The following is a 144179-nucleotide window of genomic DNA, read 5'->3' on the forward strand; positions in this document are numbered from 1 at the left end:
TGGTGAGGAGATGTCAGAATAGACAGGTCAATGTACAAAAAGTAATTTCCTTGCTTTAGCAGGGTGGGGGGCAGCTATTCAGTGGTTGATTGGCAGCTGCAGCAACGTCATCTGGTTAAGGTCCCTGGAATAAACTAAGATATGACAGAACTTTTCTTCCCTATCCCAACCCCCAAAGTCCATCAGGCCTGCTAAAGCTATGATAAGGAACATCTAAGGTATTTATGTGGGGGTACTCACACAACAGGAAAACACCAGAAAATTGCTCAAGAATCTTTTTGCATATTATTTTTCATTGCCTAAACTAGGTAGAGGTAGCTAGATGGCTCAGTGGATAGAGTACTGGGCCTAGAGTCAAGAAGATCTGAGTTCAAATCTGGCCTCAAACACTTATTAGCTTTGTGACCCTGGGCAAGTCACTTAACCTGTTTGCCTTAATTCACTGGAGAAGGAAATGACAAACCATTCCAGTATCTTTGCTAAGAAAACCTTATGGACAGGGTAGTCCATGGGGTCATATTGAGTCAGATATGACTGAACAACAAGAAGATACTTTTTTAGGGTAGATAGGTGGCGCAGTTGATAGAATGCCAGGTCTCGCATCAAGAAGACCTGAATTCAAATCTGGCCTCAGAAACTTACTAGCTTCGTGACCCTGGACGAGTCATATAACCTTGTCTGCCTCAGTTTCCTTATCTGTAAAATGAGCTAGAGAAAGAAATGGCAAACAACTTCAGCATCTTTGCCAAGAAAACTCCAAATGGGGTCATCATCACCCACACTAACAACAAAACCTAGCTGTAATTGTTAGCTTCCTCTAGTCTATTTGCTGAGTTTTACCTGGCTTTGATCTGTTTGTTGGCATAACTGTCCCTCCACCCCACACACATACACAAGATTTTCTTCTCACTTGAGTCTTGAGTAAATTTCAGAAAAAAAGTAAGCATTTTCTTTTGGAGGAGATACCCTTTCAAAGGAAATCCCGTTTCTTGTTTTAAATGCTGAGATCTCACTCTCTTTGTTCTTTTCAACTACAGTTTCCTCCCGGAGTGTCCAGTAATGACTGACTGAGGGAAAAGGGAGAAGAGATAGGGGTACTTTTTGTTCAATAAAGGGGACTTAGCTGACCTTTAGAGGAAGTTGAACTTTTGTTTCCAGGGCAATCGAAAAAGTTTCAATTCATTATTCTTTGGGTGATGAACTTAGGGCCATTTTAGACCTGGTGATGGGGGTATCAAAGCTTTTACAGGAGAAAATTCCCCATGTTTCCTCCATCTATCCAGTTTCTGCAAAAAGGTGACTATGATATCTTATTGAGACTTTGCATCTCCTCTGCCATCCATTAGAAAGCTCTGCTCGTAGCAGCTATTTAAGTATTCCTTGAATTTAACTGAATGTCAAAAAGAGTAAAGCTCTTTTTCTAGACTTGAGTCCAGAAACCTAATTTACATGGCTGATTGACCCTAGCTGTGTGACCTTGGGCAAATCCCTAACCTTTCTAGTTGCAATATCTTCATCTGTAGAATGAGAGGGTTCTCTAAATTCCTTTCCAATTCCATGACTCTTTGCTCTTCTAATTAGTTAGGGGGAAGGGAACAAGAATTTATATATTACTTGCTACGTGCCAAGCACTGTACTATCACTTTATACATATTATCTCATTTGATCCTCACAACAACCCTGGGAGATTGGTGGTGTTATTATTATTATTATCCCTAATTTAGAGTTAGGGGAACTAAAGCAATCCGAAGTTAAGTGACTTGCCCAGGGTCACACAGCTAGTAAGTGCCCAAGACTGGATTTGAATTAAGGTCTTCCTGACTCCAGGTCTGGTGTACCACCTAGTTGCTTCTAAGATAGAGCTATCTATAAGAACACTGTGGGAAAAGAAAAAAGATGTTTGGTTTTTTTTAAACACAAAATGAATCTCAAACTATACACTGAAAGAAACCTCCTTGAACTTAGGAAGACCTGGGTTCAAGTTCTGCCTTTAACATATAGAGGTTCTGTGACACAAAGCAGGTCATTTAATCTCTAAACATAACTCCTTAAGAGTAGGAATTGCAGAGACAGAGCTAGAAGGAATCTATGCTAGGTCTATGAAGCTATGAATCTAGCTCATTTACTCTATCCCAGTGTCCCCATCATATGCATGATGGAGTTAATGTTGCCTTGCAGATTGGTTCCGGAGGCATTTCCATACTAAGAAGACAGCCACTGAGAATGTGGAGATTGGCTAGAAAGGAAAGAGGGGTGAAGCTGTGTGGGGAAAATGGGGAATTACGATCTGAGTTTTTAAAAGAATTGCTTGTTGGTCAGTGTTCAGATGGACCTCCAATATTTAGTGCTGCAGCTATTAAAATTTCTATTCAATATATAGTTTGAGATTCACTTTTTTTTAAAAAAAATCATTTTTTAAAGCTTCCCACTGAACTTTCATAAAACTTTGTACCTCTCTTGTGAATTTATCATCATCTACTTTGTATTAGTTACTGTCTTTGCCTTAGATCTCCTATAGAGAACTGTAATAGATTATAAATTCTCTCAAGGCAAAGATTGTCACTTATCTTTTTTTTTTAAAATCTCTCATAGGTTGGGGAAAGGAAAAAGGACATTTATTAAGCATCTACTGTCAGTTAAGTATTGTATTAAGCACTTAACAAATATTATTTCATCTGATCCTCACAATAACCCTGGGGGGATAGGTGCTATTATTATCCCCATTGTACAGTTGAGGAAACTGAGGCAGATAAAGGTTAAGTGAAGCCTAAGGTCACACAACTAGTAAGTGTCTGAGACTACATTTGAACTCAGGACTTTCTGACTCCAGCTCTGTACTTTTGTTTGCATGCTTATTTCCCCTATTTGATTGTATGCTCCTTGAGGGCAAGGACTGTCTTTTGCCTCTTTTGGTATCTCCAGCACTTAGCACAGTGCATGGCACATAGTAGGTGCTTAAAAAGTGTTTATTGGGGGCAGCTACGTGGCAGTGGATAGAGCACCAGCTCTGAAGTCAGGAGGACCTGAGTTCAAATCTGTCCTCAGACCAAACACTTGACACTTACTAGCTGTGTGACCCTGGGCAAGCCACTTAACTCCAATTGCCTTTTAAAAAAATGTTTATTGATTGATTAATTGCTATGCCACCCAGCTGCCTCTCTGGATCCTCACTGATCCTAACATTACGTTTTACACATAGGTGCTTTAATAAATGGTTGTTGAATGACTGAATGAACAGGTGTCCCATATTGTCTTCATTCTGGGTCTCAGGTTAAGTAGGCCTCACTCTGCAAGAAAATCATTGTCATAATCTCACCATTTGACCACAATTTAAAAATATGCAGCCATTATTAATGAACTTTAAAAAAGGTTTCTGTGAACAAAAATCTGAGTAAACAATACAGATAAAGAGAGTAGCTATTTCCTTTATTGTGAATAGCTTCTCTGGGGTATTTAAGACATAAAAGAATTTATTTAAAGATTTGTTTAAACAAACTTTTAAAAAACCTATAAAGTGGGTAAGGACCATAAGTGTTAATTAAACACTAACTATATGCAAGATATTGTGCTTTCATCTACTAGTAAAATAAGAAACATTGGTATTTTTTCCATGCTCTTTCACTGGAATATTTCAAATATTTTAGATATGGTAACTGTAATACTTTGAGCTTCTTGAGAGAGAAGTGGCTTGTTTTGTGTTTTCTATTAAAAGGAACCTATATGCTTTCCCCCCCTCTCTTTGTATTCCCAGCTTAGCACAGTGCCTAGCACATTGTAAATGTTTAAATGTTTGTTGGTCTTAGACTATCACAAAACAACTGTGGAATGGGCTGCACCTTCTATGAAAGGTTGAGAAATTTATCTAAGATATGGAGTTAAACAAGTTCCAGTGGCCTGGAAACTGACCTTATTTAGACCCTATTAGTAACTTATCAGTTTAATCAGGGCTAGAATTAGAAAAATATGCCTCTTTATACAAAAAAGCATGCTTGATATCTAATGTCATAAGTGTAGTTTGATAATGAAATATAGAATGTGCTAAAATATTGTGAACTCAATGCTAAATCATATTAAGCAAGTGATTTTTAGGAAAAGACAGACATTATTTATGAAGATGTGAAAATGTTGAAGTTTTGTCCTATAAGTCAATAAATATCATTATTTTACTTTAAAAAATATAAACCTATGACTCAGTCTCAAGCTAGGTTGGTCACAAGAAGCGGGGTAGGACAATGGGAAAGAACTCTAGATTCCGAGGAAGAGGACCTGAGTTCAGGGCAAAACCTGCCCTTTGCTAATATGCAATTCATGCAATTCTTTCGTAGCCTCAGTTTTATCATCTATAAAATAAAGGTACTGGAGTTGATGACCCCCCTGAAGTCCCCTAAATCTTTAAATCTGTGAGAATATTATGATCCATTTTCCCCCATATTGTGAGAATAAGACTATCTTCCACTCAGAGCTTATCCATATACAAAACTGCCCATGAAAGATGAACAAAAACTCAATGGACAGGAGGAGCAGGGTTTGTTAAATTCCACTGGGGTCTGCCATCTGGTATTCCTGTAGTCTCTGGCACACACATAGGTTTGTACGTTGGCCACAAATGTTCAAAGGTTAAGTTTATGGGTTGGTTTCACAGCATGATCGACATAAGTGAGAAAAGGGGTGTTTATGTCTTCTGGAGCCTCTGTGGCTTTGGGACTTCAGGAGATAAAGCTACTGGTGACTAACTTCAACTCAGGCCTAAGCTGATTCATTGGTTGCTCCTTGCCTGAGTTCCCTGTCCCTTCTATTCTCTACTTCCACCAGCCAGTATCAGATCTGTGAACTCTGCTATGTGCATCGCACTGGAAACTGAGCAGTGCTGCAGCTGAGGCTCCTTCCTTACCAATAGATATCTGCAATGAGTTTAATTTCTTGTACTTTGAGGTAGTGTTGGCCCATACAGCTCAGTTTTCTTTTGGTCGTAGGTAGCTTTACCCAGGGTAAAACTTGGCTGTAATAGTAACTGACTCTGTCTGACCAGAAGGACTTTGAATGTACTCTTGACTTCTTTCTTGGAGAAGATTTGCTGTTTGTCTGCCTAATTCCTATTTTAGCATTTGGAGTCCTGAGGCTGTCCTGTCCTTTTCCTTAGCAGTACCTTGGCTTATTAGGTGTTGGCTTTAATTAGGAACCCAAAGAAGGCCAAACCACGATTAAATATAACATCCCTCTATTCTAGCAAATAATCATAGAATCTCAGAGACAGAAAATCCTTAGGGATAACCTAATCCAGTAGTCTTTAAGTAGTATTGCATTCTGTTTTATATTTTTATTAGTTGTCATTTTTGAATATGAATCTTTGCTTCTTTTCACTAATTGCATAGTTATCAGAAGAAGAAGAAGAAGAAAAAAAGGATGAAATTTGGTGGGTTATAAGAAGCCTGAGAGTTGAATACCTGAAATCTTGAGATTACTAGTGTAACCTTCTTGTTCTACAGATGTGGAATATGGGGCTCAGAGAGCCTCGAATGCCTCCTGATTGGTCTCTCCACATTCAGTCTCTCCCTTCCTCAATCTATTCTCCACATACTTGCCAAACTGATATTCCTAAAATGCAGGTGTGAACATATCTTTGATCTACTCAAGAGGCCTCAGTGGCTCCCTACTGCATCTGGGATTAAGTACAATCTCCTATGTTTGGCACTTTAAAGCTCCTCAAAAATTTGCCTCACTCCATTTCTCAAGTTGGTTATATATTTTGTTATCTCATCCAGCCAAAATGGCTCCTATGAATGATATGCCATCTCCCCAGTGTTTGACACATGCTACTCTCATACCCAGAATGCTCTTCTTCTTCAGTTCTGCCTCTTGGAACCCTTAGCACCCTTCAAGGCTCATCTCAAGTACTGCCTTCTTCAAGAAGTCTTTCTTGATTCCCGCAATTATCTCTCTGCCCCAGTCACCGGATATTCCGCTTGTCACAATCTTGTATTTCCTTATTTGTGAACACAGGAGCTGGAAGGAACTTTGGAGACCATCTAGTGTGTTTCCACCACCCTATTTTACAGATGAGGAAACTGAAGCCTAGAGAGGTTAGTTAACTGGCTTGCCCTAGGATATGGAGGTATTATTTGACCATCGGTCCTTTGACTCTGAAGCCAGCCAGCCATCTTTCCACTGTACTATTCTGTCTTTCCTACATGCTTTGATCCTGGAGTAGATAATAAACTCCTTTAGGGTAGGGATTACCTCACTTTTGTATTCATATTTCCACTGCCTACAAGAGTGACTGACACATAGTGGAGTGGACATTTAACAAATTCTTGTTGATTGATTGAAAGAAGGCAAGAGACATACTCCAGGTATCTCAGCTAGTTAAGTGGTTGCACCAGAAATAGAACCCAGGTCTTCTGACATGTACCCCAGTGTTGATTCCCCTATAGTATGGTGGAACACTTTGTAACTGCAACCCTTCCTTCCTTTCTTCCTGTAAAAGACTTTATATAATCCCTTGGCAAAGAGGATTAGAACTGAAAATGGACCTTGATAATTTGAAGAAAATAGCATCAACAGAGTCAGACTCTTGGGCTCCACTCCTACTAGAATCTAAGTTACTTATTAGTATAGTAGTTATTTGCTTTGAGAGTAGAAATTTGTTCACGTAATGCCGTGACATAGTGCACAGGGATGGGAGTTCACCTAAGAAGAGAGGAGAGGAACTTTATAAGATGAAGATAGGTTTGTGCAAATGTAGGAGAAAAAATGGGGACTGGAAGGTCATATTCAAGAGATGAAAAAGCAAAGTGGAGGTATTATTGAAATGATGTGACCAGAAGTCCTTCATTAGATGGGGCCATTCCAGAATTTGATTTCCTGTCCTGGCTGGAAAAAACATCTCTCAGAAAGTCCTGCGTTGACATTTTTTGTTAACCCATGGGCCTTACTTACTTCTTCTCCCCTCTTCGTTTTTCTTCCATCAGTCTCCCATTTTTCCTCCTCCTCTTCCATTTCCTCCTCTTGGGACCTAATGAGTTTACCTTGCTTGTTCCCTTTATGAAACTCTTCATTATCATGGAAAGCGTGGGTGCTTTCATCAGGGCTGTGACTATAGCCAGAGTGGAGATTGTCCTTCCTGGAAAGCCTTCGGAGGGGCACACCCTGCTGGGCAGCCGCCTTCACAATCCTTCCACTCCCTTCCCTGCTCTGTCCCAGCTGCCTTGGCTGGCCTGAGATCTGGACACTGTGTGTTGAAGAAAAAGCCATGCTGGGTTGAGTAAACAGAATTGCAACATGTAGGAGCCAGGAGGCAGTCCTTCTCCCACCCTGATTTTTCAGCATTTGTTGGCTTTTTATTAGAGCATGGAATTGATTTGTAAGAGTTGTGACTTTTGTGAAATAAGGAAAGCTTATAAAGGGTCCAGAGAGAGTAACCAAGATGATGAAAAGGATAGGTCACAGATCCTCTGAGAAAATATTATGGCAACAAGAGCTGTTTCTTAACACAAGATACTGCATGTCCTTTCTCCATGACTTTGTATTTTTCCCCATACCTGGAATATATTCTCACCTCTACTTCTTAAGATCTTTTGTTTCCCTTAAGTACCACTTTGTATGCAAAGCCTTCCTTGATTTCCCATAAGCAATTGCCCTGCCCCTCCAAATCACCTTGCATTTCTTAAGGCATTTTTTGCATATACTATATGTTATGTCCTGGATAGAATCAATGCTCCTTACAGGTAGGTATAATTTCAATTTTTGTACCCCCAGCACCTGGCACATGAGAGGTATTTAAATAAATGCTTCTTGGGTGATTGATTGCTCAGCCTAGAAAAGGGAAAAGCAAGGAAGTAAATTTTCAAGAATGTGAAGGGAAAGCAGACCCCACACAGAGAATTAATCCTTATATTGTATCAAATTTGAACGATACCATAAGTCCTCAAATATATTCTTTGCATTGCTATGGTGTCTGAAATATCCACTAACGGTTACTCCTTGGGATAAGGCTCTGATTCCATTAATTCATCAATAAGCATTGATTGAGGGTCTACTACCATGTGCCAGGTACTGTGGGATGCATTGGGGACACAAAAAAATACAAAAGATATCCCTGCCCTCAGGGAGCTCACAGTCTAACATGGGAGACAACGTGTGAACAACTTATAAACAAGATGTGTTGGATCAATTGAAGATAGTCAACAGACAGAAGACGCTAGCATTAAAGGGAACTGGGAGAAGCTAAACTTAAGCCACAGAAGCTAAGGAGAGATGAGGAAGGAGAGAATCCCAGGCCCAGGAGACAGCAAGAGAATATGCCCAGTGTTGGTATCAAGTTCAAGGGAGAGCAAGGAGGCCAGTATCACTGGATTGCAGAGTTTGTGTGTTTCACATAAGTAATGTGTATTGGATGGTGAAACCAGGTGTAAGAAGACTTAAAAGATAGGAAAGGTCTGGGTGATGGAAGGCTTTAAAAGCCGCAGAGTGGTTATTATATATGATCCTGGGAACCACTGTAGCTGATTAAATAGGGAAATGATATGATCACACTTGTGCTTTAGGAATTTCAATTTGATAACTCAGTGAAGGATGGATTGAAGTGCAGGAAGACCAACCTGTAGAATATTGCAATAGTCTAGGCATGAGATGATGAAGATCTGATACAGGTCAGAGGAGAGAAGGAGGCATATACAATATATGTTATGAAGGTAGAAATGACAAGACTTAACTGTTGATTGGATATGGGGTGGGGGAGAGAGTTGAGGATGACACCTACATTGTGAGCCCAGGTGACTGCAAAGGTGGTAGTACCCTTGATAATAATAGGGAAGTTAGGAAAAAGAGAGGAGAAAAATAATGAGTTCAGTTTCAGACTTAATGAATTTAAGATGTCTATAATATGTCTAGTTCAAAATGTCCAAGGGTAGTTGGAGATATGAGACTGGAGGCTGAGAGAGACCTTAAGCTGGACAAGAAGATCTGAGAGCAATCTGCATAGAGATGACAGCTGAATTCACTTGGAATGGAGAAAGGCCCATGGGTTAACAAAAAATGTCAATGCAGTACTTTCTGAGATGTTTTTTCCTGCCAGGACAGGAAATCAAATTCTGGAACGGCTCTGTCTAATGAAGGACTTCTGGTCACATCATTTCAATAATAGCTCTACTTTGCTTTTTCATTTCTTGAATATGACCTTCCAGTCCCTATTTTTTCTGCTACCCTTGCACAAATCCATTCTTTCTGAGGGAATTACCAAATAAATAGTACAGGGGAAAGAGAAGAAGGGCTAGGACAGCCCTGTGCTATACCAATGGTTAACAGGAGTGATCTGGATGAAGAACCAGTGAAGGATGCAGAGAAGGAGTGTTCCGTGATGGAGGAGGAGAATCAGGAGAGAGTAGTGTCACAAAAACCTAGAAAGAAGAGAGTATCAAGGAGAAGAGGGTGACAGTGTAAAGGCTTCAGAGAGGTCAAGAATGATGAGGACTGAGAAAAGGCCATTGGAATTGGCAACCCAGAAATAATAGGTCACTTTGGAGAAAATGGTTTCAGTTGAATAATAAGGTCGAAAGCCAGACTGCAGAGAGTAAAGAAAAGACTGTGTGGAAAAGAAATGGAGGCATCAGTTGTAGATAGCCTGCTCTTAAAATGTGTTACTTAGAAAGAGAAGGGGTCAGGACACATTTCCCCCATTAACACTTCAGCGTGAATTAGTTTTCAGTTTGGCCAGCACCTTGAAATGTAATAAATGATAAGGGGACATTGAGAGAAAAGAACACATGTTAATTTTGACATGGAGGTGGAATTTTAAAAGGCCTGGAGCATGAGCCAGGCCCAGGGAGGACAAGAGTATGTAGATCATCATAGGTAGAGAGATGTCCTGAATAGTGAAAAGAGCTCCAGCTTTGAATTAAGAGGGCCTGGATTTGAATCCCTGCTCTACTATTGGCTACCTTTATGTCCATGAGAAACTCACTAAACATCTCTAGCCTCACCTGTAAAATAAAAAAGGGGGGATGGAGGGGTTAGACTAAATGAAGTTTCCTTCCAGCTTTAAATCTATTAAGCAGCGAGGTGGCACAGCAACTAGAGCACCAGTCCTGGAGTTAGGAAGACTTGAGTTCAGATTTGACCTCAGATATGGATCTGATCTGGAGAAGGAAATGACAAACCTCTTCAGTATCTTTGCCAAGAAAATCCCAAATGTGGTCATGAAGAGTCTGACGCAACAAGGACCCTCAAAGCATGAGGACACAAGGTTTCTGAAAATAAATGTTTTTTACTTCACGATTGTGTCCAGAGTAGGCTCAAGGTGTGGATGGTTGTAAATTACTCTTATTCATAGAATCACATGATTTGAGAGGGGGAAGGGAACTCATTTGCCATCTAGTTCAATCCAACCATGAAAGGGAACCTCATAATAAAATATATATCAAGTGGTCATTTAGACCCTGCTTATAGATGTCCAAAGGGAACCCCACCACATACTCTAAGCAGCCCATTCTACTCCTGGACATCTAAAATTGTTCTCAAGTTTTCCTAACATCAGTTTAAATTAGCTTCTTTGTTACTTCCACCCATTTCTTCCAGTTCTTTTCTCTAGGACCAAATAGGGGAAAAAAGAATCTAATCCATCCTCCGCATTACAGCTCTTCAAGTTCTTGAAGATAGCTATCACGTTCCTCCTGTTCTTTCTCTTCTCCCGGCTAACCTTGCTCAATTTCTTCAACAGATCCTCTTCTTTCCTGGCCTCAAGGCTCTTCACCAATTTGGTTACCCTTCTCTGGGCTCTTTTTAATTTATCTTTGTCCTACTTAAACCATGGCACACAGGACTGAACTCAATGTTCCAGATGAAGTCTGATGAAAGCTTGGCCCCCTATTCATGCAGCTCCATATTGCATTAGGTTTTCTTTCTTTCTTTCTTTCTTTCTTTCTTTCTTTCTTTCTTTCTTTCTTTCTTTCTTTCTTTCTTTCTTTCTTTCTTTCTTTCTTTCTTTCTTTCTTTCTTTCTTTCTGCTGCCACATAATACTGCTTATTTACATTGAACTTAATGCAGTCCACTTAACCACTAGATTTTTTTAAACCCCTAGATTTTTAAAAATAATCTGCTGCTATCTATCCAATGCCTCACTTACCCCATTATACTTATGAAGTTAATTTTTTGTACCCAAATGTAAGACTTTACATTTATCCTTTTTGAATATCATTTTATTAGATTTAGCTCAATACTCTACTCTGTTAAAGATCCTTTTGGATTGTGATTGTCATCCAATGTGTTAGCTATATTTCCCAGCTTTATGTCTTTTGCAGATTTGATGAGCATACCATCCATGCCTTTATTCAAATCAGTGATGAAATTGTTCTCTTGGCCTGTTTCCCAATCTCTGTAAGGACAGGGTTAGATTAAATATCTCTAAAGCCTCTTCTGTCTTTAAGACTCTATGATTCAAAAAAAAAATTTAGAAAAAAAAGATTCTATGATTCCAAGATTACCCACTGAGTACAAAATAAAAAGAACAGGAAAAGTCAGAGGATTTAGATAGAACATTAGAGAAAACTTTATAATTGAAAGAACTTTGAGATCCTGAAATAAATTTCCATAGGAAATCTCTAGAGATTGTGAGAAAAATATGTTTTAGCTACAATTTGTCTTAAAGCTGAATGATTAATCTTGAGGTCTCATGCAAGCCTTCTAATTCAATATCAGTATGAAGCATTTCATAAAGATCCATCCTAACAGCCTGTAATATTGGCTCTATCTGGAAATATGAACATTTAAGTACTATCTGTAATAATGACATCTTGTGGCCACCAGTTACTACTACAATTCATGATTCAAATGTTAATCTCCATTTGAATACCAACTTTAAACTCCCTCTTCTAATTATTTAGTTTTTCAATGAGCTGTACTCATTCTCCTACTCTCCCCTCCCTTTACCCCTCCCCAGTCTATATTGCTTCATTCTATCCCCTTACTTATCTTGCCTTTTAATATAGAGTGATGAGGTTGTATTTTAGAACTAATAGTTACCATAACAGTTTTTATTACTTGTAATCATCTCATGTTATAGAATTAGAAGGAACCTCAACAAGTCATTAGTTCCATTATTGTAGGATCATAGATTCAAATTTTAAAGTCCCCTAGTGACCATCAAATTCAACCACCTTGTTTTACAGATGAAGAAACTGAGGCATAGATAGGTTAAATGACCTTCCCAGGGTTACATAGTCACTAAGTGTCTGAGGCTGAATATGAACAAAGATCTTCCTGAGTCCAAGTTCAATGCCGTATCTTCTTTGCTCTGCTTCTTCTCCAGGCAACCTGATTCCTAAAGGATGAGTTGACTCACTTAACTGAAATTTACTTCTCTTTTCACCTTGAAACACAAAAGTGTCCCCTTGTTCATAAATAAGAATGGGTATTTGTAATTAGTATTAACAAGTGACAAATTTATTGCATTTTATACATTTAAACATGCTTTCTCATAAGCATGATTTTGAGGGGATATTATGACTTCTTTCTTTCTCCTTCTCTATTTGCATTATTACAGGCTACTTGACCAAATCTTTCCTTCAGGTTGGTTTATAGTATCCTTATAAATGTAATGAAGCTGATTTTGGAACCTATAAGAACAGCTTGAGGTAATGGGTACTTCTAGCACCTTCAGTGAAAAAATGAGGAGGGAGTGCTAATAAGATGTGTAGTCCAGACCAAGTGTTTTGTGTGGGTCAAATATGGGGTAGAAAGAGAGTGACGTGATGGTTCATCAAATGTGCAAAATACATAAAGCTGGGAGCATGATAGTGACTGCAGTAATGGGTCTATCAGACATTAAGGCAGAAGAGTCAATCTGCCATTTTTTTTTTGTGAGGGGGGACTTTTTTTTAGCCCCAAGGGCTTAGAAGCAGAACCAAGTTTAATATGGAAAGAATGATATAGAACCAGTAGCCAGGGCTCACTATGGCCCTTAATTCATCCCTAAGGCTTGTGTTTCCATCTTGAATTGTAAGGGAAATCTGAGCATGATTCTTCAGACCTCTGGACTTGGAATTAGGAAGAATCAAGTTCAAAACCCACCACAGAGACTTACTGGCTGTATGACCTTGAACAAATCACTTGTCCAGTTTATGCCTTAGTTTCCTCAACTGTAAAATGAGGAGGTTGACTTGATGGCTGCTAAGGTCTCTTCAAGCTTTGAAATCTGTAATCTTATGACCATAAGAATAGAAATGGCCTTCTGTAGTGGAAAAAAAAATACTGGACAAGAAGGTAGAAAACCTAATACCTGGTGGTAACTATGCCATAATAAGACATGATCTTTATAATGAGACTTACTGACCTAACCTCCAAGAGCTCCAGTTTCCTCAAATGTAAAATGGGAATTCTCTCTTCACTACCTACTAGTTTTTTAAAGGATTAAATTGTATAATACACAAATAATAATAATAGTTAACATTTACAAAGCACTTACTGTGTGCCAGGAACTGTGGTAAGCACTTTACAAGTATTATCTCATTTGATTCTCGCAACAACCCTGGGAGGTAGGTAGATAAGAATTTAACTTGTCCAGAAGCAATACAGAGAATAGCAGCAGGGAAAAGAAGAGAACCCAGGGCTTCCAGTCTTCTTTAGCAGTGGTTGGGTCTTGGGAACATTACATAAAGGATAGCTATTATTATTTCTACTATTATTATAATGCTATCGGTCCCCTAACATATTATGCCAAACCATGATTTCAGTGATATAGACTATTCACAACTTGGTAAAGACAAAGAATCAAAGAATGAATGTTAGCCTCCAAATAACCACAGAATGTTGTATGATTGCTACCAACCCGCAAAGCATCCTGAAAGCCAGTGGCTAAGCTTCCCTAGCCTTGGAGACATAGAAAGGGCACTCACAGCATTTCCATTTTCAAGCCATGTGATAGTAGGAACTGGAATGCCCGTTGCAGTACAGCGTAGGGTCACTATGGAGCCAAAGGTGACATTGTGGGATTCAGGAGCCCGCAGAATTCTGGCAAACACTGTTAAGGAGATAGAGAAGCCACATGACTATTCTGAAAGTACATCTTCAATCAAAGATATCTCCAAGGAATTAGCTGCATGCTTCTAAAAAAAGAATCCCAATATCCACAAGTCACAACAGGAAGGAAGATAACAAGAGAATGAGATGATGACTATTAAGGAAAGAACAAATACAAACAACCCAGAATTGAGGACAGGGGAAAGCAGAAAAAAATAACTCCTATTCTTTGTTCCAGATGAACTCCTTTTGGTTTCATGGAGATTTCTTTCATAATGTCAGTAGTTATGTTACCTCTGACTGAACAGTATGACTCAAATTCAGTATGTAATATATCAGTTTCAAATGACGGAATTGGGAAAGCTGGGAAGAGAGCTTAGTGATCATCTTGCCTAGCCCAGGCATTATACAGACAGAGAAACTGAGGCCTGTGGGGATGAAATGACTTGCCCAAGGCTATAGAATTACTTAATAGTGAACCTGGGCCTAGATTCCCAGTTCAGTGCTATTTTTATGGTCTAAACTATTCACCAATGTTTTGGCAGTACCTCCTCTGAGCTGCCAGTCTAACACAAACTCCCAGTCTCAGTTTGAGGTCTCTAGAAAGTAGCTGCTATGATGCTATTGGGATCATAAGAGTGACCATATGGGACTTGACTTCCAGGGCTATTACTTCTCATACTTTCTGCATGGGAAAGTAAATACGCTAAAAGCTTAATTAGCTTTTACCAAAGGTATTACAAAGATGGTATATCAGGAAGAGTTGGGACAAATCATGTCCCCTCAGGAGCCAGGGATATATTGTCCCCAAAACACTCCATGTGCAAAGTTGAATTAAATTTAAGTTGTGATGCACTGATGTAAGATTCTGTGTGTCAAAGGGATATCATAACTTCTGGCATTTTCTGGCCTGAATGTCCTTTCTCCAGTCCAGAGTTGACATTCTTTTCCAGTCATACTTCTCAAAGCTGCAGCTCTCTCTTCAGATTACTATATTTCTGCATCTATTTGACCTCTGTGACTTTTCTCTTTTATGGATATGTTATTTCCTATTGGTCTAATTTCTTTGATTATAACTGGATGCACTTTCTGATACTGGTCCAGTTTCTTCAATGACATAGTCACTGGTGGGAGGGTAATAGAAGAAAGAAATCCTTTTATCCACCCATGGGTGGTTCTTCCTCATTGAACTGGAATTGCTAGCTCCCAAACTTGAACTGATCAATGTAGGACTGAGCTCATCCCTGGACTATCATTTTTATACACTGGCCCACTGGTTGTGTTTGAGTCTTTTGGCCAGTCATAAGTTATTTCCTCCATTGTGTCATCTGGTTAAAAAAAAAAAACAACATAATACTTTCAAGCTGATTTGTACTCTTCAGTGGGCATTATTTGCCCAAGTTTCTACTACTTTGTCATCGTCATTAGTAGATGCAGAAAAGAGTGATATAGGACTGACTGCCATTTCAACTTTTAAAAAATTGGTTGCATTATGTCATCACAGCCACACAGTTCATTCTCTAGCAGCCATATTCTGATAATCTCTGTACTTTGCTACCCCATACTTAGCTACCATATCTAAAGTCTTTCTAGCTTAGTATAACTTACCAGAGATCATGTTCCCCTGGCATAGCCTTCCAGAATGTAAGGTCATCTCCATGCAACAATAAGTATGATTCCTGTGATATCTAAATCACCACTATCCTCTGTAAAAGAATATATATGTAAAAATCCACCCCCCTTCCCTCTCCTCTCCTCTCTCTCCCTTTCCTCTCTTCTCTCCTTCCTCCTCTTCCTCCTCCTTCTTCTTCTTCTTCTTCTTCTTTTCTCTCTCTCAGCAAGTAGGTATATAGAGTGCTTGTGATTTTAACTCAAGACCTAAGTTCAAATCCAGCCTCAAAATACTTCTTAGCTATGTGACCTTGGGCAAGTCATTTAACCTTAGGCTGCCTTAGTTTCCTCATCTGTAAAATTAGGATAAGAGCACCTGCCTCCCAGAGTTGTTGTGAGGATCCAATGAGATAATGATTGTAAAGCGCTTAGCACAGTACCTGGCATACAATAGGTGCTATGTAAATGTTAGCCAATATTATTATTATTACTATCATTATATGTTGAAATCTGTTGTTATGTATGTCATCTGTTGTTTTTATACACACACGTCTATAAGGTGGCAGCAACACATTGGCATAATGAGCAGAGAGCTGGCTCCCAAGGCAGAAAGATATGGATTCAATCTCCTCTCTGTCATCGATGGGTTGTGTGATGTTGAGTGAATTACAAAGAAGGTGCCAACTTCCATTGTTACAGGGAATTTCTTCTCTGAGTGTTCCCTCCAATATAAATGAAATCATAAGTCCAGTTCCTATCCCAATTATATAGATATATGTATATAAACAATAGACTTTATCTTAATAAAAAATATACTATTCCAGTGAAAATAGGTAATAATAGCTAATATTCATATCTCATTTGCTGTGTACCAGGCCCTAAGCTAAGCTCTTTAACAAGTACTACTTTATTTGGTCCTCCCAACCGCCCTGCAAGGTATGTAGGTGTTAGTATTATCCCCATAATACAGGGGGAAAAAAAGGAAAGAACATAAACAGTAACATTTTCTCCCAAGCCTTGTTTTGTTAAAGATCTTAGCTACTCACTATGCCATGGTTCTTCTCAGCTGATAAATGAGTGACTTTGGGTTTGGGTTATAAGAAGCAACAAGTAGGCTATAGATAGAGATATATTCCTTTGAAATACTGTTTCATTTTTCCCTTATAAAATACCTTTGTAAGTTCTGGGCTTCGTAGTTTGGGAACAGTCTTTTTTTTTTTTTTTGAGAGCCAGTAGGCTCAGGATTCCAATGGTAGTTTTGCATACATGAAATGCAAAATAATGCTTAAGCAGCTAACATCTCAGGATTGTTTAGTATCCTGTTAACTTTATGCACCTCATTTATAGAGTAACTGTGGCTTGATTGAAGGGTGGAAGTAGAAAGCCAAATTTTTCCCCGAGCAATAATTTAGTAATTTTTTTTTTCTGAATAGAAAAACAAAGTTCATGTGAATTAAACTTTCTCTTGGTCTTTTCTCATCTGGAAAATGAGGGAGTTGGAGTAGAGTATCTCTAAGGTCTATTTCAGGTCTGATAGTCCCTATTTTCTATGTAAATTTTGAGATTTTTCTTTCTTAATTTCTCATTTCCATTCTCTTACCCAATATCTCAAGTAATAATTAGATAATTCGGTACTAACAATCATTCAAAAGATTCAATATTTAGACCTTTCAAAAATGACTCCATTTAAATCTACACGGTATTCAATGGGCAAAGATATAAATGATTTCCCATAATGCATAGCTCTAAGACTATATACATGAGACCACGACCCTGGAACTTTTGACTTTGGTGTTATAGTGATAATGAAATATTAGTTTTTAAATTGTCCATCCCTCCTTTTCTGCTTTCTTCATATCATATAAAACTACAGGAGAGACCCTTAATGAATATAATTTCAAGCAGCAAAAGTTACATGATTAATGCATATGAAATGTGTTTCCATATTTTTGTCTCATTCAAGTGAAAGCTGAGTCAAAAATGGTTCCAGGTCCTTCTTTGCAAGGTAACTGGCCAGGACAGCTGTCATTCTGAGGCAGTTATTCTCAATCCACATGTGTGTGTGTGTGTGTGTGTGTGTGTGTGTGTGTGTGTGTGTATAAGATATATATATCTTATAGCACCATGAAGTTGGTTTACCCTGTATTTAATTTTGTAACAATAATTAAAATGAATATATGAGGATTTACTTATTCTTTAAGAATTTCATGAGAAGCTCTCTTGAAACAATTAAAGACACTCTAGGATGTTTCAAAACCAGTGTTGGGAATTACCATCTAATATTTCTCCCCAGGGAAGTTAGACTACCAAGTACCTTTAGCCAAACTTGAAACTTCCCTTCCAACTTGTGTGGGATTTATGCACACATACTGATTCAATTTTTACATTACCTTGCATTTCCAGAGTTCCTGGCACCAAAATGTATTTCTGCTGACCTGGCTTTTTCTTGAGAACTTTTAACTTCCAAGTAGCAAATTATTTCATCAAGCAGCCAATCGGATAACACCATGCTAAATCATTGGCACTCTATATTTTCCCATAAACAGTAAAGTGCTTAGTGCCAGGAACAAAGGAAATGCCCCTCAGGAATAAGTTTCCTATCAAAATATGCCTCTCAGAGTGGTTCATCAGAACAACAGATAAAAAATAATTCAGAAGGATTATGAATTAAACAAGAAGTAGGATAGAAAGAACAAATACCTTTAGTATCTTGCTCGGTTTCACTTTCTTCTATTATTAAAAAGAAAATAAAAAACAAGTTATAAAAAAAAAACAATTCAGGTCTTTTGGTGGGGGGAAAATGCCCAAATTTATTGCAAGAAATGATCACTCTTATTTTACTATTTTGATGAACTTATATGATCCAGAGAAATCACCTTGTAACAAGGAAACCTTTGTCTGAAAACAACCTTGTACAAGGTTGATTAAAGCATGCTTTCTTCCCTTTTTCAAAAGAGTGACTAATGTGGTCACAGGGAAATTCTGCCCCTTTCCAAATTAAACCATTTAATCAATTGCAATTCTGAATGGCCCTGAATTTTGCTGGAGGTGCCTTGTCCTACACTGACCACATACAGTCTTTTTACCCACTGCATTGAGTTCCTTGTAGCAATTATTTCATAGTTATCCTTCCTCTCGAAGGTGACAATGATCTCATTCCTATTTCGATAGTTTTCTTCATTTCTTAGCTCAGCTTCTCCTCTTAATCTCTCCATAAAGTCAGCAAGCTGAATTTGTGTTCTCAAAGATCATTTCTATGGCAATAGGTTTATGTTATGATAAACACATTGTTAGGGGGTTTCTGTAGAATAAAGCACAAATAACTAATATCAATTCTCAGCACTCCATCAAAAAAAAAGAGAGGTGGTTTTTTTTTTTTTCTGAATCAATACCTCACTGGGAAAGTCCCTAAGGGGTGGAAAATGACAAAGAACAAAATTGGCAGCTGTGTGTAGTAAGTTGAGGGTGTAATGAAAAAAATTTAAAACCTCTAAATAAAAACCAAATTACTTTATGGATCCTTAATCTAAATTGGAGGACCTGTTCTAGTCCCAGCAAATGTCTTTATTCTGAAAGCTTGTAAACCCAGGCCTTGCCTGTAGTCATTGATAGCCAAAATATCAACTTTCATTTCTGGGAACACCAGATAAAATAATAAGGTTTTACTTGGAAACTTCCGTGGATCTAAGAACTCATCTGTATGGGAACTCTCTTTATCAGTGCAAATGGCAATCTATTCATACCTTCTTTCCTTTCTGATTCTTGTTTATATCCCTTCATAAAGCAACCACAGAAGGTCGATCTATAAGGCTGAAGGCCATTTTTCTAGATTAAAAAAATTTTTTTTGGTTGCCAGGACAACACTTGGAAGTCCATCTGCAATCCTTTTCTCTTCCTCCACAACTCTTCTACCTCTGTTTCTGGTCATACAGAGAGTTGATGTTTTTGTACCACTTCTGGTACAGAAGTCATCATCGATAACATGGAACAACCCATTCAGATACATGATACAACTTTCTATTGTACTTTGGGTCCCCAGAAATTTTGATTTTTGTGAAACCATGATGTTCCACAATTTATACTTATATAACATTTTGGGGAGATTATAGGCATTTGAAAAAAGAGAAAGAGATTTGGAAGTAGTACTAATCCCCAAAGTGATCCAGACCAATTTTTTCTTCCTCATCAATGCTGGGTCCAATTCACTGTCCATTTGCAGTTCCCAGATTTTATATACATATGTGTGTGTGTGTGTGTCTGGTGGACTAGCTCAGTGGGTTTTTCATTCAACTGCAGTATCAAAATTGATGCTATGTGTATATGTGTGTGTATGTGTGTGTGTATTATATATATATATATATTACATATATATATATATTTTTTTTTCCTATTCAGCCATTGATGGATTGTATGATCTTACACATATATGAGAGATGTCTTGTTGGAGGAAAGCCTTTAAAACTGTGTTTTGCCCCATAGAATCAAATGCTTTTTTGAAGAAAAAATTAAAAGTAGAATCTTGTATTCTCTAGTTCTCTCAATTATTTGTATGATTTGAAAACATGGTCTGCTATAAGAAGTTTTGTTTTTAATGAAAACTTGTTTGATTCCTTCTAATGTTATCATTGACGATACCATTAATGTCTGCCATGGCTATTGTCACTTAGATTATATAGAGATAGGGGAAGTAGGCAGATGTATTGGTAGTTCCTAATCTTTTTGCTTGCCATTTGGGTGGAGGGGCAATCATATCAACTGGTATCTTTTCCGTTCTTTGGTATCTACTTAGTATCATAAGTATCATATTTGAGATCTTGAAAATTGATCTTGAATTAAAATTAGAGCCTTCAGCATAGATTTTTTTTTGCCTATGCATTTATTCAAGTCTAATAAAGATTTCTTCAGTATGTACTATGTTATATCTAATGTTTCCTAACTTTATCTTCTTTAGCGTCACTTCTATTTCCTCATATAGCGCAGTAGATACTAAGGTATTAAAGTTCCAATGTGGTGGATCTTTGTAGGTTTTTTTCTCTGCATCATAAAATGTTTTTGAGGCAATGCTACACGTAATCTTCCATCCCTAATGTTCTGCATATTTTTTTTGTAATCTCTAAAGGTGTTGCCCTTGCCTACCGTATCTCCCCATCTGACAAGAAGCTCAAATGTGTGGTGGCTGAGGTAATTTCTGTGTTCCTTTGACCTCCTCATCATAGTAAGAATCAGTAAACTTTGTTAAGAAATTATTACAATCATGGCCAGTGGTTTTTATCCATTTCTTATTTTTTTAGACTCAACAGTTAATTAAATAACTTGGTCAGGAGCTATTTATTATAATTGCACACAATAAATTCTTTTTGTTATTAACCTTTCTTCTAACTTGGAATTGAAGTTAATGTTTGCTCCAAAGGCGAAGGTGAATATCTGACTGCACACAGTCAGTTAATTCTGAAATGTCCCCTGCTCAATAACTAGTTGTTTCTTCTCTGTTAAGATTACTCAACTTCATTTGGGGGGGATATTTAATATTTAAATTGTCTCTTCTTAAATTATGCACACATATTATAAATTTTATATTTTAAATAGTATAAATTATCTATATGTTAGGCTTTTGGTTAATTTCAAGCCCTTGGTGTTTCTCATGCTTAATTCCATATCACTTTTTTCTTTTACTGTCATTCCCAGTGCCCGCTTTTGCACTCAAGTCACTGAATATCAAGATATACAGGTTTAGGAGAACTCATTAATCCTTTGCTATGGATGACACATAAACTGTAATTATCACCATGGTGGTCGTTTGTTTCTGCTATTCATAAACAGCATGAGATGAAATGACCAGTGTCCCCTGAAATGTTTCTTGTAGCATTTGGGTACGTGATAAAAACAATCCTTCAAACTTCCTTTTTATCTCCAATTTTTCTATTTACATGAAGCTTCCCTGTGTCTTCTGGTGTCATTTATAATGAGAATTTCAATACAGAGTGGTTCAGTTTTCCAATAATCCATTAACTAATTTGCCAATGGACGAGAATCTTGTATTTAGAACAGCAACAGTTACATTAATATTTGTAGGCTGAAAACTGTGTAGCAGATGATTTATTCTGGTACAATATTCAAAGCCTTTTCAGTTTTAACTGAATTTTTCAGAACTCTTGTTATGTTGGCATTGCTTTCAGGAACCCTATCTCATGTCCACACTAGGATGAGGCATGGGGATAGGATTTTGGTGGAGGTGCAAACTTTTATATCAGAAAAAAGTCTTAATTATTCCCTAATAGATGCTGAAAGGGGAGTAAGTATACCCAAGTATGACTATGGCTTTCCCACTGGGTAAGCAACTTAATGTGTCCTCATTTAGATCTTTTTGAACACTCCTAGTGATGGTGGTCTTACTTGCTAATTATAAAGGTAGTCCGTCTTTTGTTTGAAAAGTTCTAATTGTTATAAAGATCATGAAAAATAGCAAAAGGCATACAACACAGACACAAATATGCAAGGCCCTACAAAAACTATAGTGCCTCTATTCGTGTCCCGAGCAGGATATGGCTTGTGTTGTATCGAGGTGATTCTTGGTTTTATGTGGAGGTGATTCCATTCTGCTGATCATGAGTGTCTAGGCCAGTGCAGTGGAAAATCTGACAGAGTCTATACACCTGGAAAAATCTCTGAGCATATCCCTGGCAGCTTGCTATGTTTGCTCTTTGAGCATTGCTGTAACTAAGCACAGAGAGGTCCATTAACAGAGATTTGGCCACCAAGGATTTTTTGGTTAATTCTTTTGGCCTTGAAATGGATAAAAATACCAAATATGTTTTTGATTTTGTGCAGTCTTCTCCAATGGTGGAAAAGGTGTAAGAATTTGCTAAGAATCACAGTTAGATAACATGGAAACATTAATTTAACTGTTGCTGCTCTTGATATATGACCTTTGTCCAGTAACCGACCAGCTGACACATTCCTGGAAGAACCAAACCACATCTATATTGATTTTTCACTATAAATGAGACAAAATAGGATAGCTCACCAGTGTTCCTCTGAGAGATGACTACAGAAGTTGGCAGATGAGTTTTCATAATGCATCCAAAGGCAACATAAGACATCATTTCATGGGATGCTTGTATAAGGAGACCACCATGAAGATAATTGCAGCTTGTGTACCAGGATCAAGAAAGGGATGTTGAAATAGAATAATTCTGTCCAGGGAAGTAAGGCATTCTATGTCTTGATAGTTGCTATCTTCAGTGTAAGGGTAGGCACCTGGGAGAAAGATGGAAAATGAAATTGGAAACGAAAAGGGATAAAAGTGTGTGGATGGCTCAAAATCCTCACAGGTCAGGGATGTGCTGGAGCCAGCTCAGGCTGGCTCACAATAGCTGATTGCAAATTTTTAATGTGAGCATTTGCACCTTCAAAATCAGCAAATGCCACAAATCAAGGCTTGGTTTATTGTTTTGCTGAATGAGTAGACAATAAAGTGATGGAGCAAATGTTAGTAAAGAGATAAAACTTTTAAGTGTCTTGTGCATACTTTTTTTTGAGGGTCCATTGTTAAATATCTATTAGCACACTTCTCACACCTATATTTTATGAATACTTTCTTCAAAAGAGATCTGGAAGGTATTGGACATGGTTCATACTTAACGATGTCACTAAAAAAAGGATGTGACGATAGAGAGGAAATTATTGGTTATATGTAGACAGAAGTCATTTCAGAATAGGCTGGCTGTAAGTAATTAGAATGATTGGTGAAGGCATGAATAAAGAGAAATAAGAAAAAGAATGAAGATTAGAGCAAAGTGTAGGCAATCACAATAGCTACAACCAGATAAAGTTAAATAAGCAACCAACTCTGAAAAGTTGAAAATGGATTAAAATAAGGATATTGATTCTAACGTTGAACATTTATTTGGAAAGCTTAACCTATGTAAAACAGTTGCCATAGTCAGTATGCTAAAAGAACCTAGGAACTACCTTAGCTAGGCAAGAATATCCTTGCCCAATGGAGAGATGGTAGCCATAGGCAACCCTGGTTTGAGCACATTATTTGTAATTCTGGAGAATGATGTCAAAGGATTTTCATCAGTATCAACTAAAAAAACAAAAATCATGAAAATACTATAGGAACAATAAACAGATACAAATGAAAATCAGTCTGGGCATTTCAAAATTTATCTATTCTCGCTGGTGATTATAACTCTACCACATTTGGTTCTTATTACGTTATGAGGCCTCTTCAGTGAGATCTATACTTATTTTAGGAGATTTGTTTAACAGCCTCCATTAGAAAAAAGTAGAAGGATCAATTTTGTTCAAATTGTGAAATTTAGCTGGAAACAGCCCATCCATTCCATCCATTTTCCTTCTCTTTGTTTCTGACCCTCTCTCTCTCTCTCTCTCTCCACACACACACACACACACACACACACACACACACACACACACACACACACACACTCCATCCTTTAAACAGGTACTACAGTTTTACAATGAACAAGACCCAGAACTGAGCAAGGGGAGGAGATGGTGCCTTACCATATTTGGGAAACCGCAATGATTTCAATGATCCCAAGTTGCAGCCTGTTGTAAAGACCCATCTTAATGTTTAATAGTTATAAGATAGCTCCTATCATGGGTTATTACCACCTCAAAAGAAATTAAAACTGCTGATGCACCAAAGGGCAATGGGAAAATGTAAGGTGAATTTAAATAAGCAGCAGCATATTGTGAATGATGATTTTTCACTTGAGAAGTATTGTGAAAGACATCATTATGGATACCCATAATCATAAAAAGAGATTGACTAGTCCTAAAATAAGAATGAGAGAGAGAGAATAGGTGGATTGCCCAAGTGCCAAACTGGCACCCTTGATACATTTAAAAAAAAAAAAAGGAAAGCTTCCATTGATGTAAGTGAATCAATTATAGAGGATTGATTTATGTAGAGACATAGGAGGAATTAAACAGGATGAGAAAGTTGCAATCTTCAGCACTAACTCCTACACTTATGAGATCATAGATCCCATCTAAATATTTAAGTAACTATCATGCAGAAAATAATATAATTATTGCTTAAATGAAATACAAAATACTAGAGTAGGTCAGAGGAATGGAAGATGATTTCTGACAAAGGGGAACCAGGGAAGTGAATTAGGCTTTGAAGGGTTTTCCATTTTTCCAAGGTAATTATGAATGCAGGAATGCATGATTGCAGGAACATACCAGAAATGGGGAATGGTGAGAGTAAAAGTTGAAAGGTTCAAGTAACAACCAATGGTTTCGCTGGGATGTAGTGCCAGATAGACTATAAAACACCTCAGGTTAAGAATGGTCCTGAATGGTAGGTTAAGGAATTTGTACTTTATTCTACAAGAAATAAAGAGCCTTTAGAGGATTTTGAACAAAGGAATGGTACCATCAGATGTGCGCATAAAGATTAATCAGGCATCTACAGTGTAAGCATACATCATTTTAAAGGTGTCATGATCACTGTAGGTCCAAACTTAATGTGTGGTCATGCATGGGAGTAATTTTCTTAGGGGAACGCATGCAGTGGTTAATTAATTAAAAATCTATTTGAACAATTTTTCCCCGTCTGGTTAGGTTAGCACACACAAGATGCACAATTATCTGGGCTAGTTCACCCAACCTCAGACAGCGTCATAGTCCCTTGTTCCCAGAGGGTCACCATTTTGATCTATAATTTAGTTAACACCATTTCCCCATCTAATAGCTAGCTAGTACAGATACTGGCCACTATGTTAGAACAAAACTTATAATCAATAATCTGAGTTGGAACAGTTGAAATTATTTTGTCCTCTTTTTGTTTTGAATTAATGAATGAAAAAGCATTTATTATGGGCTAAGCGCTTGGGATATATATGCAAAATATAAATTCAAGGAATTTACAATCAAATGAGAAAACAACACTTATGGAAGATGGTAGCCAGGGAAAGAAATTCTGATCTGATCAGAGCAAAGTCACCAAATGCTGAATGGAACAATAGTTTCTTAACATAATTTTCAGAGGCAATGGTGACATGGTGATTTTGATTTTAATGTTTGAACTATATAGACATACAGTATAAATGTCTTTGTAATCCTGGTTCTGCCACTATGTATCCTTTACTTTTGGCAAGTCACTTAACTTCTCTGAGCCTCAGTTTCCTCATTTGTTAAAAGAAGAGGTTAGACTAGGTGATCTTCTAAGGTCCCTGCTAGTTCTAAATCTGTGTTTCCATGATTCTCCTGAGCCCTCTTCCTGTTTGCTTCCTTGTTCACTTTGTCAGAAAGTGAGGAATAATGATACCCAGAACTCACCAGACCCTGACACCAGAAAGCATTTGTCATATGATTATGTTATATTATTATGTCATATGGGTACACCCACCATAATCACCACAGTGTGCATCAAGACACTCTGAGATAAATAAACCCTAAAAAAAAGATGAGGAGAAGAGAAGACACCTCCCTACCTTCACCCTTTCTCCTTCTTTCTATGGCATTATGGCTACAGGAATTAGAACTGACTTCAATATTTTTGAAAGACTTTCATGAATGAATTTTGGATATTTTTTCCCATGCTACTTTGCCTACTTATCCATATTATAAATCTCATCTTTTGCCACCAGCAAATGTCTCTGATATGTTCAGACTCCTGTAAAGAGAATTTTTAGGAAAGCTCAAGGTATAGAGAAAACATATGAGAAGTGTGTAGGGAAATATTTGGATAAGTAAAAATAATCTAATGGGGGTTGACTTCATAAGAATAACCTAAATCTCTGTACTCAGGTGATACAAATCACAATATCTAGCACTTATTTATTGTGTGATGAGCTCATATAAGGGGTAGTAGAATACTCTGGTGATATTTTATCAGTAAGGTGACGTAGTGGGAGAAGATCTGGCTTGGAACAAATAATTTAGAAATAGATCTGGAAGTCAGAAACGAAGTGTTGACATTTATAAAATCATGAGCTGTATTAATAGAACTGTGTCATGGAAGAATTAGAAAGAATCCTTTCTACTACACTTAAGAACTACATAATATTTATAAAACTTCTTTGGGGGGGGCAAATTTCACAAATCCTGCAGAGAAACTAAAGAATATTGTATATATCTCCAAGTGAGCACAATGTTTGATTATGTGCTGATGTATTTACCTTGACTCCTTGAAAACATGGGACTCCTTCCACTTGCTGCAGACCCTCACCCCTCCCTTTTTTGTGAGTCATTATAGCCAAAACATATATTGCCCTGTAGCCAACCTTCTCCAGACGAGTGATTTACAATTTAGACTATCCTTGGACAATAAACACACAACTAATTGCTGAGCCAAATAACACCAAATACCTTATGTTCTGATTTTATAATCTTCAGGGACTTCCATTGTACGTTAAGGTATCAAGGTGGTACTTCTGTGGAAGACATACTAAAAGAAGCATCATGGTATGATGGAAAGAATGGATTTGTAATGAGAGGACCTGGGTTCAAAATTCAGTGATACTACTTACTACCTGTGTAACCTTGGACCAATCTCAGTTTTCTCCTACAAAATATGAAGGTTGGACTGGATGACCTCTACATAAATGTTCCTGTCCAATTACTATTTACGTATGGAAGTGGTGGTGGGAGTTGGGAGAGGCAATGTTTAGAGAGGATGAAGGCTGAGAATATGACATTAGTGCTGGACCTTTGTTCATAGGAATAGAAATTGAGAACTGGAAGGGACCTACCTATGGTGCTAACTAGGATAACCCTCTCATTTTACAGGTAAGGAAACTGAGGTCCACAGACATTAAGTGACACATATTTATTATTACAATTTTTCAGACCTGCTCTTGGGGGTTGGGGGCAGGAGGAGTTCAAGTAGGGACAATAACTCATGACCTGGCTATAAAGAAGTGATTGGATTGCTAGCTGAGGGCTAGGGAAAGGTGTCCAGTGTGAGTGTCAGATTAAAACAACTGTTAGTAGGGCATCTATTCTGGATGGGTCCACCTGGAACCATAAGTTCAGAATGAGAAAATTAAGTGAGACTGGGGAAAAGATAACATGATGTAAGAAAATGAAAGTATAGACTGAGGAAGGTTCTGTTGTCCTATGCCACCAGATAAGTAGACTGCACAGCCAAGAGGCAAAGGGTGACTTCTTCATCAAAGGCTAAGCAGAGTACAGAGAGTATGGACATAAATGCTGTTCTAAATTTGTCAATACCTAACAAATGTGATCAAATGAATAAGGTTTTTTTTTTTATCATGGATTGAAGATGTTTTGAGGGATGGCATATGGAACAAATCTGGTATATAGTATATGGAATATGCCTGGTATGTGGAAATGTGGGCGACATATTCTAAGGTTTAGGACTATCTCTGCCTCTGATTCTTTCTACCTATATGACTGTAGGCAGGGCAAGGCCCTCCTTGGTCTCAGTTTCCTCATCTGTAAAAATAGGAGGTTAGACTAGGTGGGCTGTGAGGTCCCTCCCAGATTTAGATCTATAAACCCTAGGATCATAGTTTTAACTAGCATAGGGTGAGTTGGGCCTTGCCTCACAATGCCAGTTTGGGGGATGGAACCTGCTTTCTCCTGTCTTCTATGGGCACAATGGCCCTTTGGTTCTCACCTATTTTTCATGCAACTGTATCAAAAATCCATCTGTGCTCTTTGCCTCTACTCTGGCCTTTCTCCTCAGCTTGATATTTTTAATTTGAGGTGAAAGAAATCCTAGCTACAACACTAATAAAAATATAATGATAGATGAAAGGTGAAGAAAGAAGTCCTATAGCTGCCCTCATACTAGGGGACTTTCAACATATATCCTACTGACTCAATTCCTCAACCTACTCATTTCCCATGAGCTACTCTTCCACTCCATGTCAGCCACACACAAATATGGCCATACTCTTGATCCTGCCCTCATCCACAAATGCACAGCTCTATGTTCAAGAATTTTGAAATCATCACGTTATCTAACCATAACCTATTGGCTTTTCATCTCTCCCTCTGCCTTCCTTACAGACTTTACTCTTCATCTACACCATGACCTTCAATTTCTCAACCTTTAATTTTCTCCCAGGCAATCTTCCCTGCACTAGCCTCTCTCCTATTCTCTCCATCTTGACCCCTTGATGAAGCAGTTCAATTCTAAGCTGTGCTCCTCCTCTCTTGAATCCTTAGCCTCTTTATCATATCACTAATTACATGCTGCCAAGTCTCAGCCTTCTATTATTCCCACTCTTTTCCACCTTCACTCCTTCACACATGTGGCTAGACAAAGACGGAGAAAATTACACAACCATTCTGACCGAGTCCACTACTAATTTCTGTTAGACAACCTCAAATGAGCCCTCATTGCTGCTAGACACTCCTACTATATTTCACTTATTAATGCACCATCCCACTCTCCATGTTGGCTTTTCCAAACCTCTTCATCCCTCCACAAACTTTCCACAGCTCCCACCCTCTCAGTTGAGAATCTTGCCTCACATTTTAGAGAAAAAAATTGAGGTCATTAGCCATGAATTCTCTTTCCCCCCCTCTTCCTCATCTCCTATCACTAAGTTGCCTTCTGCCACTTTCCCCTCCCCACCACCATCGTCTCACATGATGAAATGGCCTTATTCCTAACTAAGACTAAGGCTTCTCTACTTATTCAAGTGATCCCATTCCATCTCATCTCCTCTAACAGATTGCCCCAGCCTTGTCACCTCCACTCTTTCATTCAGTTTCTTTTTTTTGTTTGTTTGTTTGGTTTTGGTTTTTTGCTAGGCAATGGAGTTAAGTGACTCTCCCAGGGCCACACAGCTAGTAAGTGTTATGTGTCTGAGTCCAGATTTGAATTCAGGTCCTCCTGAATCCAGGGCCAGTGCTCTATCCACTGTGCCACCTAGCTGTCCCCTCTCATTCATTTTCAATTTCTCTCTGTCTACAGGTTCATTTCCTCCTGCCTGCAAACATGTCTATGTCACCTTCATCATGGAAAAACCCTCCACCCCTGCTAAATATCCTATACCTCTCCTGCCCTTTGTAGCTAAACTCCTCATAAAGGTTGTCTGCGTTTTTTCTCCTTTCACCTTCTCCTTAACCCCTTATGATCCAGCATTTGACCTTATTACCAACTGAAACTACTTTCTGCAAACTTGATAATGATCTCTTTGTTGCCAAATTCAATGGCCTTTTCTCAATCCTAATTCACCTTGATTTTTCTATGGCCTTTGACACTATAGATCACTCTCCCCTCCTTGCTACTCTCTTCTGTCTAGTTTTTTTGGATACTACTCTCTCTTGGTTCTCCTCCTATCTGACTGCTCCTTCTTTGTCTGCTTCGATGGATCTCCTTCCAGATCAAGCCCTCTAACCGTAACAGTCCCTGACGGCTTTATCCTGGGCTTTCTTCTTTTCTCCTTCCATAATATTTCACTTGGTGATTTCATCAGCTTAATTAGCATCTCTATTCTGATGAATCTCAAATCTATCTGTCCTGCCCCTAATTTATCTGCTGCCCTCCAATCTTGAATTTCCAGCTGCCTTTCAGACATCTCAAATTGGATGTCTAGTTGTTATTCAGTTGTTTTTCAGCCATGTCTTACTCTTCAAGACCCCTTTTGGGGTTTTCTTGGCAAAGATACTTGAGTGCTTTGCCATTTCCTCCTCCAGCTCATTTGACAGTTGAGGAAACTGAGGCAAACAGGGTTAAGTGATTTGTCCAGCTAGGAAGTGTTTGAGTCCAGATTTGAACTCAAGTATGAATCTTCCTGATTTCAGGCCTGGTGCTCTATCCACTACACCACCTGATTAATTGGTGAAGACCAAGAATAAATTTTTAAAATCTTTATAAATGGCAGACTGTTGGCTGCCTACCCTCACTACTAATTCTTTGTAGAAGTTCATGTTAAACATCACTTAAATACATGAAATTTCTGCTTTGATTAAGCAGAGAAAGGAGTGGGGTGCCTGTGGTCTGCTCTCCACACAGTACCTGGGTTTTGGGGAGCTTGGTAAAATTTAAATAAGGTATTAACTTGAAACCTGAAGGGATTACCAATGAACCACGGCCAGAGCTATCTGATGGGGGGAAGAAAACAGTAGGGCTACAGGCTACATATGCTATATCACACAATAGGATATTACAAAAATACTTAAAACATTCTTTAAAACAAAATTACTTATAATGCCTATTATTTGGGGGCAGGTTAGGAGTATGGGTTTAGAATGCAACAATGGAAAATATCATGAGACATTTAGAAATGATCGAGAACCACCATTAATCACCATTTTCTTCAGTATATTGACTGTCTAATGCATCAAGCAAAGCTATTTCTCAACTGTGAAGAGATTTCAAATCACACATGCAGTGCTCTGGGACACTAAAAATAGATGTCACAAATAAGACTATACTAACCAAGAGTAAAATGAAAATAGATAGCTTATATCCTGTGTGACTACATAAAGCCTATGTATTACAAATGCTCATTTCTGTTTACAGAATGAGTAACTAGATCAAAGGACATATTAATAATGAGCCCAAATTTCCTTTCTGCAGAAGTGAATAAGGAAATCCTTCTCGTGCCAACAGTAGTCCTGAATTTATGTTTATGGAGAAGGCACAGGGGTTACAGAATGTGGCTTTGATTTCTCTGCCAGGGAAGTCAGATCTGAATATAGCAGGCTCCTACAATAAAGAATCCTTCTCAGCAATGACTTTTTCTTAGCATCTATGAAAATGAATCCAACAAGATCCTCAGAAACTCTAGGATAGTCTGAAGACTGGCTTGCTATCCCCATTGCACACATGTGACTACCAGTATTTTGGATGTCATGCTAATTTCTAGGGGCAGAAGGGGGGTGAAGTGATTGTCTGATTTTGCCACTGATTGCCTTGGTGCTTCTCCTGATAAAAAGAGAGGCCCCGGTTACCCCGGTTACCACTTGTTACTGCTATACCTAGGACACAGCCCCATTTTCACTTGTCTTTAAAGTCCAGCAGATTGTTTTCAATCACATAGTAAGAGATGTTATTATGATCTGCATCAGGCTGCTTATGATTTTTGCCCTCTGAATAAGCACGCTTTCAGCTGATTTCAGGCAGATCTAATATTGAACGGTCCTTTTCTTCACATTCAATGTTTCAATAATATTGAACCCCTCCCTGTCGCTCACTATCAGCTCATCTTTTTCCCCCTTCCTTCTCTTTGTGAATGTTATCCCCCAGTCCTGAAATTGTCTCTCCTCACATATCCCTGACTGAAATCCTTCCCTTCTCTCAAGATCCTACCTCCTCTGTAAAGATTGCCTTGATTTCTTCCTTCTCCCTTCCCCTTACTGACCCCTTCCACTAGCTATAAGTAAATGCTCGTGTTCTGAATCTGCCATACCATTCTGGACATTTCCTGTGCACTTAGAACAAATCATAGTTATTTGTACATTTGTTTCTTTTGCATTTTCATTTGTTTTGGTCAGATCTGTGACTTCATTAATTTAACAAATTTCCAGAAAACAACAACAAAAAACCCTACTTCTAACAATTCAGATAGGCAACTCATCTATAACTTAACTGTTTATAGAGTTAACCCAGGCAATGAGAGCATAACAACTTACCTATGGTCAAAGATCTAACATGTGTCAGAGGCAGGAATCAAACCTAAGTCTTCCTGATATCCAAGACCAGCCTTCAATACATTACCCACGCTGGTTATCTTATTTGTTTTATCCCTACTTATTAGGGATCGTAAGTTCCTAAAGAGCAAGGATCCTGCCTCCTTTCATTTTTGCATCCCTCAGACCTAGCATAGTAGTAACAAGCAATTAATATTTACTGAATTGAAGTTTTTGGGACTTAATCATTTATCTTATGTTTATTAGTGAACTGTCTTATTTTCCATAATAGATTGTAAACTCTTTGAAGGCTGATTATTCTGAGTGCCATGTACAGAAACTTGCTCACTGTAGGCATGTTTGTTGAATGAATTGTTTGTGGAAGTGAATATGGTCATTCAGAACTCTAAAGTATGGCTGTGTTTACACTAGTTAAATTATCCTAATTTGCCTCTTGTATTACAGGTCAACACTTCTACAGCTCTGTCATGGCCTGGCCTTTGCCTTGGGTTCTCAAAAGCTGTGCGAGCTCAAGGTAGACTCTGGTGAGTCCTACCAAATAGGAACAAATGATACTTAAAAAGAATGTACTTGCTGACAGATTTGGTGTCTGTTGTCTGAAGACCAGTCCTGGCTTAGTCTAGCAGGACCCACTGCAAGTTTAGCATTCCATGATGATTAAAAAAAAAATCATAGCAACTCAAAAAGAAAGATTAAGTGGGGCTGGTAGAGAATATACTATATACTGGTGAACTCAATCTTCAGACTCCAATCCAATTTTTTATCCACTAAACAACATTCTCTTCTGAAAAACAAAAAAAACAAAACAGCATTTCTTTGTAAATACCAGATAAGTGGAACAGTAAATAGAGTGCTAGATTGGAATCAGAAAAACCTGGGTTCACATCTAGTCACAGACATTTACAAATTGGGTCTACCTGGGAAAGTCACTTAATCTGTCTTCCTCAGTATCCCTATTTGCAAAATTGGGATAATAAAAGCAACTACCTATCAAGGTTGTTGGGAGGATAAAATGAGACAAATATTCGTAAAACATTTTGCAAACCTTAAAGCCCTATATAAATATTGTTATTATATATTCTGCAAAGTCTCTCTGATGGAGATCTAATGCCCAAAATGTATAAGGAACTGATTCAGATCTGTATTAGTAACAGCCATTTGCCAATTGCTAAAGGGTCAATGAATACAAATAGATAAATTTCAAAGAAAGAAATCCAAGCTATCAACCATATGGAAAAATCCTCTAAGTCACTAGTAAATAGAGAAATTCAAATTAAAGCAACTTTGAGGTTCTATCTCATGCTTATCAAGCTGTCAAAGATGACAATTGAGGAAAATGACAAATGTTGAAGGGGTTGTAGGAAAACAGCCACACTGTAGCACTGTTGGTAGACCTATGAATTGGTCTAGTCCTTGTGGAAAACCATTTGAAATCATACCCCCAAAGTCACTAAATTGTCCATAAATTCTGACCCAGAAATGCCATCACTAGATGTGTGTTCCAAAGAGATCAGATAAAGAAATAAAGGGCCCATATGTGTAAAATTATTTGTAGCAGCTCTTTTCCTAGTAACCAAAAACCAGAAACTAAGGGGGTACTTACTGGCAAGGGATAGTTACAAATTATGACATATAAATGGAATGGAAAATTACTGTCCCATAAGAAATGATGAAATGGACAGTTATAGAATCTCAGAAAATCTCTATGAACTCATTCAGAACATAATGAAAAGAATTAGAACAATTTATAAGAAAACAACATTATGGGGGGAAAAACAACTTTGAAAGACTTTTGAACTTTGATCAGTGATAAACCATGAGCCCATAAGATAGAAGGTGAAATAAACCATTTACCTTCTGCCAGTGAGTTGGTGAACTTAAAATGTTGAGAAAAACACACTTCTCTGCATGACCAAAGTGGGAATTGGTTTTGCTGAGATGAGAAATTTTTAAATGTTCAATTTTTTTCAATTTAAGGAAGGATAAGGAAAGAGAAATTATGAATGCATGTAAAAATAAATGTATTCTTAAAAACCAAAGAAAAAAGTTATTCTTTAAAGATTAGATATTTTGCAATTCAGACTTTCCACGAATTTACACTTCATCCTTCCTCTAAAATTTGTAGGAATTGACAAAGTTGGACTGAGTGCCAAAGGGAAAAGAAACAGACTCTTGCCTATCCCATTTCTGTGTTACAATAATTCCTTTCCTAAGGGTCTCACTGGATTATTTTCTGTCTTGTCTCATCATTCCCATGTGCTTACCGGGGCTCACTTTTAGAACATATGGTATTCAGTTACTATGTTAATCTCTGGAGATTAGCCAGCTTCTAATGTGAAAACAAGATATGAGCACTTCTGTTATCTTCTAAGCTATGTGAGCACTTCTGATATCTTGAAAGGATATGCCATCCAGTGTGCACAGGTGGATTCCACAAGTGAATGTGTTGTGAAATTTCAATCTTTTTTTATAAACAAAAATCATCAGTAATGTAGGAAAGAGATATTTGCTCCTGAAGATTGTGAGTTTGTTTGTTTTTTTCTTGTCCCACGGATCCCTCATGGTACTGTTCCTACCTGCCTAAACGGAGCCTCCTTGATCTCCTTCACTGGCTGGTCATGCTTTCTGCCCCCCTAGTGTAGGTGTCCTATGATTTTTGTGACACTGCTTTGTCCTGATACCCTCCTAACTGAAATGAGTTAATATATGTAAAGCACTTAACAGTGCCTGACACTATATAAATGTTTATTCTCTTCTCTTCTTCCTTCCCTAACTTCATTATGTAGACTGTACAATCATCCTTCTAATCATGCAAGTGTGAATCCAGAGTGACCTTCAACTCTTCCTTTTTCTTCACTCCCAATCAGTTGCTAGGTTTTCTCAATTCTACCTCCACAATTTCTCTTGCACTCATAACATCTCCACACTCACAATGCTGCCATCCTAGGATCATAGCAGAGACCTCAAAGGCCATCTGGTCCAACCCACCCATTTCTTACCCTTGAGAACCGAGGCCCGGGGATTGGGAGGGGTGGGGTAACTGACTTGCCCAAGTCAACACAGGTAAGCATTAGAGGCAGGATTTGAGCCCAGATCCTATGATTCCAGACATAGTATTATTTCCATGATACCATGCTGCCTCGCTAATTTAGAGCCTCATCATCCTTCTCAGCTGAACTACTATATTTATTGTTGCTGTTTAGTCATGTCCAATTCTTCATGACCCCATTTGGCAAAAAGATTTCTTGGCAAAGATGTTGTAGAGGTTTACCATTTCCTTCTCTAGCTCATATTTTTAACAGATGAGGAAACTGAGGCAAAAAGGGTTAAGTGACTTACCTACGGTCACACAGCTAATAAGTGCCCGAGGCCAGATTTACACTCAGGAAGATGAGTCTTCCTGGCTCCAGGCCTGGTACTCTCTATCCACTGCACCACCCTACTGCCCTGGGCTATTGTAACTATTTTCTAACTTTAGCCCCTGATGGCAGTATCTCCTTTCTTCATGACTGTAAAAATAATAATCTTAAAGCACAAACCTGACCGTGTCTCTTCCTTACTCAAGTGAATTTTCTTTGCCTCTAGGATAAAATAAAAACTCTCCAACTAGGCATTTAAGGCCTTTCCCACTAAGGCTCCAAACTATGCTGTCAGTCTTATTTCACAAAACTTCCCCCTTATATATACATTCTAGCCCAAGTTGACTATTAGCTCTTCCTCAGACTAGGGATGCACTGTTCCTCCTCTATGCAGGCAATCTCCCATACCTAGAACACCCCTATCCCTTACTATCTGTTGACATTTTTCATTTTCAAAACCCAGAGCAGGTACCACTCTCCTTAAATCTATCTCAGCTGAAAATTAACTCTCCTTGTTCAAACTCCTAAGGCAGTCTGTCTGCATTCCTTTTTGGCCTCCCTCACATTCTATCTTATATTATTCTTATTTGTGTATGTATTGTATCCCTAGCCAGTACACGTTGCGAGGTCTGGGAGGGTTAGGGTTGTGCTTTTTTTTTTAATCTTTGTATCACCAGGTTCTCACACTGTGCCTTTGCCCCTTGTTGGTTAATTAATAAATGTTAGTTGAATTGAAATGTTGGAAACAACACTTCCGCTTTTGTATTGGTGACCATTTTTTTTCAGAGTGGTTATGCTTTGTGTTCACATTTAACTGGGATTTAGGGTTTGCAAAGCACTTTATTTTAGCCCCTAATGGTAGATAGAGCCTGTATTATCATTCCATTTGATGGATAATGTAACTGGGCTTTAGAGAAATGAAGTGATTTGCCCACAGTGAAATAGCCAACAAAAGTCAAAGCCAGAGCTAAAGCCTAGGTCTTCTGTCTTCAACTTCAGTGCTTTTCTCATTATGCCTTGCTTCAGTAATCTAAAAGATAAGTATAGGGATGATACTTGTAATTTCAAAGGTATAGAGGACTACCAGGTGAGCAAGCTCCCTCTACCAGTATAGGATAACATCTTCTCCAGAACATATTTTTAGAGTTGCTTAGAACACTGGGAGGTTAATTGACTTTTCCAGGATCACATAGCTAGTATGTGTCAGAGAAAGGACTTAAAAAACTAGATCTTTCTGCTTCCAAGGCCATTTCTCTATCCATTTCTCTACACTGCCTCTCTCTCCAAAAGAGTAAGATGGAAACCAGTTAAGACAAGAACCATTAATGTCGTGTGGAACAAAATGGGGGAGGGGGAGATGGCCCGTCTTGTGTACCCACCTATGTAGTATAGCATATACTCAGAATTGGATCTCATGACCCTATTGATTTATGGATCCATCAATGAACTATGCACCATGGTGATGTGGTACAGTTTTCCAGAGATGCTCCTAGCCAAAGAGAATTCTTTGTGCTTCTTGAGTGTATTTTATTTGAGATCCTCAAAGATCTTTAATATATGCATGAAATGGTTTTCAGATGCTGTGTATTATTCTCTTCAGTGGATTGATTAAAGATGGTAGCAATTCTACTTGGGCCAATTTGCATAAAGTGACTGATCATAAAAACAAAGGCTTGTGTTCCATCAAAGAAAGGGGTCAGTTCTAAAAAGAACTACAGAAAGCCAAGCCCTACCAAAAACAAACAAACCTTATTAACAAGTAAAATAAAAGTGAGTGATAAAATATTTCATGCAGGAAAGGTATTCCAACTTTGTCGTATTTTTTTAAAGGCTCTCTATTTTTTGCATATAAAATTAAAGTCATTTGCTACAAAAGTTATATAACTCATTTTTAACCCTGGCAGTACCCATAAACCAGAAACTAGAAGCTCAATTAGCCCCACAGACTTGGCGTATAGTAATCAGACAATTGAGTCAATTGAAGCAAAGGTATTCTTCAGTTAATTCAAAGGGACAAAATAATGACTAGTGATGGGATCTTAAACAAAATGGATATACCTGCCAATCAGCATTTGTGGGAAAAAGGATTGATTTATGTACCGAGCATAAAAGCTGCACTTGTAGGTATGTATTAATAAACCTGCAAGTAAATCCTCTTTTTCTAGAGGGAAGAGTAGCAGGTGAGAGAGGAAGGAGGGAGGAAGGAGGGGAGAGGGAAGGAAAGAAATAACACATACCAATTTAATTCTAAATGCAGCTTCTGGCCCTCTTCCAACCAAATTTAAGAACACAGGGGAACCCTGTCCCCAAGAACTCAAGTGGAAAAAGAAATTATGTAACAACAGTTTGTCTAGGAAATAGGACTAAAAACTACACAGGGTTTTATAGGCAAAATGTATCTCACTTGAAGTATAGCCAGAAAAAAAAGGGGGGAGAGAACTAAGATCGAAGAAGAAATGCAGCTTTTCATGCCTTATTTCCTATGACATTTGAGGAAGCAAGTTACTACACTTTTCTATTTGCTACTACATTTTCTACTTTTCCAAAGGTAGTCCTAACAAGAGGACATTGCAATAAACGAACCTGACAGAGATTCATAGGCACACCAACTGGTTACAAATGCAACATAAGAAGAACAAAGTTGCAGTTCTGTTTATTTGATAAAGGAGAAGCAGTTGAGTATTTCGGGAATGTTGTCACCAGTTTCCTTCTTTTCAGATAAAGGGTGATTCAGTTTCCTGAGACAAAGAACCAGGAAGTCTATGTCTCAAAGGAAATACAAATAATCATTTCATTGCCAAATTAGCATTTTCTTTTTCAAAGGAATCATTTTTCTTAGACGGTTGAATCTTTCTAAGAATACTGAATATTTGTTCCTTTATATTACAGGACCAGTGTGCCTTGATATTATGTAAAGTGATATTAAGTTATTTTAAAAGCTATTGAAGTACAGGATTCATGAATAAAACATGAATTGTTTTAGTTTGGCCATTTATGTTACAATCCTGCATCTTCCTCTTCTGTGTCATCATTTTGTTTCCCTTTGATTTACTCTCCCCATCATCCACTCACCCCAGAATCAATGTCTCAAAGATTTTTTCTAACAGCCTGTTAGCCAATAACTAAACAAGTATTAAGTCAAAGATTTTATCAGTGTAGCTGACCCATCTTGTGGGACCGATTGCAGCCCATCCATTGCCTTCTGCCTCATGTCGTCTGTGTTTTCTATGGTTCCTCCCCTCCCCACACCCTAGGAGCTATCCAAAGTGATGAATGCCTTCCTCTAGGACTTTTTACATTTCACACATGAATTCCAAGAACATGTCCATCTGTTGTCCCTTGTCGTTGTTACATGACTGACTTTACTTCCTTTTCCAATTATATATTTCCTTAATAACATCCCTTATGTCAATTCTTGCTTACAGTTCATGTTAGAAGTATGCTGCAGCCTATGTATGCTCCCTATTTGTCTTCCTGTGGTCTTTTGGTTCATTTTGATTCTCAAGGGAAGTAGAAAGAAAACTGTATTGGTGTTAGAAGACCTGGTGGTTAAATCCCAACTCTGCCACTTAATCCCTCTGTGACCTTGGGCAAGTCTCTCTCTCTCTTTGAACATCTGTTACCTCACCTGTAAAATTGGGGGATTGGATCTTATAACTTCTAATGATGCTTCCAGCTCTAAACTTCTAACCTTGTGGATTGTTGCATCCCAAGATTTAAAAAAAAATAAGTTTATTATTTTTATTATTTAAATATTATTACTGAATATTATTTATTTTTTATTTTATTCATTGTTTTTACTTACCTTTTCAAATAAAAATAAGTAATTCCTATTAATTTGCCTTTCCACTACCTCCACAGCTATATTGAGCAATTAAAAAAAACTTGAACAAGAATAGTCCCCAAACCCCAAATTATCATGTTGGACATGTCCAAAAATGTATGTCTCTTTCTTTATTTTAAGTTTATCACCTCTTGGTCGGGAGGTGAGTGGTGTGTTTTGTGTTCATTATTTTGGACTCAGTTCATCATTGCATGAATCAGAGTTCTCAGATTTCCAAAGCTGTTTTTCTCAAAAATGTTGTTATTGTATAGCTTGTTCTTGCTATGCAACTTGCTGTCTCTCCAATTCAATTCTTAGTCCAAGTGATTGTGCATCCCACAGATATTCACTGAGGCTACACAATTAAATGGACTGGATTTTCAATGGCATGGCATCTTTTTTTTTTTTTACCAGTGGCCTCCAAAATGGCAACCATAAGTCCCTTCAAGTAGCAATGTCATAATTCTTTTTTTTTTTGGTTTTGGTTGTTTTTAGGCAATGGGGTTAAGTGATTTGCCCAGGGTCACACAGCTAGTAAGTGTTATATGTCTGAGGTCGGATTTGAATTCAGGTCCTCCTGCATCCAAGGCCAGTGCTCTATGCATTGCACCACCTAGCTGCTGGCAATGTCGTAATTCTAAGAGGCATGTGATCGATCAACGGGAAGGGGAGAAAATGGGTTGCAGTCCACCCTTTTCTACGATAATTAATTTGAGGCTTGTCTCCAACACACCATACCTCCTTTTCATTCATTTTAATACAACAGCCCTGTACTCTCATTCCCTCTTCCACTGTGATACTTTCAGCAATGGACCAGTTTTAATCTGACTGAGAACAGGGTACTCACAGCAGCAATCATGCAAAGAAAGGGAAATAGAGTAATATTGGAAACTTTTTTCTTGAGTTGAAATGAGAAAAAAATTGCTTTTGCTTCTTGCTTTTGCATTATGTATGGTAAATATCCACGCACAAAGAAATATGACTTTTGTTGAAAAGCTGTTAGGTTCACTGACAGTTATGACTTGTCATTTAATCTTATACTGTGTATCTTTCAACTGAAAGGTATTTTTAAAAAGCTAGCGTATTGGGCTAGCTCTGTTTAGCAAACTGAATAAGTAATTACTAGAAAACAGTTAATAGTTATGAGTGCATAATTATCCAGTGGACATACACAGGGCTCTCTCATAAATTATGAAACACATTTAATAACATTGATTTCACAAAAATGTTGTTGATATTTAATGAGAAAGCAGGTTTATACATTAATAAGTAAAATAAAATATTTAAAATATTATTTCATCATCATATCTTCATAATTTCTTTTTTTGTGTATGTTTTATTATTCTCCTGATATATTAATATAGTAGTATATGTAAAAATCTGCTAGTCAGGACAATAGGTCTACTTAATACAGTAAGTTTCTGGAACAAAAAGAAACCATATAATTCTAATACTTTTCCCTGGGGTTTCTTACTAAATCCCAGAAATGGAGCAGATTTTATTGACCAGTTTGTTTGATTAAAGAAATTACTCATTCATTTAAAGAAAAGACACCTTTGGCCCATATTGAGTAAAAGAGTCTATCAGATATTCGCTTGGCAGTGCAGAAAGTTGTTTGAGTTTTTCTCTGGGGGCTGGGGAGAGAAATTACAATGCATAGGATGGCCATTTTTAGTAAATGCCATTAAAATATGCATTATATTAGGTGGAAGAATTAAGAACCATCTTACTGGTGGTCCCCATCTCTCATTATTGTGCAAGAGTTATGAACTATGGCCTTGAGAAAAGGCCACAAGATTTCTATTTCAATTTTAATTTGTCCTTTTCAAAAACTAAATGGGTTGAGAAATCGTTCATACTGAGAAATGGACTAGGCAATATGCATTCAATTAGTCTTGTTTTCAGTTCTTACTTTTCGAATGGTCCACATAGAATCCTTCTTTCTTTTATATGCTAAAAAAATAATCAGGATATTACCTAGTTGCCTTGACTTTAAGTCGCCATTAGGAAGGCCAAGTAACTGATTTTGCTCTATTTTGACATAGCACTGCTATTTGAATTTTCTCCACTTTTGAAACAGAAGAATTTCTGAAAGGAATAATTTGGAATTGGTTTTTTTTCCCTAGGAAGTGGATCAGAGATCAACCTTTTTTTTTTTAGACACATTCAATTCGTATCAGCAAAGGGTTCTCTCCGAATTTTCTCATATTTTTTGTGTTCTCTAAGACTAAAGCATTTTTGGTCATTGTTATTGTTTAAGCCAGTTATTCAGTTGTTTTTCAGTCATATCTGATTCTTCATGGCCCCATTTGGAGTTTTCTTGGCAGAGTGGTTTGCCATTTCCTTCTCCAGCTCATTTTACAAATGAAGAAACTGAGGCAAGCAGGGTTAAGTGATTTGCCTAGTAAAGTATCTGAGGCCAGATTTGAATGTAGGAAGATGAGTCTTCCTGACTCTAGGCCCAGCACTCTATCCCCTGTGCAACCCACCTGCCACAAGAAATATGTGCTTGAGGCCAGCAAGAATTCATAAATTGCAGGCATTGAGTAACTTCTGTCAGAAGGAGTAGAATTCACCAAGTTATCTAGGCAAGAGGAGGGGTAAAGCCAATTTCTTGTTTGCTGTTTGAATCACAAGATGTAGGGCAATTAAGAGCCTTTAAGCTAACCTGCTTCTAATAAAGTTAAATGTTTGGCATTAAGCCAATGGAAACTTGGACTTTAGAAATGTTGGATTCATTTCCCCCCTATTCTTTTATCTACTTTTGCATTTCCTTTCCTGATTTTAATAGGAAGGGATAGTGAACTGCTGAATTACCAGGAGAGATTTTTTTTTTTGTTTATGCATAGACTATGCAATGCAATTGTATTGGCATATGTTGATAATTGAGTAGAACCCAAATGCCTATGTTAATGCTTGCCAGACAAAGAATTTTAAGAGGCTGACATATTATGGAGTAGATGGCAGAGAAATTAAGGAATGGATAATGTGACTATGATCCCAATGGCTATGGTAATAGTAGCTCATATTTGTGTGGTCCTTAAAAGTTTTTCTTTACAATACTTCTTAAAGGTTGGTAGGTCAGGAATTATTACCCTCATTTTTCCAGACAAGGAACATGAAATTCAGAGAAATTAAGTGACTTGCTCAAAGTAACACAGCAATGTATGGCTGAAATGCATTGAAACTCAAGGGTCTCCTGACTCCAATGCCAGTATTCCCACTATCCCACAATGCTTCTCATCATGGTGACTTCTTGTATACTGTAGATCCCCAGACATACATACTGAGATCTTCAAAATGCTATTCCTTGTGCTAATTCTATTGAAGGTACTTAAAAAAAAGTGGGCTAGAAATAATCCACAGAGCATAAGAATGTATAACATGTTCTCATATTGTAGTTTCCTGAGATTTTTCTGCCTAGGTTATCTAGAGTTTGCAAATACTTTTTAGAGGGCAGAAGTTCTGAAAGTGTGATCCTAGGATTCCTAGAGGTCCCTGAGAACTTTGGGAGGGGGATCTCTGAGGTCAAAGTTATATTCATAATAATACTAAGATGTTAAGAGCCTACTAAAATATCCCTCTCTTTTCCAACCATGTATCTGTGCAAGGCAGAATTTTCTTCACGTACTTCAACCAAAACTACATAACACAACAGATTGAATGCAGAAGCACATATAAGAATCCATCTGTCTTCGATTAAGTAAGACATTAAATAAATTTGCACAAATGTGTAAATACGGTTCAGTTAACTATTTTTTTGGGGGGGAAATATAGTTATCTTTTATAAAGTATGTTATTTAGATTAGCATGTAATGGATTTATTGTGTTATTTTAAAATGAATTGAGTAATTTAAAAATTTTTCAGTTTAAAATTTTAATACAATAAATGTTGATAGATGGAACTTACACAAACAAAATCTTTTTGGGGTCCTAAATAATTTTTAAGAGTGAAAAAGGGCCTTGAGACTAAAAAGTTTGAGAACTGCTGGTGCTGGGTGCCTCAAAGCATAGAGACTAATTGCTTGCCACATATACATGTTAACGACAGGAATTTACTACAAAAGACTAAGGTGGAAGGTAGATGAGATGATCATACTTTGAAAACCTTATAGTTTCACAGGTTGCGTTGCTTCTTTTTATGCCTTGGCTATACACTTTCCCTCCAAGTATTCCCTTCTATGTGTGTTCCCTAGGTTTGTCACTAATTGGATGTGGATTATGTTACAAGTTTATATGGGGGAAAAGTTCTATTTTTAATTGCTATATTGTTATTAAATGCTTTTGCTTTGGGCCAATTGTGTTCACTTTTACTAGAAATGAGAGAATACATTGGCAGTCTTGTTAGCTATTATATTGAATAGATGTGTACCCATAGAGTATCTTAAACTTGAGATATCTTGTTTAGGTACACCTTCAGAGAGGTGACCCTACAGACTATATTATACCAACATATATAATAGGCATAGGGGCCAACCCTAATATGCTATCACATTTATTCTCTATTCATTGTTCCAGTTATCAGTTAATTTCAGCCTGTGTCTCCCTAGTAGGATGTAAACACTTTGAGGGCGGGGGCTAGTTTTCTTTTTCCCTTTATGTCCCCAGAGCTCCTATATGTAGCTTGCACTCAGTTAATGCTTACTAAATGGGATTGGATTGACATTTCAAGCCTGTTGCGTTCACACATTTTTTGCCTCTTCTACCTTCCTTCCATTATCTTTCTCCCTTCGCTATTGTGACTGAATCAGAATTATTTGAGGCTAATTTAGCTTCTAAGTTCTGCTATTTATGACAGGTACACTGAATCTATCTCCTTCCAGTTATCTTATTTCACGAAGGGATAAACTATGCAAAGTGAGAACTTGGAGAGAGAATAAATAGCAATTCTGTGAAGTATCTTTGCATACAAACAGCATGAAGGAGAGCCTCTGGAATAATTATACCTCATTTCAAGTATTTGTGATTTCAGTACTAAGAGTACTCCTCCTATGGACACTAATCCCATCCTCTTTGCCTTGGTAGGTGAGCTTTGTGAGTTACTGTGACCCATAGATTCATTACTCAGTGGCCAGCTTTCTGGTAATGGGCATCTCCAAGCTTTTCCAGGCTTGTGCTCTGAAAACAGACCATTGTCACAGAACTTATACTTGAAGCTTTTTCAGCTTCAGCAAGATCTGCCAGGACTCCTTATTGCCAGGACCGTAGCATTGGAGAACCCAGGCTCATCTCTATTCCATTGCCAAATTAGAGGAGAAGTTTTGTAGAGGTCTTTGAAAAATGCCCCTGATTACTAGCTGGGTTTTTTTTTTTTGCATAGTATTTTACTGTATAGATCAAACTGAGAGATGATATAAAACCAGAACCCTGGTGGAATTTACTTCACTAATGTCAGAAGCTGTGTTTCCTTTGCCTAACATTTTCAGGATCTTCAGAAATAGATGCCACCTACCTTTTGCTGCCACACAGTCTCTGGTATTAACTACTAATTCTATTCCATGAGACCAAATGAATGTCAAGGGGCCAAGTTTGCCCCTAAGTTAAGTTAGCAATTACAATTCCTGGGAGTAATTGGGTGAGTCACTAGTATTGGCCTTGTTAGATTTGAGAATAGTAAGTGAAAGAACTGTTGTTTTAACAAGCATCTTGTTTGCACATGTGAATATCATTTTAATAAGTAAAATGTGTCACGGGCCTCTACTTGCATTTGAAAGGGTATGTCAAACATTAACTTTGGGAAGAAAAAATGTTACTGTGGCAACAATTTAAAGTAGTTGCACAGTGACACTCCACTTTAAAGAAGTCAATATCTCATGAGAAAGTATCTTAAGGTGACAGTGATAGTGGTGGTGGTGGAGGTGGTGGTGTGTTTGAGAAGAAATATCTGGAAATGCCTGTGATGTAGGAACAAAAAAATCAATCAAACCTAAAAAAAATTAAAGAAATTTACATCCAGTAAAGTTCTACATGGAAAGATTATGCTAGCCTTAGGCTGCAAAGTGGATATGCTTATTTGGTCATTCATTTTCGCACATTCCTTCTTGGGGCATGATCTTGTACCCTAGCCATAATGACATTTGTTCTAAGGCAATCTTATAAAGGCAAACCAGGCAATCTCTATTTTATCTTCATCCTCTTCTCTCAGCTAAAAGGGATGGATCAAATGGCCTTCTTTTCCTTGTGGTGGAGAAACTGTCCAGCAGTGATGTAGTGGAAGTCTGGACTATGACGATAACCACCTGGCGGTTCTCCCTGCATCAAATCTTTATCCACTAAGTAATATTATAAGGCGGACTTTGAATAATGCAAACAGCACAAACAAATATTAAGGGATATTTTCTCATGAAAGAATCAAAAGTCTGCCCTAGGTTAATTCTTTTTTCTTCTTCTTTCAAGTGCCACTCCAGTCCATGCTCCACTCAGTTCTCAACTTCACCTCCCTAAAGCACATGTTATGTGCTTTAAAGGTCATGCTATGCCCCTCTCCAATCAACAAACTTTAGCAGCTCCCTATTACCTTCAGGATCAAATATAAAATCCTCCGTCTGGTTTTTAAAGCTCTTCTTTCTAACTTTCCAGTCCTCTTATGTCTTATTCCCTTCCACATACTCTGAGTTCCTGTGACACTCACTTTATTGTTCCATACATAAGATGCTCTGTCATCTGACTCCCTGAATTCTTACTGGATGTCTTCCCATATCTGGAACTCTCACCCTTCTCCTCACTGCCTTTTTCCTTTGCTTCCTTAAGGTCCTACCTTTGGCAAGAAGCCTCTCCTTTCCTTATTCTTAGTAACTTCCCTCAGAAATTGCCTCCAATTTATCACGTGTGCATACGTGTGCATGCACATGTATATGTATAGCTTGTACATGGTTGCATGTTATCTCTCCCGTTAGGCTGTAAACATCTTGAGGGTTTGGACTGTTTTTTTTTCTTTGTTTTGTTTTTGCCTTTTTTATATGCCCAGTGCTTAGCATAGTCCCTGGTACGTAGTAGGTGCTTAATAAATGGTTATTGACTTGACTTGAAAGGAATGCCTGCTTTGGTGTCAGAAAGTCAAGAAACAGCAGGGTCCTAATTTCTTCACTTGCCAGGGAGGCTGCTACAAAAACCGAAAGAAGCTTGAAGGATAAAAGAGCAACACAGCTGGCTACATCCCATTATTTCCAAGAAGGAAACTGAAAAGACCTGCCTTCCTTTCCGTCTACTAATTACCAGTTTTTATCTCTGTGAAAACACTTGCCTGAATCTGTAACTTCTTTTTATTTTATTTTAATTATTTTTCCCTTTGGCTAGGCAATGGGGTTAAGTGACTTGCCCAGAGTCATACAGCTAGTAAGTGTTATGTGTCTGAGGTCTGATTTGAACTCAGGTCCTCCTGAATTCAGGGCCGGTGCTCTATTCACTGTGCCACCTGGCTGCCCCAATCTGTAACTTCTGTAAATCTGCTCCTTACTCTCCTGTTAGCAGAGCTTCTGTTGACTTGAAAGCCTGAATAATGCCATTTCTCTAAAAATGTGCTGCCATTCCCACCTTCCACTGAATCAAAGTGAACTCTCCCTCACTTGTCAGGCCTTGCACACTGACCCCTCCAGACCTTGGCTTCTAAAAGGCTTGGCACTGAGTGCTTTGCTCCCAGAGAGCTGGAAGGTGAGCGATTCAGCTACTCCTGTAGGACCGAAGACAAGAACTGACTATGGCCAGAAATGACAAAGTGACAAGGCCGTACCCTCCTTTGGCAGGTACTTTGTCTGAGAAATCATCATGTGGTGATAAGGGAGAAGGCTTGAGCCTAGATCTGTGATTCTATTCCTATAGAGAACTCCCAGGTGAGGAAATTCTCTCTAACAGTGTAGGTTGGTAGCTCCTCTACAATACATAGTCTTAGAGAGTTGCCTTAGAGCACAAAGAGGTTAAGTGACTTGTCCAGGGTCACACAGCCTAGTATGTGTCAGAGATGAGACTTGAACCCACTTCCTCCTGCTCTGAGGCCAACTCTTTATCCACTAGGTCATATTATTGACTTGACTTGAGTCTGCCTCAAAGGCAAGCTTTGAATAAGGCGAACAGCACAAACAAATATTGAAGGATATTTTCTTATGAAAGAATCAAGGGTCTACTCTAGGTTAATTCTTTTTTTTCTTCTTCTCTCATGCCCTTAGAAGCCTTCCAGAAAGTCCCACTTAGATGCCTGACAGATTTGTCTCACTCCAGTCAATCTTATTAGGATAGACTTTTCCCTTAAAGCATGCACTCTAGAAAGCCATGCAAATTGCCTCTTTCTAACAGTAGTGTTTGGGACCAGAGAAGGCTTGCCTATTCTTCCAACAGAAGAAACACTTATCTGCAACATTCTTTGCCCACATTTCTGCACAGTCAAACTTATTAGTAGCACACAACAAGCAAGGATGATGCCCAGAACAGGACCACAGCAAATATTAATGGCACAATCACTAAGCACACGGCACACACAGGGGTCATTTTTTTAATACCTCTCTCTGTTGCATTTGTCATATTAAGAGCTGCACAACAAACAAAGGGAAAAGCAGGTGAAGTATCTTGTGAACATTTAACCCCTCAAACAGTATCTAGCATTAACTGCAATAAAGATGAAAAGAAAGGCTTTTTCTTTGATTCCTCAAAAAGCAAGTACTTCCCATTGATGTCCCAAATGGAAAAAAAAAACAAACCTGAATACAAAGTTAAGGAAGCATAGACCTTTGAGAAAATTTGATTTTCTCATTATCCACTACCAGAGAAAGAAGTGATGGATAATGAATGTAGATCAAAGCATGCTTTTTAAATTTTTCTTTATTTTTCTTGTTTGTTTTGTCTGTGTTTTCTTTTGTAACATGGTTAATATGGAAATAAATTTTTCATGAATGCACATGTATAATCTATATCAAATTGCTTTCATTCTCAAGGAGGGAGAGAATTTGGAACTCAATTTTTTTTTGTGTTTTTTTTCCAACATTTTTTTTAAAAAAATGAATGTTTAAATTGTTTTTCCATGTAATGGAGAAAAAATAAATTTAAAAAATGTAAAACATTTTGTATTTTCAAATATGTTGAAAACAATCTCTGATAACCTCTGGAGCATATTATGTAGTATTTTCAAGGTGAGCTTTATTGATTCTGCCTAGTATCTTTCAAAGAGGAGCAGACGTACTTATCAGACAGTTGAGTGGACAGAACAGAGTTTCCAGCCTGGACCAATCCATCCAAGTCCCTTTGTACTGCTAAGCAGATCCAAACCTGGATCTCCAAGCTCCTTTATCAGTGATGAGAGCTTAACATGTAAGGCTAAGAAAAACTTAACCAAAGATTCTTTTCTAGCTCAGAATCATAGAGAATTTTTGAGTAGAAAGGTTTCCAGAACTCATCTAGTCCAACTCTCTCTTTTATATGTGAGGAGACTAAGGATCACAGTCCTCAGGAAAATTGTTACCTCTCTCAAGGATTTGTACACACACCTCCCCACCTTTTGTGGACCCCTGCACTTATGGCATCTACTCCAGATTGCTCTGTTCCCTGACCTGCTTCTCTTATTTCCAACCTGCTGACCTTTCCTGTTATGTGTTTTATCCAGTCCACTTCTTAGCACTGGCTCTCAACTCACTCCAGCCCCTTCCCTTGGCTCCATTTCCAACTCAGAGGCAATACATGATCTCTAGCCAATAGCATGATACACTTGAGGGGGGAACCTAGGCTTGAATCTCATCTCAGAAGCTTACTAGCTACGTAACTTAGACAAGTCACTTAAACTCCCTGGGTCTCAGCATCCTCATCTTTAAATCTACAGAGTTTAGTCTTAGTAACTAAAATCCCTTCCAGCACCAAAATCTATGATCCTATGCAAATCTCATTCAGAGCTAGAAGGGTTTTATAGGCTTCCTAGTCAAGTTCTTGTTTGACAAATGAGGAAAATGAGGTACGGTTTTTAAAATCCAGAGGTATAATCCAGGTAAGTGATTGAAGAGACAAAGGACAACCTATTTTTATCCTCTGTTTATTCCCTTTGGCATTCCAGCTATTTTGTATCAGTTTGACTTTGTAAAATGAATATTAAAAAAAATACTCATTTGTTTCCAGAGCAATGTGCTGGTATGAGATACAGTTAGAAATTAAGGAGAAGTAATAAAAGCTTGCATGTAACTCCCAACTAATAAGCCATTTAAGTTTTGCTAACCCAGAAAGAGCATCATGGAGAAAAGATGATATAGAGAAAATAAATGAAGTTGTTGGTTATCTATTAAATGCATTGTTTTTTAAATTAAAGAGAAGGCTTACAAAAGACTCTCCAAACATCTGAGTCATAATATGCTGCAAATTCAGACAATAAAGATTTAGTATTTGTGCATTAATGCTCACTGAACACCATTTTTGTGACTGAGGAGAATGGTACAAAAATGCCTTATAGCTTGATGTCATTCTTCGGGTTTAGAGCAACAAATTTTGTAATGCAGGAAAGACATATGAGGCTGGAGGTACATGAAGCATTTGCTTCAGCATTTATTGTGCTAGAGAGCGAGGTGCCATTAATGAAAGAAAGAAAGAAAGAAAAAGCATTTATTAAGCACTTGCTATGTGACAGGCACTGTGTTAAGGCATTAAGAGGGCATGTCAAAGAGCTAGGACTTCTTGAGTTCGATTTCCATTCTTTCTAAATGACCCAGAAAACGCCACGTGTTCAGTAGGAAATGATGCTGACTCCTCTCCTTCGGATAGACTACTGGATATGACCCAGATTCAAATCCATTCTCAGACACTTACTAGCTGCATGGCCCCAGACAAGTCACTTAACCTCCATCTGCCTCAGTTTCCTCATTTATAAAACGGGGATAAAAGCACCCATGGTTGTTGTGACAATAAAATGAGATAACATTTATAAAGTGCTTTGCAAATCTTAAAGCACTAGATAAATATTAGCTATTGTTATCGTGCATACTAACATTACTATCAAACATTAGAAATGTAATGCAGTTAATCTAGAAAAATCTAGAAAATGAGAAGCTTTTAAAAATAGGAATAGTGGTAAAGTTATGCCTGGATGAATAGTTTCCTATCTATTATTCTACTTCCCCAAAATAGTATATTTATAAAGAGAGGTTACAGAAAAGCATTATGAGGTAACTACATAGTTTAATTTTACTTCTTGCCTTTTCAAATAAATACATTGCTTTTCAAAATAAGTGAGAAAAAAACTTCATTATAAAATCAGAATCAATACAAGGTGATTGAAGAAACGAGTTTGGTGGGATTGGTTCTTTTTTTTTTTTTAAGCATCTTCCTGTATAAAACATAATTCTACTTCTTAATACAAAAAGGAACTTTTAACAAAAAGGGAGGCATAGAAGTGGCTTAAATTCAGGATCTGCCAGTTCAGTAGCTGACCTCTCTTTTTCCTCATTACCTCCTCTATTCAACTTTCCAGGTACTTCACCTCCCTAAGTGCATGAGGTAGGGGGGCAGCTAGCTTAGGGTTCAGCTACTAATAGGAAGTATATATTCAATTCAACAACTATGTCTTTTTTTATCCTATGAGTGTACCAAGAACTATGCTGGGGGAGATACGAAATTTAGACGTGATACAGAGCCTGTTTTTGTGGAAGTACTAATAGGATTATATGATACTTTTACTTCAGTGATTCAAGTTTCCTTGAAGTTCCAGCTAAAATCTTAACTTCTACAAGAAGACTTTTTCTATCTACTTTAATTCTAATGTCTTCTTTCTGTTGGTTATTCTATTTTATCCTCTACATAGCATATTTGTACAGAGTTGTCTGCCTGATTAGAATATGAGCTCCTTGAGAGCAGGGACTGTTTTTTGCCTTTCTTTGTATCTTCAGAGCTTAGCACAGTACCTTTCATACAGTAGGTGCTTAATGGATGTTTACTGACTTGGCATCAGTATGAGGTTTTCCCTACAATTCTCCAAGTTCAAACTGCAACTTCTCCAAGTCTCCCTGTAAGGAGCTAGCTTGATGAGTTGTTACGGCCATAAAACAAAACAGTCATCCTTTATAATAAGCCTTCCTAACCTCAGGCAACAGATATGGAATCTATCATCAGACCTCTGATCTTGGACTTCACTTGCATGACCTTTGGTAACTTAGGGTCACCTGGATACCACAATGAAATATTGAGTAGGGATTTATCAGAGGGAAACAAAACAAGAACCCTAATTAAATAACACATGATAACAAAGTGCTATTTGCCTTCTGAGTAGGTAAATATTATTATTAGCTTGGTGTCCTTGACCCATGGAACTTCTGGCCACTGTTACTAAGCTCCTTCTTCATCCCTAGTGTCTTAAAGTTGTTTTCTTGCTTGCTTTACTCTGTATGCCTCCTTCCTCCAGGTATCTGTTTTGTGTTTATCAGGATCTTGGACCACAAGCCTTGTTTTCTCTGTTAGCTTCTGCAAATGTTTCGGTTCTTTATTGCCTAGAATATGAGACTTTTAGCCCTGGTCTGTCCCCCAAGATTTGTGCCCTATTCATTCTTTTCAACCGACCTGACGTTTGTCCAACTTTCCCATTTGCATTGTCCCTGACTCATCTACCCAGCACATAACCTTGTTCTTACCCCTGCATGTCTGTCCCCTGACATCTTCCTTCAGTTTTCTTCAATTCCTGATTCCATGCCTTGTGTCTATAATTCTCTGCCACCCACATATGTGTATGATAATGGTGACATACAGGAGCCGATCAGGAGCTGCTCCATTATCTCAGCAAAATAAAATGCCCAGCAAGAGGCCAGAGCCTGTGACAGAAGGAGTGCTCTATAGGATCCAACACCCCTCCCCATGTTTCTCCCTCCCCCACCCAGCTATAACATTAACAACTAAGGATGGGCAAATTCACAAAAGGCAATAAAGTGGGAAAGGAAAAGCAACATGTGATCATCCTATCAGTCAAGTCCTGTTAATTCATCTCTGTAATACTGCTTATCTCCAGCCCTTCTTTATCATTCATTCTCACTGCCACAACACTAGTTCAAGCCCTTGTTAACTTTCATTTTGGTTCAAAGGACCTGGGTTAAAAATCTGGCTTTGCTAGTGATAACCTATGTGACCTTGGGCAAATCACTTAAACTCTCTGGGTCGCACTTTTTTCATTTGCAAAATGAGGTGTGTTGGACAGATGATCTCTAAGGTCCTTTACAGCTCTAAGTCTTCTTCATTTGTAAAGAGAATCTGTTTTTATAAACTCATAGCTTTCCTATAAGAATCAAATGGAAATGAAAAGGCTTTCTAAATTATGTACAAGCCAATGAATGGTATCAGTAGTATCTATGCAGCACTTAATTCTGTAAAAAATTAATTTAGTCTGCTAACCAGGCTAGTCAGTGGTGATTTTTTTTTGTTCCTTTGAATCAGCCAACCCAATTGGTAGTTTAAGCACCACAGATACAACCTTGTGAATTTGATTGCCAGACAAGAAGTAACGTGGTGCAGTGTGGAAAGAGCAGTGAACTCAGAGTCACAAAATCTGAGTTCAGATGCTGCCTCAGAGTCACAAGATCTGAGCTCAGATGCTTATTCCATTTGTCACCTTGCACAAGTCACTTAATTCCCCTGGACTTCAGTGTCCTGATGTATAAAATGAGATTAGACTAGATGGCTCTTAGGTACTCTTCCAGCTTCAGATATATGGTCCCTGTCTACCAACCCTACTCTTTTCCTAAGTAAGGTCAGTGGAAGTGTCATTAGCAAATGACAGCTACATAATGATGAGCTCACGTTTCCATTAAAGGTTAATTTAAAAAAATGAATTCATTAGAACTGTGCAGTTCTCAAGAGTAAGCATTATGAGTAATAAAACTAACATTCAACAGACATATAAAAGCATTAAATGCAGAATACTGTGCTTAATGAGAGCGATTCAAGGGTAAAAAAAAATAGTCTGTAATTTAAAAGAGCTTGTGGTCAGGTATGAAAAATTATACTTCCCCCACACACACCCCTGAACAGGATTAGCGTTTATAAGAAGAACAAAAAGATGTACAAACAAAATGTCTGGACAGTTCAAAGGAGGAAAAGATTATTTCTAGCAGTGGGACCAGAAAAATTCTTATGGAGAAAGTGATATTTCATTTGGATTTTCTTGATTGGTAATCAAGATTCAGACAGATAGATATGGATGGTTTAAGGCTTCTGGGAATAGGTAGTTATGAATGAATAAGAAATAATGAAATGTGTTTCTAGAGAATAGTGAGTAAGTGATCCAGTTTGGCTGGAAAACAACATGTAGATGAAAGGGAGTAGTGGGATATAAGCCTGGAAAGGAAGAATGAGGTCAGACTATAGAGAACCAGGGAGACCACAAACTGACAAAATTATGTCCTGGTTTCTACTCAGTTCCATTGAAATTTTTATGATAGCTGCAATTTATATAGCACATTAAGATTCACCAGATTTATGTGTTATGAGATTTATGTATTTGCAAATTTTATAAGCTTTATAAAATTTATGTTTGGTTGATAAATCAAAATAAATTAATAAAATTTAAAAAATAAAAATAAAAATTTTTTAAAAATTAAAAAAATAAAATTTATGTTTGGCATCCATCATCTCATTTGATTCACCATGACATCTCGTGATGTAGGTATTGTTGCACCTGTTTTTATAAATCGAAAGTCAGAGAAGTAAAATGATTTGCCCATGGTTACAGAACTAGTCAATTTTGTAGACAAGATTCAAAACCAGCTCTCTCCTAACCCTAAGTCCAGAGCTCTTTCCACTAAACCATTGAAGTTGGTCTTTCTTTAATTTCAGCAGAACGTTAGCTCCTAAAGAGCAGTGACCATTTTATTTTTTATCTTTATTTTCTTAGTACCAACCATAGTGCCTTGCACATTTTATATGCCTAATAAACATTTTTTGAGTTGCAATGACTGACTACTGAACTCAGACATTTGATAGAATATGATGAATTATTCTTCCTCTTGTCTTCTAATTTGGCTTCTTTAATCCCAACGTAGTAGTCTCGTGCTTCCAATTTTTCTTGGTTTGGTATTCTTATCCTGACCTCTGTTCTGAACCAGTTCAGATAAAAGTTATCTATAATGGAATTTGAAAACTTTATGTTTTGGTCTGTCAAGGGCAGGTAGAACTCACCTTCTACTTCAAGCATGACTAGTTTGGAATATGCTGTCCCGAGGCTATTTTTGGCCACACATCTGTAATGCCCCGCATCTTCTCTTTGAACATTGTGAATCCTTAAACTCCCAGATTCAAGAATCGCAATTCGGGCGTTTTCCTGTGAGAAACAGAAAAGAATTCTGTGTCACTTCATTAAAAGTCAGCTCTTAATGGCTTATGAGAACAGACTGTTAAATTTTCTGTTTGATCATTTATATCTCAGAAATCTACAAACGTTACAAAGTAGGACTTGATTTAATGTTTTCTTTATTGTCTAGACTTTTAAAAAAATGATGAACATGTTAGTAATGCAGATTAAACTTAAAAGTATGTATTTTTTCCCAGAGAATTGGTTGTATTCAATAACATTATGAGAAGTAACACAGAGAGCCACACTTTTTTGTGGGGTAGGCAAGGCCAGAAGGATGCTTGAACATTTGCTCTAGAACTAACTTTATTTTCATGATAATCAAAGAAGAACTTGTGAATGAGGTGCACTTCATTTCCCAGGCTATAGAAAGCTACTTAGAGGTTCCTGAGATAAGCTTTGAGGAAATAGTCTCACAATCAGAGAAATAACAGCATTTACAAGAAATATCCTAAATCTAAGTCCGATGCAGGACAATGCACTTTAATCATTACCAGATATAGGAAATAAAGAAGAATAGACTTAATCATAGCCTAGAATGTTCTGCCCACTTTTTGCTAGATGTCTGACTGGGTACGATTGCACTTTGCCATTGCCTTGATTAAACGAACTGTAGTTTTTCCTATCAAAAACTCTCTAGCTATTGCCCCCTAGCAGATGATAATAGAGAGAAGCAGATGGCCCTGGAGATGACAGATAGCTGATGACAAGCAGATGGTAGCAGAGAGCAACTCAGCGACCACGATACCAGTGAAGACAACAAGAGGAGAAAATGCATTGAAGAGCAAACAGGCAGTGCTCAACAGAGATGACACAACCAGCAAAGAAAAGCAAAGAGCTGCAGAAGGTCAACATCAGAGAAAACTGATAGCTTTGCAGTATTATGATGGGAGTTGCCTCAGACACACCACAAGCCTGTTCTCTGGATATACAGTCCTGGCACATGCCCCTTCTGTATTCTCTGGTGCACATGTTCCCTCTGGGTATGACTTCCAAGTTTGTTTTATGGTCACATTTATTTTTTGTACCCCATTGGTGGTTTGGTCACCTGAGGGACAGTATACAATGAGAGTAGACAGCTCCCCTGTCAATGGGTGAGCTAATTATTTTATTTGCTATGCTGTCTGATCAAATATGTTTTGCTTTGAACTAATGTGTCTTCTGGCTGGTAACAGTAAACATCCTTGTGGACTTGTATATTATGATTTTGAATGATTGCTATGTCACAATTAAAGCTGGGATAGCTTTTCAAGTGGCTTATTACCAAAGGTATAACAAAGCCTGGAGACATGAAAGATCTTATGAAATGCATATTTTTCTGCTAATTATTCACACAAGCTGGTCAATTTTTTTTTGTTTTTTTTGGCTAGGCGATGGGGTTAAGTGACTTGCCCAAGGTCACACAGCTAGTAAGTGTTATGTGTCTGAGGTCAGATTTGAACTCAGGTCCTTCTGAATTCAGGGCCAGTGCTCTATCCACTGCACCACCTAGCTGCCCCACAAGCTAGTCAATTTAAAAAAAAAAACAGATTAAAACCATTCATTTTCTATCCAAAATTTTTTTTTATTAAAAACTACATGGAAATAAGTAATTTAATTCAAGTCTTTCATTTTCCATTCATACCATTTAGCCCTCTCCAACCAAATCCTACACTGATGCTACATTACAGCATGGGGGTGAGCATGGGTTCTCAAATATTCTACCAAGGAGTACAGCAGGACATCCCTCTGGAGGAGAAAGGCTTTGAGTATGGGCTCAAAAGCAGGCTGTGTCTAGCCTAGCTAATTACAGAAAGACTCATCATCAGCAGGCTGGCCTATAGGCAATGGTTATGCTACAATGGAAAGAACATTAGTGCCAGGGTCTGAGGATCTTAGTCTAAATCCCAGCCTCTGACACTTAGTACTTGGGTGACCTTGAACAAACCACTTCACTACTTTCCATACAACCAGTTTGGGATATGCTGTTGCAAGGCTATTTTTGGCCTCACAGTGATAATATCCCATAAATAATGGGACTTTTGACAAGCCAGACTTACCCTTCCCAGATTTCAGTTTTTTCATCTGTAAAATTAGGGGTCATTGGAGATTGTCTTGGGGGTCCCTTTCAACTCTGAATCTAAAATCCTCTATTTCTTTATTTTTTTGAGGGGAGGGGGGCACAATGCAGGCCATGAAGCAAAGAAAATATAAAATGGCCTATTCTTTTCTATCTAGATTGACAGTGAGTAATGGAAGAGAGTGCTAAGGATCAGAGTTTTTTGATGACATTAATTTTGTTGTTCTCTAAGTGATAATCATCAATGATCTAGTTTTGGTGTGGTTGGAGCTGTCCTACATTTATGATGGCACCCTCTCTACAAGTTAAGTTAAAAGATATAAAGAAATTACAGCTAAATTAAAACAGCTTGTAGGTTCTCCTCAGACAGGCAAATAAAGGAGTTGGCAGAATTGGTTTTATCATGTACCCAAAGGCAATAAGAAATATCACTTCATGAACCACGTGGTCATCTCGCCTTGCAATACTCACCATGAACATAAACAGGCCCCAATGAAGATGATTGCTATTTATGCCCCAACAGCTGTTGCTGAAGATGAAGCGAAGACATTCTATGAGGAATTTGGCAAGCTCTTCCAAACAAAGTAAGCATATATCTTGAGTTTTTGTGACTTCAGTTTAACATTGGCCACAAGGAAGGGTGATGAAAAATAAGTTTAAAATGTTTCGAGGTTGAGAAGCAAAAGATGCCTAAGGCTTGCTGATTCCTCAGAGCCCTCATGACAATATAACATAAATACCTTCTTCAAGAACAGTCAGAAGACACAGAGTATGTCAAGCACTACAAACAACATCACAAATATCAAAATTGATTCTCTCATATGGAAAACTGTTTACTGATGGGGAGTCATTTCTGAATCCTGGTCTGTTAGAATAGACTCAGGGACAGAACCAGCCCCCACAGGTCACTGCACAGGGAGTGAGAACCATAGCACGTACTGCTTAGAACACTGAGTCCAAGCTTAGAGTCTATAGGATATGGAGTCTGCTTCTGCATTGATTCTCCCTGAACTATATTATCCACTGAACCCATAACTTGCCAGGGCATCTGACTGTCTCTGGTTGGTATCATCCAATTTGACACTCCAGGTTTCTATACCTAGATAGAGGAACAGTTAGATGGCACAATGAATAGAGTGCCAGGCCTGGAGTCAGGATGAGCTGTGTTCAAATCCAGCCTCAGGCACTTACTAGCTGTGTGACCCTGTACAAGTCACTTAACCCCATTTGCTTCAGTTTCCTCATCTATAAAATGAGCTGGAGAAGGAAACGGCAAATGGAGTCACAAAGAATCAGACATAACTGAAACTACTGAACACCACCCCCACCTAAATAGAACCGTTCTACATGCCCATCTTTATGGAATCACAATATTTCAGAGATGGAAGGGATCTCCAAGGTCATTAGTTCAACCTCTACATAGCCAACAGCTTCCACTACCGCCGCTCAAGTGGTCGGTCATTCAGCTTCACTTGAAAACACTAGTGAAGGGGAACACTAGTGAGCAACTCACTGCTAAAACCTAATCATTTTACGAGTTTTTCATTACATTGAACTAATGCAAAATTTGTCCCTTTGCAACTTTGTTCTATTGTGTTCTTGGGGCCAAGCAGAATGATCTCATCTTCTTTCTACATGATGGTCTTCCCACTCATTAAAGACAGTTATCCATTCTGCAGGCTTTCACGAACTGTATCTTGAAACTCTCTGATGATTTTGGGTATAACGGGTCCAAACTACAATTTATGAATAGGAAGATGGATCTAACTGCCAAGTTCCAAGTTGGCAAATGCAACAGGCTTCTGTAAGCTTTTGTTTTCCTGCTACAAAACACCTTTCAGGCTGTCTAGGCTGGCATTTGTGTGTAATATAAATCACTTACCTTCATTGGCAAAAGTCAACAATGATGCATATGTGGGAAATCTAATTAAGGCTCTTAAAGGCTCAGTCATATTTTTCATTCCAATGATTTCTCAATGGTAATCAGGGATCAAGGCCATACTTTTCCCTTCCTCTAGAGCAGAGGTATCAAACATGCTGCTGTCACTGGGCTGGCCACATTGCACCTCCCCACTCCCAATTCCCAATGTAGCCAGAAGCAGATTAAAATATAATTGGGTAATATTTAACAAAATAAATAAAAACACAATGGAACATAGATAATTCTTAATATATGGGTTTCTCAGACAATATGAGGCTAGCAGGGAGCCTTATGTTTGGTTTGTGTGTTGTTTAGTCATTTTTCAGTCATGTTAGACTCTTTGTGACACCTTTTCTTTTGGGGGGGTTGGCAAAGATAACTGGAGTAGTTTGCAATTTCCTTCTCCAGCTCATTTTACAGATGAGAAAACTGAGGTAAAGAGGGTTAAGTGACTTGCCCAGGGTCACACAGCTAGTAAGTGTCTGAGGCCACATTTGAACTCAGGAAGATGAGTCTTCTTGACTTCAGGCTTGACACTTCACCTATTGTGCCACCTGGTTGTCCAAATCTGTGATCTATGTTTGGTCAAATCTTCCCTTGGGATGGTTGCATGGGGGCCTTCTTAGTTAACTCTCATTTCTTCTGACCAATTTTATCAGATGGAACTGGGAGACTGGTCCTGCTTCTAATGTAACCAAAGTTATTACAATAATAGTTCATCATCTCAGCACTCTCTGGTTCATGGTTCCATGGTTCATATACTACAAAGTCACTCCCTTTAATTACCACTTCCTACTGTGTCATTTGTAACATGTTGGAAATAGTTTCAGCCCTCCTCCCCCCTTACACTGCAGTCAGTAATGTGCAAAGATCCTTGGCATGCCCCATACTCCCAAATTTGATGATCCTGTATCCAAGCATTAATGTACTTTAATAGGCAGGTTTTCCTATTTTTAACTCACAGAACATGTCAAATGCAGGTACTCTGACACTCTAGCAGTTTTCTAGGAAATATATCTGATGCCTGCCACTTCTGTAGAACTCAGTAACATTTTTACCATCAAGGACTCAAATTTCTCCTTTCCTTTTAGGGGAGGAGTATGTCCAGGTACTAAGTGCCACTTCCTGTAGAGACTCCATTAAGGATGCAGTTGTTTCTGTCTCAGAACTTGTTCAAAGACCTGGGCCTATACTTTTGGTGAAACAGGATGTTTGGGACTAGAGGAACCCTATTCTAAGAATTTCACCATTTTTGGTAGCTATGTTCCTCTAGATAGTTCAATTTTTTTTCTTATGAACTCATGATCAACAGTAGGTGATTTTGTCATTATTTTCTAGGCAATCTCCTCTCCAAGTATCTCTCTAAGGAATTTGGGAAGTTCTGCTGTCTTAGGAAACTCACATACAGCAGAATTTATGCTGTCCTCCCCCCATAAATGCTTTTACCAAACATTTTATACAGGCCCAGAAATGCCAGAGTACTACATAAGACCTATTTAGTGGTGTTTTCATGACAATTCATGGGTATTCCCCAAATTAATAGTACTTTGTGTAGGTCTGCAACCTCTTAAGCCCACTATTTCTCAAAAAATGGAGAAACTATTCCATAGTTCACCCTCAAACTAGAGTGAATTATACTTTAGGCTCTGAAGCCGAAAGAATTCCTTAATACTTGCAAGGAGTGTCATGAAGACTCAACTATTGCAAATGCAGAGGATATATATGTAATATCTGGGGATATCCTCCAATGTCCAGGTTGGGTTCCCCTGAAGATGACTACCCCAGGTTCAAAGTATTCTATGGGATCACACTCCTGAGTCCCTGTTGATGGGTTTCATTCAATAATTAACCCCGAGAATACAATTAGCTCAAAGCAAAGGCACTTACTAACAACAGTGGCAGCAAAGCATCTCCTCCACAAACATGGAATATAGTCTCCCATAAATATACCCAACATCATTGGAAAACATGTGTGGCCAGGACTTTTTGCAAGGATCATGGTTTTGATGAAGTAGGGCTGCCAATGTCTTCACATTGCTCTCAATGACCTTGGCCTTTAGTCACTACCAGATGCTGTTCCACTGGACGTTGCTGGACACTTCATATATGTAATCTTCACCACCTCAGGTGCTTGTTCTGCAGGAATCTTTACCCTAGGACCAGTGGGAAATTTTTCCAATTCTGATCTCTCAAAGTCTTGGATTCTAGCTCCAGACACCAAGCCCTCCCTCTTCTTGCCTCTCTTGTCACAAAGGCTGGGGTTCAAGAAGCAATGTCTTGACTTCTCATCTTAGGGTTTGTGAAAGCATATGCCTCTTATGGTCTTGTGTTTCTAACACAGATGCTATGGCAGGTAGGGGAGGGAGGGAGAAGGAAAAATACTTCCCTTCTTTGTTCCACACTGCTAAAGATACAAGTGGAGAGGTAAAGAAGGAGTCCTCCAAGGCTCAGTCTTTCCTCTAGAGTGGACTCTCCAGGTCACTTTCCAAAGTCAGGCTGTCTTGCTTTTTGTAGTGCCAAAAGGTGTGACTGATCCTCAAACACACCACTCAAGTTCACTGCATACCATCAACTGGCTTCATTAAATGTCTGATATATACTCTATTATGTTATCAGGTTGTTTAGGAAATTCTTTTACACTTCTTATTTTGGACTAAGAAAACTCCCCAGTTTCATCATGAAGTACTCTGAATCAATCAATAAACATTTATTAAGTGACTATTTCATGCCAGGCGATGTGCTAAGTACTGGGGATATAAAAAGAAGAAAAGACCTTACCAAGAAGAGGCTCATAATTGAATGGGGGAAATAAAATGTAAATAAATACATACAAAGCAAGCTTTATAGAGAATAAATAGGTTTAAAAAAATAACAGAGGGAAGACACCAGAGGAGTTGATGAAGTCTGTCAGTTAAAGAAGGGATTTTCTCTGGGACTTAAAGGAAGCTGGGGAGCTTAGTAGGCAGAGAGAAAGGAGAGTCTACCTTCCTACATGTGCTTACATGCAGTCTCAGATGAACCCTTTCTCCCAAATGGAATCATTTTGAACAAGCCTCTTACACCTTCCAAATTCTCCTTGGAAGGATTTTAGTATTTATCTTGGCTTATAGCTAAACAAATACATGCATGGTGTTGTCCATTAAGAGGCAGCTAGCTCGCTACTTGCAAGTATATGATTCAATACAACGCAGGAGAATGTTTCATTGGAAGGAAGAGAAAACAAAACAGAAGCCCTTGATGAGCAATGAGTCCAAAAGTCACTACTTTAAGGACTACAGCCCCAAATTAAAGAGATCTGCTAGATCCTGAACACTCTCTCTCTCTCTCTCTCTCTCTCTCTCTCTCTCTCTCTCTCTCTCTCTCTCTCTCTCTCTCTCTCTCTCTCACACACACACACACACACACACACACACACACACACACACACACCCTTTTTCTTGTCAATCCTCTGATCTCTAACAATAGAAAGGGATGTGGCATTATTTTTCTCTCTCCCTATTCAACTTTGTGCTCTTCCTTACAGCTATCTCAGGCTCAGTAATTCACAAGACTTTTCACTGACTTATAAGATTTAATGCTGGAAGAGATCTGAAACCTCACCTAGTCCAACATCTTTATTTTACAAATTAGTAGTCTAAAACACAAGCAGGATAAATAATTTATCCAAGAACACAAAGTAAATAACAAAGCAAAAATTTGGGCCCAGTTGTAGTGTTTTTCCTACTCTACTTCACTTCCTCTTGAGCAAAGAAATTCTTTAAGATTTTCCTGTCTTTCGATATGAGTTTCTCCATGCAAGATGAGGGTAAGATCTCAATAGTTTTCTTTTTCTTTCTAGGTACCAATGCTCTGCTCATTCCCCTTTTCCCCTTAATAGTAGAGGAGGAAACATGGCTTTGAGTTAAGGAACATAAGTTTGAGTCCAGACTCTGCTATTTGCTATCTGTGCAACCACAGACAAATCACATCCCCTTCCTTACCCTCAGTTTCCTCATTTGAGACATGAGAGGGTTGGATGAGATAACCTTGAAGGTCTTTTTCCAGTTCTCAAACTCTAATGATCCCAAAACACTTTGAACGATCTAACACATACATGGATAACTTCACATGAATATTAATTTTTTTGATAGGTACACTAATGAATGGTGGTAGAGTAGTGAATTCAACCATTCTGGAGAACGATTTGGAACTATGTCCAAAGAGCTATAAAACTGTGTATACCCTTTGACCCAGTAACAACACTACAAGGTGTGTATCTGAAAGAGATCCAAGAAAAAGGAAAAGGACTTATGTGTCCAAAAATATATCAGCTCTTTTTGTGGTGGCAAAGAATTGGGAATTGAGGGGATGCTCATCAATTGAGGAATGGCTGAACAAGCTGTAGCATTTAAGTGTGATGGAGCACTATTGTGCTATAAGAAATGATGAGGCATGGGTAGTTTGAGAAAAATATGTCGAGAACTATATGAACCGATGCAAAGCAAAGTGAGAAGAACCAGGAGATCATTGTGCACACTAACAGCAATGTTGGAATGATGATCAGCTGTGAAAGATTTGGCTACTCTGATCCAAGACAATGATCTAAGACAATTCCAAAGGATTCATGATGAGAAAAAACATATATATTCTCTCCCTTTAGAGAAAGAACTGATGAACTCAGAGTGCAAAATGAAGTACAATTTTCTCACTTTCATATTTTTCTTCCTTTTTAAATAAATGGGCTAATGTGGAAATATGTTTTGCAGGATTTCACATGTATAATTGATATTGTATTGCTTGCCTTCTCAGTGGATAGTGAAAGAAGTGGAGGGAGAAAGAGAATTTAGAACTTAAAATTAAAAAAGAAAGACATGTTAAAAATAAATAATTTTTAACAAGAAAAAATACTTATTTTTCTATATTGCTATGACAGGCAGATTGGTGAAAGAACTTAGCATCAGCACTTGGATGACAAGGAGCAACTAGACACTGAGAGATCAATTAGGAAGCTATGATGACAGTCCAGAAGATATAAAAATGAAATTATGTAACTCATGTGAATTACTAATAAAATTATTATAAACTCTTTGAAAATAAATATTTTATATTAAATACACTATTTTAGAAACTTACCCTGAGTATGGTGTCTCCTTTGATCCATGACACTGAAGGCTTGGGATTGCCCATTGTGGTACATGGCAAGACTGCCTTTAATCCCTCTATTATTTTTACGTTGATAGGAGGACGTGTTATTTTAGGCTCTACAAGGAAAAAGGCCCAAACCAAGAACTGAGTATTTTATAGATATTAAAACAGAATAAATGTTTACAATACAGTAAATTTAGTGTCCATTCACATTTATAGTCCAGGTAGAATAATTTAAAAGATCAAAATGTTTTTTATCAGTAGTCATGTAATTGCAAATACTTTCACAAGCAATTCTGAAACATTCTTGAGGTATTAAATTTCCAAAAGTTAAATGTTAATTTAACCCACAGAAATTAGTGTTATAAGAGAAGTAAATTATTTTTTAAATGTTATTAAGTGGTTGTTGGGCTAAGCAAAACTGAGGAAAAAATTTAATTATGAATTAGTGATTAGACACTTTGTGATTTTTTTTCACTTGTCAAAGGACTCACTGAAGAAAGCAGCTTCCTTATGTATTTTATTTTTAACTAAATTATTAAATGATTAAAATTAATATTGAGCATAAATACAATTAAAATTGCTTTAGCAAGTAATAGCTTTAGCTTAATAAGCTTCAGTAAATATCACAATGAAATTTTTTTGTCACTCTCTCTGAGCCTCCATTAGGGATTTTTGTTTGTTTACTTATTCCCATTCACTTTTATTCTTTCATGCCAAATATTTCTCTTTACTTTTTCATACTTGCTGGACTTAATGGCTTTATAGTATTCAATTAAATAAGCCTCATTTTATTTAACTATTTCCCAATTGTTGGGTATTTAGATTACTTCTGAGTTTCTAAAATTATATTTTATACTGTTGTAAAATCTGTAAATAGCTGTCTCTCTTTCTCCCTCTCTCCTTACGTCCCTCTTTTATGACATCCTACGACACTTTTCAGTATACGTTTCAAACAATGGAATTACTGGATCAAAGATTATTTTTGTAACTTTTACTCTATACTACCAGCTTGTCCTCCAGAAAAATCCTGAGAGTTTTCAATCTCATCAGCAATGAAAGAGCATTTTCCCACAACCGTGCAAGCACTGAATTTCATGGCTTTTCAATATCTTTGTCTTGATGTATGCTAAATTACCAATTTTGAAACACACAGTCTACATACAGCTTGTCCCAGGATACACTTACAATGTAAAGCATCATGCACTCACAAAGAGCCAAATAATATCAGGTATATAATGGGATTTTGCCTTTGATTTTTTAAAATTGCAATTAAACTAATTTACTGAAAAAAGCTGAAATGATTTTATGCTGGATGATAAACTAGACTGTGAGCTCCTTGAGAATAAGGATTTTTTCTCTTCTTTATCTTTAGTGCTTAACACAGTTCTTGGCACTAGTAGACACTTGATAAATGCTAGCTGACTGGCTAATAACACTTCTTGACAGCATTTTGTACTTTTCATTTTCACAAGTATTGTCACAGAGTTTTAGAAGTAAACGGCACCTGTGTCATATACATATAGAATCATAAACTTGGAGCTAGAACCTTAGAGGCAGCATGTTCTAGTGTAATAAATATTGGACTTGAAGTTAGGAGACAAGTTCAAATTACAATGCATAGTTATTAGTGGGGCAGCTAGGTGGAAGAGGGAATAGAGTACTGGGGTCTGGAATCAGAAAGACCTGAGTTCAAATCTGATCTCAGACACTTACTAATTTTGTGACCCTGGGCAAATCACTTAACCCTGTTTGCCTCAGTTTCCTCATCTATAAAATGAGCTGGAGAAGGAAATGGCAAACCACTCCAGTATCTTTGCCAAGAAAACCCCAAATGGGGTCACGAAGAGTCAGACAGGACTGAAACAACTGACCACCACCAACAAAAAGTTATTAGCTGTGTGACCATGGGTAAGTAAATTAACCTTAATGTGTCGAGTATGGATAATATTTAAAGTTATCCCTTCCACACTGAGACTTTCCCATCACTGTTCTGATATATCATGGATCAGCATAAGAAATTAAATGGTAATTATTTTTTGGGGGGTTTTATGGAAGCCACAGACAACACACAAAGGCCAGCAGATGACACAGAAAAAGTTTAGAAACTCAGAACATATTTTATCTTTTAATACCATGATAATTCAGACTTCTTCTCTAGTATGAAGGGAGGGCTAAAATTTTTTAATGTAGATTTCCCAGATTGGTGGTGAGGGGGGGGGGGTGCACCATGACCCTAATCCATGCTATGTGGAAGGGATAACTGTATATGAATTGTATCACAAGACTGACATGAAGAAAGCACTTGAAAAACCTTAACGCATTATGTAAATATGTTTTTGATACAGTGGATTTCTTCACATGGAAGTTTCCTATAAAAGTTTCCACATGGAAATCATAGATCAAATCCCTGTTACTATGCCTATTATTATTAGAAGTTACATAGTTTAATCCCTTCCTTTTAAAATAATTTTAATGATGAACAATCTAAAGTTTAGTAAAATGAAGCAACTTGTTCAAATTACAACTAAACAACTAATGAGAGGCAGAGCTGGAACCTTTGACCCCAGATTTATCACTGTCCATCACATCATACTGCTCTACCATTCTACTTTATAGATAAGCAACCGGAGGCCCAGAGAGAAGTGATTTACCTTAAGTCACACAGTTATCAGTAGGCAGAACTAGGATGAGAAGCTGGGTCTCCTGACACCTAGCCCAGAGTATTCTCTAAGATGTCAAAGGAGCTCATTTGATCCTTTAAAATAATTTTGTGGGGCAGCTAGGTGGCCTAGTGGATAGAGCTCTGGCCTTGGAGTCAGGAGGACCTGAATTCAAACATGGCCTCAGACACTTGACACTTACTACTTACTAGCTGTGTGACCCCAGACAAGTCACTTAACCCTGATTGCCTCACCAAAAGGGAAAAAAATAAAATAAAATAATTTTGTGAGGTTGGGCAGGCAGTATACCCAGGTTTACAGCAGCTTCAGCCAAAACTCAGTGAAGTTAAAGAATTTGTCCAACATTAGCTATTGACAGCATCTCCACTCCAACCCAGTTCTTCTGATATCTTATCCAGGGTCTTTTCAAGTATAATATAATTAGAATAAAATTTCGTACAGGGAGGGGAAGGTTTTGCAAAATGATTCTTTGAGTGGGAGTGGAGAAGGAAAATGCAGTTATTAAGCACCTACTTACTAGGGCAGCTACATGGCACAGTGGATAGAGCACCGGACTTGGATACAAGAAGACCTAAGTTCAAATCTGGCCTCAGATGCTTACTAGCTTTGTGATCCTGAACAGGTCACTTAACCTTGTTTGCCTCAGTTTCTCATCTGTAAAATGCACTGGAGAAGGAAATGGCCAGTATCGTCGCCAACACAACCCCAAATGTGATGACGAAGAGTTGGACATGCCTGAAAAACAACTCAGCAAGGTACCTACTATGTGCCGGGCACTGTGCTTTGCCCTTTACAAATTATTATATCATCTGATTGTCACAATAACCCTAGGAGGCAAGTACCATCATTGTCTCTATTTTATAGTCAAGGAAACTTGGAAACAAGCAAATGGAGCTTAAGTGACTTGCCCAAGGTCACACAGATAAGAAGATCTGTGACTGAATTTAAATTCAGATCTTCCTTACCCCAGGAAGGGGCAGCTAGGTGGCACATTTGGTAGAGAGCTAGGCCTGGAGTCAAGAAGACTCATCTTCTTGAGTTCAAATCCAGCCTCATACACTAACTGTGTGACCCTGGGCAAGTCACTTAACCCTGTTTGCCTCAGTTTTCTCATCTATAAAATTAGCTGGAGAAGGAAATTTTGCCAGTCTTTGCCAAGAAAACCCCAAAGGGGGCACAAAGAGTTGGACACGACTGAAAAAAGACTGAAAAGCAACTTCCTGACTCCAAGCCCAGCACTCTATCCATTGTGCCAAAATGAAACTGTTTTAATACATTTGGAGAAATTAATTGACTAGTTAATTAATTAATTAATGAAATTACTATGTGACAGGCACCGTATTGAGAGATGGCTCCATAACACACTGGCTGTCAACCTCCCAAAGGCAATTTTCTACCAATGATCACGTAACATGAGCTGTAGAGTGGTAAAGAGATTGCCCAGTTAAAAATGCCCATTAGAATAACATGCACAAGAGAATCTTTGTGGGAACTACACTGTGTTTCTTTTATTTCACTCTAGACTTTCTTACGTTACTAAAACATAATGAAAGACTGTCTTCGAAGAATGGGCTATTGTGAGGGGGGATGCATGTCATTTCTTTCACGGGCTGCTCCCTTATCTACTTGCCATTATCACAGAAATAGGACAAAGCTAAGGACTCCCTCAAAGATGACTGAATGAGGTGCTTTTATGTTTGAACATGGAGCACAGCCTAGTGGATTTTCACCAGTGGATGTATCCATCATAACTAAATTCTATTTCCAAGGACAATTTCTTTTGGCGCTATACCATCCAACTTAGACTGTTCTTCCAATTATTTTCCCTTCACCCAAGTCCCATGATTTCTAGTTCAGTGCTGTTTACAATACAACATCCAGTGTTGTGTAATGGAAAAGGAACCAACTGTTGCTGAGTCATGTTTGTCATGTATGACTCTCTGTGACCCCATTTGGGATTATCTTGGCAAAGATACTGCAGTGGTTTGCCATTTCCTTCTCCAGCTCATTTTACAGATGAGGAAATTGAGGCCAGATTTGGATTCATGAAGATGAGTCTTCCTGACACCAGGCTGGATACTTTATCTGCTGTGCCACCCAGCTGCCCTAAAGGAACTAGACTTGGTATCAAAAGCTTCAAGAGTCCCACAAAGTCATTTTTTTACCTACCTCTACCTCGGCTTCATCAGCTACAAAACGAAGACAGTATCTGCCAGCATCGACTCCTCAGAGCTACTACAGTGATAAAATCAGATACACTATGTATATATATTTTAGGGAAGGAACTATGCAAATATATAGTTCCATTAACTTGTTTAATGAAACAAAAGGACTCCAAAGCAGCAGCTTTGAATGGGAATGAATATCATTTGTCACAAGTGGGCCAAATCATATTTTAGTTTTTGTATGCCGAATGAAACCCAAAATAACTTGGAAACTTCCTGGATTTCAGAAGTTGTGATTTTACTTATCATAAAATCCTAGACTCTTTGGGCTGGAAGGGAGCTTAGAAATGGTGATAGTAAAAACCCTACTTTAAAGCATGAACCACACCTACTTTGTCTACATCTAGTTGTCACTGCAAGATACCTTTATGAAAATGTTTTAAATGGGTCAATTTTCTACTAAAAGTACTATGGAGACTGAATTACTGGGCAAGCAAAGGTTAATAGTGTTTTTAAAACTGAATAGTTCGCAATATAGTAGACTTTTTTTTAAAAAAATCTAGGAAAGTTATGACTTTTGGTCTAAAGGTCTTCCTATCACTTTTAGTTAATTAACTTATTTATTGATTAATATTTTAATTGGTGGTACTTACTCATTTTTACTTGCAAGGCTCCACAACTCTCAGCAGCAACTCCTACTCCGTTGTTGGCGGTACAGCAGTACACACCGTCATCACTGTCTTCCACACTCAGAATGGTTAGAAGCTGTCCATTCTCTCGAATACTATATCGAGTATCAAAGAGTCTGAAAAACAGGCAGATTGGATTAAGAAGAATCTATATTCTTTTGTATTCAATGAAATTCAACCAAAGTTATTAAGTGCCTGCTGTGATAACGATAAAAATAATACTAACAATAATGATGATGGCTAACATTTATGTAGTGCTTACCACATGCCAGGCACTGTGCTAAGTGCTTTACAATTACTGTCTTATGTGATCCTCACAATAACCTTCAGATGTAGGTGTTGTTATTATACCCATTTTATAGATAAGGAGACTGAGGCAGAGGTTGTGACTTGTCCAGGATCATGTATCTAATAAGTGTCTGAGTCCATAGTTGAACTCTGGTCTTCTTGACTCTAGGACCAGGGCTTTATCCACTGTACCAATCTGCTGTTCCTAAATATTATGTACGAGAACACTGCGCTCTGGTGCTTAGAGAAATCCAAAATTAATTTTGCCCTCAGAGCTTATTATCTTAAAAAAAGGCTTGGGGCAGCTAGGAAGTACAGTGGATAAAGAGCTGGGCCTGAAGTCAGGAAGACCTGAATTCAGATCCAGCCTCAGACACTTAACTAGCTGTGTGACCCTGGGCAAATCACTTAACCTTGTTTGCCTCAGTTTCCTCATCCATAAAATGAGCTGTAGAAGGAAATGGCAAACCACTCCAGTATCTTTGCCAAGAAAACCACAAATGGGAGAGTTGGACATGACTGAAAAAACTGAATGACAACAGAAAGGCTACAACATACGCATAAATAATACATAGTAGATTGTAACTTATATTTAAGAGAAGATTTAGGGGCTGAGATTGTAGTGGCATTTTTTTTTAACCTTCAGAGTGTTTGAAGAGATGTTGGGTATAAGAAAGATCAGATTTATTTCAATAGGTTCTAAAGGGCAGAGCTAGGAATAATTGGTAGAAATTCTAGGAAGTAAAATTTAAATATAAAAAATACAAAAATTCCTAATAGTGAGAGCCACTTAAAAATAGAATAAGCTGCCTTACTAGGTAGCCATTTTTATCATCACTGGAGAGTAAAGAAGCTTGATGACCATTTTCTGTGAGGGATGTTATAAGGGATTGATGCTATAGGAAGGGGTTGGACTCAATGACTTCTGAGGTTCCCTTCGTGCTCTGAAATTCTAAGACTCTAAACAGAACCTAATAAGTTTACTGCAAGACTGGAAGAAGTCCAAAAGACTTATGATAAAGGTTCACTAATACCTTAAAAAAGAGAATTCTTCCTTTGCCTATTTTTAAAGAAAACTCATTGAGAAAAGTGTCATCTGGAAAACCACTTTCCAATTGCCAATGTGGTCTCTGGCAAATTTTTACTCGTCCACAAACTTTTACTTCCAAAAGATCTTTATTTCTTACAACCAATAAAAATAAAAGCAAAACAAAACAAAACAAACAAACAAAACAACCCTTGTTTTTTTTTTTTTCAGAATAGTCTGAACTACACCCTCACTCACTGAGGTCAATATGAACACCCTCTAACTTTCAATTAATTGGTGGGTTGAGAGGTCATGGTGACCACATACCAGCAAGAGAAAGATGACTCACCATGACTAATCATGTTCTATGACCCTGATGTAAGAGTGAAAATTATAGAAGTGACCACAGGAAATAAAGCACACAGTCACTTCTTTATTTGCCAGAAGCCCAGAGCAGCCAAAAAAGTTGTCTCTGGGCTTAAATGAAGTTCATATATAGTCCGCCTTAGTTAAAAAATGTTTTAGTAATAATAGATTGAACCCAGAGATATTTGCAATTGGTGTGAAGAGACATCATCAGATGGTGTAACTTAGAATAATAGACTTAGACAGGAAAGGAACCTTCAGGGTCATGTAGTCCAACTTCCTCATTTTATAGTCACGTGAGGAAACTTAAATAGAGGAAATGGTCCACCCAAAGTCACACTTGAACCCTCTAATTCCAAATCCCAGACTTTCCACTGCACCGTGCTCCTTCCCCACCTTTCTTTCTTTATACTGGTTTGTTGATTGTTAAGGGGAAGAGTTTAAAAAATTAGTTAATAACATAAACCTGAAATATTTTAAAGTTAAAAACATTGAATTTGACAGTTTTAAAGATCAAGATTTATAGCAAAGTTCATCAATTTTTCAATACATTTTTACCTACACACAAATTGTATCTGAGTCTTCAATTCGTCTAATAAACTCAAACCCATTTAGGGAAAATTTTAACAATTTGGTTGAGATTTTTATACGAAAATTATAAAATGTTCCCTCAATTCCCTAAATTCTCCAAATCATCAGAATTAAATATGAAAACCTATGCATGAATTAATGCAAATCCTTGGCAGTACTTTATTGAATCCATATTAGTAATCCACATTTGTGGATTATTAATCTATTTATAAATCCCCAACTCATGGATATTGAAAAAGAAAAGTTATAGAACTATATTCAGATTCTAGATTATAAGAAATATTTAATTCAAGGAATATAACTGGATATGGTAGTAAATGTTTGACAATTGCATTTGGAGGGGGTGAGAATTGTATGCAAAGCACACTTTTAAATTTAATCTGCATTACTAACGTTGCCTCCATTGTTTTCTTGTTTAGATAATCAATGAAACTACAAAGCAAAATCTGATCTGTAGCACTATTTCTGAGGTATATGTGCTCATTCTGAAAACTTAGCAACTGCGTTTTGGAACCCATGTCAAGCTTACTCTAGTATACCCCTGAATATTACCCAGCTTGAGACAAAAGTAAAGGCAAACTACCTAGATCCCTACAAAAAGGTAAAAATGAAACATTTTTAAACATTTTCAACCATTATCTGAAACAATATTTTCAATACTGACAAAAATAAAATGGGGGGAAAAAAGTATCATTTAGTATCTGGCCCTGCCATAATCACATTTCAAGCTCCGCTCCTCCTTGTCTTCTCACTTTGAGAAAGAAACAAAACTAATAACACTGATTACTTTCCATTTATATGACATATTTAAAAAAATTAGAGGTAGCATGTCTTAGTAAACAGAGTTTGCCTTCGAGTCAGGAAGAAGGGTTCAAGTCCTGCCACTGATACATGCTACCTATGTGACCTTGGATAAGTCATTTAATTACTCTGTGTCCCAGACAACTCTCTAAATCTTAGAAACCTATAAGATTATAATTTGCAGACTAGTTGCTGATTTTCATGGGTAGAGAGAGTTTCCTCACTTGGAGTTTCTTATACCATTGAAGTCACAGGTCTAGGCACCTCCCTCCCCACAAAGTGATATGATTATTTTGCATGATAGTCAAATATCTGTCCTTAGACTATTTTTATGTTTGTGTTTATTTCCATGGTAATGGTTTTACATACATACACATACATACATACATACACACATACATATTTGTGTCTAATAGTAACCATCTCTAGGGCAAGGGGGGAAGAAAAAAAGGGAAAAAAAGGAAAGTTATGTGATAACTTTATTATATATTTAAAAGGAATACCAAGTTGTACATACTAGATTTTCAGTTTCATGTGCAATTTTTCTCTCTGTTCTACTATGTTTTGAAAATGCTTGTTTTATTTCTGAAGTTCAGGATAAAATTTTTTAAAATGTTGATTTAAATAATTTTTAAAGTGTTTATTCCACAATTTCATAAATAAATATACACATATATATAGTATATATCCGGTATCAATGATTTCACCCATGTTGCTTCTCACACTACTGATATCAACTGCAATCATTCCACACGTTAGTACAGTTTAGTGAATTGCTATCCTTGCTGACTGGTGTTAACCACCACTCCCCCAACACCTCCAAGAGGATCCACCTTTTGATTAGTTTTCCAAACTTAGTAAGGTTGGTCCTTGTACAGAAGATGCACAGTCAATCTAGCAAAGGGTGTGCATTTAGAACCTATTCAACTGAGTAGGAGGAGCTGCATGAGCTGACGTTCCTTGAGTGATTCTATAAGAACCCAGGTCATAAGAATCTAGGTCATGAAGAAGCATGGAAGCAAAACTCTAAAGGAAGAGACAGCCAGCTAGCTATAGATATCTGTGGTTTAGATCTGTGACTACATTGGTACGAAGAGCTTCTACTGAGGAGACTAGCCAAGTAGTATGTATATATCAGGCACCAACATATTTTTAAACTTTATTTTTATTCTAAACAACAAAAATTAAATAAAACTGACATTTGCATACAGAAGTAGAACAGATAAAGAAGACTGTACATGAAACTACATACACATCTATATTATTTTCAGCTTGTGTTTCTTTTAAAATCGATGAGTTCATCCTGTAGCTTTCAAAACTGTCCTAATGGTCTGTGCTTGTTTCTTATTTTTTCTTCTGGGATTTTTTGTCTATATTAAAAAAAGATGCCTCAATAACCCTCTTTTATTTTTATTTTCTTCCCCCTCCCCCCCTTTTTTTTGCTATTCTACTTCTATTCTCTCTTGTGCTTCCTCTGTCTCCCTCTCCTCTTCCCAACGCCTTTTATTAATTCATACTGTTTCTTTCTAACTCTAATCACAATCCAATCTCACAAGGTTGTTATGAGGAAAATACTTTGTAAGTCTTAAGACCTATACAATTTTGAGAGCTAATGTGACAGCAGTGATCCAGTCTTGCAGTCAAGAAGACTTCAATTCAAGTCTGGCCTTTGGGACATACTAGCTATGTGACCCTGGGTTAATCACCTAACTTCTCAGTGCTTTAGGCTATTCTTTGAAACTGTAAGTTCCAGAGAAGGTATAGACTTGAATTGATAGTTTCTCTACCCTACAAAGCAATTAAGTGGTACAGTAAATACAGCTTTGGACCTGGAGTCAGGAAGACCTGAGTTCAAATCCAGTCTGAGATACATACTAACTGTGTGACCCTGGGGAAATCACTTAACCTCTTTTTGCCTCAGCTTCCTCAACTGTAACTTAGAGATAACAATGGCACCTTTCTCTCAGGGTTGTGAGAATCAAATGAGATGCTATTTGCAAAGCACTCTTCTATAGCCCCATCTGGTTTACAAAGTGCTTTTCTCATTATAATCCTGTGGGATCAAAAGTGTATTAATATCCTGATTTTGTATTTGAGCAAATTAAAAATCAGAGGGATTAAATGGCTTAGTCATAGTAAAACAAAAACAAAATAGAAACCAGACTACCAGCCAGCACTCTGTGTAAAATAGAAAAAAATATTCTTATCATTGTTGTATGAAGCTGTCATAATGGATATGAATTAGAAGTATAAATGTGGGGGAGAGGCCAACAACTACTATCTATGACAACGTACTGGGTACTCCATCCTGAGACAAATGACTCAAATTACACTGTATACCATTTGAAATATACCGAAATGTCATTTTAGATAAGGAAAAAATTTATTTTTCTCATCATTATTCTACATTGGCTGGATGGGTAGACAGGACAGTATCAGAGAACATATATATATATATACATATATATATATGTATGTACATGTGTATAAATATGTATATAAAACATGTTGCATATGTTATATATTGAGATATGAAATATAGCTATATATTTTATATATACACAAACATGTATCTGTATAATTGTATTACAGCATTATTTCCCTGAATGAAATATATTTTGTTCTTAAATATTCTATATGATAAATAAAAATTCTAAAACATACTTTCTTAAAGATTTTTTTGGGGGAAGGGAGAAAGTGTTAGGATTTTTTGTGTTTAAAAAAGGGTAAAGTTTTCTCCTGTCTGTTAACACTGACGTTCTATGACCATCACAAAATGGCAAAGAATGTATTGTTGGAGGAGAAGACAGGCTGGTTGCAGATTTATCCAAGCTTATGTAATTCCTGGTGGTTTGCTATATACAGTTTTCCTGACCAAATACAAAGGATTTGAATATTTTGCAGATGTTTTTGTGGTATGAGGTTTTCTCCTTATTCATCAAACAATTCACACAAGTTTGGAAATTTACAATCATTTGCATCATTGCTGGCATATTAGTAAAAATTGCTTGGGGACTGTGGCAGACACAGAATTCTAGTAGCCAAAGTAGGCTTTTCTATTCCTTTTCTTCCCCTTTTACTGACACCCTATCAGATTTCAAAGCCACAAAACAAGCTTGCTATTTCTCATTGATTTTTGAAATATCTGATGTGTAAAGAGTTAAGTCTGAATTCATTGGTAAAGATTTAAAGGATAGGCTTCCAAACCCAAGGCATGAGTCTTTTTAAGTAGACAGTCTCCTTAAGCATGATAGAAACACAGGAATTGTGGTATCCCTTGCGTAAATTTGAATGAAACATTTCATTCTCCACATTTCCTAATTTTAATGGTACTATCTGTTGTAGAGCTACAATTTTATCAGTGTGTGTGCACTCTCTTTGTAAAACATGGATCTCAACCCAAGAACACCATCTCATCCCCTGCAATCCTTGTCTATGTCCTTCTGTAAATATTCTACCCAATGCCCTTTAGGGCCTTCTTTTTATTCTTCTACTATAGTACCTAGTATTCATATAACATATAGTACTTTAAGGTCTGAAAAACACTTCACAAATAATATCTCATTTGATCCTCACAACAACCTTAGAAGCGCAATATTCTTATTACATTTTGTGTCATCCCCTTTGATGTTATTATAGGAAAGGAAACTGAGGTACATAGAGGTTAAATGACTTGCCCAGGGTCACACTGCTGGTAAGTGTCAAAGGCCATGTTTGAACTCATGTCTTCCTAACCCCAAGTCCAGCACTTTATTCCACTGCCTATCTAGCTTTTATTAAGCACCTACTGTGTTCCAGCCAGTGTGCTAAGCATTGAGGGTACCAAAAAAAAAAAAAAAGAAAAAAAGCAAAGAGTCCATGCTCTCAAGAAGCTCACATTCTAATGGGAAAGATAACATGCAAACAACTGCGTACAAACAAGATGTGTACACAGGATGTGTAAGTTGGAGATGAACCTTACAGTCTGAGGAAGACTGAAGATTGAGGAAGACTAGAAAAAGCTTCTTGTAAAAGGTGAGACTTTAGCTGAGACCTGAAGGAAACAAGAAAGCTGAGGAAGGAAAGAGCTCCAGGCATAGGAGCTAGCCGGTGAAAATACTCATAGTCAGGAGATGAGGTGTGTTACATGAGGAACAGGAAAGACGCCAATGGATCTCAAAGTATGTTTCGAAGAGGGTAGTTATGGGTCAAAAGTTGTAAGCAGACTTTTATGCCACTTTTCATGCTCAAGTCATCACAGGAAATCCAAAGTTGCTGGCTATATCCAACATACTTAGCTTCCCATTCATTGCCTTTTGGGTTAATTAATAATTTGATTCTTCCCGATGGCATTAGGTAGAAGGATTCTGGGGCAATAATTCCCAAGAATATCTAGCCATTTGAAACAGTCTTTGTTTCAAATTGATCAGTTGGCATTTTACATACCTGCTTTATGATGATTTTCAAATGAATTCAAATCAGTAAATCCTAAAACAATCTAGAAGAATTGCAATATATGTGTTTTATTTACAATTCAGTTTTCCAGTATGACACACAAAATAAGCTAACCGTTTTCAAAAGGGCATATGGAACCTGAATAACCCCTTTTCCCTCTTCTTCCCCAAATTTTTCAATGTCTTAAACTATGTTCACATCGTTCCCTCTTATCTCTGATTATAATGTGAACTGACCCATCCACTTGTACCTTCCATACCATGTTCTCATCCCCTCTTATGTATTTTAAATCTCCCCCTCTACTGGCAGCTCTACCTTGGGTTATAAAAAGTCCTCTTGTTAAAGAACCATAAGCATGGCAGGATCCTTGAGGCAATTAAGTTTCCTTCGTTTTGTAGATGAGGAAGGTCCAGAAAGGTCACGTCTAGGTCACATAGGTAGTACACATGGCAGGTGGGATTTAAACCTCATTAGTTCTGACTCGATGTCTAGCACTTTATCCACTAAATCTTGGGCCTTCTCATTTCTGCTATACTTACAAACAAATGAAACTTCTCTTCAATTCACAATTGTCTCCAACTGCCATCCTGTCTCTCCCTTTCATTTTATTTTCAAACTTCTCAAAATAGTACTTTATGAGCCCTGAGTCTACTTCCTCACAACCTTCTCTTTACTAAGTCTCTTGTAATATGGCTTCCATTCCAACCACTCTCCTGAAACTCATCTCTCTATGGATCCTTATGTCTTTGTCTTAAATGCTATCTTTTTTTCCCCTGGATTTGTCCTGTATGACCTCCTTGACGTTTGACACTGTAGAAGGAAGGGGAAAGGAAACAAGCATTTATGAAGCACCTACTCTGTTACCAGGTACACTGGGCTAAGCATTTTATAATTATCATCTTATTTGAGATCTTACTATAACTTGGGAGGTAGGTGCTGTTATTATCTCCATTTTTCAGCTGAGGAAACTGAGATATAGAGGTTAAATGACTTGCCCAGTGTTACATAGTTAGTGAGTATCTGAGACAAGATTTGAACTCATTTCTTCCTGAGTATAGGCCCATCACTCTAACTATTGTGCCACCCAGCTACCTGCAGAAAAGACAATAGAAAGTCTCTTCCTTGCTGGTACTTTATTCTCTCTGATACAGACCCCTCAAGTTTCTCCTATCTCTGACCACATCTTTTCTAATTATTTTCCTGGCTTCTTTTCCCTTAAACATGAGTGTTCTCTAAAGTTTTGTCCATGGCCCTCTTCTTTCCTTCTTCTGATCTGTTATACGGTCTCATTGATTATCCAAAATTAGTTTTTACCTCAGTATATAACTCCCAAACCATATCTTTATCCTCCACTTCCCACAGTTCTGTATTTCTAGATATTTATCCAATACCTCCACCTGGATGTGTTAATGTTGCCTCGATCAATATGCCAAAATTGAGCTGATTCCACTGCCCCTTCCCAAACCTGTCTGTCCTAAACCAGGGCTGTCTTTTCTATTTCTGTTGCTGGCATCACTGAGCTTCTAGTAACTGATGTTGATATCTTTAGTTATCTTTTACTATACTCTCCCATACTCAACATATCAGATCAGCTGTGAAATCCTGTTGCTTCTAGCTCTGCAATGTCTCTTTCATCCATGCCCATCCTTTCCATTCCCATTGCAACCTTACTCATTCAAATCCTCACGCCATATCATGTATATTATTGTAATAGTTTCCCAAATAGTTTTCTTCTTTTCATTCTGTCCCCTTTCTTATCTATCCCTCACTTTGCTTGCCGTTTGACTAATCTCACGGGATTTCTATAACAATGGCACTTCTTCACAAAAAAACAGACAAACAAAAAACAACCAGAAAAACAAAGCAAAGCAAAACAAAACAAAAACCAAAACCTTCTGTGACTTCCCATTGTCATTCAAATAAAGATTTTCTTCTCCTCCCCTTCTCCCATAGTAGGTTTAGGAATATGGAAGCAACCTGAACACACACAGGCCAGAGATGTTATAAAAAGTAGCAAAGGGATTAAAGACAATAAACGCCAAATGTCTCCTTTAAAGACAAAAATAATAAGAGTCTTTTGGAGGAACAAAAGATTTGGTATGCCTGGGGAAATAATGGAAAAAAAGTAGGAGTGATGGCAGCATAGAATTACCAGATCTCAAAGTAAATTATCATGTGGTTCTCATCAAAACTATTTGGTACTATTTTAAAAAATAGAAGGGAACTAACTCTGGCATAGTGGATAAAGAGCTGGCTTCAAGAGTCAGGAAGAACTGGGTTCCTATCCTATCTCTAATACATAATGGTTCTATGATGGGAAAATTACTTAATCTCTTAGTATTCTAAGTAACTCTGTAAGACTATTGAATTGCAGAGAAGGTGCTGATCTGAACTGGTAGAACAAATTTTCTCATCCAATAGCTCCCTATATCAATGAAATCATGGTGCAGTCCCTATCCCTAAAAGCAAAACAAAACAAAAACAAAAACAAACAACAATCACTAGACTAGGTAAGTGAGAATATAGTGGTCTAGTTTTCAATAAACATAAGAACATATTACTCAATGAGGTACTTTTTATATGACAATAATTACTTGGAAAATTAGATGGCAGTTTGACAGAAAATACGTTTAGAGCAATAACCTGTAACCATATCTCACAATAAACTGCCAATGGAAACATGATGTAAATATAGAGTCACATCACATTAAAAAAGCTTCCCCTCCTAGAATAAAATCAATGCAGGGAAGAAAGGAAACTGTTTATTAGGGAGAAAAATATTTAAATTTCTTGATAAAAGTCTAATATCCAAGATACATTAGGAATTTACTCAAATATATAACATCCATGTCTATATAGATAAGTTGTCTGTTGATGTGAATAGTTTTCAAAATAATATTTCGAAACTACCAACTATTATAAAAAAGATTGCTTGAAATCAGCGATTAGAGAGATAGAAATGAAAACAACCTAGGTTTCACCTTGTACCTTTCAAATTGGCAGAAATGCTTTTTGAGAATGGACATAGTTGATGTTAGAAAGGGAGTTGATGTTAGAAGGGAAGACAGGCAGAGAAATGCAATATTAGAGTTGTGAATTAACTCAGTAATTCCAGAAAACAATTTGGAATCATGTGACAAAAGTCAGTACGTAGAGGTTTACAATCTTTAACCCAGTGATCTTACTGCCTGGCATTTGACCAAGGAGGGCTAAAATAGGAAAATGCCTGTAGATTTCAAAATATTAATAGAAGCACTTCTGAGGCATCAAAATTCTGCAAACAAAGTGGGTGCCCATAAAGTGGGGAGTAGCTGAATAAAAGGTGATATATGGGTGTAATGTAATATTATGTGGCAAGAAATGGTGAATATTAAAAAATCAGAGAAGATATGAATACAATAATGCAGAGTAAAGCAAATAGACCCAGCATAACAATAATGACAATAATTAAACTTGAAAACAAGCCTAAAAGGCCTATCATAGTTTTCTTTCTCTATTTCATCTCTTTCTAGTTTAGATATGAGGACTATATTTGCCTCATAGAGGGAATTTAATGTTGTGCTCTCTGTCCCTATTTTTGCAAACAATTTATGTAGTGCAAGGACTTAATCCTGCTTATGTTTGGTAGGATTCATTTCTAAGGTTATTAGGGTCCACTATCTTTTCTCTGAGGGTTCATTTATGACTTATACAATTTCTGCCTCTCAGATTGTGTTTAGATTCTCTATTTCTTTTACTATTTATCTGGAAATTTTTGAATTTCTGTAAATATTAATCCATTTAATTTAATTTTTTTTAGTTCCTGTTACTTTTAACGGTTCCTCCTTATTGGTCAGAATAAGGGTCAAAATTGTAATTCCCCTCATTTATTTTTCTATCTTTTGAAAGATGAAATTATGTGAGTCAAGCATAGTGGGTCAAGAATGCATCAGTTTTATTCTTCTTGTAGTGGCAAAATATTAGAAATTAAGGGAGTACCCATTGATTGGACAATGCCTGAACAGATGATATATAAATGTAATGAGATACTATTATTCCATAAGAAATTATGAAAGGGATTGTTTCAAAAAACCTCGGAAGACTTTATGAACTTAATGCAGAGTAAAATGAGGTGAGCCAGAATAATTTATACAGTAATAAAAACACTGCTAACATAAACAACTTTCAAATACCTAAAAACTCTGAACAATGCAATGTCTAACCATAATTCCAGAGGACTGATGAAAAAGTGTGCTATTTACCTCCTGAGAAAGAGAGAGAGAGAGAATATAGACTCAAGACAGAGAATAAGACATATAGTTGTTGGACATAGCCAATATAGAAATTTATTTTGCTTCACTATGAATATTTGCTACAAGAGTTTGGTTTTTCTTTTTTTTTTTCCAATAGGACGGAAAGGAGAGAAAAGAAATACTTCTTAATTGAAATAAATGTTAAAGGATTTATTAGCCATAACAATAAAAAGCAGCACAACTAATGAATTTTTCTCATTGCCTATAATACACTCAGTCTTTAGTGAACTGATAAGGAAATTATCTTTCAGTATAGAGATAGAAATCGTATAAGGGGAATGCAGCGTCCGCCATCAGATGTGGCCATTGTGATGGCTGTTTTCACTTAAATGTTTTTCTTTGTTACCAGGAAGGGTTCAATAAAAGAGGGCAAGAGGGGTGAAGAGGAAATTACTGGCATAAAAACAAAAGACAACAACAAAACTTTTAAAAATAGTGACTGCTCTGTTTTATGAGACCAAACTCTAACAGATGTCAAAATAGTTAAAGTTCCTCCTCCCAGCTATATCCTTCCTCTTTGTCGGCTTTGAATTCAGCATCAGGAATTCATCATCCATTTCCTCCATCTGGTCTGGTGGTTAGTAATAGTAATACCTGAAATTTATATTGCATAGACATATTTGCAAAGCACTTTAGGCATAGCATGTCATTTGATCCTGACAGCTGCCCTGTGTTATAGGTGCTACAGATAATACTATCCCATGCTACAGAGAAAGAAGCAGGAAATCAGAGAACTTAAGTGATTTTCTCACAATCCCACACTTTCCAAATATCCGAGGCAGGATTTGAAACCAGAAAACTGCGAACACTTAGTCCAGCATTCTTTCTTCTACACCATACAGACTACAGTTGTCTGTTTGATGTCTGTAGTATTTTCAGTGTTCACTGACTGTTTGAGAGGCACGTAGAAACTTTGTCCAATTTCCGTTGTCAATTTATATTCACTTTGTCATTATGTCTTCCACTTGACTGAAATATTCCTAGCATAATAGTGTTTACTTCTATCTTCCCTTTATATTCATCCATCATATTTCCTTTTAAGTAGGATGGATTTTGACACACACGTATGTAAATATATATGTTGTATATATTTCTTCTTAAATAGACATTTAATAATTAATAATTAATTAATAATAAATAATTATATTTATATAATTATAATATACATTAATATAATAAATTAATAAGTTAATTATTGAACTGTTTTCATAAGGACAACTGCATTTTACTATTTGTGTGTGTTATGGGATATCCTCAGCACCAATTCCTTTGCTGATATTATAGTTAATAACTGATAACTTATAACTGTGTCCCCAACTCTGCTATCCCATGTAATGCCATAATGAACACCTGATACTTTATAGTTGTTTGAATAAGGTATAGAATAGTACCTTATTCTCCAATCCTACTCCAGCATAGCAGTGTTCCCCAATGGATCCCAGGATCAAGAAATTTTCCATTATTAAGTGGAGTAGGATTCTCTTGACTAGGCTGTGAGAGAAGTGATTTTCTGTTGACTTGATGGGGGCCAGCCTATTGGCCAAGCCTACAGTAGATTATACTGTGCTTTGAGGTGGAGTTGAGTAGAAGTATGGAGGGTGAAGAAGATAGGACTTTGCTCTTTTGATTTCTCTCAACTGTGAAGGTATAGGACCTTGACAGCTTCATTCCTACCTTTCTCACTGGCTCTCAAATGGCAATGCAAATAGCTGCCTCATCCTGCTACTGCCTTTCTCCTTCCCTTCTGGTGGCTGAAGAGAGTAGCATCCCTTTAGGTGGGCCACAGAGTAATAGCAGTCTTAGAGCTGAACAAGGAACTAGAAGTTTCCTCTTGTTCTTCCCATTTTCCCTTTTCTCTTTCTGCTAGGCATCTGTCTTTCCATCTATCTTTCTCTTTCATGACAAAGCAGAGTAGGCCTTGCTAGGCTGAGGAAAGGTAATTATCTATTAATAATTATGAATTTAAAACAACAATGCTAAATATTTATATAGAACTTTAAGGTTTGAAAAGGACTTTACACATCATTTCATTTAATCCTCACAACAACCCTGTGAAGTAGGGGCTATTTTGATCCCTGTTTCACAGATAAGGAAACCGAGGCTGAAAGAGTTGAAGGGATACGTAAGTATTGAAGGCAGAATATCACCTCAAGTCTTCCCGATCTGAGGCCCAGCATTCTATCCGTTGTGCCACAGAGTTGCCTCTACACACATCATACACTTAGGATTATTGCTGAGGATTTATTTTTCAAAGTATACAGCAGAAGTTACTTTTGATAGACTGGCATGTTTATCGCTGAGCTAGACATTCCCCTATAGTATCAATGCTGGTTGATTTCCCACTAATGCATTCACATTCTCTCAAAATTTTTGTTAGGGTTCATTTCAGCAGATCTCTGGTGACTTAGATCTAATGATCACAAGAGTGAGTGTAGGCACCATAATGGATTTAGGTCATAGGAGACTCAATAGTTAATGAAAGTTGAGGGTTTTCTTTCTCCTTGCAGGTGGGCAAGAAATGTCCCTTTATTTTTTCTTCCTTTTGAATCTCCCCTTCCATCCTATAATTCCAGTCATGATATCCATCTCATCAAGGTTCAGTGACATTGATGAGGCCTCTGCTCTTGTCAAAGTCACTCTGTTACCAAAACAAGTAACAAAAACAAAGAACCCTTCTGGTTAGAAGTCTAAATTCAAATTATCACTTACTGTCATGTATTATTATTGTCTCTTTCTCTCTGGGATGGTTTGTATATGCATGTGAAAAGAAAATTTACAGCCTCACAAAAATCATAATTTTATTAAAGGACACTTATCATCATGGCTAGTCTTTCCAAAAAGAGATTACTTCTTTGTCTATTAGTTATGTTTGGTTAAGTGTAAAGGTGACCTTGGATTTTTCAAGACTTTGCCAAAAGAATGGAATCTCTAGTAGGACTAAGCGAAATGAATCAACAAACATTTCTGAAGCACCTACTAGGTGCCAGGCTCTGTGCTAGATGCTAAGATATAAATATAAAAGTAAAAAAGGAGCCAAGTACTGGCCTGGTGACAGACTCTATGTTGTATGGGGATCAGCCAAAGTAAGACTTTGGGACATTCAAAGCCTTGAGTGATGATTTTTTGCGGAGGAGGGGAACAATAGCAATTCTTAAAGACCATCTAATAAGGTGGAAAGGGGTTGCAATGTGCCTTGCTGGAAGGACTAATAAAACACAGAAAATCATAGATTTCCTGGAAAACTCAAATTTTGAAAAAAAAATGTACCAGCTAAGTGAATAAAGTTTCTTGAGAAAGATTTTTTAATTTGCTGCTTAAAGCAAATTAACAAATAGAAGAGAATTAATTGCTACCTGGACAAGCTAGCTAATCTCTTCTTACACTGATGCCTCAGCCATATAAGTGGGTTTTACCATTTTATTGGATATAACCATTTAGTTCAACTAAAGTGGAGAAGGAGGCATCCTCAGAGTCAGGACCTCTGTTCAAGTTCTACTCCAACATATACTGACTGCAATCCTAGGCAAATCACTTAATCTTTCATTGCCTGTTACCATACCACCCTCCCCTAAAACTCCCCGAAACTAGAAATTGCAAAACTGTTGTAGGACTGCATAAGTAGAGAGAGTTTCCTGACTGGAGTTCCTTACCCTGACAAATAAAATCACAAGTTCATATGAAACAAGATTGTCTCGCCAAACCCTTAAATTAATAATCTGCCGCTCCTTGTTATAGCCCTTGTTGCCTGTGACATGGCCCAATTACTGTTAAATTAAGTCCTTTTTCTATTGGAAACTACCTTTTGAAGAGGATAAGGTAGGCCTGATTTGGATATCATCCAATGGGTTTATTACTGGAAATACCAGAGGGACCTCATTATAACAGTTTTACCTCTTATTCCATCCTGGGGCATGAACTCCGAGAATAACATTAGAATCAGGCATGTCTTAAAATGGTTTCTTTAAAAGCACCATTAGCTTTAATACTCACATGATTTCATTTGCTGATTTTGAGTTACAAGACATGGAGGCCCATGTGATTAGCTAGTATTTAGAGGAATTGATTCTAACTGGTAGTCAGATTTTTATTTATGTTGGTGGCTTGTTCTGGCACAGAATCTGAACCAAATTATATGCAATTAATCCCAAACTGAAACAGAACAGAAATGCTTATCTGGCTCCACTCTGTTGCCAATAATACAACCTCATAACAACATTTGCAGATGCTTAACATTCTCTCACTGTCCAGAAAGCCAGTCAAAGTGAACAATGCTGCTTTCTATTACCTGGAGTGAATTTCGTGCCTTTCGGAATATCAAAGATGGCCTTGGAGTAAAGATCATTTGCTGTAGTTTTGTGAATGGTTAAATACTGTTGGGGGTGGCTTCTGTTACTGCTAAAATAAAAATAATTAAGTAGCCTTCTCTTTTCAGTGAGGAGGAAGAGCAGTAGTTGTGTGTGGGGGAGTGGTTGAGACAGGAAATATGCTTACCTTGTGTGATTTAATGAAGATATCACAGGACTTGCAGTCAGCAGGCCTGCTGGGCTTGGAGTCAGGAAGACTACTCTTCCTGAGTTCAAATCTGGCCTCAAAAACTTATTAGCTGTATGACCCTGGGCAAGTCACTTAACTCTGTTTGTCTCAATTCCCTCATCTATAAAATGGACTAGAAAAGGAAATGGCAAACCATTCGAATATCTTTGCCAAGAAAACCCGCAAATGGGGCCATGAAGAGTCGGGCATGACTAAAAAACAAGGAAAATAAAGAAAAAAGAGAAATAAAAAGTGACTGAACAACAACGAACCTGAGTTGAAATCTTACTCCTCTACTTACTAGCTGTGTGAGTCTGGGCAACTCAACTGACCTCTCTGACTTTGGTTTCCTCATCTTTCAAATAGAAATGATAATACGACCTACCTTACACAGTTACTGCAAGGACCAAATATCATAAAGAAGTTGAAAGTTCTTTGTAAACTTTGAACCAGTCTACATACATAAGGAATTATTAGTATGCATATGAAAGGAGTTTGTAAATCATAAGATTTTATAAAAATAGAAAATGTTTTATCTTTCACTGACAGTTGTGTTCAGGAGTTCATGCATAAAAATAGAATGTGAACTACTCTGCTGTAGCTTCATTAAATGAAGGAGAAATCACACTTCCTGTTTTTGTGACCCAATTTATAACACCAATATATTCCAAGATAATTTGCTTGGAGAAAACCATTACCATGCCAAAGGCGCCTTTTCAGGATGTCCTGATATTAACACTTGGCTAGAGACCTTTCACCAGCACGTTTTACCTTATAGAAATGTTTTTCTTTTTTTTTTCCCCAGATTGATGCTTCCTTTTCTTCCTACTGAAAATATTGCCCTCAAAGATACCATTATAGATTTTACTAAGATTCCAGAAATCATGGGGTAGAAAAATTGTTTCTGAATCTCAAGAAGGGTATCCTAATAATTAGCTTTAAACTTGTAACTTATTGAGAATGAGATGTGACTCGTAAAAATAACAAGGAAACAAAAAGGGAAATCAACCAATTGACCAATGAGTGTTTATTAAGTACCACTTTGTACCAGATTATGATAGGCATTTAAAAAAAAATTTTTTTTCAGGCAATTGGGGTTAAATGACTTGCCCAGGGTCACACAGCTAGTAAGTGTTAAGTGTTTGGTCTGAGGCTGGATTTGAACTCAGGTCCTCCTGACCTCAGGGCTGGTGCTCTATCCACTGCACCACCTAGCTGTCCCTATTATAGGCATTTGGCATTGTAGTGGATAGACAGTTGTCCTCAGATCGAGGAAAAAAACCTAGATTACAGTCTCACCTTTGAAATACATGAATAGTATGAACCTGAACAAGTCATTTAACTTCTCAAAATAACCCTTTAAGACTTTTAAGTGGCAAAGAAGGTGCTGATCTGCATTGATAGATGGAATATTCTCATTTAAAAATTCCCCTTATTAATGAAATCACAGGTTTGGTCCCTAACTTCTACGTGCCATTAGTCACTGGGGATTTAGAAACAAGTGTGAAATATTTCTTGTTTACAAGGAGTTTATCTGTTCTGGAAAAAGTAACACATATGTTGTTCATGGGGAATAATAAAAAGTCCAGTTTGACTACACCAAGACCTGCATAAAACAGAGTATGGTATAATAAGTACATCTAATGAGTAATAAGACAGTTAGATTTGGTCCAGGTTGTGAAAGACTTGATTTAAATGCCAAAGAGATGAGTTTATATTTAAGCCTAGAGGCAATAGGGATTTTATTGAGTAGGAAAGTGATATAATTAGACCAAGGTTTAAGGAGAATCACTTTGCTAGCTGTGGAAGGATTACCAAGGGCTGAGCAACTTAAGGCAAGAAGATGAATTAGAAGGCTATTATAATAGTGGATGAGACCACAGAAAGAACTGATGGAGTCTGAATACAGATTGAATCATACTATTTTCACTTTCTTTGTGTTTTTTTTCATGGTTTCCCCCCCTTTTGTTCTGTTTCTTCTTTCACAACATGACTAAAGAGGAAACATGTTTTACGTGATTGCACCTGTATAACCTATATCAGATTACTTGCTGTTTTGGGAAGGAGGGGGAAAGGAAGGATAAGAATTTGAAACTCAAAATCCTATAAAAAATGAATGTTGAAAATTGTCTTTCCATGTAATTGGAAAAAATAAAATACTATTTAATTTAAAATGAAAACAAATAGTGGATGAGAGGTGAGAAGCACATAAACTTGGATAGTATCTGTGTTGTAGAAGAAGAAGACACAGATTAAAGATGCTATAAAGGTAGAACTGACAAGATTGGTATCTAACTTGATTGGAAGGTTGAGTCAAAGTGAGGAGTCAAGGATGATGACACTGAGATTACAATGGCAGATGGATGACTAGGATGGTGGTTCTCTCAATAATAATAGGGAAGTTTAGAATTGAGCCAAGTTTGTTCTCTTTCAGATTTTTGAGATACCTACAGGACATTTAGATTGAATAAGCCAAACTGATTAATACATTTTTTGAAAAAATCAAAGAGAAATCAACTTATACATTTAACAACCAGGATATAGACATATATGTGTATATGTACATATATTTTCATAGAGGAACATAATAGAATTTTATGTATATGTCAATTAGAATCAGCAAGTAAATAGAGGAATATCAAGGAATTTAGAGAGACTATTATGGAAAAATGCAAGACAAAAAAAGGAGAAGCAAAAGAATGGAGTTTGCTTTAATTATGACTATATAAAATGAAAAGTGAATGAAAATGAATGTACAAAGAATCCTAATAAGGACATAAAGCAATGACTGAACATTTTTAGTGATACTTTATACATTTCAATTAATTGATTTAAATATATATATAATTACTAAGTGGGGTTTATATGGTTACATTGATGTTCAATAATAAGTTTTCAACTAAAATATTTTACATATATAGTGAGATAATAGAAAACATAGAAAGACAAATACATACACTACCCCCCCCACATATATGCACACACACACATATGCTTTCTTTTTTTTTTTGATTTTTTATACTATATTCCCTTTACTTATTTCCCTCTAGGATCCTCTGGAAATTCAAAGCTGACCTGGATACTTTGTGGATTTCCTAGAATGGATGCAGGTACCTGTCTAAGCCAGTGTCCCCTTGGGGTTCAGCTACATTAACGTGGGCTACCTACTAGCTAAGGAGTTCTGATTGGGTATTCAGAAGATCTGAATTCCAATCTTACATGGAGCTGCATGAGGTTGGCCATTCACTTGATCTCCATGGGACTATTTTCCCCTTTGTAAAATGAGAGAAGTTGAACTAAATGATCTCTAATTTTCTTCAAACTCTGAAGCTATTTCTACTTCTAGCTTGTATCCACTGTGTGTTTATGCTCTTCCTTTTGCACCCTGCTAGATGAGTACCTTTGAGATGACAAGCTGTTTTAATATGAGGCTACAACATTGTGAAAAAAAATCCCATAGCACTGAGTCAAGCCAGTATTCAAAATTTCCATTTGTTTAATTTCAGAAACTCCTACTTTTCTCCAAGAGAACAAGTAAAGCAAGAGATCGACATTATTCCACCTTTTTATTTTTGGCTGCTATGATTACATCAATGACTGGGTAGATTTAGCCAAGTTATGCTTACATAGATCAGCTGAGTGTAAAACTTTCCATTTGAATGACCTCTTAGCAAATGTTCAATCCAAACAACAGTAAGGTATTTTTCCTAGTACACAAAAGGCCAAGAAACCTTCATATCAGTCTCATAACAGTTCTAGAAAATGCTAATTCTTGGTAAGAGGGAAATGAGGACATTCCAACCATATGGAACAGAGTAAGAAAAGGCACAGGGGCAGGAAAACACAACATTCTTACAGGGAATAGAGAGTAATTCGTTTTACTCCAGTGATCATTACATAGAGAAATCAATTCAAGTCAAGAAGCTTTTTATTAAGTGCTTATTTAGTGCCAGGAACCATGATAAGTGCTGGTAATACAAAGGTAAAAGAACAGTCCCTGATCTCAAGGAGCTCAGTCTAATGGGAAATACAATGTGCAAACAACTACATACAAACAAGATACATTTTATATTCAGTACTGAAGGTAATAAGAAGCTTCTGAAGGTTGTTAAATGGGAAGCGGTTGTGACATGTCAGACCTGTACTTTTAGGAAGATCACTTTGATAGTTGAATGAAGGATGGACTAGAATATGAAGATACTTGAGGCATAGAGGCCAACAGAAGGTTATTGTAAGAGTCCAGACATGAGGTAATAACGTCCTGTACATGGAGGTGTAGTGTCAGAGGGAGTACGACAAGTAATGTTTTGAAGATAGAATTTAGCTCTGCCTACCTGTACGATTTTGAACAAACGTGTTTCCTTTAACATTCATTCGTTTCCTTTGCATGTGAAACCTGTACTCCTCATTGAGTTTTGATGACAGTTAATGGGTTTAGATATAAGCCCATCAATTAATTAACAAAGTATTCAATTAATAAGGTACTTAATTAAGTAATAAGGTGCTTTGAGAACTATCTTATTGTAGCATCCACCTCTTCGTGACCCTGTGGACCATATTGTCCATGGGGTTTTCTTAGCAAAGACACTGGAGTGGTTTGCCATTTCCTTCTCCAATGATTAAGACAAACAGAGGTTAAGGTAATTAAATTGCCTAGGGTCACACAGCTATCAAGTGTCTGAAGCTGGATTTGAACTCAGGTTTTCCTGACTCTAGGCCCACCTACCTGCCTCCTAGGCAAACAGAGGTTAAATGACTTGCCTAAGGTCATTCACTAAGCCATCTAGCTGCCTCTAGTCTTAGCAAGGTGAATAATATGCAATAAGGCTGAGAAAAACATAGTGTGTATCATACCATAGAGGGCTTTGAATTCAAGGCAAAAAAAGAAATTGGGGCAGCTAGGTGGTACAGTGGATAGAGCACTGGCCCTGGATTCAGGAGGACCTGAGTTCAAATATGGCCTCAGACACATAACACTTACTAGCTGTGTGACCCTGGGCAAGTCACTTAACCCCATTGCCTAGCCAAAAAAAAAAAAATTGAACTTGGTATAGAATAGTGAATCAGAAGAACTGAGTCATGGTATGGTTGGATCTATACATAAAGTAGATTAGTCTGGCAGTACTATAAAAACTGGATTAGAGAGGCAAAAGAATAGAGAGAGTAAGAGTTGTTAAGAGGAAATTTAAATAGTCCATGTCCTTGGCAAGGAGACCCTATCCTCACATTGGAAGCTGGGGTAATGAAAAGGAGCGGATAGGTGTGAAAGACATTATGGAGGGACAAAAAGACATAAATTGCTGAAACTTTGGGAATGAGAGGCAAAGGAGTGGGAAAAGTCAAAGATAGCCTTTCAAAAGAGGAATAAGTAGTAATGCTAAGGGCACTAGACTTAAAGCCAAGAAGGACCTGGATTTGAACCTCATTCTGAAACTGCTTAGCTATATGACTATGGGCAGTCCACTTAACCACTCTAAGCCTTAGTCTCCTCATCTGTAAAACGCAATGAATAATACCGGTAGTACTTACTTGCCAGAGTCCAGGTCTAGGACCTCCTTGAAAAACTTCCCAGAGTAAAAAAGAATCACAGAAACTTTGTTCAACTGGTAAAAGTGTTCCGCCATATATTTCCCAGAGTGCTTGGGTTTCCATTTCCTTTGCTCTTGGAGAACCTTCTGCCTAAGATCTTACTGCGGGCTCAAAAGGAAGAATAGAAGCTCTCCCAGATCTCTAGAATTTTCCTGCTGCTTTACAGGGAATGAAAGATGAGTGTGAAGTCCCTGTTAGCCCAAGCACAAGATGAAAAGCATGAATTGAAATCTATTTGTAGCATCAGAGAGGTGGGAAGGCTCCAAACTCATAGAGGACAGACCAAAGCAGCACAAACTGGAAACAACCAAAGGAAGGGAGGAATACAGATAAGATCAGGGTGAGATAAAGCAGATTTTCAGTCCCACAGTTACTTTATCTTCCTGCTTCTTCTGAGATCTCTTCTAAGGAAATTCCCAATATTAAAAAAAAAACCAAACTGCCCTAAACTTTTTGCCTCCTGCCCCCCTCAAACCAGCTGAGAGGAAGAATGAGATAACCAGAAAAAAGAATTGACTGTGTCTGCAGTGGTATTGTCATTTGCTATTTGAAGCATTGTTTCATTAGTGCATAGTCATACATCAGATGCTATTAATAAATACATGGCCATCAACATTGAACTGGCAGATCTTATTAGTCTGGGTGGTGGCATGATTGAGGGGATAAGACAAGCCCACTGAAAAAGGAAGCTTAAGCTAAGTGACAAGAAGTTTTTATATGTTTTGACAATATTTTCCAGACCACTCCCCCTAAACTACAACTTGTCAGGGAGAGCATGCATTTATGAGTAGCTGGTCTGCCATCTGGTGGTCAAATAATATATCATGCCCTCCCCCAACCATACATCCCACTGTCCCCTCCCATAAACTGTTTAAGTAACTGATCATCAGATGAAATCTGCTCTCTCTGAAATAGCAGAGAATGAGAAAAGAAGCCTGAGGTAGGTCACAGTTGTCATTAAAGGCACCTTTAGCTCACCATCTAGCTCTATCCCCTATTAGAGTGATAATGTAGGCAAAGGGTTTTATAGATCGTGAAAAGCTATATGAATGTCAGTTATAATAATTATTGTAACACTACCATTTTGAACATGGGAAGCTTGGATAATAGTGGTGCCACTGGCAGAAATAATATGTCAGAAATAGATTTAGGAGGAAGGATTATAAACTTGGTTTGGGAAATGTTGACTTTTAGGTGATAGTAGGTCAACCAAGCAGAGATATCTTGTAGACAACTAGAGGTGTAGATTTGGAGCTGAGATGAGAGGTCAGAATAGGAGATCAGAAGCAAGGGGCTACCTGGGTAGAAGTGATGATTCAGGCCAGAGAAGTTCATAAAATTGGTTATAGCAAAAGCAAATGATGTAAATGATCAAATGATGGCTCTATCACTTAACTACCTGTATGATCTAGAATAAGTCTCTTACCTTCTATCAATGATCTAGAATTCTTCTACGATTTAGAATAAGTCTCTTAACTTCTACCAATCATGGTTTCATTACTGGTGCAGGAAACCATTCCCATTGATAATTTTCCCAAACAGTTAGGAAAGAGTGTGAAAGTGACTTCGTTTCATTTCCAAGATATATGAAGACTGATTCATATTTATAAGAATAACAGTCATTCAATAATTGATATATGGTCAAAGGATATAAACAGGCAGTTAGGAAAGAAATCTAAGCTATCTTTAGCCATGAAGGTGGGGAATGCTCTAAATCACTAATAATTAGAGAAATGTAAATTAAAGTAATTATAAGGTTCCACTTCATACCTTTTAGATTGGCAAAGCTGATCAAAAGTGACAAATGTTGAGGGATTATGGGAAAACAGTTATACTAGTATGATATTGGAGCTGTGAATTGACATAGTCATTCTGGAAAGCAATTTGAAGCTATACCTCCAAAGTAATAAAACTATACATACCCTTTGACCCAGTATTACTATTAAGTCTATACTCCAAAGAAAGTATAGGACTCCAAAGGAGTATAAGTCTATACTATAAAAAGATCCTATATGTACAAAAATATTTATGGGAGAAGTTTTTATAGAGGTAAAGAACTGAAAACTAAGGGGGAGCCTATAAACTGGGGAATTACTGAAAATATTATTGTCTATAAACGTCATGGAAAACTATTGTGCTGTAAGAAATGATGGAAGTGTGGCAGCTTGGTGGCACAGTGGATAGAGTACCGGCCCTGGATTCAGGAGGACCTGAGTTCAAATACAGCCTCAGACACATAACACTTACTAGCTGTGTGACCCTGGGCAAGTCATTTAACCACATTGCATAGCTCCCCCCCCCCAAGAAAAGAAAAGAAATGATAAAAGAGACAGTTTCATTGAAACCTGGGAAGACTTAAATGAACTAATACGGAATGAAATGAGCAGAACCTGCAGAATAATTTACAATACAAAAACAACATTGTAAAAAACAAACAATTTTGAAGGACTTAAGAACTCTGATCAATGCAATGATCAATCATGATTCCAGAGGAGTGATGATGAAGAAAGCTACTGATCTTTTGACAGAGAGGTGACAGACTCAAGATGCAGAATGAGACATGCATTTTTGGACATATGTTAATTTGGTAATTGGTAAAGAAAATAAATATTTGATAATAAAAATGTTACTGAGAGTTTGAAGCTTGAAAAGGGGTAGCAGAAACAGATACAACCATGGCAACAAAAGAGCTTTCTCTTCCTATCCACATACCTGTGGTGCTAGGTTGGAGAATATCCAGTACACTAATTTCCAGAGGAAGCTAGACTTTGGTGTGAACTGGAAAGTCCTAAAAAGATTGTAAATGGGAGGCTTGGGTCAGAGAAAAAGGAAACAACTTAAAGGTACGATTGGTGGCAACCAGCACACATACTACCCTGTTCAGTAAAAGAAAATGGAAAGTGCAATAACTTCAAGTTAAATGGAATGACTCACTGTTATACTCCCCTACTCTTGCAGTGTGTGGAGAAGGCAGTTTTACTAAGCAAATGAATTTCATTATGGTCTTTCTCTTATGACTTACAAGAATGAAGAATTAATTAAATTGTTAACCGTTGATGAAAGAAGGATGAATGATGGAAACAATACTGGTTCTGGAAGGGATGGGAGTGGCTGGTTGGTAGGGGTGGAGTCAATAAGTGATTGACAGGTGTTATTAGAGAAAAACAAAGGAAGTAACAAAAGAGGGATAGTACAATTTTTCTAGGCGAAGATTCTGACCGCTGTACCTATAAAATGAGGGGGTTGGACTGGATGATTTCTAATGCCCCCCCCATCTCTAAATTTGGCAATCCTATGAGAAGCCATTAAAAGAACAGAGATGGAACAATTAGAGAGATAGGAGGAAAATCAGAATTTTTTTCCCCCACCAAAGCAAAGGAAAGTCAAGTCTCTGCTAAAAAAAAAAAGAGCAAAAATGTGCACTGATGCAAGACGATTAGGGAAAAAGACTGAAAAATGTCTTTGACAACTATACTATCATTAAAATTTGAGAGAGAATTTTTAGTCGCATTGAAGGGCAAACACTACAAATTACAAGGAATTAAGGAAAGTTAAGGGCAGCTAGATGATGCAGCAGATGGAATGCTGAACCTGGAGTCAAAAAAACACCTTCCCAAGTTCAAATCTGGCCTCAAACACTTACTAGCTGTGTGACCCCCGGGCAAGTCACTTAACTCTACTTGCCTCAGTTTCCTCATCTGTAAAATCAGCTAGAAAAGGAAATGGCAAACCACTCCAGTATCTTTGCCAAGAAAACCTCAAATGGGGTCACAAAGAGTTGGACATGACTGAAAAACAGCTGAACAAAAGGAAAGAATAAATGATGGCTAACTGGAGACACCAACTTCATACTTTCCAAGGGGGTTAGCAGTGAGGGAGAGGAAAATTGGTAATTATAGCTAACTAAAGTATAAGAGTGTGAGGGGAAGCCTTTTTAAGAAAAATTCTCTAGAACAGTGAGGCAGCGCAGTAGATAGAACACTGGCCTGGATTCAGGAGGACCTGAGTTCAAATCCAGCCTCAGATACATAACACTAACTAGCTGTGTGACCCTGGGCAAGTCACTTAACTACATTGGTTTTATTTATTTGTATGACACTTTTTTGCCTAGCCAAAAAACAGAAAACAAAACAAAAAAAAAAAAAGAATTCTTGAGAAATGAGCATCATTGAGGCAGGTAGGTAAGAAGTACTAAGAAGAGGGAAAATCTGAGATTGCAGAAGTTATGATAAATGGAGCAAAAATCCTAGAAGACACAGAAAGAATTGGGATCAAAGACTGAATTTGAGATTAGGTTTAATGAGGGGCAAGAAATAAAGTTAAGAAAATCTGATAGCAAAACAAAGAGAGAGAATAGTTTTCTTTCTTTTTTGTTCTTTCTATGCTCCCCTCCCTTTTCCTGCTTTCATTTATTCCTTCTGCACTGGTCATTTTGGCATACTATTGGTAGGATTCTAGAAACTTAAAGCAATGAAAAATTGGCCAGCATGGACATTTTCAGTTAACTCATTTTACGTTCAGCAGATCTTTGAACAAAGTCCTCTTTGATCACTCCAAGCTGATGTCAGTTCTCTTTCCTTAGAGTTTCTATATAAATTATTTTCTCTACCATTCATTTGGAAATTAACCAAGGGCATATACTTTTAGGATGCCAGAAATAAAAGAAAAGTTCTCATCGTTTTTTTAAATGTTTATTTTTCTTTGTCACATTTTGAGTTCTGAACTATCTTCCTCTCTCTCTTACAACCCCATAGTAGGGAAGGCCAACATTTGATACAGATACAGATACACCCACACACACACACATTACATACTTCCACATATCAGTTCTTATTTTTGGAGGTGGTTAGCATCTTCCTTCATGGGTCCTTTGAGACTGATCTGAATACCCATATTACTCAGAATAGCTTAGTCATTCAGTTACTCTTCAAACAACATTGCTTGCTATATACAACGTTCTCTTGGTTCTGCTCATTTCACTCATCATTATTTCATGAAAGTCTTTCCATGTTTTTCTAAAATCAACCTGCTCATCATTTCTTATAGCACAGTAGTATTCCATCACAGCCATATGCCACAGTCTATTTAGCCATTCCCCAATTGATGGACATCCCCTCAATTTCTTTTGCCACCACAAAGAGAGCTGCTACAAATATTTTTAAACATACAGATTCTTTTCCTTTTTGCCTGATCACCTTGGGAAACAGACCTAATACTAGTATTGCTGGGTCAAAGGGCACATACAGTTTTATAACTATTCAGGCATAATTCCAGATTGTTCTCCAGAATGGTTAGATCAATTCATAGTTTCCCTAACAGTGTATCAGTGTCCCAATTTTTCCATATCCCCTCCAACATTTGTCATTTTCTTCTTCTATCATTTTTGCCAAACAGATAGGTATGAGATGGTATCTCAGAGTTGTTTTAATTTACATTTTACTAATCAATATTGATTTAGATCATTTTTTCACATGACTATAGATACCTTTGATTTCTTCTTCCAAAAGCTGCCTGTTCATTTACTTTGCATTTATCAATTGGGGAATGACTCATTCTGATAAATTTCTGTATATTTGAGATATGAAGCCATTATCTAAGAAACTGTCTATAAAAATTTCCCTAATTTTCTGCTTTCCTTCTAAATTTCACTACATTGGTTTTATTTATTGTACAAAACTTTTTTAAATATAATCAAAATTATCCATTTTACATCTCACAATGCCCTCTATCTCTTGTTTATTCATAATTTTTTCTCCTAGCCATAAATCTGATAGGCAATATGTTTCATATTCTTTTAACTTACTTAAGATATCTCCCTTTATGTCTAGGTCATGTATCCATTTTGATCTTATCTTGGGAAATGGTGTAAGATATTGGTCTATACCTAGTTTCTGCCAGAGTGCTTTCTAGTTTTCGCAACAATTTTTGACCAAATATTGAATTCTTTTCTTAAAACTTAAATCTTTACATTAAAGAAACTCAAGGTTACTATAATCATTTACTACTGTGTATTGTACATCTACTCTATTCTACTGATCTACCTTTCTATTTCTTAACCAGTACCAGATAGTTTTAATAATTACCACCTTATAATACAGTTTAAGATCTGGTACTGCTAGATCTCCTTTCTCTACATTTTTTTCCCATTAATTCCTTTGATATTCTTGAGTTTTTGTTCTTCCAAATGAATTGTTATTATTTTCTTCTAGGTCAAAAAAATATTTTTGGGGGGTAATTTGATTGGGATGGCACTAAATAAGTAGATTACTTTAGGTAGAATTGTCATTTTTATTATATTGGCTCAGCCTATCCATAAACAACTAATATTTCTCTAATTATTTAAAGCCGACTTAATTTTTTAAATTTTATTTTTATTTTATATTTATAATATTTTACAATGTAATATATAATATAAATACAATATATTTGTAATTATACTCATATAGTTCCTGAGTTTGTCCTGGCAGGTATACTCTCAGGTATCTTATATTGTCTGTGGTTATTTTCAACAAGTACCTCTTACTATGTCTTCTTGCAGGACTTTGTTGGTGATATATAGAAATGTTGATGTTCTATACATTCTATAGAAATATAGAAATGATGATTTAGATGGGTTTATTTTGTATCCTGATACTTTGTTAAAATTATTGTTTCAACTAACTTTTTAGTTGATTCTCTAGGATTTTCTAAGTACACCATCATATCATCTATGAAAGAGTTAGGTTTATTACCTCATTGCCCATTCTGATTCCTTCAATTTCTTTTTCTTCTCTTATTGCTAGCATTTCTAGTACAATATTGAATAAGATTAGTGATAAAGGGCATTCTTGTTTCATTCCTGATCTTATTGGGAAGGCTTCTAGCTTATCCCTATTACAGATAATGCTTGCTGATAGCTTTTGGTAGATGCTTCTTATCACTTTAAGGAAAAAATGCATTTATACCTTTGCTTTCAAGTGTTTTTAATAGGAGTAAGTGTTATATTTTGTCAAAAGCATTTTCTGCATCTGTTGATTTAATCATATGATTTTTGTTACTTTTGTTATTGATACAATCAATTATGTTGTTAATTTTCTTTATATTGAAACAGTCCTGCATTCCTGGTATTAATTCCACCTGGTGACAATGTGATTATGAATTACACTCTGTGCTATATTGTTGTAGTCTCCTAGCTAGTATTTTATTTATGATTTTTGCATCAATATTCATTAGTGAAATTGGTCTACAATTTTCTTTCTCTGTTTCTGCCCTTCCTTGTTTAGATTTTGCTGCCATATTGGTTTCAAAAATGGAGTTTGGTGGGACTCCTTTGCCTATTATTCCAAATAATTTATTTAATATTGAATTAGTTGATCTTTAAATGTTTGTTAAAATTCATTTGTAAATCCTGATGCTTTTTTCCCCCTTAGATAGCTCATTTATGACCTGTTCAAGTTTATTTAGATACTTAATGTGGGCAGTTTATATTTTTGCAAGTATTCTTCCATTTCTCTTAAATTTTAAAATTTATTGGCATATAATCAGGTAAAATAATTCCTAATTGCTTTACTTTCATCTTCATTAGTGGTGTATTCACTATTTTCATTTTAGATACTAGTGATTTGGTTTTCTCCCTTTTTAAAAATCATATTAAACAATCATTTCTTTTATTGGTTTTTCATAAAAACAACTGCTAGTTTTATATATTAATTTAATGGTTTTCTTATATTCTTATATTCAATTCATCTTTAAGTTTCAGGATTTTCAAATTGGTGTTCAATTGGGGATTGTTAGTTTGTTCTTTATTTATTTTTTAAAAATTGTATACCCAATTCATCGATCTGCTCTTTCTTTATTTTATTGATATAAGCATTTACAGAGAGAAATTTTCCTCTGATTATTGCTTTTGCTGCATCTCATATGTTTTGTTTATGTTGTCTTATTATTATTCTCTTTAATATAATTATTTATTGTTTCTATGACTTATTCTTTAACCCACTCATTCCTTAAGGTTAGGTTATTTAGTCTCCAACTAATTTTTAATCTGTGCTCTCATGGGCCTTTGTTTTTTATTATATTATGATCTGAAAAGAATGCATTTAATATTTTTACATTTCTGCATTTTGTGGATTGTAGATGCAGACAGAGTCATACATTATTAGACCAAGTCAATATATTTGTTTTGCATATCTATATAAGTCTTTGTTACAAGGGAAGATTCTGATTGAAGGAGGGAAGATAATTAGGAGCTTACAATATCTTAAGGAAAAAGCATCAATATAATTTTTTAATTTTTTTATAGAAATTAACCAGATACTGCTTATAACATATCTCCTATTGTCTCCTTGAATTGTTATGATATAAATTATGGTAGTCACAGTCTATACACTCTTTTCCAAGTGAAAAAACTTGTCAAAATAACATTCCCCCATTGTTGGGAAATCCTTCTTGACATTCAGCCTAAATGTTTTCTCCCCATCATTTCCAGATTCATAATTAATTCACTGTAATGACAACAGCTTTGAGGTCAACAGTTTTATTGGGAAGAACTGAGAGAGACTCTAAATGAGAAATTCTTAACTTGTTTTTTGTGTCCTACAACCCTCTGGCAGTCTGGTGAAGCATTGGACTCTACCTCAGAATAATATTTTTAAATGCATAAAATACATAGAATTACAAAAGAAACCAATTATATTGAAATGAACTTCTCAAAATGTTTTTTTTAGAAACAACTTCATGAATCCTAAGTTATGAACCTCTGCTCTAAAGCATGTTTAAGAAATTGGTTTAAGAAAGAATAAATCTAAACTAGTTTTAAAATAAATATCACTTTCTTTGTGGTCGAACAGGCCAATGAAAATCCTCTACTTAGACCCAATAGCAATATCTAAGTCCATATAATTTCTTCCTAAATGGTGCCTTTGTCAAATTTGACAACTTTCAGTAAGCAAATTTATTGGAATATAGTTATAAGTTATGCTATTTGCTAACTTTTCTTGATTTAACCAAACCATAGCTGAGTAATTCAAATTAAGTCTTACTTAGGTGATTCAGATGGAAGATCATAACATTTACACTTTCGTAACTTAATTGGACAGCTAGGTGGTACAATGGTTAGAGTGCCATGCCTGAAGTCAGGAAGACTCATCTTTCTGAGTTCAAATCTGGCCCCAGATACTTACAAGCTGTGTCACTTTGGGCAAAACACTTAACCCTGTTTACCTCAGTTTCCTTATCTGTAAAATGAGTTGGAGAAGGAAATGGCAAACAACTCCACTATCTTTGCCAAGAAAATCCTGAATAGGATCAACAAAGAGTCAGACAGGACTGAAAAAAAAAGACTTAAAAAAAGAATCACAAACTTGTTCATAAATACCCTAAAACCTTATCAATTCATAACACTTCACACTTTACAAAGAACTTCCATATACTTTATAACATTTAGTCCTCACAATAATCGTACAAAGCATATATATCTCATTCCCATTAGACAGATGAGGAAACCAAAGGCAGAGAGGTAAAGTGGCTTGCCCAGATTCATGCAACTAATCTGTGAAAGAATATGATTTGAACCCAGATTACTGAACTTGAAGTCCTATGATCTCTGCACTAAATAGTACAAGGTAAGCAGATTCCCTCCCCAGCCCAACCCCATGCCCACACACAATTTCTGTCCTTCCTCCTCACAATAAAAAAAAAAAAGTTATTTATTTTTATTTTTGTAGCAGCAGAAACATTCCCTAATACTCATTAGATACCCAAAAAACCACAAGTAAGAAGGGTTTTATCTCTGACATTCTGAAAGGCAGGAGACTGACTCCGGGCAAAAGAAAGCAGCATTGTTTCCTCTGACTGAATCTCTGGACAGTGAGAGAATGTTAAGTATCTGCAAATGTTGTTATGAGTTGTATTATTGGCAAGAGAGTGGAGCCAGATAAGCATTTCTGTTCCTTTCAGTTTGGGTTAATTGCATATAATTTGGCTCATGTTCTGCACCAGAATAAGCCACCAACATAAATAAGAGTTTGGTCACCAGTTTGGACCAGTTAGACTCCATTCCTCCAAACATTGGCTCATCGTATGGATCTCCCTCTGTACTAATATCTTATAACTCAACATCAGCAAATGAAATAAAAGTATTTAAGCTTATGGTGGCTTTCAAGAAATACAGGCCCAATTCTGTTGCTGTTCTCAGAGTTCACGCCCCAGGATGGTGTTAGAGGTGAAACTGTTATAATGAGGTCCCTTTGGTACTTCCAGTAATAAACCCCTTGGATGATATCCAAAGTGGGCCCACTTTATCCTCTATCTGCTTTCTAGGGGGGTAGATTCCAATGTATTTTTGGCAATTCATTTGCGGAAGACGTAATATTTAAACGTGAGTTGGAAAGTCAGCTACTAGCTCTGATCATTCAGCTTTTTTTAGGTATTTTTGAGAGGTTAACATATGCTTAAGAGTTATTATAGGCATCACAGATTACAACAAGGAATAGCAAGTTCATAATTAATGCGAGGATTTGGGCAAAGCTAATGCTACTGAACTAAGATGGTTAAATCCACCTACAGAGCTAGAGGCATCTATCAAAAAGACATGACCTATATCCCCCATCTAGTAATTGTCTCCCATGTATTAATCCCTTCTTGGCAATACAAGGGAAATGATATTCTTGAGAATTCATGAGAGAAAGGTTATTCCCAAACTTCTATTAAATTCCTCAATGTTTAAAATCCCACGGAGTCCTTATTTTAGTGAAGCCAGAGTTCCAGTCATTCAACAAGCATCTGTTAAGCACTTACCATGTCAGGCATTATCCCAGGTGATCAAGAAACAAAGACAAAAGTAAAACAGTTTCTGCCCTCAAGGGGTTTACAATCTAAATAGGGGAGACAATTTGTATATATACACAGTAGACAAGGGATTTTTTTTTTTTAAAGAAGGAACTAGCAGAGAGGGGACTGGGAAAGGTTTCATGAGGAAGATAGAACTTCAGTTAAGTCTTGAAGTAAATGAGATTCTCAGAGGCAAAGGAGGGAAGAGAGTACATTCCAGGCATGATACAATCCTATAAAATAATCATGATTGATTTTAGCATATAATTTTTCTCAGTGCAAGCATAAGAACTCCATTAAAGGTAAGGATACTTTAGATACAACAGTAATGTATGATAACAAACCATAATTCAAATGTTTAACCAAAATATTTTCATACAACAATGACATTTAGTTTAAAAAAAACAAGTACTTTATAGGTGTTACAGAAACAACAAATTTTGAATCATGTTCGATTATTTGAAGTCAATGGGAAGGTAGACTTGGTGGGAAAGAAGTGACATAAGTAGTTGTGATATATTGGTGTCTTTGAATATCAACAAAACATATAGCTAGATATAGAATCCACACATAAGGGGAAGGAGAGGGAGAGGGAGAAGGAGCTGTGTTGCTCAACTAGAACTGGCCAGTTGGGTCCCCAGTGGGGCAGCTAGTACTAGTACTAGTACTGTTTGTCCTTCATTCTCAAAGTGGACCACGACTTCAGGAAGGTGATGCCATAATTTGGAAGTAAATTGGATTTAAGTGAGGGAGAGTTATACTAAGTCACCAGTCTCCTCTGGAGCCATCTAGACCCAGTGACCAGATATAGATCAAGAAGACTGGAGATGGCTCCAGATGCATTTGGAGACCTTGGCCTTTTTGAGCTAAAGACTGTCCCAGGTCTCAGTTTGACTGTGGCAATGCTCATTCTGGCTAGGTAAGAAATGAGACAAAGAATAGCCTCTTCTATCTAGTCATAAACAAATAAATAATACATACATACATACATACATCTGGAAGTGGAAGAGGGGTGGGGTGGGGTAGAGGGATGGGGGTGGTTTCTGGCCAAAACAGAAACAGCTGCTATTTATATTTACTCTGAGCCATCACGGCCCTAACAATGATCAGGTAGGGCTTGAGCTGGGACCTGTCCTTGGCCAATCCAATTTAAGGCCTGGTCCTTAAGAAAGAAATCTCACCAGTAAACCTCAAGATATCTTGAGAGGTTTCAGTGATAAGAATTTACCATGCCTTTGGGCCAAGCACCCACCAGCAGGTAAGAATGTCATGCCCTATATGGACAGAGGGAAATGAAGGGGGAAGAGAAGGAAAGGGATAGCTATATGAATATACATACAAAGGAAGGGAAAGCATGAGTGGGAGGATTGAAGGGAGAAACAAAAACAATATTAAGGTGGGAATGGTCTACTAAGTAATTTATGGAATGCACAAACTCTAACTTCAAATATGGATATAAATGAACAATTACACTCGGGCAGTGTTTCTATATTTTCTCAGATATGGTCAGTGAACATCAGGAATATTAAGACATGGAAGACATTTCCAGACACCAGATGAGATGGAGGAAAAAGAGGATAGATTCTTGATGCAGAACTCAATGCCAATAGAGAGAAAAGAAATAGTGAGGGGGAACTCCAGCTCTCTAAAGATCAGTTTGAAGTGTCCCGTAGTTAAAACTGTAGCTGACAATAAATTCTTATCTTGCCCTGTTGATTATTTCCTGTCTCAGAAGGTAAATGGGGATAGCAAGTAGAACCTCCTCCAGGTTCTAACAATAAGGAGGAAGTGTTGCAGAAGTAGAAATGATGGTAACCTTGGAAGGAAACAACCATATCCTGTGGCAGTTCTTGACAGATAAGGAGAACAATGGGCATAGTCTGAAATATTCCATAGATATTGGGAGCAAATTTTAAAGACTTCAGAGAAATCAAAAGTGGACTCCCAGGGTCCCAGACCTTAAAAGAAATAGCAGCTCCAGAGAGGTGGTACATTTTCAAAAATTAAATGTTATTTAGAGCAAATGGCCTTGATGAGAATTCAAAGATGTCTAAAGAGATGAATGTGACTGCAGAGGTTGTTTATTGGTGAGTTCAGGATATGGAAATAGATTTAAGAGAAGGAAGTCAATGAAAGGCTTTTAAAGAGTAGATTAATGAAGCAATCTTGAAATCAATGGAAGTTCCTAGTCCTGTGCCACATGGTACGGTCACTGGCCCTATTCTGTTTAACTTTACATGGATGGCATGGATGAAGGCAAAGATGGTGGTACTTATCAAATATGTGAATGGCATCATATCTAATTTAGAGAATGACAAAACCAGAATCCAAAACTATCTTCGTCAGGCTGCAATAACAGACCAAATTCAATAAAATTATATTTTAATAGGGTTAAAGGTAAAGTACTTCACTTGGTTTCAAAAATAACGGGCAAGCACTGGATAAGGAGGAAATGTCTAGAAGCAGTTAATGTGATCTAATCTTTGTTTACATTAATATAATGATAGTCTTCAAAATAGGAAAAGTAGGAGCTCCACAGTACTCTTCCCTGTTCCCAGATCCCACCTGGGACACAGTATCTAGTTCTGGATGCCACATTTCAGAAGGAACATAGACAAACTAACTCATTTTTCCTTTAAAGAAAGACTAGTTTGGAGAACGAACTAAAACACAAAAAAGGAACTTAATTCAGGTTACCCACAGTTCAACAACTGAAGGAAAGAGATAGACAATACAAAAGGCTATGTCTAGACTTAATTACTCTTAAAATATTTGGAACTGATTTTAACTCAATGTAAGTTAAAACTTCCTAATATTAGACTTATGCCAAATGAATTGGGATTGTCTTATAAAGAAAGGAGTCCCCCATTTCTGAAGGTCTTCAAGGAAAACCTAGATTACCATTTGGGGAAATTGATAGAGAATATTTAGATAGCTAGCTGGCTCAGTGGATAGAGCACTGGGCCAGGGGTCAGAAAGATCTGAATTTAAATGTGGCCTCAGACAGTTACTAGTGACCCTGGCCAAGTCACTTAATCTCTATTTATCTTAATCCACTGGAGAAGGAAATGACAAACCACTCCAGTATCTTTGGGACAGCTAGGTGGTGCAGTGGATAGACTAGCAGGGCATGAGTCAGGAAGACTCCTCTTCCTGAGTTCAAATCTAGCCCCAGACACTTAGTAGCTATACGACTCTGGGCAAGACATTTAATTCTGCCTCAGTTTCCTCATCTGTAACATGAGCTGGAGAGGGAAATGGCACACCAAGAAAGTCTCAAATGGAGTCATGAAGAGTTGGACATGACTGAACAAAGAAAATATTTATGCATTATGCTTTGGGTGGGGATTGGACTAGATGTCTTGGAGATTATAGGTTTCTGTGTTAGTAGTAATGTCCAGAGACAGCATTTGTGCGATAAGCTTTCTGTGGAAATAAGAACATAGATTGTGTATCACTCTGTATATGAGGGATGTATGATCATAGCATGATCAAACTGATTGATCAGCAAGTACTGTGCTGTTCATTTTTTGGATCACTTACCTTGAATTGCATGGAATTGACCAGACAGAAAACAAATAGTCAAGGCTGGTAAACCTTTAACAACCATTTCTCAAAAAAGAAAAATAAAGCATATGTGACACAATTGGGTTAACCTGAATTATTAAGATATTGTCTATCATTTTCTCAAGTCAAATAATAAAAGTAATTTAATAAATCAAGGCCTTATTTGTAATTGTTGATTTCCAAAGTAGTATAAATGTGTACACTGAAAACTTAACAATTGGTTCTTTCCAGGTGGTTCAAGCTGACTAGCACACCACTGCAAACAGCTCAATAAAGACAATCCTGGAGCAACTAATTGGTTTAGGCCTTAGTCCTTGAGATTTGAGTTTGTTTGACACTGAGTCATTTTGGTTGGGAGAACAATGAAAACACTAGAATTGACCCAGTCCCTGATCTGAGCCAGTCCTGAAATAACCCCAACTCCATGGAAGGCATTTTTTCATTCCTAGATGTTGGACTACCCACAAGTAGTGACCTAACACATTCTCTATGGATTTGTGTTGTTTTCCTCCATTTGAAAATTTTTATAAGTAGTAAACTATTTACATGACTTCCATAATCCTCATTACACTTAGAATCATTTTTTACCATATTAAAATTTGCATCTAAAGAAATGCCTGTCAAGGATTGGGAGTATATGGAGGGTACCCACAAAGTTTCTATAACACAATATGGAAAAAGGCAAGGCAGGGGCGGGTTTCAAGATCAGTTGCAGGCAGAAATTAAGTAGGATATAAACCAGAATGGGACTTAAAACTTTCCAAGGAGAAATGACAGAGACAGAAAATGGAGAGGCAATGGGTCATAACACCAAGATACTTGGGGTTTTCCCCTCCAGTCACTGTGAGAACTTTACCAGTCATATCCTGTAAAGACTCACAACCTCTGAACTCCTTGGTTTTGAAGGGATCTGTGAATGAAAATTAGAAACATCAATGACTGGCAAGGACAGATTAGTGCTGTGAGTGGCTAATTCTTTTCCTTTCCTACCACAACAGAGTTGGGAGGTTTGAATGTGAACCCCTGAACTGTACAGTTTGCTCTCCTCCCCACCCCCTGGGGGTTTCTGTTTGCCTGTAGACTAAACAAGTGGAAGAAGGTACGGATTCCTAGCCCCAACAGCGGTCATTTAAAGTGTTTTATTTTATTCTTTTATGGATAAGAATAAAATACTGACTATAGTTATGCCATGCTTATGGGATTGAATGCATTGAAAAACTAAAGCAAAGGGAAGAGGGCAAAGTTTTCTGGTGGGTAAATGCTAAACCAAGGATTTAATTAGAGAAATACACAGATGCACCAATCCCTGAGACTAAAAAATGAGCACTATGGCAGCAAAGGGGTAAAGCTCAGAGATAGAAGTAGCTAGCTCTCTGAGAGCCATGGAGAGCCCCGCCCACCACTACCACCAAGAGGGATCACTTAACTGCTGGGTGGCTGACAGCACCTAGAACTTATCACTGACTATGGTCAAGTGTTTGGATAGCATCACACCCTCGTGGTAAAATGTGTAGCATACACATTTGCATGAATGAAACATGAAAATTTTTATACAAGAATGAACAGAGATATTAGTCTGAAAGCTAGGTTTGAATGTTTCAGGCAATTCTAATCTTAGCTTTTCTGTAAGGACCAGGGGGGGAACATTGCCAGCTTTGCTTAATGGCCACACATCTAGGGAATTTCCTAATTTGTTTTGGGCCATGTTCTAATCCATTCTGGAAGCTTTAATTTTCTTCCCTCTGACTTCAGGCATTATTGGCTTTGTATATCTTCCAAGAACGTTAAAAACAATATTCTCTTTCTATAGTATTTCACAAGATTGACCACCCAGTCCTTTTTGAAATTTCCTCTTCTCTTTGGTTCTGACACTATACTGTCTTGGTTCTCTTACTTTCTCAAAATAATATTGCCAGAATAGCAGATTTTGAAAGTTGGCAGAACCTTTAAAGTTTGCCTTATTTGTAGTTCTGCTTAGGCAAACATGATTTCATATAAAAATATTTTTGTATTGAATCCCATTTAAACTTACAAGACAGGGTCGTTTTCTGAGTATGACTCCAATAAAGTGAGTGACTTTTTTGTGTGTGAAATGAATATTTATCCTTTGTCCACCCACACTTCCCAAGCCAAACCCCTCCCCAACCCAACTACTACAAAGATATGGAGCTAAATCCTGCTTTGCTCTAATTCCCCAGACTCTATGTTTAACCAGTTCTCTTACTTCCCTCAAGGAAGCTCCAGACAGCTGACGGCATGAGGAAGATCAAAGTTCAAATCCAGCCTCAGAAACATACTGAGTGACCCTGGAGAAGTCACTTAATTACTGTTTGCCTCAGTTTCCTGAACTATAAAATGGAGATAACAATAGCATGTACCTTGTAGGGTTGTTGGGAGGATCAAATAAGATAATATTGGTAAAAGTATTTAGCACAGTGCCTAGCACATAGTAAGCACCTTACAAATGCTCCTTTCTCCGTAAGAGATTTTTTTTTTACCATGGAAACCACTGGAGATTTCAACTGAAATGGATTAATTTATTCTATGCATACTGTTGTATGTATATACATCAATCACATACATATTGAGCAATTTTTAGGCTTAGTATTGTTAATAGTCCCTCACTATTCCTGAATTTTCTAGTCATTCCCCTCCCCCTCTCCAATTCCAAAGTTCATGCTAAAAATCTTTGAGAATAAAATGTTTGGGGCCTTCCAGGAAGTTGGAAGAGTGAGCCACCCATAAAACAGAAGCAGATAGTGGAATAGATAAGAAAGCACAAAGGGAGTTGAAAGCACATATTTTAAGTTAGTTTTACACTTGAGTAAACTCAACTTCCAAGAGGTTCAAAATTTCTCAGTGAGTCAATGGCAATATAGTGACTAGAGATCATATCCCCTGCATTTCAATTAGGTGTTTTGCAGTGTCTCTCAGTAAATTTGTCTTTTATATTTTCCAATCCATGGTGGGTTTAAATGTCATTTGCTACATACCTTTCCAAAAAGATTTCATCAACTCACAGTTCCTTTAGAAATATAATAGAGTGCTAGTTTCTTAATAGCCTGAGAAAATGTTGAATTTAATCATATGTAATTTTCTTTGCCAATTTAATGGGTGTAAGGTGGTATAGAGTTGTTTTAATTCGCATTCTTCTGTTTGGTAGAAAGTTTAACCCATTTTCCCCAGTTGATTATTGATCCTTTTTGTTCCTTTTTTAAAGAAGTAACTATTCCTAGCATGTAGTAGCTACTTACTTAAATATTGATTTAGAATGGATCTTACACTTAAATTTGTACTTATGCCTTATAAATTTTGTATGTCAGATTTTTATAACATGTAATTATGACAATGATTTCTTCCCAATCTGTTGCATTCCCTTTTTTAAAAAAAAGTTTTCAGGATGTGCTGCTTTTTGTTGTAAAAAAAAAAGGTTTTTATTTTTACATACTGATAACACCATAGATTTTTCAGTTGGAAAAAACATCAGAGAACATCTAATCCTCCAACCTCTTCATTTTGCAGATGAAAAAAATGAGTCCCAGAGGGCAAAACAATTTGCCTTGGTAATGTAGATAGTGAGGGAGAGAGCTGGAAATCAAACCCAGGTTTTCCAACTCCAAAACCAGTGTTTTCCCCACAGTACCAGAATGTTGCTCATCTATTTTCTCACTTACAATTTCTTCTAGATAAGAATTTTTCCTCTTATAAATGCTACAGATAAGTAATTCCCTTTTTAAAAATTGAGCTTGATATTAATTTGTAAAATATTTAGGTTCCTTACATAGTCAGAAATTACTGTGGTATACAGTGTGGGATGCCTGTTTTAATACCATTTTATGCTATATTCAAGTTTTTCAACATATTTTTCTGGAACATAGTTTGACAGGGAAGACAAATGAAGTATTATCTATTAAGTGTGTCATACTTGTAATTATGATTTTACATGTAGATAGAATGGATATCAATCTGTGAGGTGTAATTTTAGGGGCATGGGAAGTCTCAAAGTCCTATTCCCAGACTAGTTACCCCATCCCCCATACACAAAACCATCTATCTCACTGCTCCTTGATGCTTGAAATTTCTCTGAGAATAAAACCTTTCCTTCCACTACTGAACAGAAAACTTAAAATGCAAATATCTCTGGGAAAGGTATACACATAGACTTAACTCTAAAATGTGAAGGAGTATTATCAGTTATCATCTTTAGAGCCATCTGACTTGAAGGTGAGGACAACTGGTACTTCATAAGAAGGAGAGTGGCATTATGGAATGGGAAGAAAGCACAGTGTTTTAGAAATGTTACTAGGCTGGGAATCAGACAATCTGAATATTAGAACTGATTCTGCCACTAACTGGCTGTTTTACTTTGGATAAGTCATTTATTCTCTACGCCTCACTTTTGTTAGAGTAAGAATATTTTAATGAGGGGCACCTAGGTGGCACAGTGGATAGAGTTCCTGCCTCGCAGTCTGAGTTCAAATCCAGCCTCAGACACTTGACACTTACTCGCTGTGTGACCCTGAGCATGTCACTTAACCCCAATTGCCTTACCAAAAAAGCAAAAAAAAAAATTAAAAATTAAAAAAATAATACTTTAATGAGAAAGATTAGGGTTCAGAGAAAAGAACACTGGACTTGGAATTGAAAACCAAACTCTCAGAGCAAGTATTAGTCATTTAATCTCACTGAACCTCAGTTTCCTCACTTTTACAAGAAGGGTAATATGGCTTATCCTACCAATCTCAAGGTACTTTCTACATTATAAAGAACACTACACATATGAGCTACTATTATCAAATTAGGGGTCTAGACTAGTACTCTAAACCTGTCATTCTGTGAGCAATAGAAAGAAGACTGTATTTGAGTCAGAAGATCTAGGTTTAAATCTCTAGGACTTTTGATTAATTATTTCACTTTGCTGGGACTCAGATTTCTTATCACTAAAATGATGAAGTTATACCAGATGATTTCTAAGGTCACTCCTTGCTCTAAAACCTGTGATCCTTTAATCTAACACTCCCTTAGGCATCTAAAATTCATTATATTCTTGAAGTGTGGTCATCAAAACCAAATTTTACCTACACCATAATTTTGTCTAGGGCTGGCCCCCTCTGGCAGACTTCTCACAGAGATAGCATACAACAATAAAATGCATTCTCGTTAGAGAACCAAATGAGTTGACATACTTACTTAATGAGAATTTTATTACGAGTCCAGGCAATCTCAGGCTGAGGATAAGACTCTACCGCACACATGAAGGTGGCCACTTCTTCAACTAATGCATCTACTGTTTCAAGAGGAGTGGTGATGATAGGAGCTATAGAAAGTAAAGAAATCAAAAAAGAAAAAAAATTAAATTATATTCCATATTTGAAATCCTGAGCTGTGATAATTCACTACTGATAGAGCTATGAACTAGGACAACTTTTTTTTTCAGTCAATAAACATTTTCAATCACACATATGAAATCATGCAACATATTTCCATATTAGCCATATTGTGAAAGAAAACACACACAAAAAAAACCCCAAGAAAAATAAAGTAAAAAAAAGTATGCTTCAATCTGCCCTCAAGGTTCACTTGTTTTCTCTCTGAAGGTGGATAGCATTTTTCCTCATGGGTCCTTTGGAACTGTCTTGGATCACTGCCTTGATCACAGTAGCTAAGTCTTTCACAGTTGATCATCTTTACAATATTGTTGCTAGTGTGTGCAATGTTTTACTGGTTCTGCCCACTTCGCTTTGCATCGCTTCATATAAGTCCTTCTAGTTTTTTCTGAAACCATCCTGCTCATCATTTCTTATAGCACAATAGTATTCTATCACAAATATATATATCACTTGTTTAGTCATCCACCAATTGATGGACATCCCCTCAATTTCCAATTCTTTACCACCACAAAAAGAGCTGCTATAAATATTTTTGTACATATAGGTCCTTTTTCTTTTTCTTTGATCTCTTTGGGATACACACCCAAGTGGTATTGCTGGGTCAAAGGATATGCAAAGTTTTAAAGCCCTTTAAGCATAGTTAGGACAACAGTTTCAAAGAACAACTTGCAATTATGCAAGAAAAGGTAGTAATATGTTCCTAACCTTTGAAATAGTCCCACTATTGAGTTTATGACTGATGGAGGTAGGTGATAATACCCATTGTCAAAGTAATAAGGGGTAGTAAGAAAATATTCATTCATGCAAAAATATTCACAGGAGCATTATTTGCAATAACAAATAAAAAGTAGGGGGTAGGGAGAGTTCTGTGCCTCACTGGAAATGGTGGAACAAATTGTATTCATTAAATGGAATAACTGCATCATAAAGATAAACAAATATGAAAAAACTTTTTCTAAATTAATGAATTTATTTATTTTTAGTTTTCAACAATCACTTCCATAAGAGTTTGAGTTCCAAATTTTCTCTCCACCTCTCCTCTCCCTTCCCCCCCCAAGACAACATGCAAATTGATATATGTTCAACATATACATTCATATTAAACATATTTTCACATTGGTCATGTTGCAAAGAAGAATTAGAACCAATGGGAGAAACCACAAGAAAGAAGAAGCAAAAACAAAGAAAGGAAAGAGAGAAAGCAAATAATATGTTTTGCTTTGCATTCAGACTCCCTAGTTCTTTTTCTGGGTGTGGACAGCCAAATATGAAAAATTTAAAGATACATGAAAAACATTGTATGATGTGATATAATCCATTAAAATGAGAGAGCAATATTGACAGTAGTTATGATATGAAGGTAGCTCCTTCTACCTCAGTGAAGGTAGAAGTCTTTAACCAAATAGAAGTCAACAATTGTTTTGTAAAAAACAAAATGATGATGATAATGACAAGTTGTGGTATATGAAGGTAATGGAATGCTATTGCGCTATAAAAAATGAGCAGGTTGATTTCAGAAAAACCTGAAAAGACTTACATGCTTGGTAATGATGCTGAATGGAGTGAGCAGAACCAGGAGAACATTGTACACAGTGACAGCAACATTGTGCGATGACCAACTGTGATAGACTTGGCTCTTCTCAGCAATGCAATAATCTAAGACAATTCCAAAAGACTAGTGATGGAAAATGCTATGCACATCCAGAGAAAGAACTATGGAATCTGAATCCAGATCCAAGCACACTACTTTCTCTTTTTTTCTTTTTTTGTGCTTTTTCCCTTTTGTTCTGATTCTTCTTTTACAGCATGACCAATGTAGATCATTGTACATATATAGCCTGTATCAGATTGCTTGCTGTCTTGGGGAGGGAAAAAGGGAGAAAAACAATTGAAACTCAAAATCTTTAAAAAAAAAAAAAAGTAAATATTGAAACCTATCTTTACATTAAAGATATTAAGTAGGAAAAAAATAAATTTTAAAAAAAGGAAAATTAGCTTGAGGCCAAGGAAGAGTCTGAACTTTATTCTAAAAGTATTAGAAGCTAAAAATATAAATAGCTTCTTAGGTGTAAAGGATTATATCTGGCAATCTTAATATATGAGATGGATTAGAGAAGAAATCACCTATAGGCTATAAAGAACAATTAAGAGACTATTTTAGTAACTCAGATGTATGCTGATAGTGTCATATGTTAGGGAAAAAATAATGGTAATGGAGAAAAGAACAGAGGTTTGTCTGAAAAAGATTGAGGCTTCAGTAGACTCAGCTTCGTATTGAATCATCAGTGTGGTGTAGCAGCCAAAAAAATTAATTCCATCTTGGGCATTACTAAAGATGCATAGCCTCCACGAATAAGGTGATAATCCCTCTGCACTCTGCCCTGACCAGACATCTGGCATACTGTGTCTAGTTCTAGGCGCCACATTTGAAGAAAGTCAATGATAAGATGCAGTGTGTCCAGAGGAGGACAGCCAAGATGATGAAGGACCTTGATTCCATTTGGTATAGAACTAGCTTAGCCTGGAAGGGTGCCATGATAAATGTCTGCAAGTATTTGAAGACCTGCCATGTGAAAGATTAACCTTATTCTGTTTTACCCCCAAAAGTAGAACTAGATACAATGAGTGGAAGTTACAAGAATGCAAATTTAAGTTTGGTGTCAGGAAAAACTTCACAACAATAAAAGCTATTCCAAAATAACATGGGTTTAGTTGTATCCAATTCTTCATGACCCCATTTGGGGTTTTCTTGGCAAAGATACTGGAAGGGTTTGCCATTTCCTTCTCCAGCTCATTTTACAGATGAGGAAACTGAGGCAAAGAGGGTTAAGTGACTTGCCCAGTTCCCACAGCTAGTATCTGAGGCTGGATTTGAACTTGGGTCTTCCTGACTCCAGGCCTGGCACTCTATCCACTGTGCCACCTAGCTGCCATGGATTATATCAGGAAATTGCAGGTTCTTTCTTATTGAAGAGTCCTCAAGCTGGATGGCTAACTATGTGTCAGATATATTATGGAGTGGAGGTTCCTTCCCTGACTGCATTGAACAGATGGTTGCTAGGGTTCTTTCAATTCTAAACTCTGTGATTTAAGAGATTTTGTGAAGAAATAGCTGATAGAATTTGGAGATAGAGTGGATAAAAGGAAACGGGCTAAAGATGTCTTCAAGGTTTCAATTGCCTAAATGACTAAAGTTCACAGAAACAGTTAAGATGATGGTGGCAGTAGGGTAGTTTAAGGAGGGTAATGGAAGAGAGAAGTTCACTTTGAGATATGCTGAACTTGAGCTAATGGTGAAGCATCTCGGTAGAGCTACCAAACGTTGGTAATTCTATTGATTGAAAAATTCAAAACTAGAATTTAAGAGAAACAGTGTAGCTAAAGATGTCAATTTGGAAGTCAGAGGTACAGAGTGATAATTTAAGCCATGGAATAAGGTGAGGTCTCTGAGGGAGAGAAGTTAACACAATTGACTCACTACTCTTCACTGGATTATCAGATCTGGAGTTTAAAGGCACATTAGAAATTTCTACTCCAATTGCCTCATTTTACAAATGAGGAAACTGAGGCTCAGAGAGTTGAAGTGATAGGCCCAAGGTCACCTAGATAGCAAATTACAGAGCTGGGATTTAAACTCAGTCCCCCCTGACTCCAAATCCAATGATTCTTTCCCTTTTCAATACACCTCACTGCCTTCTCAAGAGCATTCAGAAATCTGCTTACAAGTTCTTGCTGACCTAATTTATAATATCATTTGTTGAAACACTGGATAACTTTTTTCTACTTTTATTTTTCTCTTACATTCCAGTTTTCTCCCAGCAGGAGGCCTTTTAAACCCAAATATTTAATTTGTCCCCTCTACCCAGAGGAGATATGAAATCATATATGACAAAAATAAATTCATTTATAGCACTTTATTCTTAAGTTATTGCTTTTCACTAATTTATTAAGTCATGCCATCTGGATTTGGAGGAGTTCTGAGCAGAGAACAGAATGAAAAGCAATTTAGTCTGGAAAGATATTTCTGTAAGTCCAACAGAATGAAGCTAATCTCCATACCAATTGTTGTCAACTATAATCCAGGGGCATTTGAAGGTTCCCTGAGACACTTTCAGGGAAAGTCTGCAAGGTCTAAACTATTTTTATAATACTAAAATGTCTTAATTTCTAATATTGTAAATATAGATAGATATAACTCACATAAACAAAACCTTTTTGTGGGGTGCTCAATCACTTTTGAGAATGTAAAGGGAGGAGGGACTTCTGCATAATCTGAGCAACAAAGTCATGGAATAAACATTTTCTCTGATCACACGACTTCTTGAACCTCTCCTAAACAGAAAACATATGCCATAGATAAAGCAACTTTAGCTGCCTTTGTGGTATAGGACACTCAGAATTCAAATGAAGGTTAAAAAAAATCAGAAACTGGTGTTCACTGTCCCTGGCTTTCCTCAGCATCCCTCTCTACCTTCCTTGCTACCAGCAGCAGAGCTGTATTAATAGACCCAAGGACATGCCACAGGCTGATAGCAAAACACATCCATAAATAAATACTGCAAAATCAAGTGAAATGATCAAACACTTGATAAGACAGAGGACCCTGTGGAATTTGAGAACACTGAACCACGACATGCTGTTCCTGAATGGTTTAAAAGAGCCATGAGAATTATGGCCAGAACTTATATCCTACAAGGCAAGAATAAGGAGCAGAATAGAAAAACTTAAATTTGCAATGGCAAGCCTCACCAAAGAAAGAAAAGAGAACAATAAGTTGGGAATGCAAATATGCAGAAGTTAATATGATTGTGATGATTACCACTGTGCTACAAGAAATAATGAGCTTGATGATCTTAGAACAACATGGATAGTCTTGCATGAAATAATGAAGAGTGATATGAGCAGAACTAAGAGAATATTGTATACAGTAACAGCAATATCATTTTAAGAACAATTTTGAGTGAATTAACCATTTTAACCATTACAAATAACCAAATTAACTACAAAAGACATAGAAAGGAAGATGCTATCTGAATCCAGAGAAAGAACTGATAAATAGAAATGTGTACAGAACGGCTTTACACACACACACACGTATATACACACATACCCCTACATATGTATCTAATGGTGGCCATTGGGGGAGGGGGAGAGAAATAAAGGGAAAAAAAAGAAATAAAAAGTTACACAGCTTTATTATATATTTAAAAGGAATAGCAAGTTGTACAAAATAGATTTTCAGTTTCACGTACGATCTTTTTTATTATACTATGTTATGGAAATGCTTGTTTTATTCAATAAATTAAGAATAAAAAAAATTTTTTAAAAAAAGAAGTTAAGGACAATCTAGAAGAAGAGAAGCAAAAAAGAATAACATTATAAGAAAATCAGTTCACTATGCAAGTAGAATACATTGATCTTGAAGACAGGATGCATAGAAGCAACCTAAAGATTGAAGGTCTTTGAGAAGAATACAAGAGGACAAAAATCCTTACACCATAATGAAGGAAATAATAGAAGAAAACTGTCCAGAACTTTTGGTCATAGAAAATGAAATTCCAGTTGAAAAAAATTAATAGATGACCTCTAGAACAAAAGCCAAGACTTCAAATTCCAAGACACATAATGGTTAAATTTAACAATTCAGTTCAGAAGTAACAAGTTCTGCAAACTTCCAGAAGAAAAACCTTCAAATAAAAAAGAAAGGACATTCAAATAATACATATTATTCTGCACTGAGTAGAAAATGGAAGGAGTGAAATAATGTGTTCCAAAGAGCATTGGAGCTCAGGATATAATTTAGTAACCTAGCTTGCAAATCTGAGCTTAAACATATAGGACAAAAGATGGATATTCAAATGTCTGTAACATTAAAAAAACCCTAGAAATGACAAGATTATTTGCTTCTCAAATACCCCCAAACAATAGAAATGAAAGAGGAGTGAATAAATACAACAGGCAAGGACAGCAACAGAGTGACAACAGAAAGACCAGTAAAAGACTTCTCTCTAAATTTACACAAGAAGACAGAGGCGAAGGCAGAAATCTGGTAGATAATAGTGAAGAGGTGGACAGGGATCGTTATGGACAGAACCTGGTGATACTCTGCCTACAGGTGAATGCTTTGGTGGGAACACACCACAACCAAGGAGGGTATGTGAAAGGAGTGGAGAGGAAGAGGCGATAGAGAAGGGTTTGCGATGTGCCAAGGTCAAATCAAGGGCTAACAACGAAGAAAAAAATGACTTCTGTTGTCTCAGAAAACAAAGAGGACCCTAAAGGGGAGGGGGTAAGGAGGAAGGACAAAAATTTCAAAAGTGGGGGTGGAGAAGAAAGGAGACCATACTTTTGAAGCCTGAAGAATTTATTGCTTGAAAAGTCTACTTGTCCTTGGAAGGAGATAGTTGGAACCCCTGGGGACAAGTGTCACCTGGAAGAGTGGGAAAGAATGGACACAGGGAGGAGACTTTCAGGCAAAAGAAAAAAAAGAGGTCAACAAGAGAAAGCATAGATTTGTGGTGGGGGACCTACCATGAGGCATTCATTATCCTCTCTGACACCTATGATAATATTCATTGTTTTGAGAGTGAGGTACAAAAAAAATGGTGTGAGTCTTACAAGGCAGTGTCTGAAAGTGCCTAAAGGGGAGAGCCTAGAATGGATATCTTTCAAGCTTTTATTGTATGAAGAACACAAAGAATTAGACAGATCAGATGACTGTAGGGGTCATGAAGCAGAAAATGAGGGTAAATTTCTCTAGTAAATAGAGAAAATGGATAACGGAAGAATTCAAAAAAATAAGAATAATCCTTTTTGGAAAGGGGTGCAAAAAGTGAAATTTTTAAAACTAACAGGACTAGCTTAAGGGGAAGAGAAGAAGGGGGAATCTACTTGATTAACCAAGAGCAAAAAAGAGGGGGAAGAAAAAATAACCAGATAAAGCTAGAAGAGAGTAATTAATAAATAAAAGTCTAATGGGAAAGGGGTGACAAATTAGAAGAGGGGATCAGGGCTGAGGGGAAAAGAGCCAGTGGAAACAGATTCACCTTAAAATAAAAGATTAAAGTAAAGTAAGTGAAAGAACATAATGTTTTAGCATGAGGGAAAAACAGTAACTTGAAAAACAACCTCTAATTTTAGAGACAGATGGAGGAAATGATAAACCTCATCCATAACTTTAAATGTAAATGGATTTCATTGGATTAAAAATCTAGTAAAATGAAAAAGGGTGACAGATTGGATATGAAAAGAAAACCCTAAAATCTGTTGCTTATAAGAAACACATTTAAAAAATGAAAGACAGAAGGCAGAGCCAAGACAGTGAAGTAAAGGTAGGGACTTCCTTGAGGTCTCACAAATTCCCCTCCAAACAACTTTAAAATAATGCCTCAAAATAAATTATGGGGCAGCTGAGTGAATGAAAGTTTGAGGTGAAACAAGTTTCCAGCCCAAGGCAACTTGGAAGGTCAGCAGGAAAGACCTACTTCTCTAGGGTAAGAGTGGAGCACAGTCCATCTCAGGCCAGGCCAGCAAGCCAGGAGCAGGCCTTGGGGTCAAGTGAATCAGCCTCTGAGGCTTCTGTAGCTCAGCCCACAGATGGTAAGTGGGTCAGACAACTGGTCAGAAGGAGATTACAGACAGCCTTTTGCTGGTACCGGGTGCAGGACTATGTTGCATTCCTTATACTTGGTGGGTCACAGTCCCAGGGCAAGGAGGAGCGCAAGCAGGAGCAGGGACCCTGGTCATAGTTCCAGGGTGGAAAAGAGGCTTTTGGTCACTCACAGACCTGAGCACAGGCTAAGAGAATGGTGACCATACCTCTCCTTAGATCATACCACCATGGATGAACTAAAAATGTACAGATTCCCCAGAACTAGCTCTGAAAACAGCAGCATGAAAAACCTAAAACTTAAGATAGTGCCCTTGTACCCTGGGAGTAGAGCACAACTTTAACATAAAGTTAAAAGTCAAGAAAAAGGAAGATGAGCAAACAACAAAAAAGAACTTGACCACCAAAAGGCACTATGGAGACAGGGAGATCAAAACACAAACTCACAGGAAGACAATGAAATCAAAGTAGCTATATGCAAAACCTCAAAGAAAAATGTGAATTAGTCTCAATCTCAAAAGGAATTCCTTGAAAAGCCTTCAAAGGGTTTTAAAAATCAAATAGAGGTAGAAGAAAAACTAGGAAAAGAAATGAGAGTAATGCAAGAAAATAAGAGAGTCAGGAGCTTGGTAAAGGAAGCACAAAAATTATTGAAGAAAATAACACCTTACAAACTAGAATAGTTCAAATGATAGAAGAAACACACAAATCCACTAAAGAGAAGAACTCCTTAAAAAGCAGAACTGGTCAAATATAAAAGAAGGTATAAAAGCTCACTGAGGGAAATAATTTATTAAAAATTAGAATTGGGCGAATGGAAGCTAATAACTCTATGAGACATCAAGAAACAACAAAACAAAGATCAAAAGGATTAAACAATAGAAGAAAATGTGAAATATCTGATTGGAAAAAATAACTGTCCTGGACAATAGATTGAGGAAAGATAACTGAAGAATTACTGGACAACCTGACAGCCATGATAAAAACAAAAGTTTAGACATCATTTTTCAAGACATTATTGAGGAAAACTGTCCTGATATCCTAGAAGCAGAGGAAAAAATTAAAATGGAAAGAATCCACTAATTACCTCCAGAAAGAGATCCCAAAATGAAAACTCCCAGGAATATCATAGCCAAATTCTTGAGCTCCCAGGTAAAGGAGAAAATGTTGCAAGCAGCCAGAAAGAAACAACTAAAATATCATGGAGCCACAGTTAGGATAAAACATTTGTGGCTTATACATTAAATTGTTCTAAAAATGCTAATTATAGCAATAAGATGAGAAAAATAAATTGAAGGAATTAGAATAAGCAATGGGGAAACAAAATTTCACTTTTTGCAGACAAAATGATGTTATACTTAGAGAATCCTCGAGAATCAACAAAAAAAATTAGTTGAAATAATTAACAATTTCAGCAAAGTTGAAAGATATAAAATAAACCCGTATAAATCATCAGCATTTCTATATGTTGCCAATAAAGTCTAGCAGTAAGAGATAGAGAGACATATTCCATTTAAAATAATTGCAGACAATATAAAACACTTGGGAGTCTAACTATCAAGGCAAACCCAGGAACTATATGGACACAATTACATGAAACTTTTCACCCAAATAAAGTCAGATATAGACAATTGGAAAAATTATAATTGCTTATGAGGAGACTCAGTCAATACAATAGAAATGACAATTCTACCTAAGATAATTGACTTATTCAATGCCAAAGCAATAAAACTAGCAAAAATTATTTTGTAGAGCTAGAAAAAAAATAAGAACAATATTCATCTGGAAGAACAAAAGGACAAAAATATCAAAAGATTCAATGGAAAAAAATATAAAAGAAGGTGACATAGTCATACCATATCTCAAATGGTATTACAAAGCAGTAATCATCAAAACAATCTGGAACTAAAAAAGAAAAGAGTGGATTATCAGGATAGATTAGTCATTCAGGTACAAATAATCGTGATAGGTACACATTACTGTAGTAATCTAGTATTTGATAAGTGCAAAGACCCAAGCTTTAGGACAGAACTCATTTTTTTGACAAAATTGCTAGGAAAACTGGAAAGCAGTTTGGCAGAAACTAGGTATAGAACGACACTTCACCCCCCCCGCCAAGATAAGGTCAAAATGGGTACATGATTTAGACATAAAGGGTGTTACAAAAAACAAATTAGGGGAGCAGGGAATAGTTTAACTCTCATAGCTATGGATGATGGAGAATTTATGACCAAACAAGACCTAGAGAGAGCATTTTGGGATGTAAAACAGATGATTTTGATTACATTAAATCAAAAAGGTTTTGCACAAACAAAACTAATGTGGCCAAGATTAGAAAGAAAGCAGGAAGCTGGGAAATAATTTTTATAGCAATTATCTCTGATAAAGGCCTCATTTCTCAAATATATAGAAAACTAAGCCAAATTTATAAGAATACAAATCATTACCCAATTAATAAATCATCAAAAGATATGAACAGGCATTTTTCAGATAAAGAAATTAAAGCTATCTGTAGTCACACAAAAAATACTCTAAATCGTTATTGATTAGAGAAATGTAAATTAAAACAAGTTTGATGTATCACTTCGCAACTATTAGATTGGCTAATATGACAGAAAAGAAAAATGACAAATGTTGGAGGAGATGTAGAAAAACTGAGACACTAATGCACTTTTGGTGGAGTTGTGAATTGATCCAACCATTCTAGAGTGTAATTTAGAACTGTATCCAAAGGTTAAAAACTATGCATACCCTTTGACTCTGTAATAGCACTACTAAATCTGTATCCCAAAGAGACTAAAAAGAAAAAAGGAATATAGGAAAAACCTATACATACAAAAATATTTATACCGGTTCTTTTTGTGGTGGCAAAGAACTGAAAATTGAAGACATACCCATCAATTGGAGAATGGCTGAACAAGTTGTGGTATATAATTATGATGGAATACTATTGTGTTATAAGAAATAATAAGCAAGTTGCTATCAGAAAATCTAGAAAGACTTACATGAACTGATGTAAAGTGAAGTAAGCAGAACCAGGAGAATATTGTACACAGTAACAGCAATACTGTATAATGATCAACTGTGAATAACTTAGCTATTCTCAGCAATACAATCATCCAAGACAATTCCAAAGGATTTATGATGAAAAAAGCTATTCACCTCCAGAGAAAGAATTGATGAAGTCTGAATACAGATTGAAGCATACTTTTTTTAAACTTTATTTTTCTCAGGGTTTTTTTTTGGGGGGGCGTCTGTTTTCTTTAGCAACATGACTAGTATGGAAATATGTTTTGTGTGACTGCATATGTATAACCTATATCAAATTTCTTGCCTTCTTATTGATAAGGGAAGGGAGGGAGAGAATTTAGAACTCAGAATTTTAAAAAACTGAATGTTAAAATTGTTTTTACATGTAATTGGAAAAATAAAATATTTGAAAATAAAATATAAAGACAAAAATGTTAATGAGGGGATGGAAAAAAATTCTTATGAATTGAGTGAATCAAAAAAATCAGGAGTGGCCATCATGCTATTAGAGACAACAAAAACAAACATTCAAAAATAAAAAGTAACAAACAAGTCAATTATATTACACTAAAAATAATTATAGACAACAAATATATGTCAGTAATAAACTTACATGCTCCAAATGCCTTAATACCCAAATTCATAAAAAAAAATTCTGAGCTTCCAGAAGACATAGACAGTAACACAATAGTGACTGAGACTTCAATATCACTCCATCAGTTTTGAGTAAGCATCACAAAAATTTTTTAAAAAGAAAACTATGGAACTGAAAAAAAAATTGGGAGGAGCTAGTTAAAAGACTTAACACATCTTCTAAATGGGATGGCAAAAGAATATACATGTTCTTCTGCAACATATGAAACTTTTTAAAAAATTGACTGTGTACTAGGGCAGAGAGATATTGCAAACAAACAAAAAAGACAGAAAGCCAATACAATGTAAAAGAAATGTAAACGAAAATTATAATGATGAAACAACATATCAAAATGTCTAGAATGAAGCTAAAGCAGTCCCTAGAGGGGGAAATCACATTCTTACAATCATACATTACCAAAATAGAAAAAGAGATTAAAGAACTAAATATGCTTTTAAAAATTAGGAAATCAACAAATAAACCTAAAATAAGTACAAAGAGGAGATATTAAAATTTAGAGGGGAAATGTATGAATTGAAAACAAAAAAATAGAAAACAAAAAATAATACTAAAAGTGGTTCTTTGTAAAGACCAATTAAAATTGTTAAATGCGTAGCTAATATGATTAAAGAGAGCAGAAAATCTAATGAATAAAATAGCAAATGACCAAGATGAAGCCACACCAAAACCAGGAGAAATAAAATGAATAATCAGAACATATTATGCACAGTTTTGAGCCAACAAAATTAAGAACACAAAATAAACAGAATGCCTTCAGAAGTGCAAACTACCCAAACTATCAGAAAATAAGTTAGAGATCTTAAATAATCTTATCTCAGAAAAGGAAATAAATCTAGCTGTAAAGCATCTACCAAAAAGAGAAAGAAAAAAAAACAAACTTCTGTTCCTGATGGAGTTATAGGAGTTATATCAATTTTGTACAGAACAGTTCAACACTTCAAAAATTATTCACAAAAGTTGAGAAGGAAATAACCCTGTCAGAATATTTGTATGATACAAAATAGTCTTAATACCTAAGCCAGGGAAAGATAAAATGTGGAAAGAAAAGTATAGGCCAATATCAGTAATGAACATTGACTCAAAAATTTTAAACAAAATCCTATCAAATGAACTACAATGGTTTATCCAAGAAATTATTCATTATGGTCAAATGGAATTTTTACCAGGGATGCAAGAATGGTTCAACATTAAGAAAAGAATCAACATAATTAATAATATTAAAAACTAAAACATCCAAAACCACACGATCAGCTCAACAGATGCAGAAGAAGCCTTTAACAAGATACAACACTCCTTTATCCTGATGGATACCCACCCAAGGCAATACTGTAATTGATCAGGCACTTACAAACCTCTTGAGTATGGATGCTTACTCACAGGTATTGTTATTTCTATGGGCTTTGATATAAGATCTATTTGTTTCCCTCAACCTAGAAATAAACTTGTTTTTGTGCATAGAACCTTGTGAACCTGTGTGTGTTCGCAAGGGAGGTTATCAACTACTTACTGAGGGTATGTATTTATTATATATGAAAGTTCCTAGATGAATTAGTGGGGGCAATGGACCAGAAAATTGAGAATCTCCCAAAGAGTATTCAGATACCTTCATGTTAGAGGAAAGCCTGAAAACAAAAGGTTGCATAAGATTGACCTAGATATATAATGTCATATAGATGAACAATTAATTATAGAAGAAACTGACATCTGGATTCATAACGATATAGCTCATTTATATTTCTTTATAGTTTAAACATAACTTGAAATGGAAAAAGTTATCTAGCACAACATTAAAACTGGATTTTAGTGATTAAGCTAGAAAATGTGCTGCTTCATTGATTACACTAAAGCCTTTGAATAAGTGGATCACGAGTGGCAAGCCCTCAAAGAGATGGGAGTACTGGGAGGACCAGATCATCTTACTTGTCATGTGAGGGTCCTGTATGCAGACCAAGCAGTAACAGTTACAACTAAACATGAAACAACTGATGGTTTTAGATTGGAAAAGGAGTACAATGAGGCTATATATTGCCCCCTCATTTAACTTATATGCAGAGTACATCATGTGAAATGCCAGACTGACTGAATCAAAAGCTGTAATTAAGGTTGCTAGGAGAAATATCAACAATCTCAGATATGCAGTTGATACAATTCTGATGGCAGAAAGTTGAAGAGGAATAAACAAGCCTCTTGATGAGAGTAAAAGAGGAGAGTGTAAAAGCTGGCCTAAAGTTTAACATTAAAAAAAAAACCTTAAGATCTTGGCAACTGGTCCCATCACTTCCTGGCAAATGGAGAAGAAATGGAAGCAGTGTAGGATTTTATATTCTTGGGTTTAAAGATCATTACAGAGAATGACTACAGCCATGAAATTAAAAGCTTGCTCTTCAGAAGGAAAACTATGGTAAATCTGGACAAATGTACTAAAAAGCTGAGACATTACCTCACCAACAAAGGTCTATGTAGTCAAAGCTATGGTTTTTCCAGTAGCAATGTCTGGCTGTGAGAACCGGATTATAAGGAAAGCTGTGCACTACAGAATCAATGCTATCGAATTGTGGTGCTAGAAAAGACTTTTCAGAGTCCTGTGGACAGCAAGGAGATCAAATGAGTCAATACTTAAAGGAATTAATTCAGACTATTGACTGGAAGGTCAAATACTGAAGCTGGAGCTTAAATACTTTGGCCACATAATAAGACAGGACTCATTGGAAAAGCTCTTGATGTTGGGAAAGATTGAAAGCAAAAGGAAAGGGGATGGCAGCAGATGAGATGGATAGACAGTGTCATTGAAACAATGAACATTAACTTGGACAGACTTGAAGAGATGATGGAGGATAGAAGGGCCTGGTGTGCTATGCCCCATGGGGTCATGAAAAGCTGGACACGGCTTAATGATTGAACCACAACAACAATGCTCATATAGCTATGATATACAACAGAATGATAAATTGTTAGCACTTATAAAGTGTTTCAAGGTTTGCAAAGCACTTTATGTGTTCTCTTATTTGATCCTTAGAACAACCCTGGAAGAAAGGTACTATTATTATCCCTGTTTTATAGATAACAAAACTAAGGCACAGGCAGACTAAGTGAGTTCTCCAGAGTTACACTGGTAAAATGCTGAGATAGGATTTGAACTCTGGTCTTCCTGACTCCAAGTTCCATACTCGATGTTTGTGCCATCTACTTGCTTCAAAGCTGCATGATAAGCCATGAAAAAGGATAGCCAACTTATCCAAAATACTATGTGTGTTGTAAACAATTCTAACTTTTTAATGAATTTTGAAAATAAAATAGCCTAAATATACTCGAGACTTTTTGAACTATTCAATATTTTTTTAAAAATCTTGAATATTTCATTTTTCATAGACTAATACAAATTGTATGAAATTGGGTTATACATGAGTCATTCATTAATTCAATAAACATATTGTGGATGATTGGTACAGCATGGTACAGCAGAATAGATATCAGACTTCGTCTTAAAAGACTTGAACTTAGTCCCCAACCAACAGTCACTGAACCTTTCTAAGTCTCCCTTTGCTCATATATGAAACATGAATATTCATAATATTAGAGAATCACAGAATCTAAGGTTTTGAAAGGGATTCTTTAGCAGACCTCTAGACATGAAAGGAATTCCCATCATAATATACCCAAGTGGCTGATACACAGTCACTGCCTGAAGACCTCAAAAGAAGGGGAGCTCAGCATTTCCCAAGGCAACCAATTCCATTTTTGGACATCCCTTAGTATTATTATTTTGTTGTTGTTCAGTCGTTTCAGTCATATCCAACTCTTCATGACCCCATTTGGGTTTTCTTGGCAAAGGTACAGGAGTGGTTTGCCATCTTCTTCTCCAGCTCATTTTACAGATGAGGAAATGCTAAGTTCAGAGAAGCTCATCACAAAGTTGGCTAGAGATAATCATTTTTTTGGCTGCAGCAAATCAAGAAGACTGTTTATAGAAGCATAGCAGGCATTACAAGCTGTCTCTCCGGAGGAGTACCCATGCTAACTTAATAGATCCTTGTAATGAAGTACCTGCCACCTGCAATAACTGTTGGATACTAGAGAAGATGCAAAGAAAAAGTAAGTTCCAGTTTTGTATCACCATATAGTGCTTAGCATGTAGTGAATTCCTTCTAAATATTTCTTTATTGATTGCATATTACATGTTGAAGAATATTGCTGCCATTCAGTAATCACAGAGCTTTATCCTAAGAGAGGTTGAGTAATTAATATAATTTCCTACAATGGGAGATGCCTCAAGTATTTTTTGAAATTTTTAAAAAGCTAAGTGAATTTTCAGTATTGCCTATGATCCAGTCTACATTATAACAACTATTCATTCATTCGTAAGGAAGGTAGATGGTACAATGGATAAATCACTGGGCCTGGACTCAAGAAGACACGAGTTCAAATCTGACTTCAGATATTTAATAACTGTGTGACCTTTGGTAAGTCACTTAAACTTTGGTTTCAGTTTCCTCAACTGCAAAATGGGGATAAGAGCATCTACCTCTCAGGGTTTATTTTTTAAGCCCTTAGCATGAGTAGCACACATTATGAACTATATGCTAGCTATTATTATTTTTGTTATGTTAATATTATACGTGATGATGATAGCTTTTGTTATTATCACTATTATTTTCATTTGACAACCATTTCGGTGACATTGTATTCAAAGAGAGGCAGCTGTGGCATAGTCAATAGAAAACTGATCTTGAAATAAGACCTGAATTGAAGGCCTGCCTCTGGCTGAATGATCAAGGACAAGTCATTTAACTTCCAGGTCTCCAGACTGGGGTGTCAAACTCCAAAAGAAATAAGAGTCACTAAACCCTATGTACATAAAGATCCATGTGGTCCCTTGTTGACTTAGACAGTCACATATTAACATTATCTGTGTTCTATTTAATTTGTATTTATTCTGTTAAATATTTCCCAATTACATTTACCTATGGTTTTAGCCCACCTCAGAGTGTGCCAAATGTTTGAGATCTCTGCTTTGAACAACTTTCTAAGGTGATACACTGTAGAGAAAGTACCAATGTGAACTGGTAGAGTTTTCTCAGCTGGGAGTTCCTATACAGAATCACAAGTCCATTCTCTGTCCCTACGATGTACAAAGCACTGTGATAGATATATAGGATAATGCAAAGCTACTTAAAGCAGGACATCTGCATTTATCTTACAATTTAGGGGGGAAGATTTGGTACAAAAAACATGCAATACCTTGCTACAATTCTTTGACAACCCTATCACACCTGAAGTGCTGAATATGATAAGAAGTAAATATCAGCACTCTAGAATGTTAGGCAAGGTTGGGAAGGAAGATAAAAATTCTTGTTGGGGGAATCAATGAAGGTATAATGAAGGAGGTGGCGTCTGAACTGAGATGGATAGGATTTCAAAAGGCAGAGATGAGGGAGAGGACATTCCACACATAGGGAACAGCATGACCAAGGCGTAGAGATGGAAAGTACTGGATATGGACACAGGATGACAAATGGCCCAGTTTAGCTGAAGTATTTTGTAAATTAAGAGCAGTGACATGGGACAATGGTTTTCATATGTTGAGACAAGTTCTTATTCATTCTTGGTCTTTTCTTTTTTTCGGAAACGTCTTTTGTGCATGATTATGCATTAAAAAACTGAGGAATTTTCCTTAACATTTATGCTTGATTCTTTCCTATAGATTCCAATGCTGCTGATGTCTAAGATCTAATTAAAACCAGGACACACAAGGCAAACAATAGGTGGTTTTCTAAGTGGATCCGTTAAAATAGGTAAGCCCTACTATACCTCATCTACCAGCTGGCTGTGATGACTGGAATTTCTACCAGTAGAGTCACTTCTTCAAGGTCAAAGTACTATTTCTGTTAGGTCCAAGCTCAAATGGAATTTTCATTTAAAGTACTCCCCTTGTACTTTGATCATGGTGCTTATAGCGTGTCTTAGACCATGGTTATTTATGTACTTGTCTCTTCTACACAATAAGCTCTTTAAAGGTAAGAATTTTATGTTCCTTGAGAGGAGGGAAAAAAAGGCAAAAGTCTTCTGCCTTTCTGTGTATCCTTAGCCTTTAGAGAAGTGTCTGGCACACAGTAGGTGCTTAATAAATGCTTGTTGATCGTTGACTGACTTTGTAGTCATCAGTTAATAAACAATCAGTGCAGTTTGTATCCCCATAGAGCTTCCAGATCACCTTGGCATGCACTGCACGTAGTAGGTACCCAGCTGATAATTGTTGAACTGAATTCCATTACTGGTTAACATACTTAGCAGCTATTAATATATTCGTTTAGACTCATTTTTAGATTGATTACCCAGCAGGATTGTGAAGGAAAGGAAAGAGAGACAAATTTTGATAGGAGCTTATAGTTTGGGAAAGGTCTATAATATGGGCTGCTTAGTAAGGAGGGAAAGGACCGGAGGAGGCATTGTAAAGAGTAGGGTTGGGGAAAGTGGAGAGAGTACACAAAGATAAAGGAGAAGGGTGCCAACCACAATCGTTGCCAATCTCATAGTACTGCCAAGGTTAACCCTGGTTTGGAGATCTGTGATTTGATCAATAAGGGAACTCCCTCTGTTGAGTCAGACAAACCTGTCTCTAATTGAGTAGACAGGTCTTAGAGATTCTGAGGCTCAGAAAGGTTAAGTTGTTTGCCCTTGGTCACACGGCTAATAATGATAATAATAAGATTTACATAATGCTTTCAGGTTTGTAAAGTGCTTTACAAATATTATCTCATTTGATCCTCACAACAACCCTGGGAGGTAGATGCTATTAATATCCCCACTTTACAGTTGAGGAAACTGAGCCAGGCAACGGTTAAGGGACTTGTTCCACGTCACAGACTAGGCAGGATTTGAACTCAGGATTTCCCAACTCTAAATCCAGCATTCTAATTACCGTACTCTCTTTACTGAGGAAACTTTGTACCTAGGTCTTTCTGGCTCGAAGTCTAGCATTCTGTCAATTATATCACATGACATTTTTTTTGAAGAATTGAGTAATGACTTAATAAATGTTTGTTGGAATTAAATCTTTTTAAAAAAAAATTTGATCCTGGGGCAGCTAGGTGGCACAGTGGATACAGCACCGGCCCTGAAGTCAGGAGGACCTGAGTTCAATTTGGCCTCAGACCAAACACTTGACACTTACTAGCTGTATGACCCTGGGCAAGTCACTTAACCCCAACTGCCTAAAAATAAAATAAAATAAAAAATTTGATCCTTTACCTCTGCCTATCTCAGTTTGTCTCAGAAAAACTTATAAAAATTATCACATTGCAATTGAATTGAATGCCTTACATGTTGGGCAGGATATATACTAAATACGATATATACCAAATATTCTAGGATAGAGAGTATCCTATAGCATGATATGCTATTTTATTTAACATTTATTTAAAAGTTAAGTTGTGAAGTACTTCACAATATCTCTAAATTTATGGCCCATCATTCCTCTTCCACAATAATTCTAGTCAAATTAGCTAATAGCTTGCTTTCACACTTGACATGTTACTTTCTGTCACCGTACCTCTGTCTAGGCCATCATTCTTTCCTTACCTCATGATCATGAGAGATATGCACACAAGTTATTTTGCATAATTATGTGAACAGATAGTCATGGTATTCACGGAGAGAGACCAATCTCGAATCTAGGAAGACCTGCATTTAAACCTTGTCAGACCCATGTTGGCTGTGGGACCCTAAAAGAGCCATTCAATCTTCTACTGCTCAGGGGATCTAGGATTATCAATTGTTTAGAAGGTGCTGACCTAAGGTAAAGAGAGATAAAGGGTGTTTCCTCTCCTAAGGGAATTCCTAATACTAATGTAATCAGGGGTCCAGCCCTATGGGGTCTAAATGTGAACTATTAGGACTACCTCTGAGCCTTCAAATCCCACCTTCCTTCAAAGGATGTACAGGTGCATCTAACAGAATTTCCCCCAATACTTTCCCTCCTGAAATTGCTTTATACTTTTTTATGCGTGTTTTATGCTTGTAGCTAGGTGGCACAGTGGATAGAGTGCTGGGCCTGGAATCAAGAAAATCTCTCTTTCTGAGTTCAAATCTGGCCTCAGACACTTATTAGCTGTGTGACCCTGGGCAAGTCACTTAACCCTGTAGGCCTCAGTTTCCACATCTGTAAAATGATCTGGAGAAGGAAATGGCAAACCATTCCAGTATCTTTGCTAAGAAAACTCCAAATGGGAAAACGAAGAGTCTGACACTAGTGAAATAATTCAACAGCCACAAAATGCTTTCAGGAGATTGTAAGGTCTTCGAGGGCAGGAACTGCTTCTGTTTTTGTCCATATATCCACGGCACAGTGCCTTGTACATAGCAGGCATTTACAAATATTTAATTTTACTCAATTAAAAATTACTGCAGAGGAGGTACTAGGACTCTTCTATCTACATTTAGACAACCTGGATACAATCTATTGGTCAATCAGTTAATGGCATAACAGGCCATTATCATCATTATCAATGATTGCAGCATTTATACATCACTTTAAATTTCACAAAGCATTTTGCTAATATTATCTCATTATTCTCAAAACAATCCTGGGAGGTAGGTGCTTTTATTAACACCAGTTTTACAGATAAAGAAACTAAGGTTTCCTTGCCCATGGTCACACAACTAGTAAGTGCCTGAGACCAGATTTGACCTCAACTCTTCCTTGTACCAGATCCAGGACTCTATCCACTACACAATCTAGCTGGCAGGAAAATTATGTATAATTATATGCCCCAAAGTTAAAGGATTTCAGGAAAAACTTTTAACACTAATCAAATACACATGTAGCACAAGGGTGAGCAATTGTGTTTCTTTGGTCATTTAATAGTTTTAGAACGATTTCGTTCTTTGAGACATGCGTGGGCATTGAGCCCCCCTCTCCCCTGGGGCTCACTCCCATCACTGTGGGGATTCACTCAACTACCATAGCTAGAAAGTAGTTCTCCTCTCACCCCTACCTATATCCAAAAATATTGAAATACTTATGTTCCTTTAAGATTCTAAAGTTTTATATTAAATTTAATGTTTGCTCATGTTCATCACAGACTGAAATAAAAGGAGACTTAAAATAATTGCATAAAAGTCTTAGATCAAAGGCTAACTTCCTACTACAAAATAAAGAAATTGTGACCAAAGGGTTTCTCGCAATATCACAGTATCTGATGAACTTTTCTATAGATGATTGATTTGAGGTGACTCAATCACAGAATCTTGGAATTGGAAGGAACTTTAGAAGTTATTAAAACTAAGGGTTCTTAATCAGAAATCAAGAAACCCAAGAGATCATTTAGTCATTCAAGCAATCAGAGTCTGATTACATTTTCATATCTTTTAAATATTTGAAAATGCCTATGATCGGCACTATTTCTGTGTCTGCCTCCATTCTGTCAGCTATGTTTATCTCACTCAACGGGAGCAGTAGTCTGTACTTCCCTTGATCTTTCTCTCTTCCACACAACCACAGTCCAACATAATAAAAAAGCCTTTTTTAATTCTCCATAGTTGGATATTTTGAGCATTAGTATTCCTGATGCTGTTATTATAAGAACCCACCCTCACTTTGTATCGATCCTCATTTAGCTAACTTTTGGGGTTTTAAGCGAGAGCTGTCAGGAAAGTGACCACAGGAATCACTGGCTTGAGGTGGCCAAGTATTCATAGCCATGACTTTGTTTTTGTTTGTTCCTTTGTTTTCTTATTGATCTTTTGTTGTTACTATCACTGAGAAGCAGAGTTCATTAAATACGGGATTTGTTATCCATTAGTTCAGGTGACAACTTCAGGTAGGTAATTTGCTTGAGGCAATACACCAGTCAAACCACAATACAGGTAGTACTGATATAATGGGGCTTTGGTGCATGCCTAGATTTTCTAAGATAGAAGCATCCACTCATGGACCTCTTTTGGGCATTAGCCTGATGTGGTTGGAAGCATCCTTATTAGAGCCAGAACTTCCTTCATCTCTAAATCTACCTGACTGAGGTGCACTTGAGCTCTCCTTCTGGTGGCCTCCAGGAGTGAAGGACTCATTCACTAATAGCAAGGGTGACATGCAGGAAGCTTGATGGGAATGGAGGGGAGGCCCAGAAGGCCATCTTCCCTGGACCTTTTGGTCCTAAGAAATGGGCTGTGGTTTTGGTCTTATTTGGTTTGTCCTTTTCATTTTAAGTTACATGTAATGGAGTTCCCAACTTGAGAGTTCAAGCAATGGGAACACTGGATTCCAGGATCCTGGGCCTGATGTTTCAACCAGTCCAGGAGGGAAAACCCTGAGAAGAGGGTAGGGGGTTGAGATCTAAACCCAGAGGCATTGGACTTGGAGTTTGGTGCAATGAAAGTACCAAAGCTATGTAGGAGTGGAACTAAGTTATGAATCTAATCCTCCTCCCCTCCCCAGGAACCAAGGGGTATATGGGGCGCTATGTTACCCAGATGTTGGGAGGGGGCATAAAATAATTGTATATTTGTTCTTGTTACATTTTTAAAGTAAACACCCCCTTGTAAAACCTAATCTGATTGTCGAATGGTTAATGGAATTGCAGTGCTAGCACCACTAGCAAAATTGGGAACAAAATCCACAGGGGCTTTAGACCTCCTGAGACCCTCAGGATAACAAAGGACAATGCGGGAGAGGAAGAAAGGTGACCCTTCTGGCTTTCAGGAAGCATTCAGAAGGCAGAGGCATTGCTGTTCCACTGAGAAGTAGTTTTCAAACTTTTTCACAGTGATCAAGCCCTTCGGTTTAAACAAAACTTTCACAGAATCCTTGCACTGATTCTCTATCATTACTATTTTAAATATCAATTAAAACGGATGACCTAAAATTCATTGAAAAAAAGAAAACTTGAGGGACAAGGTCAAGGGAGAGAATAGAATAAATAGGGGTCAGAATAGAATGGAGGGAAATACAGTTATATAATTAGTCTTTCACAACATGACTTATGGAAGTGTTTTGCATGACTACACATGTATAACCTATATCGAATTTTGCCTTCTCAGTGAGGGTGGGGAGGGAGAAAGGGAGAGAATTTGGAACTCAAAGTTTTAAAAAAGAATGTTAAAAATTGTTTTTACGCGCAATTGGGAAATAAGATATACAGGCAATGGGGTATAGAAACCTGTCTTGGCCTACAGGAAAATAGAAGGGGATAAGAGAAGTGGGGGAGGAGTGATAGAAGGGAGGGCAGATTGGAGGAAGGGGTATTCAGAACACATGCTGTTTGAGGGTCGGGGGAGGGGAGAGACAGGGAGAAAATCTGGAACTCAAAATATTCTGGAAGTGAATGTTGAAAACTAAAAATTAATTAATTAATTTTTACAAAGAAAAAAAAACTTGGAGTGTTTCTGGGCTTCTTACAGCATAGTAAGACAAGCCTTTCCCTAAGGCAAACTCCTAGGAGACCAGAAATTTTGGGGATCAGAAGGGTACAAGCTCCCTTGTTCTTGGTTTTCCGTGTTTTGTTATCCCATATGTACCCTGGAAGCTTGCAGAACGAGCTATGCTTGTGGAAAGGCATTTAAAAAAAAGTTCTCTTGCTGATAATTCCCATTTCTTCAGCACATTATATTTATAGGGCATCTTTCATCCCAGCTCCGCAGTGCTCAGAATAGTGACATATCCAGGCCAAATGCAGTGTTAGAAACAGAATTCAGATAACAGCCTTCTGATCCCCAAGTCCAGAGCTCTTCCCGCTATACCACGCTGCATTTCTAAAACCATATTAGAAGGGATGGAATGACCTTATGTAGCCTCCAGGGTAATTATTATGAGAAATGGACAAAGATAAACAACACCTTTCAAAATCAGTTTTAATGCTACCCAACTCCTAATAGAGACGTGTGGGACTCAAGGTGCGCATGGGGACTTTGTTTTGGATATGTCCAATGCAGGAATTTGTTTTGCCTGCCTATACATTTTTGCAGTAAGGGTTTTGATTTTCTTTCTTTCTTAGTAGGGGAGGAGAGAGGAGACGAGATGGATTAATTTTATTTATTGAAAGAAATAAAATTAAATTTTAAAAACTATAAAAGCGTATCCACAATTCTGCTTGGTGGACTTTCATTACCCAGTCCAGCCACCTCATTTTATAGATGAGGAAACTGAGGTCCACTGAGGCTAAAGGATTGCCCATGGTTCTGTAGGCAGAGCTGACATTTGAACTCTAGTCCTATGGCTCCAAATTCAACAGTCTTTCCAGTGTAACCAGACTGGTTACATTTTATAGCTGGAATCCATGGGTTCCATTTGGTACATCAAACATTTATTAAGTACCTTGCAATTATAAGCACCACTTCTAAAGTACAAGTGAGACTGTCTCTACTCAGCACAAGAAGTTTGAGAGGCTCCCTAGGATAAAATGCAAACTTCACAATGTAGATCCAACCCACCTTTCTAGATCGGTTTCTTATTACCTTCCCTTACACGCTCCAAGTTCTGGCTAAATAGGCCTGTTTACTGTTCCCATATAGTATATCCCATTTTCCATCTCTGTGCTTTACATTAAATGTCCCCACACCTGAAATGCACTTCTTTACCACTGTCTGTTTGATTCTCTTATTTTTTTTTAGTTGAAGCATCACTTCCTTTATGACACTTTTCCTCAACTCTCTTATGAATGTCCTGTTCCTGAAATAACCGTCCTCTACCCAACTGCTCAGACATCATCCCTGCACCAACAGGAATAAAAAACAGTTTGGGGGAAGAAGGTGGAGAAGGTATTTTCTCCAGCTACCCTAGGGCCCAATGGACCCCTTTTTGACCAAACAATAATACCCTTATTCCTCCTCCCCTTTTCATGGGACCAAGAATCCATGTACTTAGACCAACAGATGCACTGTCCCCTTTTTCATCAATGGCAGGCTAGGACTCTTAGGCCACCCATCTTGTGGGGCAGACATGGCTACTCACATACTACCTGGATGAGCAAAGAGTCACCAAAAATATCCTCTTGTTATATGGAAAACCACCATCTACCTTGCTACTGAATCCTAAGGTCCTCTTTGCCTTATTTGTTTTTCTGCTATGCCCTTCAGACACTCAAACATTAATATCTGACTTGCCTAAGAAGCCCTGGCCTTTGCTATCTGCCCTACAGCTCAATGTCCCTACATATGTCATCTCTGATTAGAGTGTGAACTTTTTGAGATCATGTACTACATTGCTATTTTGTTTGACCAACAAGTAGTACAGTGCTTGGCAAATAATAAGTGCTTAATAAATGCTTTTTCTTTGTATTATATTCTTTATATATATTATGTATCTTATATATATTTATATATATAAGAAATATATTTCTTATTTATATAATATATATTAATATCTATATATTCTCTCTCTATATTTCTTTATATACTTGTCTAAGTACATGATGTTTCCTTTCGATGAAATATAAGTTCCTTGAGGCCAGAGATTATTTCATTCTTGTGTTTGAACATCCAGGTGCTAGCCCAGTGTCTTGAATATAGTAGGCCCTTAATAAATGCTTGTTGAATGAATACATGGCAAAGCCTTTAGCTGGGGAAAAAACATACAAAGATAAAAAGAAGCAGTCTCTGGCCTTGAGAATCTTAAAATGTAATAAGGATATGCCCAAATAATTATATATTGGAATGTGATAAAGAGAAATAAAGGAGCAAAGGAGAATTAAGAAAAATTGAGGCAGGAGAAATTACTTCAAGTTGGGGCAATGAGCAAAAGTATCATGGAGATGATGGTCCTCACTTGAGTTTTGAAGGGAGATAGGAATTTCAATATGCAGAGATGGGGCTCAGGAGATGCTAGGCATGGCAGAAAGGCACAAGAAAAGGCACTGACACAGAGAGTTTGATGGGTATAGGGGAAAATGAGTAATTTAATTCAACTTTAACACGTGGCCAGGAAGGGAAAAGGCAGCATGTCACAGTGGAGAAAATGCTGAATTTCAAATAAGAGGATGTGGGTTCAAACTCTAGTTCTGCCACTTATTACCTATGTGACTTCAGCCAAGTGATATAATCTCTCTAGGATTCAGTTTCCTCATCAGTAAAATGAAGAACTTGGACTAAAAGACTTTGAAGGTCTCTTCCAGCTCTAAATCTACATCTATGACTCTTGAAGGCCAAACTTAAGAGTTCATTTGGTAGGTAAGTCATAAACCAATCGAGATTTTGGGGTGAAAAGAGGATGTGGTCAGAATGAAATACTGTGAAGTGAATGCGGGCATCAGAGTCAAGGATGGATTGAAAAGAAAGCAATGTCCGAGGCAGATGGGAAGCTTGGGGCAGACCAGAGAGAAGTCATAAGGGGTGAACTAAAGTCATGCCAATGGAGTAGAAAAGAAAAAATGAATTTGAGAGATATTGAGGAGGGTGAATGCATAGGACTTGACAACATATCTTTGATTTTTTATTTTTAATTCGCTAAATAATTTGTGTACTGTTTGCAGATAACAAGTCACAAACTTATATTACAAATGGAATGCTCTCCTAAAGTGACCCCATTTTGTCTCTATTATGCCTGTCATGATTTTGTTTTTCCACCCCTGGAACCACATATCCTTGTACTTTCCAGTTTTTAAGTCTATTTTCTGCCCACCTGATGTAACTTAGAGAAATCAAGACACATTTAATATATTTTCTCCTGTCTCCCTCAGGTCTGTAGTGTTCATAGCAACTGGGTTTCCACAAACACACAATGAGTAACTCTTTCAATGGACGCAGATTTAAAGCATCCATTAAGTGGTTGGTGTACTGGGTTTCATCGACAGCTGGGCCCGCACAGACTTAGTCAGATGTCTTATGCTTGAATAACTGGAGTGGGGTGTACATGAATGAATTATATGGGAATTTGTGCTAAAATGCTTATTCAAGATAAATAGAATCCAAATTTTAGGTTTTATAAGGAAATGAGATAAATTTTTAAGTGGGAGATTGATCACAAAATTCATTTACTATATTGTCATTATCCTTGCGCTTTTATATTGTGATATTTTTCCTAGACCATGCATGAGCTCAATGTGTACTTAATATATTCTTCCAAAAGCATCAGAGCAAGGCATCTTAATTTTTGTATGTGTCATTAACCTTTTTAGCCATCTGGTAAAAGAGTATGAACCACTTCTCAGACTTTCTTAAATATGTGTCATAAAATTCATAAGATTACAAAGGAAATCATTTATGTTGAAATAATTTTTTTTTTACCCATTCAAGTTCTTAAAACTGCTAAAGCCTATTTACAGATTTGGGAGCTTATGGACATCATGTTAAGAATATTGTATTAGAAAACGAGTTAAATTATTATTCTTTTAAAAATTCTTGTATTTTAAAAAAATGCTGTGCTGGCAAATGTGATTAAAATCAACTAATGTCATTTGTGTAAAAAAAACTTTCACTTTGGATATTTGGGATCAAATACATGTTAAAATTAGCATTGATTTATACTTTTGAATATTTCAGATGGAACATATCTCACCAAATCAGAAAACATTAAGAGCTATTTATTGCCAATCCTATAGATCTTGACTCCCTTTTGCAAAATAAGGCCATGATTCCATTGTGAAAAGGGTATATTGACAATTAGAGAAGTGAGTAGTTTACTGGGAAATAATAATTATAGAATTTTAATTTGATTAACGAAAATTATTTTTGAATACGTTCTTCTACGTGTTTCCAATCATTATTACAAATCTCATAAAATGATAGCTATGGTGTTAGATGAAAGACAAAAATCACGCCAGAAGCATTGTTTCTAGTAATTTAACTCTCCTTATCTTCATTTTAGAGAGAAAATAATTATGAAAAATTTGGGTCATACATAAGAATTTTTATTAATTCTAGCAAAACAGTGATAACTTTTTATTTTGCCTATTAAGCATTTTTCAAGGACCTCTATTTTGTTGATGTAATGCTTGCAACATATGTATGCTCAGAATTGTATGCTGTATCCAAGTAGAAAATATGTATTTGTTTTGTTTGTATCAGATTTGTGCTTTGGGCAGAGGGACAACTTCATGTGCAAAGTATGAAAAATCCAGATAAATTTAGATTTAAAATACCTATTCACATTTATGTAGTACTTTATGGTTTGCCAGTACCTTTACAATCATATTTTAGAAATTTCCTTCCAAAATTAATCTTGAAATGCTATTTAAATAAAACAGAAGAAACAGGATATGCTTTAGATATTTTGATTATTTAAGTTAGAATGTTGTACAATGGTAGTCCAATCAGTAATTCAGCTGTGCCACCATTTTCTTCCCATCCTTCTAGAAAATCCCCAAAGGGTTGTGATTTGTTTTTATAGGAAGGAGCCAATCTTTAAAATTCATAAACTGTAAATCAAAACTTTTTGGAATCTAAAATTAGTGAATGTCCACATAAAAAGCTTTAACTAAATCCTGGTCTATGAAGTTAAAAGAAATGAATATGGCCTCTCCTGACCTGTGTTATAACTGGATATCCTGTGTGTGACATGTAAACTAAGATATAATCAGGAAGTTTTTTAGATAACTCCATGATTTAAAATAGCACAAATAAGACATATGCCTATCTTCAACACTATGCACATGGGTATTGGACATCCGTGGTGTATTCAGGAAGTATTAAAATGAACCTAGGCTAATACAAATTTGTTTTATCTATTATTATCAACAGCAGAAGCATATTTGAATTTGTGACTACCTGAGGAGTTTGCATTTTAAATTTGGAATTTTCTAAAAACAATATGATGAACATATGACTTATGTTGAGAGGAGGGCCCTAATTCTATGTATTGTTTCTCAGAAAGATGATTATGTCCAGTTTACATTCTCAACCTTGCAGCTCCCACATTTCTGCAGAACCACTACAGTAAAGGCACTTTCTCAGGCTGCTCTGCTCATTCTATACAGATATTAGGATCAAGAGAACAAGAGTTTAATGACCAGAAGAAGCCTCAGAGAAGGGATTCTTAACTTGGGGTCCATGAGTTTGTAGATAGAGACTGAACTTGAATGGGGGAATATTACATCTGCATTTCAATATAATTAGTTTCCTTTGCAACCTTACTCATTTATACATTTTATACATTTAAAACTATTCTGAGAAGGGGCCCTCAGGCTTCATCAGACTGCTGTAAGGGTCAATGACACCAAGAAAGGCCAAGAACTTCTGCATTAACGGTCATCCAAATCAACCACACTGTTTTTTCAGATGAGGAAACTGAGTCACAGAGACATTGAGTGACTTACCCAAAGATCACAAAGGTAGTAAGTGGTAGAGTCAGGATCTGAGCAAAGGTCCTCCGACTTCTAATTTACTTTCCATGTTACTTGGTTGCTAGACTATTCCAAACCAGAAATATGATCTTTTTCTTGGTTTTAAGAAAGAAAAATAAATTGAGGAAAGCCTATCTTTTAAAAAACAGATTCCTTTCACTTTGTTTCTAACAAACTCCATAACTATTTGCTTTTTCTCTTTTATCTGGTTTCTAGTATTCATTCATTCCTGCCCAATCTTTGTGAAAGCCTTCACCATTTCCAAGTACCTGTTTCTGCCACTAAATTAAGTGGTTTTAGAATGCCCTGTCTTTTTTTTCTTCCTAAACCAGTGGCTCTTACTAGGGTCCTCTGGCACTTCACAGCATACTAACCAGCCCTTTCCCCAGCCTGACAAATCGCTGGCCAGGAATGATCAGGCCCTGGACATTCCTGCCAGGGTAACAGGTGCTCATCAGTTTCTTAAGTTGCTTTCCTCTCCCCTGAGGTGGTGTTATTTCCGGTACATTTAAATAGCCCAGAAGAAACTTGGGCCGTCTCCGATCTGACTCTGCCAAATCCCATCTGGAAAAAGTATTCTCAACTAAGGTTTTTTTTTAAAGCTCTTAATGATTAATATTAATTATGGTTTATCTGTTCCACAAACTGCAGCCCTATCTGAATATACAACTAAATTGGGGGGAAAATAGTTTTTGAATTAGAAACTACAGAAGATGAGTGCTTAAGGAAATCGTTCATCAAACTCTTAGGACTGGTTTAAAGAACAAAGATAATATTTGTAAAGTGCTTAACATAGTGCCTGACACATGATAAATGTTTATTCCCTTCACTAGAAGAGGCCTCAGAGGTTAAAGAATCCGACCACTTCTTTTTACAGATGAACAAATAAGTTTGGAGGGTTTACGATTCGTCTAGGGTCCCACTGCTAGTAAGTGCTTGAGGCAGGATTCAAACCAGGGTCTTCCTGGCTTTTAAGTCCAGCTAGCCCTATATCCATATACCATGGTTAACCATACCTAGAAACAAACAAAAACTCCTCTCTTACCACTTTCAACCACACTGAAGTTTGGCTCATACACTCAAGAATGACTTCAACAACAGGGGATCTACCTGCTTCAGTTTACCCTGGCAATCTAAGAGAGGTAGGTATTCTGCGAGAAGACTTTTTGTTGAGGGAAAAAAGACATCACGCCAGCCAAACACAAAGAGACCAGGTATGCTGATTTATATAGTTTCCCTCCCTTCCCTTTTTGCCTGCCCTCCCACCTACGCAGCCCCCAAGAATGACTGAACGCCCACAGAGTGTTAATGAGCTGCAGCTGTGACACACACACACACACACACACACACACACACACACACACACACACACACACACACACACACACACACACACACACACACACACACACACACACACACACACACACACACACACACACACACACACACACACACACACACACACACAAAAGAACAGTGACTATGCAAGAAGATGAGTTTGTCCAAACCAACCTTTTGGAAGTTTCTCGGCCAGGCTGAAGGCAGCCAGGGCAAGGATGTGTAGGAGTGGAATGCTGACTAGCTCTCTCATGGTTATAATCCAAGATGGAGGGGGAGGGGGGAAGAAGAAATCTCTGTCCGAGCAAAGATAGGAAAATGCCCCCCCCAGGTTACATTTTAAAGCTTGGTTTGTTACCAAGGGTCTCCTCCTACGGACTGTCTATTCTCCAAGCTCCGCAGGGGCTAAGTATAATCAGGAATTCTCAGACTTGGCTGCGTGATGGACACGGCCAGCTGGTGGGCATCCACTTAGGTCAGTATGCAAACGTGGGTCTGGAGAACCAAGAGAATGCAAATCCCTTTAGAATCTCTTTTAAGAAATGGCAGAGGATACAATGCCAGATGCCTTTCCCAAACAATAACTTAACCTTAGTGGTACATTTTTTACTGATCTTTCAAATTAGCTTAAGCAAATACATCTAAATTGCAATACTCTTTATCTGAGGAGTTTGCAATCCCTCCCACCTCTTCCTTCAATTATCCCCACTTTCTATCTTACCCTCACTGCATGCTTTCCTTTTGATTTCTCTCCTCCTAGCTCTTAGCTCAAGGTTCCTCTTAGCCCCTATCCAATCCAACAGCCCTCCTCACTTAAAACCGATTCACCTGCAAGTCATGGCATCATCTTCCTGATGTCATGGTCCTCTTCCAGAACTAACACACACACACACACACACACACACACACACACAGAGCCAACTCAACCCTCCTAGCTCCTTCTTTATTGTCTCAAACCATTTCCCTATGCCTTTCTCTTCTCTTTTTTCTCTCTCAATACTTTCTCTTCCCTTTTTGTTTTGCTTCACCTCTCTATTTCTTCCTCTTCCTCTCTGCTTTTTCCAACTTTTTACTCCTTCTACTTTACCCCTTCATGTCTATCCTTTGAATGTCCTCCGATTTTGATTTTAATCCCCTCCTTTTATCAGTTTGTTATTATCAGCTTAACCTTTCTGAGAATTCATGAATGATGCTACTGTTTCTCAATTTGTCTTTCCATCTCCCAGTCTGAGTTTGGGTTTCCCCTTAATTCCCAAGACCATTCCCAGCATCTTTCCATCTACCTTTTGAAATTATGCCATCTTTCTTACCTTTGTTGTATAGTTCCCTTTTCCTAACTCCACTGATTTCTATCTTTTTTACATAAGAATTTGAGAGTCATCTGGCTGTGACATTTTTCATAAAATAATCAATAGAGTTAATTTAGCTGGCTTTTTTTGCCTCTCACAAGCTGTGTAAGCCTTTGAAAACAAAGGCAAAATAAAGGCTTCCATTCCTTGGTCAAGAGGTACAACTTCCTACATCATTTCACAGGATCATAGCTTTAGAACTCTAAGGGACCTCAGGCCATTTAGTCCAACATCATTTTAGATATGAGGAAATTGAGAACTTCTGCCTCCTGGCTTCCCTGGCTCTCTTTAAGATTCAACTCAAATCTCACCTTCTGCAAGGGACCTCTCCTGGTTTACTGCCCCCCACCTATATCACACACATTCTGCTCATGTCTTCCTTCTAGATGACCTCCCATCTACACAGTGCATCTTGTATAATTGTTTGCATATTGTGTCCCACCTTAGAATGTGAGCTCCTTAAAGGCACCAACCCCATTTTTGCCATGATATCCCCAGCCCTTATCACATTGCCTAACACACAGTAAGCACTTATTTGCTTATTGACTGACTGAATAACTGACTGACTGATAAAGATGCTATGAACCTGAATTTACTGTCCAGTCTTACTTCCTGTTGCTTCCTCATACTAACTTCTTGTTCTAGTCAGATGGTGTCTTTATTATTTCCTCCACATTTTGCATAGTTTCACTTTCCTCTTCACTGACCCATACTCTGCTTATCCCTCAAGGGACAGTTCCAGTTCCACCTCATTCATTCAACAAACATTTATTGAAAAGAAAGTATGTGTTACAAAATTACAAAATATGCATTATGTCCCTACTGTGCTGAGGACCATGAGACAAAGATATATCGAACTAGCCCCTGACCTCAAGAGAAAGTTTGTTAATACCTCTTTAAGGCCCCTTTAGCCCACCTTATTGTCTTCCTTTTGTACTTATTTTCTGTAAAACACAATGCTTTATTTTTGGACATAGATAACCGTATTAATCCTTATATAATGACATATAACATCCTGATAAAATATATCATGATATAAAATGATATATATAATGATATTATATGACATAATATATTAATTAATATGATATAATACATCATCAAATTATAATATATTCTCTGTGTACACCATTTAGCACTTTGTTTTCTTAGTTTCACCCATTAAAATCTTACTCTGTAGGCTTTATCACTGTGTTAAGGTGACTCAGTCTTCTCAAAGGCTAGGCTCATGGAGGATACCCTCTATGAGCTAGAGAGGCTTCAGTGGTGACATAATCTGGCAACTGACTATGTTCAGAAGACTAGGCTGTTTTTTGATTTGTTTTCTGTTTGTTAAATCTCTGAATTACTATATTAATTATAGACTTCATGGAGTTTATAGCTAGAAAGGACCGTGGAGATTGTGCAATCCAATTCCCTCAAGTTATAAATGAGGAAATGGAGGCCCAGAGAAATGAAATGACTTTCCGAGGGTCACAAAGTTATTACACAACTGAGTTGAGATTCACACCTAGGTCCTCAGACTCCCAAATCCAGTGTTCTTCAAGAGTAACAAGAAAAGGAAACAAAGGTCTATAATAATATACACAGACGCATTTCTGCTCCTGCTCCTGCCACTGCTACTTTCCCCTCAATTCCCTTGGTGTAGACCATCCTGGTGCAGCTGAGGAGACTCTTCCTCCCCCAACTTGCTTTGGCCTACAAGAAACCTAAGGAAGGAGTCAAGACTGAAAACAACAGCCACATTAATTTGAAGGTGGCAAGGCAAGGAATTTTGATGGTGCAGTTTAAGATTAAGAGGCACACACCACTTATTAAACTAGTGAAAACCTATTGTGAACAACAGGGTTTGTCAATGAGGCACATCAGATTCTAATCTGATGGGCAGC

At 37.0% G+C, this 144179-nt stretch overlaps 1 protein-coding gene across 1 annotated transcript; it reads right to left on the reverse strand.

Annotated features, from left to right (window-relative positions):
• Positions 1 to 54287: 54287 nt before the first annotated feature.
• LOC144456515 (muscle, skeletal receptor tyrosine protein kinase-like) lies at positions 54288 to 111396 on the reverse strand. The gene is made up of 5 exons (XM_078151728.1): positions 111372 to 111396; positions 110840 to 110966; positions 69317 to 69468; positions 63803 to 63930; positions 54288 to 54680 (listed from the first exon to the last, which is right to left on the reverse strand). The coding sequence occupies exons 1-5, from the start codon at positions 111394 to 111396 to the stop codon at positions 54288 to 54290; spliced, it is 825 nt and encodes a 274-aa protein (XP_078007854.1).
• Between the last annotated feature and the right edge of the window lie 32783 nt (positions 111397 to 144179).

The sequence above is a fragment of the Phascolarctos cinereus genome, unplaced genomic scaffold (assembly GCF_003287225.1).
Source record: "Phascolarctos cinereus isolate Bilbo 61053 unplaced genomic scaffold, phaCin_HiC Scaffold_4;HRSCAF=312, whole genome shotgun sequence".
Classification (NCBI taxonomy): domain Eukaryota; kingdom Metazoa; phylum Chordata; class Mammalia; order Diprotodontia; family Phascolarctidae; genus Phascolarctos; species Phascolarctos cinereus.

What these genes read in the sequence shown, in the direction of transcription:
- LOC144456515 (XM_078151728.1), bottom strand. Translation starts at nt 111,396, where the DNA reads ATGCAAAGCGAAGTGGGCAGAACCA. An exon ending in CGTAATAAAATTCTCATTAA is followed by an intron (nt 69,469 to 110,839) that starts GTAAGTATGTCA and finishes CCTGTTTTTCAG; the next exon opens with ACTCTTTGATACTCGATATA. An exon ending in AGCCTTGCAAGTAAAAATGA is followed by an intron (nt 63,931 to 69,316) that starts GTAAGTACCACC and finishes TTTTCCTTGTAG; the next exon opens with AGCCTAAAATAACACGTCCT.